The sequence below is a fragment of the Cervus canadensis genome, chromosome 32 (genome assembly GCF_019320065.1).
Source record: "Cervus canadensis isolate Bull #8, Minnesota chromosome 32, ASM1932006v1, whole genome shotgun sequence".
Classification (NCBI taxonomy): domain Eukaryota; kingdom Metazoa; phylum Chordata; class Mammalia; order Artiodactyla; family Cervidae; genus Cervus; species Cervus canadensis.
This window is the reverse complement of record NC_057417.1, coordinates 26,202,469-26,325,833: the sequence shown is the minus strand read 5'-3', so window position 1 is coordinate 26,325,833 and position 123,365 is coordinate 26,202,469. Positions and strand designations below refer to the sequence as shown.

Genomic DNA, 123,365 nt, shown 5'->3' with positions numbered 1-123,365 from the left:
ATCAGTCCTTCCAACGAACACTCAGGACTGATCTTTAGGATGGACTGGTTGGATCTCCTTTGAGAGTCCAAGGGACTCTCAAAGCGTCTTCTCCAACACCACACTTCAAAAGCATCAGTTCTTTGGCACTCAGCTTTCTTTATAGTCCAACTCTCACATCCATACATGACCACTGGAAAAACCATAGCCTTGACTAGATGGACCTTTGTTGGCAAAGTAATGTCTCTGTTTTTTAATATGCTGTCTGGGTTGGTCATAACTTTCATATGCAAATAACTTGTATATATTTTCTCTTGCTTACCAATTTTCCCCATAGGGATGCATAATCAAAGTAATTTGAATACTAATGCCCTAAAAAGTTGGAAGTACCCTTTTCTTAGAAAATTGAAAGAAGAGTTTATCCCCAAGTAGTGAGCTGGATTCATCAAGCAGATGGCTGAAACCAATGGTAATATTAAAGTATACCACATTTATGTGCCATGGAAAGACTCAAGATTGTAAAAATGTCATTTCTTCTAGTTAATTTCTCTAAATTAGCTCATGAATTTAATGCAACTCCAATAAAAAAAATCCCAGTGGGATTTTTTAAATGCAACTTGGCAAGATGATTTTAAAATTTATATGAGAGTAAATGTTATGAATAGCAAAGGCAATTTTGTAAAAGAACAAAGAAGAGGGATTTGATTGAATAAAAGAGCATATTGTAAAGCTGTAGCAGGTGAAACATTGTCATGTTAGTTGAGAGTAAATCAGTAGAAAGAAAAATTGAGTTCAGAAATTGACCAGTGTATAAGGAAATTTATCATATGTTATAAATGGCATTTCAGATCTTCAGATAAAGTCTGTTAATAGCCAATAATTTGGGGACAGTGAGATATCTGTTTGAAAGAAGAATTACACAGTCTGGTCTCATACCATTCATAAAAATCAACTCCAAATACAAGTGTTACATTCAGGGTTTTACAAATATTACAGAATATCCTTATTTTCTTGGGTAGTACTTTTCCTAAACAAGACATAGAAAGCAAAAGCTCTAAATGATAAATTTAGTAAAACTAACTACAAGAAAATGAAATTGTATAGAACAAAAGACACCATAAATTAAAAAAATAAGATAAAATTTTTCAACACATTTCAACACATAACAATTTCTATGCAAAATATATCAGTCACTTCTATAAATTAGTAAGATAAACAATCCAATAGAAATGTGGCCAAGAATATGAATAGACAATTCTCAGTAAAAGAAAAACATGAAATGCTAGTAAGTATGTTTAAACGTTCTAGAGATTACAGAAGTAAAAAGTGAATCAGTAATGAAATGTGCTTTAGGTATTAGGTTGATGAACAGTTGAAAAGTTTGTATCCAGGTGTTGGGTGTATGGAAAAATGAATCTACCCATATTCTATTGAAGCACAACCTTTGGAGAACAAATTGAAATCATTTATTAAATTTTCCAATTGAGTATTTTCTGTGACCCAGCAGTTTTGGTTTTCAGTATCTACCCTGGTTGGGGATGTTGCATGTGTGTGCTCGGTTATGTCCGACTGTTTGCCACCCCATGGACTGTAGCCCACTAGGTTCCAGGCAAGAATACTATAGTAGGTTGCCATTTCCTCCTCTAGGGGATCTTCCCAACCCACGGATGGAACCCACGTTTCATACATTGCTGGATTCTTTACCTCTTGAGCCACTGGGGCTTCCCATCTACCCAAGAGATACCCTCAAATAAATGCAAAAGGAACATATACAAGAATATTCACTGTAATAGAAAAAACTGGAAACAACTCGAATGTTCATCAGAATGGTTAAATAAGATGTGATTCACTTACACTAATATCCAAGAGAGGAAAAGAATGGGGTAAATCCAAACACATTGTTATAAAAGTATTTCCAATATAGTTTTGAGTAAGAAGATGAAGTTGCAGCATGAAATACATATCTAATTTTTAAAAAATACACACATAGCAAAAATAAAATATTTTTCCATAGTACCATATATATGTGGTGCTGTGGTTAAATGAGTCTTTAGCCTTAGCCATGTATAGTGTTTTATTAGTTCTTCTACAAAGGTAAAAGTCATAGATTAATTGTATAATTCAAAGTTAATAATAAAAATTAAAATATATAGGACTAATTAAGTTCACTCTTTCCCTAACTGGAGAATTTCAGCTATCCCAAAGCAACAAAATAATTAGTATGTCTACAGAAAGATGACATTATGAGTGGGGAGAAGGTTTAGTTTGGGGTAACTGATATTTTGCTGTAGGACCGTCTTTTCAGAATAGCAATTTGGACAAAATGTAAGTCTTTGCCAGCATAAAGCCAGTATAGAAAACCAATCAGGCTTTGATAGCAAAATGTAAAAGCCCAGGTGTGACTAAATCCAGGTCTCCTTGGGCCAGACTCAACTTTTTGGCTGTTTTATCCTGTGTCTTCCTTAGTGGGAGCTAGAAAATTAATGGGCAAACATTGCCACCCAGTGGTTCTGGTTCACCTTGCAGAGTATGACACGGCGCCCTTTTGTTCCTAAATCTCAAACCAATGGTTCTTTCAGATATCCCTTAAAAGAAAAATGTTCTGGAAATTCAAAAGACCCGTGTAGGGTTATTGATTGTTTAATTCTGGCAAGTAAAGCCTACTATATACCAGCATTGTCAGTTTTGCAAAAGAACAGATATTTAAAACCAAAAAATGAAAAAGAAATGAAATAAAACCAAAAAATGCACTAGATAAAAAGACAGCCCTGCTTATGAAAGAACAGTTGACAATTATATATGCATTTTATACCTATACAAGTATATCATAACTATATTACTAATTGTGATGGTTGATTTAATATGTCAACTGAGCTGGGCCACAGAATGCCCAGAGGTGGTTAAACATTTCTGACTGTGCCTGTGATGGTGTTTCTGGAAGAGATGAGCACTTGTATGGGTAAACTGAGTACAGAAGCTGGCCCTCCCCAACGTGCCTGGGCCTCAGCCAGCCCACTGACGGCCCCAGTAGAACAAAAAGGCAAAGAAGGTTGAAATGTTCTTTTTCTTTCTCTCTGCCTGTTTAACCTGGGACATTGATCTTCCCCGGCCCTTAATCTGGAACTTCCACCATTGCTGCTCTGGTTCTCAGGCTTTTGGGCTCAGACTGGAACTACACCAGCAGCGTAGTTCTACACCCAGTCTACAACTACACGCAGTCTCCTGGGTCTCCAGCTTGCAGATGGCGCATAGTGGGAACCCTGTTCCTCCTCTTGGTTCTCAGGAGAACCCACATACAGTAATCTTCACATAGTTCTCCTTTATCAATATGTCTCAGCTTTATCAATAAAAGCCGAGATGGACACAAAGTCTTGTACACAGAACCTTAGTTTTGGAGGTTTCAGGAGTGAGGGCAGGGAGAAATAGCGAGTAGTATTGTCCTTCCCATCCAGAGGCAAGCTGCCTTTGGTCCTCTTTAGCACTGGGATTGAAAAGAACCCATTCACCAGATCAATATCATTTGGAAGTTCCAGAAACCGTGTTGATCTGTTCTAGTAAAATACCACCCCTGACTCGAAAGCCATGATTAGATTAAGCAATTGGCTTAGTTCATAGTAGTTTACAGTTGTCTGCCATTATCCATCTGGTGTTTGCAGGAGCCAAAGGCGGGCTCTCAGGCCTACAGTTCCACCTCGGGTGCAGTGTGGCTTCTCATTTAATACCGCCTAGGTCAAGACACGGAGAAGGCAATGGCAGCCCACTCCAGTACTCTTGCCTGGAAAATCCCAGGGACGGCGGAGCCTGGTGGGCTGCAGTCCATGGGGTCATGAAGTCGGACACGACTTCACTTTCACGTTCACTTTTCACTTTCATGCATTGGAGAAGGAAATGGCAACCCACTCCAGTGTTCTTGCCTGGAAAATCCCAGGGACGGCGGAGCCTGGTGGGCTGCCGTCTATGGGGTCGCACAGGGTCGGACACGACTGAAGCAATGCAGCAGGTCAAGACAGGGCGAGGAAACCACTGTGAGCTGCTAGAAATGTGTCCCAACTGTGTTCCTCAGGAAAGAGCAGAGAGGTGTGGCAAGAGTCAGGCAGGAAAGGCAGATGTAAGGGGCACTGTTGAGTCTGCCTCTGTGGTCTGTGGACTCCTGATTCTGCCAGGATCCTGAGAAGTGCCCAGCCAGCCTCCCTGAATAGGCCTCAGTGGTAGCATTTATCCGTGGGCTCCTAACCCCATTGGTTGAAGTTTGCCTTAGGGTGTTAATTCCTCGTCTCATCCAGGCTGTGTGTGTGTGTGTGTTAGGGTGTTAATTCCTCGTCTCATCCAGGCTGTGTGTGTGTGTGTGTGTGTGTGTGTGTGTGTGTGTGTGTGTGTGTGTGTGTGTGTGTGTGTGTGTGTGTGTGTGTGTGTGTGTGTGTGTGTGTGTGTGTGTGTGTGTGTGTACCCCATGTCAGAGATGTCAGACTAAGGCCGAGAGGGCTGACCGAGGACACTGTGGATGCACCTGCTCCAGTAAACATCTATAGAGTCACAAACCCAGGTAAAAGCCCCAAACTTTGCTATGGCCAAGAGGTCAGAGTGATCTGCCGTCCTTCTTCCTCCATCTTTCCAACCTTGTCTCTTACCTGTCAGCTCCGCACTCAGCTCCTACCACCCCGCCCTCCTGGGGGTGTTGGGGTTGGAGGTTGGGGTCCCAAACACACTCCTGGTGTGTGGTCAGGTAGCATGTCATTGAAGGAGTCACACAACAGAGGCAGCTCCTGAGCTGCCAGGCATCTCTCTTTCCATCAACACTAGAGGCTTTGCTAATTAGTTTAATGAGTGTTAGAAATGGGTTTAATGAAATTAGCAGCTTGTTAGTTGGTGGATCAAAGTTCAATGAGGAGAGGAGAAACCACCTGTGATTTGAACAGGGGAAGTTTAATATGAAGAATTATTAGTGCTAACAAGGGTTTGGCTAGCATGAAGTAAAGATAACTCTAAAGAATACAGGCATAGTAGACACAGGGAGCAGTCCCCAACCCTAGGGCTGAGATAGGGGACCCCAGAGATTGTGAAGGACTGGGAAACCTGGCATACTGAGTCGACGGGGTCACAGAGAGTCTCGATATGACTTGAGCAACTGAACAACAAAAGAAAGAGGCCACCCCCAGAGCTGAGACCCAGACCTCGTTGGTAAAGACTGAACCACGGCTCACTGAATGGTAGGGGTCATTGTAGCACTGTGCTGGCAAAGGTCACAGGAGATGTGCACTCTGGTACTTTACAGAAATCCACTCTTTTGTTGGGGGACAATGAAAGTCTCCCACGGGGAGGGGCTTCATGGGAGGCATTTTGCTGTGGCACCGCCTGAGGGGGCTGCTCTGTGCTGCCGCCCACCGCCTGCTGCAGCAGCTGGTGCTGGTTGTGGGCATCATTGGCTGGGCTGCTAAAGTAGCGGCACCCTCTGGTTGCAGATGTGGGTATTGGTCTGCTCCTGTTTGGAGTAATCGAAGAAGCTTGATTGGGTATGAGAGCTCCCCCTACCGGCCTGTTCGGTTGTAGCTGAGTTTCTTGAATCAATTCCACTCCTGGTACGAATCCAGTTTTAAAGTACTCCCAAGATCAGTTGGTAAAGAATCCGCCTGCAATGCAGGAGACCCCGGTTCGACTCCTGGGTCGGGAAGATGCCTTGGAGAAGGGAACAGCTACCCACTCCAGTATTCTGGCCTGGAGAATTCCATGGACTGTATGGTCCCTGAGTTGGACATGGCTGAGCGACTTTCACTTTCACTTTCCCTAGATCAGACAGTAAAGAATCTCCCTGCAGTGACGGGGAACAGGGGTCCATCCCTGGGTTGGGAAGATGTTCTGGAGAAGGGGAAGGCTACCCACTCCAGTAGAGGAGCCTGGAGGGCTGCAATCCATGGGGGTCACAAAGAGTCCAACACGACTGAGGGGCTAAGCACAGATCAGTTCGGATTGCTTTGTTGTCCTGGAGTGTGCCTGGTGTTCATTCTATGAAACATGTTCCTACTGTTCTGTGGTGAAATGTGATTGATGTTTTACCCTTGTGTAGGGCTATTTTATAGAGGATGGTGGAGGGAAACTGAGTGATAAGATGTGGTAGCTGTGAGACTGCTCCTCAAAGGCCTCCAACTACAGGTAATGTAATTAAGCAAAGCTATGAAATCTGGCCTCTGTTTGTACCGAGGTCATGCTTCCCTTGGACTACTCCCAGTGACTGAATGAGGCGGGGATAGACACGCAGGCAGACCAGATCTTGGGAGGCATGGATTCCCCTGACGGTCGTCTTGGGCGCCAGGATTCCCTGGTGACCTTACCAAGCCTTCCTTGGTAAGCATAGGACACTTTTATTCAGACTTCCTTCTCCCTCATTTAGAGTCAGATTGTATCATGGCCTAATGGTTCTCCCAGCTTTCCCAGCACCTCCCTTCTCCTTTTTCTCTTACAGAGATGTTTCCCCTAATAAAATCCTTGCCCATCTAATTCCAGGGAGGTGTTGTTGACTTAAAAAACCTCAGCTAAAACAAACAAACAAAAAAAACCTCAGCTAAAATTGGGAGGCTTCCCTTGTGGCTCAGATTGTAAAGAGTCCGCCTGCAATGCAGGAGACCCAGATTCAATCCCTGGGTGGGGAAGATCCCCAGGAGGAGGGCATGGCAATTCATTTCAGTATTCTTGCCTGGAGAATCCCATGGACATGAGCGACAGTGGATTGGGGGGAGCACTATGCTGGAGTCGTGCAGGGCGGGCAATCCCTAATATTTTACTTCTGCTGACTGCCCAAAAAGCAAAGGACCTTTTTGAGCTGAAAGGGCTCGCCAGGGGCGGGAAGGTGCTCAGCAAACGTGCGCTGTGCGGGAAGGTGAGTTCAGGGTAGCTTCAAGCCTGGAGAAAGGTTGCGCAGTAAGACGGGCCGCGACCGATCCCCCAGGATCTCTCAGGATCGGGGGATACCAGGTTCTGCTTAGCCCTCCTACCGCCCTCTCAGCGCCTTTGCTTTCCGCCAATAGTAAACGAGGCCGCAAAGCTCTTCCGCAGGGGCGTAAGGTCAAGGGTCACCAATATGGCGGCGCCCAGGAGTTGAGAAGGCGTGAAACGGAGGATGGGGGTGGCGACGCTAGCGATGGGCGCTCGGCTGGGGCGCCGGCTGAGCGCTCTGGGGCCGGGCCGCGGACACTGGACAGCGGCCGGGCGCTCGCGGAGCCGGCGCGAGGCGGCGGAGGCCGAGGCGGATGCGCCCGTGTTCCAGTACGTGGGCGAGCGTGCGACTCGCGCCGACCGCATCTTCGTGTGGGGCTTCAGCTTCTCCGGGGCGCTGGGCGTGCCCACCTTCGTGCTGCCCGGCTCTGGACCCCAGCCCCGCGCCGGGTCGCGGCCGCGCCGCAGAATCCAGGCCGTGCCCTACCGCCTGGAGCTGGAGCAAAAGGTGAGGACTGCGGCTTCTTCCCTCCCTCCCTCGGTGCCGCTCTTTAGCCTTCGCCGTTTCTCCTGAGATCCTCTTGGAGGGTTGGCGACGCTCGGTGGACAAACTTCGGGGAGAACGACCCTCGAGCGGGCCCCAGGCGGGGAAGGTGTTGGGGCTCTGCCAGGATTTACGGAGTGGCCGAAACGTGCCAGGTGTTGTGTCCGGCTCGCGTCACTCGCGCGACACCCCGTGAGCCGGGGTCGTTGCCACAGTTACGGGAGAGGAAAGGGAGGCTCAGAGAGGTTAAGAGACCCGCCCACTGCCCACAGTTGGTGGGTGTTCGGTACTTAGGGATTCGCCCTCGGGCCAGACTCCAGAAGTCTGCTGCTAGGAAAGCGGACTACAATGTGTGAGAAAATGTGGGCCGGCTGGAGTCGGTGAATAGCTCTGAAAGGAAATGTTAACTGGAGTAGTAACAGGAATGAGGATGAAAGGTCTAAACACACTGGAATGGCTGCACAGGAGACCCCTGAGTTGACTCAGACTTGAAAAGATGTAGTGAAGTACAGCTCCCGGAGGGCGCCTTATTGTGGCAGCCAGTATTTAGAAAAGCAAAAATGCATGTTTAGGATAGGTTCTTGCTTGGCGTGCTTGTGGACATCTTGGTAAGTGGTGGAAAAGAAGCAGATTTGACCACCTTGGCTTCTGACTTCTCTGTCAAGGATAAATGATCTTTTGCCCTAAATAGGGAGCATCAGAGAAACAGGGATTAAGCTTCAGTGAAAGGTTGTTTGACTTCTTAATACTGAGTTGTGAGAGTTATTTGTGTGTCCTGGATGTAGGTCCTTTATCACATATATGATATGTGCACATATTTTCTGCCAGTCCTTGATTTTCTTTTTATTTTAATAGTGTCCTTGAGGAAGCAAAATTATTGAATGAAGTTCAGTTGATGAGGTTTTCTGGTGTGGATCAGGCGTTTGGTGTATCTAAGAAGTCTTTGCCCATCCCAAGATTGCAAAGATAATTTTCGTATGTTTTTGTCTAGGATCTTCATAGTTTGAGTTCTTATATTTTTGTCTGTGAGCCAGTCATTTGAGTTAATTTTTGCACATGGTATGTGGGCTTCCCTGGTGGCTCAGTGGTAAAGAATACGCCTGCCAATGCAGGAGTAGTGGTTGGGAAAGATCCCCTGGAGGAGGAAATGGCTACCCACTCCAGTATTCTTTCTTGGGAAATCCCAAGGACAGAGGAGCCTGGCAGGCTACAGTCCGTGGGTTCGCCACAGAGTCGGACAGACTTAGCGAGTGAACAACAGCAGCTAACTTTTCTGTAATCTCGGCAGTCAGTCTCCTCTGCTGTGTGTGGCTGCTGACCTTGCTTGGGTTTTTGTTTTGTTCTGGCCTCCTCCCCCAACTGTCTTTTTTTTTTTTTAAGTTAGACTTCTTGGGGTTTGCCAGTGATTTGGACAGAGGCCGTGCTCAGACACCTTGAGCTAATAAGTTTTCTGCTCTCCACCTTTGATTCTGTGTGTGCGTTGGGGATCACATTCAAAGTTCAGCCTGATCTCAAGTCGGCCTCAGCTTTTCTTCCTACTGGGAGCTCCTTGTGCAGTTTCCCTGTCAGCCATGCAGGTGTGAGAGCTTTCTGTGACCCTCATTTCTAGGACCTGCCTGTTACATTGCTGGCTGGCCTGCCTCTCCTCTTACCCCGGTCAGGATTGCAACCTCAGACTCACAGAATTGTGAATCTTGTTTGTTTCCTGCTGAATTTGCTGTGCGGCATGAGTTTTCACCCTTTACCCCCAATTAAGTCTGTCTAAGCAGGAAAACTGGTGGTTTTCACCATCAGCGCTGCCCTTTTCTAACTTTTCTAACTTCTGAGCTGGGTTAGCTGGAGCAACTCGGGACAAGAAGTCTACAAACCCTGGTATTCTTACCCGTAGGTCTGGCAGCACTTTGTGAGTAATTTCTTGATTGGTTGCCTTTGATTGACTTCTGGAGCCCTGAAATGGTTGTGGTTTGGTTTTTTGCAGTTTTCTCCAGTTTTATACTTGTTCTTTGGGGGAAAGTTTAGCTAACCTCTTCACACCACCAGAGTTGGAAAGTCCCCTTCTGGTGCCTTATTATAACAAACATTGCTTAATGCTGACTCTGTGTCAGGTATTGTTCAAAGCCTTTTCACATATTGGCAGATTTAATAATATAGCAGGTGCTTCCCAAATATTTGTTGAATGTTGAATAAACAGATGAGAGTAATCATATAGTATTGTGCTGGGCATCAGCTTTGGCACTCAGTTTTCTGTGTTTCCTGCTGTGTGGTCATGGGATGTCTTCTGCCTTCCCAGTGGGTCATTTCCTTGGAGGTGGAGCCATTCCAAGAGACCAGAGAACTGAGCTGTTTTCTTGTTTTTACTAATGTAATCGTGCACCTGTGTATGTTCCATGTGAATGTTACGAGAAAAAATGTCACAGGGCAGAAGGAGGGATCTATAACTTTTGGATGACTCAATTAAACAGGTCATCAAATTTAAAAGAAATATTTAGCTTGCTTTCTTCAAGATATGCTGGAGTTAAAAAATGTAAAAACAAAACAAAACTCATGTTTGTTCATTATCATGGTAAGCTAGCATTTTCATCAGGATTAGGTTAGATTTACATGTAGTCTCTGAGATCAACTACATAGGCCTTTGGTAAGCTATAAACAGCCAAGAGATAGTGGAGGAACATTAGGGTGACCATTTAATTTGTTCTCACTTGCTTGAGAGTGAACTTTAGGGCATCAAGTGTAAAGCAGGATTGTCTCAGGCCACTCTGGGTATTGTGGAAAGGGAGTTGACCTTATGAAGCCAGGCTGCCTTTGGTTTGTTTCCAGTCCTGCTGAAGACTCAGTTTCCTTATCTGATCTGTGAAGGTGGGGGTCAGCCAGTGTGTCGTATTCACGGTAGCTGTGATTCTTCATGGAAGAATTCTTCATGGAAGTAGTGGTTTGAGACTATAACAGTGAAGCAGAAGGATTAATAGCACGCACTCCGCAATCAGACAGCTTAGGCAAGTTACCGAATCTCTAGGAGGTTTGATTTTCTTATATATCAAATGCTACTATTACTACCCTTAATAATAATAATAAGCACATTATATAGCTCTTACATTAAGCCAGGTACTGTTTACTCTTAAGAGTTTTAACTATATTAACTCATTTAGTCTTCACAACTACTCCTAACTTACAGGGGAGACACTGTTACTATTTTGCATATAGGGAAAGAGACACAGAGAAGTTAAGTAGTCTGTCTCAGGTTACACGGCTGGTAAAGGTCTACCAGTGGTCAACCCTTTGATTATGCCGAGATTCAAACTAAAACAAAGATAGTCTTCAGGTTTACTCTGTGAGACTGTGTCTTGGTGAATGGGGATCATTTGATACCTAGACCATTGGGTGACTGAAGATTAAATGAGATTGTGCATATCAAGCCCTTAACATATGGTAAACCTCCAGTAAGTGTTAGTTGCTATAGTAATAGTGTTGGTTCTTGAAATGGATAAACAACCTGTGATTTATTGCTGGGAAAACGTACGTCCCATATCAGTCAATGCTTTATGGGAATTTTTTTTTTCCTTTCAGATTTCATCTGCTGCCTGTGGATATGGATTCACGTTGCTGTCCTCTAAAACCAAGGACATTACGAAAGTTTGGGGTATGGGGCTCAACAAAGATTCCCAGCTCGGATTTCACAGGAGCCAGAAAGACAAAAGTAAGTATTCTCACCTTGGTTTCTCTCTGCTGTGAGTGATCTGAAAAGGCACTCTTTGATTTTTAAGAATATGGTTTCATAAACCAAACCATAGCAACAGAATAGATGGAGTCTTTAAAGTGTTGTTTGAAACCATCTAGACCAGATTATTTTTAGCCTGTTTGGTAATAACATTTAACCTTTAGGCAAAGGAGCATTTGCTGATGAGTAAAGGTATTCTTTTTGGCCCCAAAGAGATGACCCTTTTTTCCCCTAACTTGGAGATCACTTGAAATATTCTGCAGTGCCTACAATATGGTCTAAGGGGAAAAGTTCAATGAAATCTTTAAGATGGAGGTTTGATTACAGGTATTCAAAACTTGAATTGTAAAAATGTTAATTATTTATAATGACAGTTTTACAAGTAGACAGTAGTAAATCAATTTTAAGTACAATAAGAAGCATTTAAAAAAAAAAAAGGGGGTAATTACCCAGAGATATACTGGATAAGCCTTCCCCTCCATTTTTTCCTATTCCTTTATTCATATGCAAATATATTTAAAATATAATTTTGATTACAGCATATGTTTTGTTTTCTGCCTTTCTTCACTTAGTTTTATATTGGGAGTCTTTTATAAATTAGTACTGAAGTCTTTATTAGCTGCAAGATGCCACATTACATTTTTTACGCCCTTTACTATATATGGAAATGGACAGAGAGTCTAGTGCACCCAATGTACTGCCACCAGCTCCAACAGTCATCAGCTCACTCTAGTCGTGTTTTATTCAGTCTCTACCATCCCCCTCAACAAATTTGAAGCAAATCCTAACATTATTGATTTTTTTAATAAATATTTCAGTAGATATCTAAAAAAATTAAGGATTCTTAAAAAAAAAGATATCATTATCACACCCAGAAATAATTAGCAATATAGTCATTTGATATCATCAGATATCCAGTGTTTATTTTATTTTATTCTTTTTTTATGGCTGTGCTGCTTGGCTTGCAGGATCTCACTTACCTGACCAGAGATTAAACCCCAGGTAATTAAACTTTCACAGCAGTGAAAGTACCAAATCCTGACATTAGACCACCAGGGAACTACCCCCAGTGTTTAAATTGCCGATTATCTCATGAATATCATTAGGTTTATGTTTTTAAAAATTTATTTGAATCAAGGTCCAGATAAAGGTCAGACATTGTTTGGTTGATAAGACTTTTGAAAGTCTTTTGAGTTTGTGTCCGTCTTTTTCTCCTTGGTATTTATTTATTGAAGAAATCATGGCGATTGTCCTGTGGAAGTGTGCAGTCTGGAGTTTGCTGATTGCATCCCCGTAGTGCTGTTTGATGTGGTCCACTGTCCTCTGTTTCCTGTCGGTTGGTAGCTGGAAGTGGAGCCAGATTCCCGGAGAGCTGCACACTTCAGATTCCCTTCAAGTGTTCTCTCTCTGCTGCTTCCCAGGCCCTGAGGGGTCAGTGACTGTAGTAATAGGAGATGGGAAGTTTTCAGTATTTTAAAATTCAGTATTTTTGCAGTTAATAAGGCTGATACACTAACAGCAGTGTCCAGTGCCTTTGGTTTAGCTTAGAATTACCTCATCTTCTTGTGATAAGTTACAGTTAATCCATGCTGATCAAAAGCTCTCTTTGAAAATTATATCAGTCACAAGTGAGTACCAACAGGCATGTATGATAGTAGTGCCATATATTTGGTAAATGAAATGTTTTTAAACATGGGGTTCCTGGGATAAAAGAGTGGGGTCATGAGTGGTTGAGAACCAGGACATTTGCAGATCTTACCTCTAGCCTCTGTTACAAATATTCAGAAGCTCATCGTTTAAAATCTACTGTAGTGAAAGTGTTACCTCAGTCATGTCCCTCTCTTTGCGACCCCATGGACTGTAGCCTCAGGCTCTTCTATCCATGGAATCCTCCAGGCAAGAATACTGGGGTAGAGTGCCAATAGAAGTGCCCCTCCTCCAGGGGATCTTCCCGACCCGGGAACCTCCATCATTCCCTGTCTGAGCCACCAGGGAAGCCCAAAACGTACTATAGGAACTCCCTATATAGGCCAGTCTGGCTTCTCCAGTAGGATTATAAAGAACAATAAGATTCTTCTTTGGGGTGCCTTCTAAAACACTTTCCTCCCTTTCTTGCTTATTTAAATATTAAAATTTTCTTTGAATAGATAACATACACACTTCAGAATCCTACAGGCGCAGTTGAATATATAGTGACAAGTCTGCTTTCCACCTCTGTCCTCCAAGCCACACAGCTTTTCTCCCTGAAGACAGCATATGTCAGCAGTTTCCAGTTTATCCTCCTAGAGAGATTTTGTGCATATGGAAGGAAGCACATGCATCTATGTGTTCTTTTTGCTTTAATTCTAAGTGGTATCATGCTATACATGCTATTCTTTACTCTGCTGATGAATTCTAGTGGGGGTTGCAGGAAGAAAGTGCTTTTCCTTTCCTTAAAAATCCAGAAGGTGGGACTTCCCTGGTGTTATAGCAGTTAAGACTCCGCACTACCGCTGTAGGGGGTGCGGGTTCGATCCCTGGTCTGGGAGCTAATATTCTGCAGGCTGTGCATTGTGGCCCAAAAAAAAATCCAGCAGGTTTTAAATGACATGGGAAGAGTTTTCTTTAATAGGACTAAGTAAGCTTTACAGTAACTCATCGTGTGATGGACGCTGGGGCTGGGTGTGGGGCTGGAGTTCTTGTCTTAGCTCTGCCAATAACATCTGTCTCCCAGGCCGTGTAACGTGTGTGCACCTGGTGGTTCTTGTTTCAGCGAGGGGATATGAGTACGTGTTGGAGCCCTCGCCCGTGCCGCTGCCGCTGGACAGGCCCCAGGAGACGCGGGTGCTGCAGGTCTCCTGTGGCAGAGCCCACTCGCTCGTCCTGACGGATGGCGAAGGAGGTGATGGACCTGTTCCAGGGCGTGGGAGGCTGGGGGCCACTTTCCCGCGGTTGGGCCTGAAGCGGCTCCTGGGGTTGAACCCCATCTAGTTAGTGAAGCTGTTGGCGTTTCCCGAGCAAGTTAGTGGGATGGCTCAAGAGAGCTGCGGGGTCGTCCTTGGCAACTCTTTCCTGTTCTCTGTCCTCTGTGGTTCTTGGAAAATCTCTGTCCATTTTTATAAACATGACAGCACACACCGTATCATGACCTACTTTTCCTTAGCCCTGGAGCCACCAAGCCGGACTGTGTGTGTGTGTGTGTGTGTGTGTGTGTGTGTGTGTAGATGGCTTTTTCTCTTGTACTGAGAGCAGCCTGTTTGCTGACATGCCAGACTGGACTCTGTGTGTGTGTGTGTGTGTGTGTGTGCCAGACCGGACTGTGTGTGTGTGTGTGTGTGTGTGTGTGGCTTTTTCTCTTGTACTGAGAGCAGCCTGTTTGCTGACATGCCAGACCGGACTCTGTGTGTGTGTGTGTGTGTGTGTGTGTGTATGGCTTTTTCTCTTGTACTGAGAGCAGCCTGTTTGCTGACATGCCAGACTGTGTGTGCGTGCGTGTGTGTGTGTCGGAGTGTGTGTGTGTGTAGATGGCTTTTTTTCTTAAACTCTTGTACCGAGAGCAGCCTGTTTGCTGATACTTCTTCCACGTGGGGTGGGGGTGGGGAGTTTCCCTAGTCCAAGCTCCTGGCTCACCCCTGGCCCTCTTCAGAAGAGTGGTTGTTTCCAGGGGAAGGTCAAGTTGACTAAAGTTTTCAAATTTCACTTTTTTGGCTCGCTGTGCTTTGTAGGAAATGGTGAAGGTGGTATTAGGAGCTCCTTCAGGGGGAGGCTTGGCGTTGCGGGCAGCCTAGTGACAGGTCCAGGGAATGGGGTGCTGAGGCCTTCCTTTCGCGGGATGTGCTTACCTCATCATGTGGCATTCCTGAGAAGCGCCCCCAGGGCCCAGGCGGGGAGGCAGAAAGCATGGCAACAGTGGCCTGGGCTGTCTTGGCCGGCCTGGACCCCAGCACGCCTGTTGGGGCACCTGCAGAGGCTGGGAATGTTGGAGAAGGAAGTCGAGGGGCAGCTGGGGCGAGTGGTTGGACTAGGAGCACGTGGGAGACCCTCCTCCCAGTCCTGACATTTGAGGATTCCAGGACGTGCAGAGCTGATTTGATTGGCACTTTATCCTTTAGTCTTCAGCATGGGGAACAATTCTTACGGGCAGTGTGGAAGAAAGGTGGTCGAGAATGAAATTTATAGGTGAGTTCCCGAAATTGCTACCCCTTCCCCAGGTTGTGTCGAGTGTTAAACACCTTGTGAGATGTGAGAGACCCCCAGAGTCGTCAAATGCAGTGGGAGGTCCCCGGAAGGCGTGGAGAGCATCATTCTGGTGCGGGTGGGAGGGAGGGCGCCTGAGCCCCGTCTGATGCGGGAATGTCTTTGATTTCATTTGTTGCTTTCACCAGACTGATTAACTTAAAAATTCCACTAGTCTTTAAAAAATTTCCCTCTAGCTCCTCACATTATGCTGGTAGATCTAAATAACATTCAGAAATCTGCAGCATATTAAAGTCACCAAAGGATTTTGTTTTGTTTTACTTTCATGCCCAGACCTACCTCTTCCTTGTATTTGACCCTGAGGGTTTCCCTAACGTTACCGTGTGCATGTGGGGGCCACCTGTTGGGGTGATGAGAGGGGCTGGAATCACCCAGTGCTCACCATGCTTCTCCCCAAATTTCTCCTGGCTGTAGTGAAAGTCACACAGTTCATAGGATGCAGGACTTCGATGGACAGGTGGTCCAGGTAAGAGATGGGGGCTGAGGACCACTGGTCCTGCCCCCCCCCCCCCCCACCCGGAGGTGATTTTAAAAGGGTGAAAGTTGGGTGAGGTGATGACAAACTGTTACGGTGATTTTCTGAATTAATAAATGATTTTAGTAAGTATTGTTGCCAGCCTATTCTAGGTCAGGGCTTAGGCCAGCTTGTGGGGATGCATCGTTTAATAAACATTGGGGAGGGTGAGTAACACTCTGGGGAGAGGCAGGTTATATACCAGCCGTATTAGAGTGTAATTTGAGCTGCGTTCCAGGCTGCTTTATCCTGCTGACCATTTTATTCTCATCCATGGTACAGTGCCTGGCACATGGTGGAGACTTACCTGTGTAAATGAGTGTATACAGAAAGCGCTTATGAGAGCACCAGAGGAGATCTGTCACTCCTACCGGGGGTGGACTGGAAGGAGGGAAGGGCTTCTGGAGGAGGGCGTGGTTCCTTGGGTGGAATGGGGCAGAGGGCCGCTCGGGTTCGCTCCTTAGGACACCGGGCGCCGTTTTGTTTTTAGCCAGAGCAGTTTCAGGGGAGCGGGAGACACAGCTGGGCTGTGCTGGATTGAGATCAGCTGTGGAGCAGGGCGGGGCAGCCTGCCGCCCGGCCCCCGGGGCCCTCTGGAGTGGTGGGCGGGGGTGCCTGGCTTTGGGCACTTGAGCCAGGACAGCGGGGCTCTGAGGATTCCTTCTCACCTGTCATCTCGCCTCCGTTTGTGTGGTAGGTCGCCTGTGGTCAGGACCACAGTCTGTTCCTGACGGATCGAGGAGAAGTGTATTCTTGTGGATGGGGTGCAGACGGGCAGACAGGTACTGTCCCTTCCCCCCGGCCCCTCCCCGGGGCTGGCGCAGCTGCCTCTGTCCGGCTCTTCCTTCTCCTGTCCCTTCCTGCGTGTCGCCCCTCTTCCCCCTCACCCCCAGCTCCTGGACTGGACAGAGGACTGGGGCTGCCCCACCATACAAGTCTGAGTCTTTTCAGAGACAAATGCCCCCCTAACGGGAGCTCGGCTTCAACTGATTTGCGAAGAATGTGATTAAGGGAGAGAGGAATGAGAGAGGAGCTTTATCATCCTTTCTGTGTTCCATGTTTGTCTGAAGGGAGGACCTTAAATTTAAGATTTAAGCCTTGTGTAAATCCTCTATCATCCTGCCACCTCAGCATATCATCTTTGTCCCTTGACTCATGTTTTCTCCCAGTCCTTGTTTGTATGTGAACATCATTTAAGGTACTCAGAGGTGTGATTTTTATATGCCTGTTTTATTGTTAAATTTACATGGAACATTTTCCCACGTTGGTATAATTTGCAGTTACAGTTTTTAATATTTGTATGATAGAGCATCCAATTCATGTACTATAAAGTAAATTAATCACTTAGTTATTTTACCAGGTAGCTACTCATTACCCTGTAGTCAGGAGGCATGCTTTTGGCGGGTGGGGGGTGGTGTGCAGTAGCCATTGCAGGTACGACATTTGTCACATATGCATGTCTAGCTTTTCCCTTCATTTGGATTATTGCCCTGCGATAAATTTCCCAGGCATGGGTCAGAGGATCAGAATATTTTCAGTGTACAGATGTACTGATTTAATCATCACTCCTCTAGCAGGGATTATTGTCAGTTTAAGTGTCCTAATTTAATCCCAGTGCCAGTTTTTAAAGCATGCATTTCTTTAGTATCTGCAAAGTTGAAGCTTCCTTTTTATTTTTTCAAATCTTGGTGTGAGTAACTTTTAAAAATCAGCTTTTTATAAAAAGAATGAAATGGATATATCTCTGACAGCACAGACCAAGGAACGAGTGAAAGTCCCAGTGCTGGAGAGAACCGGGCTTTGGTTTCCTGGTGCCACTCCAGAAGCGCTGTGGTCACGTGGCCTCACTGCCCTTGCTCGCCAGGCTCTGAGTCCAGCCCTGCGGGCCCCCTGCACCCCGATCGGGAGCCTCGCTCCTCTGCTGCCGCCGGGCCTTGCACATGCTGTTCCCTTAGCCTGGCATGCTCTTCTTCAAAACTCTCCCTTTCATCCTGCAGACCTTGGCTTGAGGTTATCTCTTCATTGAAGGCTCCCCTGACCATTGGGTGTAAAGCAGTTTCTATCTCAGTATCCAGTTTCTTTCATAACCCTTCAACGTTTTGAGTTAATTTTAAAAAGTCTTTTCTTAGTATATAGATTATATTTGGTGTATACAGAAGATGATACATAGGTTTCGCGTTGCCTGTTGCTGGCAGGTGTTGCCAGTCTGACACTGCTTTGGGCCCCATGGAGGAAACCTAGTATAAGCAGGCCTCTGTGGTTTGGGGGTCTCACTCATCAGCTGCCCAAGGGATTACCCTCCATCGCCGAGCTGATGGTGACATTTGCCCTCCTGGCAAGCCCTGCCTTTTCCTCGGCTCACTGTTTACCACACTAGTTTGCCAGTTTCTATTTGTCGTTTTGGGGGGATGGCTTGGGGGGTTGACATGGCATGGGCTCTTAGAAATTTCCTTTGTTTTCTCCCAAGCCCAGCAGTGCCTCAGGAATTGCTTGCTGTAACTTTGGTTTCCCAGTGCATACAGAAGTTATGTTTATACTGTAGTCTATTAAGTGTGCAATAGCATTATGTCTAAAAAAAAACAATGTACCTATCTTGATTAAAAAAATACTGCCTCCAAAATATTAACCATCACCTGACAAGACAGGGTTGCTACAAACCTTCACTTTGTTGACAGTGCGGTGCCTGCAAAGTCAATAGAACGAGCTGTGCCTGTATGTTGTACACAAGGTCTGACGGGCTCATTGTGTGGGGGCGTTTCATCTTGAAAAGGTTTCTAACTTGAGTCAGGCTTAGAAAATATCAAGGGTTTTACATGTAAACAATCACTGTGATGTTTTTTCCTCTTAGAGAACCTGGAACAGGAAGCGGTACAGTGTGCGGAGGGAACTGATTAGGATTCTGAGTTGATCTTTGCAAAGTGCGTAAAACTGTGTTTGGCACATAGTAAGTCAGTGCAAGTGTTTGAGTAACACAGTTTTCCATCGTGTCAGGCCTGGGTCACTACAATATCACCAGCACGCCCACCAAGCTGGGCGGAGACCTGGCCGGAGTGAACGTTGTCCAGGTGGCCACCTACGGGGACTGCTGCCTGGCCGTGTCAGCCGACGGCGGCCTCTTTGGCTGGGGCAACTCTGAGTACCTGCAGCTGGCCTCTGTCACCGACTCCACACAGGTATGCGGTCATTGGCAGCCTGGGGCTGGGGGCTTGGAAATGGTGTTAAGGACATGCAGAAGAGGGCCGTCCCCAAGGGGAGATGTACAGGCTGCTCTGGAGGCCTCACCTGAGCTGAGGCTGCCTCTTCAGGGGCCGAGTGCTTGACGATCTCATTGGAACCTAGAAAGAATAGGTTCAAAAGCCATCGTTATCAATACTTCGATAAGCTAGTCCTGGCTTAGAGCAGTAGTTTAGGTATGTCTGTGTGCGCTGTCCTGTTCTGAAAGGGGAAGTGAGGCTGTTTACACACGTTCCTGCGACATCCCAGTGGGCCTCTTGCTGCCGTCCAGCGTGTGTGCCCCCGAGCACACAGGCCCGAGGTGTGCCCCCTGATGAAGACACCGTGTGGCCCCCACGTCTTGCAGGAGAGCCTGCTGCCCGGCGCGTTGTGTCTCCCCATCACGACCCGCCTTCACCACAGGGGGCCACCATCTGTATACTGCAGTAGGGTTTTCAACATTTTATTAGGGAAACTTCCAAATATAAGCAACAAGTAGACCTTATTGCATAATTAATCTCTATGTAGCCATTACCCATATTCAATAATTACCAACTAATGGCCCGTTTAAAAAAAATAGATAATTTACTGTTTTAAATTGTATGACTTATGTGAAGTAATTAGCCTCCAACTAATGAAAAAAAAAGAAAAGAAAAAAAAAATAAATGTTAGGGGAAACACACACACACAAAAAATAAAATAAATTGTATGACTTAGTGGTTTTTAGTATATTCACAAGGTTTTGTGTGACTGTCACCAGTACCTGACTCCAGAACATTTTCATTAACCCTCCCCCACCATCCTCTCCAAAAAGCCCCACACACCTAATGGCCAGTTCTGTTGCATCTGTAATTCCATCTACTTCTCTGTCCTACATTATTTTGAAGCAAATCCTAGACTTTATAGCTATAAATCAGTATGTGTCTCTAAGTGATAAGGATTTAAATTAATATCATCAAGCTTCTGACAACATACAGAAGAGTTTTAAATATATGTTAATAGCTAAAGAAATATGCACAAAGGGATAAAGGTCAGCTAATCAGATGAAAATAATTGGTTCTCTGTGGTCTGACACAGTGGCTAGAAGTGGCTGCAGATTTGGCTCTGAACTTTCTAGTAGCCAAAACAGAAGAAAAGGTGGTCATTTATTATTTTAATGTGTTTATTTTTATTTATTCATTTGGTTGTGTCAGACCTTAGTTGTGGCATATGGGATCTAGTTCCCAGACCAGGGATTGAACCCAGGCCTTCCGGAGTTGGAAGCTCAGAGTCTTAGCCACTGTATCACCAGGGAAGTCCCAGAAAACGTGGTCATTTAATGATTCATTGTTTCTGTAAGATAAACTGCAAATAAAGTGTTCAGGAGAAGGACTGGGCTTCCTGATACCAAGGCCTGAGATCAGTGTCTGCAAGGCCTTCCTGTGGGGACGGGTCTAGGGTCATGTCGTTGTTACCTGTGCTGCATAACAAATGACCCTACCATGTAATGGCTTAAAACAACCCGTATTTATTCTCTCTCAGTTTTTGTGTCACAAATCTAGGGCTGGCTTGGCTGGGTCTTTGGCTGAGAGTCTCTTTCTTGGGGTTCACCTTGGGAAAGCTCTGCTTTTGGGCCCACACTGGTGGTTCACAGTGGGGTACAGGTCCCCATGGACTGCTGGCCCCGGGGCCCCAGGTTCCTCGCTGGCACTTGGCCAGCTCATAGCGGCTGGCTGAGCCTTCCTCAGCTCCTTGCCATGCAGGCTTCTCCACGTGGCGGCTCCCAGCACAGCAGCTGGCTTCAGCCGAGCAAGCAGACGAGAGGGTGAGCGAGCATGTCAGTGAGACAGAAGCCAGTGCTCTACACGTTCATCCCGGCAGTGGCTTCCCCTCACGTTTGCTGGGTTCTGTTCTGTAGAAGTAAGTCACCAACGCAGCCCCCCACACAGCAGGGTGCAGACAGCACACGGTGTGACCTGCAGGAGACAGGTCCCTTGTTTGGAAGCAGCCCACCACAGCCCTGATCCTGTATGTGGCCCGAGCCTCACCCTGTCGGGACAGCAGTGGTGCGTTTGCATGGCTCTTTGCTGGAGCGTTTCTCAGCCTTTGCTGAGGGCCTTGTGCCAGAGCCCAGTCGGGCAGAGGAGCCACGTGAGCCGGGTGGTGGACGCCAGGCCCGGCCAGCAGCCTCGTGCCATCTAAGATCAGTAAGCCCCTTTAGTCACCTTAGGGGTCGTTATCCTCCAGCTGTCTCCATCTGCCCGGGACTCTGAAAAGACCCATGCCTGTCACTGAAGCACTTAAAATCCATCTTTCCAAAGTCATTCCTCAGTAGAGGCGCCAAGACCAAAGCCTGCTGGAAGGCTAAGTAGGCCACTTGGCTGTCTTTAGGTACTGCAGGTTCCGAACATCCTGGAGTGAATCCGTGCTCATCCCCCCACCCTGGCCCTTCTCCATCATTTCCCACGTCCACTCACCTTCCCCTCTCAAAGTCACATCCCTCTCTCACTTGGAACCCGTACTGCCTCCCTGTTATGCTCAGGGTAGAGACCAGATCCTTACCGCGGTCAGCCGCTGTCCCACGTGGTCTGGTTTCCCCTCTCTCCACCCGCAGCTTGCAAGTACTCCCCCTCGTTCCCAGCTGCGGCCACCCTGACCTGCTGAAACTCCTGAACGTGCCACGCGCGCCTCACCCCCTCTGCACTTCCACCTGCCCGACCTGGGGTTTCCTTCTCTCCACCCGCCGCCCCCGGCTGCTTCCTCCTGACTGCTCTCCCGACATGCACCCTGAGACCCCCCCTGCTCCCCTTCACTGCACTCAGCGCAGGTCCATCCTGCATTCATCTTGGCTGACATCTGCCTCCTCCACTGGACTACACTCCCAGAGCGGGACTGGGTGTCCTGCTCCCTCGTCTCCCCCATGCCCTGTTAGACCCTCAGCACCTGGGCAGTATTCAGGATTTTCTAGGGGAGGGCATGAATGAACTGGGACTTACACCTACCCTGTACATGAAACTGTTTCCAAGTTCTCGCTGGTTTGTCTTCCTCCTAACGGTGTGGCCCCTTCGTCTGATGCAGGTGAACGTCCCCCGGTGCTTGCCCTTCTCAGGAGTGGGGCTGGTGAAGCAGGCTGCGTGTGGGGGCACAGGCTGTGCGGTATTAAACGGTGAGCCCCTCTTGCGGGCTGTTTACTGGGAAGCTGCAGGTGGGATGGGTGCGGAAGGGCTGGTGTCCACTGGGTCCAGCTCTCAGCGTGGGGAGTGGGCCTGTGGGAAGATCAGAGTTCAGTCCACAGAGGGGGAGGGTGACTGATGTCCTTGACAGAAGGCTAGCAGCTGTGATTTATATGTCGACAAAGAGCCAGCGTAGAACTTTGTATCACAGACCTCTGGCTTGCTAGCTCCCTCTCCCTAAGCCTGGGCCAGAGACTCCAGCCCTGCCTTCTCCAGAGAGACTGTGCCGAGAGCCCGCGGGCACACAGGGTCCAGATCCTGAGAGCCACGCCCCCTGGGATTACGCATCTGGCCCCACTGATCAGTGTTAAACTTCTTATAACCTGAAAGTCATTGCGAGTTTTAGAATCTGACCAGGAGTCGTGCGGGTACTTGGCTCGATCTCCTGCTCTGTGTCGGGAAAAGCTGTCCTTGTAAGGCTCCCCTGTGTTCACGTGGGGTCTGGGTGATTTATGGAGCAGCCCCGTCCAGCACCCTCAAGATGTGGGATGTTTGTGTTCTGAGATTGGTTAGTTGGCTAGACATCCTTCACAAGCACGAATTTGAAAGAGGAGAAAAGAAACATTAATTTAAGTGTCTATCTCAACATGTTCTTGCCAAGCAAGAAGAGGGAAAAGAAAAAAGGAAAAAAAATGCATGTGGATGTAACACATCTTGGTGGTGTGGTTTGAATTTCTTGAGAGGGAGGGCTGTGCTTGGTTTGACTTCCTGACCGTTGTTTTTACTGTAATCCAGGAGAAGGACATGTTTTCGTCTGGGGCTATGGAATTCTTGGGAAGGGACCAAACCTCTTGGAAACCGCTCTTCCAGAAATGATTCCACCCACTCTCTTTGGCCTGACGGAGTTCAACCCGGGCGTCCAGGTTTCCCGCATTAGCTGCGGACTCAGCCACTTTGCCGCCCTGACCAGTAAGTGACCGAGCCCATGCGGCCCCAAGGCCTGGCCGGGCCTCTGCCTCTCGGGTTCAGCCCCAGGCCCGGGGCCGCTCTCAGGCTCCATCCGTCCAGTGAAGTGGCGCCCTTGTGTGGATAATTAAAGAGAGCGGCTGATCCAGAAGTTGTTTGGCTTGAGGTTGTGTAATGTGTGTCTCCTTTTCATCCCGGAGGTTTGTTTTCAGTTCATCTGGTTTGTGGTTAGGCTAACGTTACAGTGAGTTTCTCAAGAGGACACCGTCAGTGGTTGGAAGAGGGGACCCTGGAGTGGGCCCGGGGGAAACCAGTGGGGGTTTGGCGACATCCGTGGTGGGCGAGCAGGAAGTGACCGCGCAGGGCTTCCTCCTGGTCCCCTGGCCGTGCCCACCCCTTATCCAGCCTGGAACGCAGGAGGCGCATGTGTCAGACAGGCCTGTGGTTTCCAGGAGGAGGACGTGCCCGGTTTCTCCAAAGTGCCGGGGGAGAGTGATCAAAGGGGAGGCGGAAATGGAGGCTTTCTTAGAGGTCTGCCCAGTTACAAAGCCATGAGCTCTCCAGTTACCCTGCAGACCTCCAGCGTGTCTGCGCTTCTTGATTACAGCCCTCATCCCGCCACCGCGGCTGTCGGGCCAATTTGCTTCTCTTTAGTTGACTTGAAATGTAAGACTGAGCTAAATAGATTTCATTTTATGACTTTTAAGTATTATAAATTTGCTTTTTCCTTGCAACTTAAAGCCCTTTTTGTCTCACAGCAAGTAGTTATTTTCTTCTTAAAACATCTGGGCTGGGACAGTCAGTTTGGGGTCACCTTCGTCTGTGTTCTCTGGCCTCCTGCTAACGTGAGGACCGCTCCAGATAAGCACCCTCTGGAGGTTCCAGAGTCCTCACCACCTCTCAGTCACGGCCTGCATCTCGGGTTTGGGGGTTCTGAAGCAGCGGCAGCTGCTGTGCTGGTGGGTGTAGTGTTGTCTGACCGCACTGAGGCACCCCAGTGATAGGGGGACCTGGGGTGAACCCTCACCACCCCCCACGCAGGGTCGGCCACCTCCATCTGCAATTGTGTGTGTCACATGAGCGTTTTAAAGCTGTTCTGATGTGGCAAAGAGAGTCAGTATGGGTGAATTCTAGAGGTAATGATTATCTGTAATTTCTCAAATGTTTAAGGCTTAAACTGTGTGCAAAGTCACGAACTTCAGAATCCACACACGGCCTTCACCTACGACTAAGGTAGATTCCTTTGTCTGCTGTTCTGCCATGTAGCCGTGTGGGTCACACGGAAATGAAATCCTGCTTAGATTGCCCCCGGAACCCAACAGCCACCCTCCCGGTGAACTGTTCCTCAGTCGAGGGCGCCCCGGGGCCCGGTGTCTCCCCTGCCGCTGGGCCTGGCGTTGGCCTGCGGCCATCTGGCGGTTGGAGTTGGTTTACCCTGAGGTGTCCTTTCAGGGGGAAGGCCAAGGAGAGCGGGCAGAGCAGAGGGCTCTGACGTTGTCACCGAAGGGCCCTTTACTGAGTCAGCGGGTGGCTTCAGTCCCAGCTCCTAGTGTCCTTTCTTCTTCCCACGACCAGAGGCTTCTGCCCGCTGGGGCTGGTGAATGGGGCCTCTGCTGAGGACGCCCCAAGCCGGTGCGGGAGGAAGTCTGGACCGAGGGCCCTTCCCAGTCTGGGGCTTCGTCCTGGAGGCTGCGGTTCCCAGAGCCCCAGTCTGGCTTCAGTGTCCTGGCTTGTCCCTACAGCACTCTGCCTGCCCTCTTCCTTCGTGGCGCTTGTTACAGTTGGAAGTCATGCATTTGTTGGGTTATTTATTTTTCGCGGTTGGACTGGCTCCCCCCGGACGAGGATGGGAGCATGCCTGTTGGTCCCCCTGCCGCCCCCGCTTCTAGCACGCAGATGCAGTCCCAGCCCAGAGAGGCGCCCCGTCACCATGTGTCACTTGACCAAATGCTCCTGAGACCAGACAAGGAGTGACAGATTATCCTACTTCTCACTCTGTCAGGGTGTGGCTGGGATTTGAGGATGCGAGATCTCAGGATTGTGGAGGGCAGGTCACACAGCTGGGTGATGGGGGGTGTTCGCAAGGGCTGAGCAGAGGGGGCTGTGTGCACAGGAGCTCCCGGGCCCACCTCCGGGCACGTGCTCACCTCCCCTGAGAAGGATGCTGCGTGAATCTGGGCTGGGACACCCAGATTTGGTTTGGGGATGGTACTGTTTACTTGTCCCTTCAAAAGCAAGCATTAATAAAGCCGGGGAGAAATTGAAGGTTAACATTGATCTTTTTGTACCAGTTTCTAGAAGGCCTATTCTCATGACCCTTCCTCCTCTTGGAGACTTGCCCTTGGCCTAAGCCCCAACCAAGCCACCGTTCTTTCTTTGCAGACCGAGGAGAGCTGTTTGTGTGGGGCAAGAACATCCGAGGGTGCCTGGGAATCGGTCGCCTGGAAGACCAGTACTTCCCGTGGAGGGTAAGGCTGGGCCGGGCGGCCTGAGGGCGTGGCTGCGGAGCCGACTCTGGACGCGGCAGCCAGGCCGGACCGGGTCCCAGAGTTCCGGTCTCCTGCTGTCCTTAGGGCGCCTCAGGGAGGAGTGAGCTGCAGGCTGGGGTCCCGGCTCTCCACGGGGGAGGGCGTCAGGATGAAGGAGCTGACGTGCCAGGAGCTGTTTACCGAGGCCTGTGGAGAGGAGTGTTTTACAGCGAATTTAAAAGAAAGCAGGATGTTTAATATTTAGAGTGCCTTACCACAGCCACCAGACTCAAACATAAAGGCTTTTCTCAGGAGGAGGGTGCAATTATACAAAAAGGCTCATTTCAAAATTAAAGGGGAAGGAGATTCCTTCCTCAGTTGTAGTTTATCTTCACGTTGTTTAGTAAGTCAGTTCTTTAAGTTCTTCTAAACAAGGCTATTTATTCTTTTGAGTACAGAACATATGGACCTGGTACAAAACGTATTATGAAAAATAAGCCTCCCGTCTCCTGTCCCAGAGGCAGCTTCTGGTTTCATCCTTCCCTTCCGGAGATGGTCTCTGTAGAGACGCAGGCGCTTGTGTGCATGCATGCTTGTGTGCGTGTGTGTGCCTAAATGTTTTGTTTTGAAGGGTCGTTTTTAATAATGTGTTTTGAGGTTGTGTGCATCTTTTAAAAAAACACATAAAAATGCAAAAGAAATGTTTTAAATTTTTAAAAAGAAGATTTATCTGTCAAAAACCCACAGAAAGTGTCTGGAGGCGCTTTGGTATTTCAGCGGCTGTTTCTCCCAGCCCTTCCCTTAGCGGCTGGCTCTCCTGGCTCCCGTGATCTCGGCTGGCCCTGCCTCCGGTGCAGTCTCTAAAAGACACTGGTCAGAAGGGAGGCTTTGAACTTGCTGGGGGAAGATGAGTGTGCCCCCGAGTTGTTCCCAGCCTGGTGGGGCAGCCCCGCTGTCCCCTGGGGACCCTAGCCCAGGAGAGGAGCGGCGCTGCGGCAGCAGGCAGTGGCCGGCTGCTCCAGGGGTGGGAGCGTGGGGCAGTCAGGATCCCGCTTGTCCTTCGGGAACTCCGACCCCACCCAGAGGGCTCCCTTCTGCGGGGGCAGCTTGGGAAATGGCCAAGCAACCAGGTATTGAATGAATGACCACTGTGACTCGGGGCTCCCCACCTGCCTTCATTTTCTCTAAATTAGAGCAAACATCAGCTGTGAAGTCAGGTTTGACATCATAGGGTATCTTTACTGTGGAGGTGGCCGGGCCAGGCTTGGCCTCTGAGGCAGAGCAGGGGGCGCCAGGCCTGCAGGAGGACCCCTTGCTCTTCAGGCTGGACCCCTGAGCATCCCTCTGACATGCTCCCGGCTCCTGCGCCGTCAGGGCAAGGACGCTCTGGTCTGTTCTGTGACGGCCGCCCTCGGGCCACATGCTGTCTCCTCTTGGGCATCTGCAGAGCTCCTTCGCCCCCTTGGCACCTTTTGGTTAAGGTGGGAGGATGGTGCTGAGGTCCGTGCCAGCTCCAGGATGTGGGGCTGGGGCTCGGGGAGAGCAATGGAGACAGGAGCCAGGTTTTGGATCAGCTAGGTTGGAATCCTTAAAGGTTAGTCTGATGTTGAGTAGTTGGACCTTTCTCCAGTCTGTTCTGTTGTCTCACTTAAAAAAACAATTGCAAGTGATTTTTATTCCTTAAAAAACTAGATTTTCTAACTCATCTTCAGCAGGGGATATGTTACATCATTTAAAAAGTATTCCACAAAAGGGAAAAAAAAAAAGTAAAACTGTATTTGTAGCTCCTATAGTGGTACTAACTGGTTACTCTTAGATGCACAGAGCTGGGGCTTTTCTCATGGTTCACAGGCCCAGGAGGTGACGTCTGAGTCACCTGATCCAAGCCTCTCCTTCCGGAAGCATGTAGGATGTCTTCCTGCTCCACGTTGGTGGTCAGAGAGGTTCAGTGATCTCTTTAAGGCCACACACCTAGTGAGAAGCAGAGCCCAGATTCGGATTCAGTGTCTGACTTTGAGATGTCACCAAGGCCCCCCTCCCCTGTGAGGGCCTGAGCTGGGTCCCCTGCCGTGGGAGCCCTCTGCGCAATAGCGGCCCCGCGGGCCTGGGCTCAGTCTGCACCCCGCCCAGGCGGTGCTCTCCCTCTCCATAGCAGGGTGACGACCATCCTGGGGGCGAGGCGCCCTGCTGGTGAAGGTGGGTTGTCCCCCCAGCCTGCGCCCCTGCACCCGCCTCCCCAGGCTCAGCGGTCCGCTGGGCTGGGCTGCAGTGCGAGCTTGGTCCTTTGCAGACCGTGCCTCCCCTGCGCTGTGCGCCCCTCTGGTTGGTTGGCGCCCAGGCTCGGGACCCTCTGCCTTCAGGGCCCCTTTCTTGGCCTCCGGCAGTTGTGATGCCCCGGGGGAGGGTGCCCTGTGGGGCCGGGCCTCCTCGCAGGCTGGGCGGGCTCCCCTCCGGGGTGTGGCCCCACCTCTGGGTGCTGGGCAGGGTGTCTTCGGGTGCAGCTGAGAGGGGACGTGGTGAGTCTAGCGGCCCGGTCACAGCCGGTCCAGTGTTCCTTGCGGCCTTCCTCTGTCCCTGACCTGGTGGGCGTGTGTCCTCTGTCCTTCACCTGGTGGGTCTATGTCTTGGGAGCTTGTCCTTGTGTAGAGAGTTGCTCCTACACTAATTCTGCTCATACTTTTCAGAGTTACTCAGGCCAGATAGGGTTCGGCTTCTGGAACTGTTTGCCTTTGCGATAATGGGAATGTAAATTGGTTTAAAATAGAAACTCCTTTTAACCTTGGGGCGGACACAAACAGAACACGGCTGAGGGCAGCCGTCTCTTGGACTCAGTTCAGAGGCTCAGGGGCTGGTCGCCGGGGGAGCCGCCTGCTTCTCCCCAGAGAGGCTCCCGGGGCCAGCATCAGCCAGGGCCACGTGGCCCCCTCTGCTTTGGGCTCTTGAGCCACAGCCCTTGGGGAATGAGGACAGAGGCGCGCAGAGAGTGGCCTCCCCCGGGAAGGTCAATAAAGGCGCCCTCGCAGCCGGGGAGGTTGCTGGGAGCTCACCTGGCTGGTCACCCCGGGCAGCGTGTTTTCTTCTGCTTCCATGGCCAGCCCGGAACACTTTATGCAGCTCTGAGCCTTTGCGATGAGCCGGGGGCACCGCGGCGTGTTTGCTCAGTGATTCCTGTAACAGGTTTTGCTGAGGACGTTTGTTTAGAGCAGGGCGGGCAGCATGACTTGGTGCTACTGTCCGTTTGCCTTGCAGCCCGAAGCCCTTAATGGACTTGTCTCTGAACCGTGGACGCTGCTGCCTCTGGGCTTTTGAAAGGCCAGGCCATCTGGCCGGGGCCGTCCCCTCGGAAGCTCAGTAAACTCGGCAGGCTGTTGCAGGGCTGTCTCCAGCTGTCACTTTGCCGCCCTGGGAAGGGCGGGCAGGACGCGGGTGCAGGCAGAGGCCGAGGAGGGGCCGGGGCGGGAGCTCTGTCTAAGGAGACACTGCACCCCCACCGGCTCTCTGCACCCAGAGTCTCTGGGACGAGCAGAAACCAGTGAGAAGTCGTTTCCAGTTCCGAGGGAAGGTGGGGAGCAGGGCAGATGATGACTTGGTGGTATCCAGAGGCAATAATAGCTTTCTTTTCTACTGAATGTCATTTTATTTGGTAGCCATGTGACTATCACCTATTTGAATCAATAACAGTAATAATAACAACAATAATAATACAACAAAAACAACAACAACAATAGGAGAAAGCCAAGTGCCCTTCTCCTGGAGAACTGGGGGGCTGTGTGGGCCTGGGGACCCTGCTTGTGTCATGGGCACCGTGAAGTGTGTGTGTGTAGCGTGTGTGTCTGTGCCCTTCTCCAGGGCTCAGCTGTGGAGCTGCGGGACGCTGAGCGCCCGTGTAAAGGCCAGCAGGCCAGGCCCTAGCCTCCACACCCGCGCGGGGTTGTCTGCACGTCGCCCAGAGGGCTGGCCCCGCCGGTGATGAAGTGCTGGCAGGGCCGCCAGCCGGGCCTCTGGCCCCTTGAGACGCAGCCAGCACGCCTCCCCCAGGGTGCACGGGACTTGGGAGCAGCCTGCCCAGGCCTGGGGCTGATGGGTGCGGCGGGTGAAGACACTGGGCTGGCAGTGGGCCGTAGTGCGCCCGCGGGCAGGACCGGGCGGGACGGTTTCTGGAGCCGCTCAGGGAGCTGTCTGGTGACCCCTGGGGCAGACCCCTCTGGGGAGTCCCCCTCACAGGGAGCAGCCTCTGGGGGGTGTCCCCGTCCTGGGACGGTGCACGCAGGGGCCCAGAGCGGCCTCTTGGGGGTGCGGAGTTGGGATGGCCCTTCCCAGCTGACCTGCCAGGTGCGTGTAAGCCCCCATTTCCAGGTAGGCGGCTGAGGCTGAGCGGTTCCGTCGCCGACCCAGATGCAGAGCCAGGGTCAGGCCCGCGCTGGGCCCCCGCTAGGCCCCCTCCCCTCACCGTGCACCGGGTCTTGCTTTTTCAGGTGACTATGCCTGGGGAGCCCGTGGACGTGGCGTGTGGTGTGGATCACATGGTGACTCTGGCCAGGTCCTTCATCTGAACTGCCTTCTCGATCTGCTGGAGCCCGGCCCTGGCCTCAGGACCGCCTGGCCTGCTCAGCCAGGGCGGCCGCGGGGCTCTGGCTGGGGCCCGAGAGGGTCAGGGCCCTCTGTGCGCTGGGCCGCGCTTCCCGCAGCCTGGAGCGGGGTGCCTGGAAGTGCTGGAGGCGGTCCCCCCTCCTGCCCAGGGTGAGGCACTTGGCACAGACTCTGCCTCTGGGCTGAGTGGCCCTGGCGGGGCGAGGGGGATCTGCTTCATCTCTGCTCCTTCCCGGGGACACCCGGTGGCATCCGCTGTCACGTCTGGTCTGCAGAGAGCCTATCCGCTCAGCCGTCTCTGCGCGCTCTGGGATACCCGCTGACGGCCCTGCACCGGGTCCTCCCTGGAAATGCCCGTGGGCACCAGCCTGCAACCCTGTGGGCCTGCAGCAGTCACCTACCTTCTAACACTTCTTCCTGCCTGGCTCGGAAGACTTGAGAGGCCCCTTGGGAAGATGAGCAAGGCCAGATTTCTACGGGCCAAGGGCTTTGAACACAGTCCGCAAAAGCTTGGCTGGAGTGCTCGCCTTGGAGAAGGAAAACTCAGACGGTGAAAAACATTTGCGTTAGTAACATAACATGTCCTTTTCTTTAACAATCTTTTAAAAGTCTTTTTCGGAATAAAGTCTGTTTTCTGCCTTTTCATTTTTAAGAACTTGAGAGGCCTTTTTATTTTAACCTAATCATTTAGGGATTAGCTTTCCAAAACAAGGCATTTGGTAAAGAGGCTACTAGAAGCCAGTGAAAAGAACTCTGGAAGACAGTCCTGCCCCCTCACTGCAACTGGGAGAGAATGCTGTATAAAAATAACCAGTTATGTCACAAACCTGGGTCTCACTCGAGGTGTACATACATCCCCCTCCTTTTAGCTGTTCACTCAACAAATGTTTACTGTTGTGTCCTGTATGTGCCAAGTATTGTTGATCACATATGAGTCACATGGGGACAGAAAACCCCCACAAGCAGGTCTCATGATGCTTACATTTCGAGGAGGCAAAACAGTCAACAAGCCAAGTGCAAAGTGTGTTAGATGTTTGCGTGGGCTGTGGAGAAAAAGCAGAAGAGGGTGGGCGATGCTGGGAGTGTGACATTTAAAGTGGAACGGCCACTGTCGACGTCCTCGCTGTGGCCCGAGGCAGTGGGAACCAGCCAGATGGTGTCTGGGGGGTGGGGTGTGGTCCTGGGACCCCTCCTCACCTGGGCTCGTACCACTTCTCTGTGGGCTGACCAGTTCTTGAGTTTCTTACAGCAAAGCTCTTCCATAAACTTGAAACAGAAATTGAAAACTGTCATTTTCCTTCCCAGAGTTCCTCTTGGGCCAGGGACGACATCACCCTGGCGGTGAACAGTAACCCGTCCTCCGAGAGATACACGCCTCGAAGCTCACACTGATTTGCAGAGAGTGCTGCCCCCGAAGGGCAGGCAGGGGACCCCCCTGTGATGCTCAGGGACCGTAGGGGATGGTGGTGATGGGGGGTCTCCGTAGAAGGGGGTGGTTTTTAGCCTCCCCACAAGTGGCAGCCACGGTAAGATCCGGTCACTACCTCCTCCTCAGACACTGTGTGTGTGAGTCGCTCAGTCATGTCTGACGCTTTGTGACCCCGTGGACTGCAGCCTGCCAGGCTCTGTCCATGGGTTTTCCAGGCAAGAATATCGGAGTGGGTTACTGTTTCCTTCTCCAGGGGATCTTCCTGACGCAGGGATGGCACCTGGGTCTCCGGCGTCATGGGCAGAATCTTTACCATCTGAGATGCCAGGGAAGGGACACAGTTAGATTTGTCTTAAAACTCAAGACAACGCTGGCCGGGTCTGTTCTGCCCGGCCAGGCAGCATGGCCGTTCAGTCTGCAGGTGACGGGGGTTCCTGGCCGGAGTGCATGTGTCAGGCCCTTCCCACGACTTCCTCTGTGCTCCTCTCTCTCTCCAGTTCTGTCCTCTCATTCCCAGCCCCACTCCCCAGCCCCGCAGCATTGAACACAGAGAGGCCTTCTGTGCCACTGGCTTGGTCGCTGTGTTTCTCATTTTGTTGCTGTGAAGGGTCAGGCTCTGGACACCTCTCACATGAGCAGATGCGTGGCTGACACCCTGAGTGAAGCGACCCCGGGCTGGCCCTGATGTGACCTCTCCTCTCACACTCAGACTGCGTCCATTCACGGACGTTGGGGTCAGTAGCTGGGGCCAGTGCAGACCCCTGAAAAGGCAAAAGGACTCCACCACCAGCTCTCGCGGTGGACGATCTAAGATGCCTGGGTCCTTCTTTTAAGTTTTGACAGCTATCAAGGGGCTGTTGGAATAACTCCCATCTTCTTGGCCATCCTTCCTGCGGTGCGTCCACATCTGGCTTCTCTAGGACATTGTTTTTTTTAAAAAATTGAAATGTGAGACATATACTCTAAAACTATTTTCAAGTGTATAAGTGGGTTTAGCCTATTAGTCTTTTGTGCGACCATCACCACGTTCTCATTCCACACGATCCCTCTGGAGAGCTTTTCACCATTGTGAGCCCCCCACATCCCCACCAGCAGGGTTACACATGATCAAACCAAGGGCAGGTGGGGACTTCCCTGGTGGTCCAGTGGCTAGAATGCAGGGGCCCAGGTTTGATCCCTGGTCAGGGAACTAGATCCCACACACCACAACTAAGACCTGGAGCGGCCAAATAAAATTTAGTAAAAAACCAAAGGGAAGGCAGAGTGACCACTAAGGGTGCTCTTTCCTTCTGTGGCCCTGTATTTTTAAGAGCGGGTTCCATGCTGGGGCTCTTTGTGACCCTCCAGACTGTAGCCTGCCAGGCTCCTCTGTCCATGGGATTTTCTAGGCAGGAATACTGAATGGATTGCCATTTCCTCCTCCAGAGGAGCTTCCCGACCCAGGGATCGAACCTGCATCTCCTGCACTCCAGGAGTGCATCAAGGAAGCACTGAGCCATCAAGGAAGCCCCTAAGAGTGAGTTGGGGAACTTTAAAAACTATACTGAAGCCAAGAAGAATTGAATCAGACTCTTTGGCGGGGGGGTCCCAGTACAGGGAACCCCTCCCACCCTCCAGGAGAGTGATTTGCTGCGGTGAGATCCCTGCCAAGCAGCAGCCAAGCTGCTCCCACGTGGAATTATGCTTGGCTGGGGGGAGGGGCACCAGCCAGTCCCTCCACATCCACGGTACCCGCCGTTCCTGACTGCACTGGGAAGGCTCTTGAGTCGGCCAGGGTCATCTCTCCTGAGATAGGCGGCTGGGCCCCTGGCTGCCCCCTTTCCTCCTCCTATCAGCCATATTCAGTAACCCAGACTCACCATTCAGGTGCTAAGTTTGATCTCTTGCACAAAGTCCTCCGCGGCTCCCCACGGTCTGTAGTGGAGTGTGAGGCCTCCAGCTGGCCTGACGACCCACCTCGTATTTCAGCCTCATTTCCTACCAGCCCCGTCCCATTTCCGCACTCCCCTACTTCTCCCCGCTTCTCTGCTAGGCTCTCTGCGCCTTTGCTGTCCCTTCTGTTTGGGTCCCCCGGCTTAACCAAGCTCAACCTAACGTCCTGGCTGCTTCTTCCTCCTGCCTGCCTGTGGTCATGGCCCCGGGGCACGGCAGCATCCCCTTGTGGTCGAACCTGGCACTGCACTTCCCCGAAATGGCCCATTTCCTCATCTTTAAACCTGGAGCAACTCAGGTGCATAGGGGCCGTGGCAGAGTCATCTGGGTCTCCAGCGCTCCCCGCCTCCAGCCCCCAACCCGAGGTCTAGCACTGCCCTGCAGACACTAAACATGAATGAGCAGTGGGAAAAGGAGGCCTCTGCCGCTGTTGGGGGCAACTGAGTCCCCACCGATGCTGTGGCCCCTGTTTGAAATGTGAAGGGTTGAGGCGGGTGCTTCGTCCTTGCAAATTCCAGGAAGAAAAGCCTTTGCAGCAGCCAGAAGGACTGAGGTCCAAGCACCTCCTTGGACTGAGGGTGGTGAATGAGCGCTTCAGCTCCCGTTTTCACCCCCTTCCATTGTTAGGGCTACTTTTCCTGCTCGGCAGGGGTGAGGGGAGGGTGGGGTCTGATGTAGGCAGAGCCCTGCCCTGCTCACACCTTCCCTCCATGGAAAACAGCAGTGAGGGTGCGCAAGGTCCAGACCTGCTGGTCTCAGGCCTCTTCCTTCTTTTTTTTTAGCCATGTCGCACAACATGTGGGATCTTAGTTCCCTGACCAGGGATTGAACCCATGCCCGCTGCATTACAAGCGCAGTCTTAACCACTGGGCCCCCAGGGAAGTCCCTCAAACCTTTCTTGCCAGGGCAGCCTGTGTCCACCTGCCAAGGGAGCAGGAGTCCCAACTCCAGAGTGCTTGTGGGAGGGATGCTAAGCCTCCTGACCTCAGGTGTCTTCTCTGGAGGCATCAGCTCCTGGGCTTCCAGCCCCAAGAGACCTTTTCCTGGGGGTGTGACGTCCTCAACAGGGCCCCCACCCCCCAGGCCCACCTCTGCCAGAGATGTGAGCTGGGGAGGGGGGATGGTGAATGTTAGCAGTCAGGCCAAGGTGGTCCCAGGGTTACCTTGACCTCTTGGTTTTCACACCCCCGTGGTCTCCTCTAGGGCTTAGTCAGAGCTGGGCTGCAATGATGACAGAACATGGTGGAAAGGATGGTACATGAATTCTGAGGCTAGAAGAAAAACAATTTGTCTTTTTTTTAGGTTCTGCCTTGGTCCTTGAATCGCTTACTCTGGGGAAAACCAAGCACTTACTGTCAGGACATTCAAGCAGTGGAGACTCATGCGGGGACAGGCCGGCAGCCAGGCCCATCTTGCCAGCCTTGTGGAGGGGAGCACCTTAGAAATGGACCCTCTGGTCCCAGCAGAGGCTCTCAGATGCCTGCAGCCTCCTGAGAGTCTGAGCACAAACTACTCCCAAATTCCAAACCACAGAGACCAAGACACACAGATGGACTGTTTTAAAGCCTTACGCTTTGGGGGCAACTTGTTACACAGCATTAAAACAACCCCTCTTGCTCTCAGGGCGATTTCCTCTCATATTCTTGTTCTGCCTCCTTGGAGCTCCAGGCCGGTGTTCCCCCAACCACAGTACAGAGAAGGGAGGCAGGAGACGTGACCCCGGATCAGCATGAAATCAGACAGCCGTCAGCCAGCATCATTTGTTTTTTCTTCCATTTTAATGAACACTTTACAAAGTACAAAATATACTGTCTTTTTGGGGGGAACATTAGGTACTTTTTTTCTCTCCGTCATACAGTACATGAATCTCGAGGGTTTTGTGTTTCTTCAAGAAAGAAAGAAAGCGTGAGGGCCCTGGGCAGGGCTGCTCTGTTCTCCCCGCGCCCAGAGCGTGGGACAGATAGATCTAAGTGCCACTGGTACTGCTGGTGACCCGGGGTGTGCCAGACCCCCAAGGCAAGGCCCCGGGCAGGGCAGAGGCCTCTCTGAACCCCGCTGTGCAGCCAACATCCACTCACCCCCGTCTTGGGATAACGGAAATGGTTTTGGCAAAGAGCAGGAGGAGGACTTGGGGTTTTGTTTGCCGTTAGCCCCTCCACTCCACCTCCAGTTTTGGAGCCAATGCTGCCCAGCTCTCCCTGGACCATTTTCTGAACAAGATAAGCTGAAGCAGTGGACAGGAAGATGCACTAGGCTTGGCCTCTGCCCTGGGACCTGAATTTGGCCTGTTTTCCACAAGCTCCTCGCCCCCCACTCTGGCCTTGTTGGATGGACACTCTCTGTGGATGAGCCCCAATAGGCAAGGGGGCACTGGCCCCCAGAACCTCTCCTTGTAAATACTGTCTTCAGGGCTGGCTGCTTCTGAGGAGTCTGCTGGGCAGATCTAGCCCTTGAGGCTGGCTGCATGGACCACCGGGCCTCTGCAGGGCGGAGCAGGGCCCCATGGGGACACCTCTGACCTCTCCCCAGTGTTAGTAGTTCAGTCATGTCCGACTGTTTGCCACCCCATGGACTGTAGCCTGCCAGGCTTCTCTGTCCATGGAGTTCTCCAGGCAAGAACACTGGAGTGGGTTGCCATTTCCTCCTCCAGGGAACCTGCCCAACCCAGGGATCGAACCCGGGTCTCCCGTGCTGCAGGCACACTGCCGTCTGGGCCACCGGGGAAGCCCGCCCCCTCCCCAGAGCGGTTTTAACAAAGTCAAGGGGAGTTCAACGCCTGCCATCCCCACCCCTTCAGTTCTGCATGTGGCCCACAGTAAGAATATACTGAGGCCTTGAAATACTGAACGAGTCCGTCCTTTTGCTCAAATTTGGGCTCTGCAGGTGTGTGCTCCCATATGCACCAGTGTTGACACAGCACACGTTCACACTCACATGCACATTTACACACACGTGTGCCCACAACACTGCTCTGACTCCCAACACTTCTCACTCTCACAGCCTGCCCGACCAAGAACCAAGAGCCACAAGCCCCCTCACCTCCAGGTTGCCCACGGAAGCCACAGGCCAGGCCACAGGCTTCTACCTCCATTCCAGGCCACTCTGGGGCCTTCAGCTCCAAGGGCAGAGGCTGCCTCAGCCCACAGCTCCCATCCTCCCCTCCCAAGAAAACAGGCTTTCCCGGAGGGTTTGGGTTTCAAAGCTGAAGGCCATAGCCCACCCCACAGCTTTCTCCCTTGGTCTATGGAAAAGAATCCTTTTGCTGCCTCTAATTTGAAACATGAAAGAAAGGAAAAGAAACTGGAGTGTAAGAAAAGCTATCTAGCTATACCAGGGCTCAACTCCCCTCACAAGTTCCCAAGCCTGCCCTCTGCTGGGCTGACCACCGTCCGCCATCTTGGTCAACCAACAGGCGCCATCTTGGTCACGCCCCTCCCAAGCAGCCTCTCTGAATAGAGCCTACTGCCCACTCCAGGCCTCACCCTTGCCTCAGCATAGCATCCAGGAAACCTGAAAAGCCAAAGCCCCTGTCTTTCCACTGTTGGGAGACCCCACTGTCCTCCCCCAAGCTCTGTCTGCCAAGTCAACAGCTGACTCCACTCCACGGCGGCCATGACAGTGGCAGGCTGACGACTCCCCGGCCCTGGCTGGGCAGACACACTGGCGGCACTTCCTTTCTACGCCCCTACCATTTTCACTCAGGGAAGTGGCCATACACCTTCGTCAGCCACCACCTGGAAGGTCCCCAAGGTCCCCACTCTTAGCTGGGGCTGGGACGGGCCCTGGTTGTGCCCACATCCTGATCCAGGGACTCAGAAAGGTGGCCCAGGGTGGCTGGGAACTGTGGCCGGAAGGCGCTGGTGGCGGGTGGGCAGGTTCATCTTCAATCATCAGGCAAATGGTGCCCTTGGCTTGGGGTCGGGGCCTGGCCCTTCCCGTCACCCCGGAGCCTCCTGTCCTGAGCTCTGAGGCCTCCTCCTCTGTCACCTCCGAGGGGACATGCCCCAACTGACCATGCATCTTCTGGCCACACCACACTGGTCACCAAGGCCGCGCTGCCCGAACGGGGAGGTCACAGTGGCCAGCTCCAGGTCACCCGGTCCCTCCCTCCCCACCAGGGGCCTGGGGCCTGGGGCTGAAGGGAGGGGGAGAATGCTGGTGCTTGGGGGGTTCTGGGACCCCTGAATCCTGGGCAAGGGAGGGCTGTGAGCCTCTCCTGCTCGGATGGGTGTTCTGGGTGGAGGGCACCACCTCCTGGGGGGCTTTGGAGACCCCCGTGGAGAGAGGGGGTGTCGAGTGGGCACTGCTGAGTCTCTGCTGGGCCAGGACTGGGGCTGAGGTGGAAAGGGGTTTCTTTGGAGCCAGGGGAGCCCAAGTTGAGTGTTGAACCAATGAGGCAGATTTTCATTAACAGGGGGTGGGGGCAAAGTGGGGGGTCTCGGCTCCCCATCTCCCTCACCCTCCCTACCTTAACCTCTCACCCTGTGTTCACGGATGAGGCAGGTGAGGAGTGAGGGGGCGGTGAGATGGTTTGAGCGTTTCTTACCAGGGAACAGCGCACACTTGAGACACAGCTGGGACCCTGGTGGCGGCTCCGGGGCTCCATGCTCAGTGAGCCCGAGCCAAGAGTGTCTCAGCTCAACAGGGCCCCCTTCGGGCCGCCTCCCTGTGGGTCTGGAGACCCCTGGGGGTAGCCAGCCAGTGGGGTGATCACCTTCTCTTCCCCCAGACTGCTGGACATCAAGCCACTGGCTCACGGGCACATAGACACCGAGGATGCTCTGGCCTCCCCGCATGGCAAGAGGATGGGGAGGGCTGGGAAACAGAGGGCGGGGTTCCCAGCCTGTGGGTTGGATACACACCAGTGTAACCCGGAGAGCCAAATCCTTGCACCAACCCCTCAAGGAAACAACATCCAGGGCTTCCATCTCTTTCTCGGTTACCCGGGGCCAGTCCCCAGGAGGAGACCCGAGGAAAGAACCTGTGGCTTCTAACCTTGCAGGTGAAAGAAATCCGGTGGAGGTGCTGGGGGGCGGGAGGGGGGAGCAGACCTGGATGGAGCAATGGCGAAGTGGCTGTTCCTTTCCAAACGCGCTTCCCCTTTATGGCCCTGTCCCCAAAATAAAACAGGGGTGTCCAGGGGCCTTGGAAACGGAACTAAAGGGAGGGGCTAAATCCCAGCTTTCAAAGGAGACTCGGGGAGGAGGGGGTAGGGACCCTCAACCCCCACCCTGGGGCTCGGTTCTCGGTTGCTGGTCTGATTCTCTCAAGGCAGGGCCGAGGCAGCCAGCCGGCTTCTCTGATCATCGTATTGCCTATATACTTGAATTAAAAATACACGGTGGCTCAAAACGTGCCTGTGTGCACGGCAGACACAGCGGGGCGGAGGCCCTCACGCCCACACATACACGCACACGCGTGTGCACGCTCACACGGTATATATTAACATATATATTGCTCAAGTATATATGCTATTTACAGTATATATCTATATCAACATAAAACACAGGTATTTATATGTGTGTACAATATACGTCCTAGGGGGTCTGGGGGGGATCACACGCTTCTTGGGGTCACGGGGCCGACACACTAGCTCAGCGGGGAGGAGCGGCGGGGGAGCGACATGGGGAGGAGCTGACAGGAAGGGGTCTGGAGGGCGGGCACGCCACAGGAAAATCAAGGCCTTCCAGGCACAGAGGGGGTGCTCAGGACGTGCGGGGCTGCCCTGCCCACGCGGTCACCCCGGTTTTGGAACCAGCAAACAACTGACATGTTTTGGTTTTTCTGGAGTTTTGTGCAAAATGACTTCCAAAAAAAAAGGTTCCGAGTCAGTGCTTGGGCTCTGAACATCTGTAAGGATTCAGAGACAAGACCTCCAACACCGGGTGGGTTTCCAGGGCTCAGAGGGTCCCACGTCGCCTGGAGAAGGGGGACAGTGGGGCTTCACCCGGTCAAGAGAATGGCCCCTCTCCTCCCAGCTTCTCAGGGACAGCCCGGACACCACCACCAGCTGGGGAGGAGGCAGGGGCGTCCCCTGTTCTCTGGGGCGGGGGCTGGTCTGCCACCTGGCTGTCCGTCTCCCCACAGCCCGTCAAAACCTTCCTCTGAGGCTTAGAACCACTCTGCCTTGGCAGCTCCGTGTGGGGTGCCCCCGGGGGCCCCTGGATCGTAACTGACCTCTGCCCCCAGCTGCCTGCTCTGAAGGGAGAGCCAAGGCCCCTGGCGGCAGCTCTGCTTCTCAGGCCTGTCCCTGAGCCACAGGGTATCGAACCAAGCGATGTCACACTTTGGGTCCTGACAGCGTCGGCAGGCCCTGTCCCCTGACTATTGCCAGCCGCAGCCTGGGTAACAAACACATTAAATAGGAAGCTACAAGGTACGGTTTTCTCTATTAAGGCTCAGATAAGCTGCCTCCCAGGTCAAGTTCTCATGAATGCCACGGTCCCTGGACAGAGGGGTGGGCGGGCGGGCGAGTTGGGGGCAGGGGCCTTCCATGTTCCCCCACAAGCGGGGCAGGGAGAGGAGGGCAGGACGATGGGGGAGCCCTGTGCTGGTCTCGTTGATTGCTGGGGAGGTGGGGGTGACCTAAGAAAACCCCAGCTCAGAACGCTGGGGATGCCCCCACTTGGGGAAAACCGAGGCTCTGCCAGCCCCAGGAGGGTCCAGGGAAAGCAGACGGGATAGGAGCTGTTGCCCCAGGCTGGTGGGTCTCCTGGGAACCACCCCCCCACCCCCCAGGATGAGCGCTTGTGGTGGGGAGGGTCTGGACAGGGCCCCCTTGGCAGTCTTGCTGGGAGTCGGGGTACAGGCCCTGTGGTTGGCAGCCAAGGAAGGTTCTGGGTGGCCGAGGTCCCCCCCAGCTCAGGGCCCCACCCTCAGAGCCTCACCAGCACAGGATTAGAGAGCCGCCCACTGGCCTCCACTCTGCAGGGACCAGCCCAGAGCCGATGGGACCAGAGACCAGATGGGGTCCAGAGCCCCCGCCCTCATGAGGGCCTTCCCTGGCTCTATGAATTCGGCCCTGCTCAGCCAGCCCCCCAAGATGACGTGAGAATTGGTACCCCAGTGTCCCAGAGGCACCAGCTTCCTTCGGCGTTTGCCCTTGGCCATGGGTGAGGCTGGACGAGAAGGTGGGTCAGCGGAGAAGCTCCCTTGGCCCTGGACATCATTTTCTGGAGTGAGGGTGGGGGAGGAGGAGAGGGCGTGCTCTCTGGAGGGTCTGGGGGCTCCAGGAAGGCAGGAGAAGGGCATGGGGAGGCCTTGGCTTGGGTCCCAGGCCTGGCGGGGTCAGCCATCGGGGGGGCATCTCCTAGAGATCCCGCCTCTGGGGGCCCTGGGGCCGGTTTTCCAGTCTGTTGAGAAATACTGCAAGAAGAGTCTTCAGGGTGGGGCCGGGTCCAGGCCTGGGGGGGCGGATGGGGAGGAGCGGAAGGGGCCCTTCTAGTGCTTCTCTGCTTGGCTGACTTTCAGGGCGCTGATGACGCCGTTGATGTTTTCTTCCGGTACCTGTGAGGGGCGGGAAGTAAACATCTGGGAGCCGCCGGACCGGGCCTCCCCTGCCCCGGGGTGGGTGCCCGACACTCACCAGTGCGTGGTCGAACTTGAAGGTGCTAATGTAGTAGGCGGGGATGTCTGCGGCGGCCAAGGGCTCGGAGATCTGGGCCACGATGCCGCACTCATCTGGGGACAGAGGCGGGGACCACGCTCAGCCCTCCCCGCTGTTGGCACCCAGTGCAGCCTCGGCCGTTCCCCGACAGGTCTCTCAAGCTCCTGCTTTTCTGCCTGGTCTCCCGGGGCTCCTGGCTGGACCCACAGGCCCCTCTTGTGGTCGTACAGGCCTCGTGCCTGCCCTCCTGGTGACTGTCTGTCCTGCTACGTGGTGGAGACTGGTTGTGTCCTAAGATTCTTAAACTACAGACACATTCACTTTTATTTCTATAAAATAAGGCGGGAGGGAGATGAGGGTCTAGAATGGTGCCTTTCAAACAGTGGCCGGTGACCTGTTTGGGACATGAATTTAGAAGGCTGGTGACTAGCGCTTTAGAAAGCGACAAGAGGGGACTTCTCTGGTGGGTCCGGTGGTTAAGAATCCGCCTGCCAATGCAGGGGACCCAGGTTCGATCCCTGATCTGGGAAGATTCCACATGCTGCGGGGCAACGAAGTCCTCACACTGCAATGAGTGAAGGCCAGGAGCCAGTGCTCCGCAACTAGGGACACCACCGCAATGAGAAGCCTGGACACTGCGACTAGGGAGTAGCACCTGCTCTCTCCAACTAGAGAGAGCTCTCGGGCAGCAGCACAGACCCAGTGCAGCCAAAAATAAGCAAATAAAACTAACAACAACAACAAAAGACAACAGGAAAGGGAAGGGCCAAGAGCTCGGACAGCACTGCCGTGAGTGCAGTTTTGTGAAACCGTAGAGCTGTTTAGGGTATGTGTGTGCTGGGCTCTGATGGAAAACACATTTCCGGCAAACCATGGTCAAAAACATATGGCGTCTGCCAATCTAGAATCTTTCCGATTCTCAAAAAGTTGTTTTTCTTGCAGGGCTATTTTTAATTATTTTTGGCCGAGGTGGGTCTTCATGGCTGCACGGGCTTTGCTGGAGTTGCAGCAGCTGGGGGCTACTCTCTGGTTGTGGTGTGTGGGTTTCTGATTGCCGTGGCTTCTCTTGTTGCAGAGCACGGGCTCTAGGGCGCGTAGGCTTTAGGAGCTGACACTCCCACGCTCTAGGGCACCAGCTCAATAGCTGTGGCGCACGGGCTTAGTTGCTCCTCGGCATGTGGGATCCTCCTGGATCAGGGATCGAACCTGTGTCTCCTCCCTGGCAGGTGGATTCTTCACCACTGAGCCACTAGGGAAGCCTTGTAGGGCTATTTATAGTTATTAGCCTGGCGTTAACACCCTCCACACTCCAGGAAGGCAGGTTCCACTGCTGCTTCTTATATGCCAAATGCCAGGACCCCTGGTGCCTGCCCATGAGGCCACTCAAAGCAGCACTCAGAGACTACACATGCTAAGATGATTCGCGTTTCATTCACTATCCCACCTCAATTCTCCCTTCATCCTGACTTTCTTTTTTCTGTAATGTTATTATACTGGGTGTGCTTTGGTAAACTCTAAACCCAAACTGGGAATAAAAAAACAAGCTGATACGCATGGCTAATTATTAGAGAAATACATATAAAATGACAATGAGGTACCACCTCTCACCCCAGTCAGAATGGCCATCATTAAAAAAAGTCTACAAATAACAAATGACGGGGAAGGTTGGGGGGGGAAGGAACCTTCCTATAATTAATGGTGAGAATATAAGTTGGTGCAGCCATTATGGAAAACAGATACGGAGGTTCCGCAGAAAACTAAAAGTAGAATTATCATGTGATCTAGCAATCCCACTCCTGGACATATATCTGGACAAAACTCTTAATTTGAAAAGAAACACGCATCCCTATGTTCACAGCAGCCAAGACGTGGAAACAATCGAAATGTCCACTGACAGATGAATGGATAAAGAAGATGGGGTAGGTCGGAGTACTATGGAATACATCGGAATATACAACGGAATACGACTCAGTCGCAAAAAAAAAAAGAAAGAATGCCATTTGCAGTAGCAACATGCGTGAACCTAGAGATGATCACTAGGAAGAAAAATCAGGAAAGACAAGCATCGTATGATAGCGCTTACATGTTGAATCTAAAATATGATACAAATGAACTAATCCACAGAGTTCCCTGGTGGTCCACTGGTTAAGAATCCTGCCCATGCAGGGGACACGGGTTCAATCCCTGCTCTGGGAAGACTCCACATGCCAAGGGGCAAGTAAGCCTGTGTGCCACAACTGCCGAGCCCACGAGCTGCCACTATTGAAGCCCCAGTGCCTAGAGCCCATGCTCTGCAACAAGAGAAACCGCCACAGGGAGAAGCCGGAGCACTGCAACTAGAGAGTAACCCCTACTCAATGCAGCTAGAGAAAGCCCGTATATAGCAACGAAGACCCAGCCCAGCACCCCCTCCCCCCAGAAAACTGTACTCACTTACAAAACAGAAATAGACTCACAGACACAGCAAATAAACATGGTTACCAAAGGGGAAAGGGGGTCAGTGGGGGGATAAATTAGAATGAGTATGGGGTGAGCAGATACCCACTGCTACACATAAAACAGTGTCGAACCCCAGGGGCTCACCAAATCCCAGAGGCTGTCCTCCAATCCGCACCATCTTCCAGAGCTCCCCAGATGCGCTCGTGAACAACAAATTACTAGGAAACCTTAAAAGGGAGCAAGAGATGTCAACCCCCAGATGCTGAGAGTGCTCCCTCCGCCAGCTCTCCCTGGAACGCTCCCTGTCGCGGGGGCATTGATGCTGGGCTGGAAATCAGGGGCCCCAAGGACCCTCCGAGCCCTCAGCCCATGCGCTCTGCACCTTCCTTCCTCCTCCAAGGGTGGGTGGGGTGGGGAGCAGGACGGCAAAGCTGGGATTGCGCTTTGGAACAACTGCCCCCTTTGCTCAGGCTGGTCAGGGTACCCCTCCTCAGCTCCAGACTGAAGGGATGGGGTGGGGGTGTCAAACAGCACTGGATGGCGCTGGGTGACTCGGGGCCTTCGTCTCTGAGTGGCCTGTCATCTGTAAGGTGGGGCCGCTCACCTGCAATGAAGGGCTGGGGCGGGGACTTGTTAGGACCAAGTGGGTGACAGGCCCATTGTCCGCTTCCACCCTGGGCCCGGCTCACCTCTGTTGGGTCTGCACATCCATCACCAGGGAGATGTAACCCTCGATGAGGGAGAAGGAGAAGAAGCGGATGTGGTCGCAGTCATCGCCGGACACCAGCGGGTCCTTCACTCTGGAGGCCGGGGGAGATGGTGAGGGGTGGAGTGAGGGACCCACTGCACCCTGACCCGCACCCGGCCCACCTGCCCTGCCTATTAGCTATGGGGTGTCCAGGCAGGCACCGACCAAATCCTTGCTCTGCCCCTGCCTTGCTGGGGGACCCCTGAGCCACTGCCCCTGCATTGGTCTCCACACCGGTGAGATGCAGGTGATTCCACGGCATTCACAGGGGTGAGCACCGCACTTCACAGTGTTGAACACCCAGCCAGCCCTCTGCAGGAGCTATACTTGCCCCTTCCAGGACAGGGTTTCTCTGTCCCTGTGCTGGCCAACATCTCAGGGCAGTCTGTGGTCACTGCCAGCTTGCTGGCCCCTGGCCCCACTCCACTTGGTGTTGGCTGAAACTTAAAATCTGCCCTGAGGAAAAATGCAAAGTTGTCGTCCACCAAATGAAAAAAACCTGAGTCCCTGGCTCTTCAAATGACTGGGCTTGCCCAGGAGCTCAGGGGACCCTGGGGTGTTCATAATAACATCTATATGTGGGCCTGGGGTTTCATCAAGTTTTAGGGTTTGCAATGAATCAATTCTCCCCTTTAAGAAAGGGGATCTGGGGTAGAGTCATATCTCTCTTCTCAAGCTAGCTCCCAGGGCAGGTCTGTGCCTCCTCCCTCAGATTAGCTCCCAGGGCAGGTCTGTTTCTCCCCGCTCGGATTAGCTCCCAGGGCAGGCCTGTGCCTCCCCCCTCAGACTGAGGCTTGTAGGCAGATTCGTGTCTCCTTGGCCCACCCTGCAGCCCCTCACCCCCGAGGCGGCCCTACCCGTTGGAGTAAAACATGACGTCCATGAGGAGTGTGGCAACGGTGGGCAGCGTGTCGGGGTCCAGGCTGGTGACACAGAACCTGTTGCTCGGGCTGGACAGGGGGTGGATGACGGGCCTCTGGACTGTGGGAGCACAAATACAAGGGATGCTGAGGGCAGGAGGAGAGGAGGCGGCAAGGGGCCTGGGAAGGGGGGGGGGTGGTCAGCCAGCAGCTGCTCTGGGGAAGTCCGATGGCAGGCTCTGAGATCCGGCCCCGGTCACTTTTGCAGCTCCCAGCAGCCCCTGCAGCTCTCCTAATTCTCTGGACTCGCCCCCCAAGACCCCTGGGCCTTTGCACGTGCCATGCCATCTGCCTGGAGAGCCCTTCCCAAACTTCACCACCTATCGTATTAGCTCCTACTTGTGCTGTAAGTTTTTCAGCCTGAGAGTCACTGCCTCTGGGAGGCCCACACTGATACCCCGCGCTGGGTCAGGAGTGGCCCCTGGCCGTTTCTGGTTGTGTCCACATCCGTCGCCCTTTGGAGATCCTGGGTCTGAGGACTGTTGAACCATGTGATGCCTGGCCCTCAGCCGAGGCTCTGAGAATGGGGGTGCCCTGGGGCAGGACCTGGTCTTTTCCTGAAGTCTCTCTGCACAACCCTCCCCTCCCTCAACTCACCCATCTTGGGCTTCACAAAGCCGTTGGTGATGCCGAGGTTCTCAGCTGCCACTGTCTCGCCATTGACGACCCGCAGGATGGTGAACTCTGATGACAAGGTGTGGGTGACAAAGGGCAGGTCCCGCTCACGCACCTGGGGACGAGGAGTCAATGAAGTGAGTGTGCCGTGATCCCCGGATGGAGTGGGGCTGGGGGCACCGGCCCCTTCACTCTGAAATTCTGTGCCCAGAACCAGCATCCCCCTCCCGGCCTCCCGCTGTTCTGATTGGGACAGGGGCACGTGGGACCAGGGACCTGGGACCCGGTGCACGTGACTCTCCAGGGACAGAGGAAGGACCAGAGGGGAGAAGACGCTCCACTGAGGGCCAGAACGTGTGGGTCCATGCCCCACTCCCTTTAGAAAGTGGGCCGGGCCTGCCCCTCCTGGGCCCACACCCTCCAGGACGGCCAGCCCCATGGGAGAAAAGCATGAATAACAGTGGCCAGGAATTGCTGTCGGCTCTGTGACTGCACAGCAAGATCAAACTAGTCCATCCCAAAGGAAATCAACCATGAATATTCATGGGAAGGCCTGATGCCGAAGCTGAAGCTCCAATACTTTGGCCACCTCATGCGAAGAGCCGACTCACTGGAAAAGACCCGGATACTGGGCAAGATTGAGGGCAGGAGGAGAAGGGGGCTGCAGAGGATGAGACAGCTGGATGGCATCACAGATTCAATGGACATGGGTCAGAGTAAACCCTGGGAGATGACGAAGGACAAGGAAGCCTGGGGTCGCAAAGCGCCACACGATTTAGCAACTCAACAACAACTGTGACCAGAAATGCCTGCCCCCCTGGAGGAAGTGGTATGGAATTGGGAAGCCCACACATCTGGCATCCAGTTCAAACCAAACATGGTCCACTCAAAGGGCAGGTAGTGGATGGAGCTAGAGCCTAGCCCGGGCCATGCTGACACTGGACTGATGACCCCAAGGTCCCCTTCACCTCTCTCTGAGCAGACTGTGAAATGGGGGTGGGGGCACAGACTTTGCAGATCATGTCGGTGGGGGTGCCTGTGTCATGGCTTACCAGGATGAAGTCCGTCTGGTAGGTGGACAGCATGAACACCGAGATGTTCTGATCGGCCAGCGGGGCGATGACCGACTTGGCGATCTTGGTCACACCAATGGGCTGGGAGCTGGAGAAGCTGCCGCCGCCAGACACCACATTGAGGGCCAGCCAGGTGGCATCAGCCACGCTCAAGTGTTCCGAAGAGGGCAGTTCTGGAGGGGGACATGGAGGGCCGGTCTGTGACTGATGGGCCCCCGCTGTGTGACCTCGGCCAGCCCGCCCTCTGGACCCCAGCACCCTCATCTGTCAGAGGACAGGAGACTGGCCTCCTCTGTCCATCTTGGGAGGATTGAGCAGGGAAGACCTTCAGTGGAGTCTGGATGTACCGGGCAGCTCAGGAGGGTGGGGGCCCCGGGGACGAGGGGTTTATCTGCGCTGGGCCTCAGTCCCCAGCTGTGAAGGATGAGTACTTGGCAGCGATTCTGTTGTTTCTGGTTCTCACGACCCTCCCGGGTGCCAGGTCCTGCTATCACCACTTTATCCGGGTGGAACAGGTCCTGTGGTTTTCAACCTGGTTCCTAGGAACCTCCCAGCGGGGCTGGGGGTGGAGTGGAGGGAGGCCAGGAGAAGACAGGATCGAGGGCCTAAGATTTCTCTCTCTGCTTTCATCAGACCTGTCACCGAAGTCATCCTGAGAGTCTGGAGATCCTGCCAGGAGGGCCCACCAGGGACATGGTGGGGTAGGGTCAGGTGGCCAGTGATCCCGGAGTCTCCTGGACTGGCTTGTGAAGACCATCCCGCCCACCCCGTCCTGCAGAGAGAGCACCCAGGGGAGCCTACCTGTGGGACACGGTAATGTGTATGCCTGGCTGCACGGACAGGCAGCCACTGAACTCTCTGTGCCTCGTGGCTGTCTGTTCAAACCTGCCCCAGACCAGGGCTGTTATTTCACCCCATTCATGCGACAAACCAGAGCTCTGAGGGACTGCTGACTTAACCAAGATCACTTAGGGAATAACAGAGCCAGAATTCAAACCCAGGTCTGACTTATACACAGACTCTCATGCTCTGTGCCGGGCACTGCATGGGAAGAAGGGCCAGATCCCCAATTAGCGCAGGGGCTAAGAAGAGAGGCCTGGATCCTGGGGATTTAAGGGGGCTCTCAGGATCATGACGATGCTTGAGGGAGGCTGTGCAGGACGGCTCTGGAGGCCTCACCCAGGCTCCTACCTGCCCAGCTCTGGTCGTCATGGCAACCACAGCCTAGGGTGCCCATTGGCCCTGCTGCCTGAGAAGGGGCCAGTCCTCTGCTAGGCTGGCTGGAGAGGCAGGCTGACTCCCAGAGAAGGGAAGGGGCTTGGGAGGTGGAGCGGGAGGAAAGGCTTAAAAAAAAAGAAAGGTTCTGATTTCGGGCTTCTACCTGTTACCTGGGGTGTCGGAAAAGAGACTTCTCAGCTCCAGGACCGCCAGAGGAATCACGACCCCGCCAGAGCCAAGAGTCCCAGCTCAATTCTGAAATCCTAAGGGGCCTGGAACTGGCCAGAGGGGACTTCCCGGGGACAGCATTGTGAGCCCAACCCGCCATCTATTTTTTTCTCTTGGTATCTTTGGCCATGCCACGTGCCAAGTAGCACAGTCCCCCGACCAGGGACTGAACCTGGGTCTCTGCAGAGAAAGCACCGAATCCTAACCACCAGGCCGCCAGGGAATCCCCCTAACCATGCCATCTTGAGCAAAGACAGCCCGAGGAGCCAGCGAGGGCTGGGGTGCCCTATGGTCCTGTCATCTAAAGCCATTTTATAAACATATTAATACACAAAATATTAATAAATAGATTTAACAGGAAAAGTTTTAAAAAGTCCCTTTTCACGAGGACTGAATCCCAAAGCCTTCTTGGGAAAACTCTGGAGGGGTCCTTCCCGTAAGGGTCAGCTCAGGCATCACGACCACGTTGGCTGTCACGAACCTGCCCTCTGCCTGCCTATTCCAAGCTCCTCACAACTCAGAGCCGCCCGGCAGCTCCCACATCCTCTGGAGCAACGGCTGAAGTCCTCGTGACCTGGGAACCAGCGCTGCCCCAGAGGGCGTTCTGGGTTCAGGCAGACAGTCTACACCTACGCTGTCCAAAGCCACTCACCTCATGTGGCTATGGGGCACGAGAGATGTGGTTAGTGCGACAGAAAAAGAAACGTAATCGAACGTTTTATTTAATTTTGGTTCATTTAAGTGCCCGCAGTCACATGGGGTGAGCAGCCGGCTGGAGTCTACAGTTGGCCCCATTTGCCCGTCAGCTCCCCCAGGGTAGTGGCCTCGGCTGCCTTCGTCTTCTGCCGTCCTCAGCGCAGGGGGCACAGGGAGGCAGAGGGCGGCTGTCCGCACCCCTCTCTACTCAGCCCAGGCCCTCTTCCCGGCCCCGTCCCCCAGCTCGTCCTCTGTGCTCAGGGTGACCTCTGACACCCTTTCGTGTGCTCCTACATTCGACTTCCCAGGACGGGGATCCAGTGGCATCCCCTCACATGGTCTGCCCGTCTGAATTCTCAGGGCAGAATGCTGGCCATCTGCTTAGAGACCCGGCTCAGAAGTCGGGCCCGCTCCCATTTCACAGACTACGAAACTGAGGCCCAGAGAGGCAGGCTGGCGGGCAGACGACGGTGCGGCAAATGCGCGGGGACCTCACTCTGGCCTCGTGGCATGCCTTGTGGTCTCGCCTTGCCACCAGCCTGCGACGGGGTGTTGAGAAAACCCCTCTCGCAGGGCTGAGCTTCAGGACTGTTAAGCAGGGGGGTCCAGGCAGCTGGAGTTCCAGGACCCCAGTTCGGACAGCGTGGTCCCACTGGCCCTGTAAGGCCTTCACCTGGCAGGTGGAGCTTCGGCTGCCCCAGCCTCAGAGCTGCCCTTCCCTAGAGGAAAGGTGGACCATCTCAAGACTGAAAGGGATTATTATTTGTCACTACCCACCACCCAAGGCCCTAAAAATAGCCTCTTAGAGCTGAGCACGGTCCCTGGTGGATCGCTGAGGACACCTGTCACCTCCCAGACACCAGGTAGACAGCTCTGTCATTGGGAGCCCCCTGACACTTCTCCAGGAGCCCCCCGCTACTGACAGCAGGGCTCACGGTCCCTCTGCTCCGTGGCCTTGTCCTCCGCACAGAGTCGGTCAGGTCTTTCCCGCCCTGCCAGCATCAGGGCCAAGAGTCCTGGGGTCAGGTGGGCAGGGTTTCATCCTGGCTGCCTGACTCTGGACAAAAGTCACCACATCTCAATTTCTTAAGCTTTCAAATGTGGGCTGCTGAAATCAGGATGGGCTCCAGAAGACGCTTGGAGGATTACGTGAGATTAAACCCCATCGAATGCTTAGCTAAGGGCCCGGTGTCTGAGGGCTCACCAAGCGCCAGGGTCTTTCTGTTTTCACACAGGTGGTGCCAGGGGTGCTGGTTTGGGGATAGGAGTTGGGGAAAACGTATCAATACCAAGAGTTTAACATGCGATTTCACTGTAAAGGAGTTACTTCTGGGACAAAGGAGCAGTCATGGGTCTGAGCGTTCAACTCAAAAGGATTTAAAACAAAGACCTAGGAACCACCTAAAAGTCCATGCTGGAGCCCAGCAGATGAACCCATAGTTCATCTATGACAGAAGACCACGCATCTGTTTAAAAAGCAGTTTTTCCATGGGACTTCCCTGGTGGTCCAACGGTTAAGGCTCCATGTTCCCAATGCAGGTGGCACAGGTTCTATCCCTAGTTGGGGAACTAAGATCCCACATGCTGCATGGTGAGGCTCTATGGTATGCAGATTATATCTCAATTTAAAAGATGGAAGAAAGAAAGGGTAGGAACTTTGGTGATACCCTGAGGCATTGTATAAAAGATGGAAGAAAAGTGTTATTCGCTCAGTCGTGTCTGACTCTTTGCCACTCCCATGGACTGTAGCCTGCCAGGCTCCTCTGTCCATGGAAATGTCCAGGCAAGAATACTGGAGTGGGTAGCCATTCCCTTCTCCAGGAGATCTTCCCGGCCCAGGGATCAAATTCAGGTCTCCTGTATTGCAGGTGGATCCTTTACCGTCCGAGTCACCAGGGAAGAAAGACAATGGAAAATCATAGCAGGATGGTGTCCAGGGCTTGTTCCCATGGGAACAAGGACTGAGGATGTTTGAAAGCACCTCCCTTGTGGGAGGAGCCCTCCCAGAGAACAACCCCCCTGCCCCCTTGGCGGCTTCAGCTCTGGGTGGGGTAAGCACTGCCCCCTCTCAGCTGTGGGTCCTTTCCTGAGGGATCAGAACAGGGGGCTGGGCAGGGGCAGAGACAGGGTGCCGAGCAGCCAGCACTGCCCACAGGCCACGGCCCAGCTAAGCCCCCGGGGAGAGCAGCACGTACCCAGGAAGCCCTCCTCATCGACAATGATGGTGTAATCCTCCGGGGTCTCGGTCAGACTGAAGAACTTGCACCTGGGGGGACAGACAGACAGACACAGAGTATCGTTAAGTCCCAGCAGACCCTGCGGCAGCCACCCACCCGTGACCTGGTGTACCCAGTACTCTGATCCAGGCTGCTGGAGCAGGGTGGGGGGCACTGATTCCCTCTCTCTCCAGTGCCCCAGCTGATTCAGGGGGTCTCAGAGAGGCCTAGAGATGATGACCGTTTCCTCCACCACCCCGAGTCCGTGGGGACCCCCAAGCTGGCCAGCCCTCAGGGTCGCCTCTAGGCCCAAGGGCAGCTCTGGCAGGAACCATGCAGATGAACTGTGTTTTCCAGCCTACCTGAACCCCCACATTCTGACCTCTGGGCCTCTGTCGCTGTGCTGTGTCCCCTGCCCGTGGTCCCGGCCCCTCTCCTCACCAAGTCAAGACCCCCCTTGTCATTCAGGGCCTAATTCACATCACCCCACCAAGAGCCCCGCCTTTAGGGCACGCTTCTTCCTTGCAAGAGAGAGGGGTGTGGCCGTGTGTGCCATTTTGGGGCATGGATCCCTGAACAGCCTCTTGTAACACAGCTTAGCCTGAGGTGTAAATTGCTCATCCTCTACCCCAAGTGGGACCATCCATTTCCCAAGGCCAGGGAGGGTCCGGCAATCACCCTGTCCTTCTGCATCTCGTCCCTGCTGGTCTCAGCCCCGAGCGCGCTCTGGGCACCTGGCGGACAGGCTGGGCTCCGTGTCCAGACCGCCCTTGGGCTGGGCTCTGAGGCTGTCACCAGGTGAGGGGGAGGGTTACCTCCTCTCACTGCCTCCCTGCTCCCCATCCAGCTAGCGGCCCCCAGAACACCCCAGGCGCGGCGACAGGGAGAGACAGCATGCTCAGGCAGTGGTGTGTGGGAGACTGCCCACGGTCATTTATTTTTCCGGTGTCACCGATCTCACGAGGGAGGCGCAGCTCGGGCTCCGCGCCCAATGCGTAAAACCCATCCATCACGGGAAGTGGTGACACAGACAGGCCCAACGAGTAACCCTGGCAAGGGCCTGAACGGCACTTCTATGAAGATTAAAATGGGAAAGGAATCCTGAAGTGTCACGGGAGAGGGGTGGCCGGAATGTTATACAAACCTCTCTCCTCCTGGTTTCCCCTGTCCTGGCAGCTGCCCTCCAACACTGAAGCCTGTCACCAAAACCCCCGCAGCACCCTTTTCCCTTTTTTATTTTTTTTAAAAATTAATTTAACTGGAGGACAATTACAATACTGTGGTGGCTTTTGCCATACATCGACATGAATCAGCCATGGGTGCACATGTGTCCCCCCATCCTGAATGCCCCCTCCCACTTCCCTCCCCTTTTTTCTTTAAATTTTTCACAAGGCATGAGATCCACTGGAACTGGTAGGAATGCAAAATGGTGCAGCTGTTAGGGAAAACGGTTTGTGTTTCTCACAGACTGAAACATACATGACCACAGGCAGTCCTACTCCTGGGTATGGGCTGGAGAGAGATGAAAACATGCCCACACAAACACCTGTATGCAAAATGTTTAGAGCCTTTATCTGTAATCACCCCGAACTGCAGACATTCCAAACATCCTCCTTGCAGCTGGAGAACTGGGTAAACTGTGTGGCACATCCATGCCGGCGAATACCAGTCAGCAATGAAGAGGAGTGAATTAGTGATTCCTGCAATAAAGTGGATGAAACTCAAGAGCATTGGGCTACGGTAAAGCCACACTCAACAGGTTAACGTACCGCATGATTCCATTTATGTGAGATTCCGATTTACCTATCTTTCTAAACTTTTTGTCTTGTATTGGAGTATAGCCGATTAACAATGTTTCAATAGTTTCAGGTGGACAGCAGAGGGACTCAGCCATACATAAACATGTATCCCTTCTCCCCCAAACTCCCCTCCCGCCCAGGCTGCCACGTGACATGGAGCAGTGTCCCCGCGCTCTACAGTAGGATAACCTGTTGGTTATCCATTTTAAGTACAGCAGTGTGCACCTTCCCAAGGTCCCCAACTATCCCCACCGCTCCCCCTACTCCCAGCAACCATAAATTTGTTTTCTAAGTCTGTGCGTCTTCTCCTGTTCTGTAAATAAGTTCATTTGTATCATGTCTTTTAGATTTCACATACAAGGGATGTCATACAATGTTTCTGCTTCTCACTCTGACTTACTCCCGTGTGTCATTCTGGAAGAGGCAAAACTGTAAGGATGGAGAACAGAACAGATCCCTGGCTTCCTGGGGCTGGGTTGGGGTTGATGTTGGAGGGTCACCAGGAAGTTTTTGGGGTGAAGGAGGTGTTTGGTTTCTTTCTTAAAAAATTTTTGTTTATGGATGTGCTGGGTCTTCTTTGCTGGGCAAAGGCTTTCTCTAGTTGCGGCAAGCGGGGGCTACTCTCTAGCTGTGGTGCGCGGGCTTCTCATGGCCGCGGCTTCTCTTGCTGTGGAGCGTGGGGCCCAGGCACACAGGCTTCAGTAGTTGCGGCTTGTGGACTGAGTTGCTCTGAGGCACATGATATCTTTCTGGACCAGCGAATCAAACTCATGACCCCTGCATTGGCAGGCGGATTCTTAACCACTGGACCACCAGGGAAGTCCGGTGTTTGGCTTCTTGATCGTTGTGGTGACAAGATCATCTACGTTTTTCGAAACGGAAAGAACTATACCCTAAAAAGGGTGACTTTTGCCGTATATACAGATTATACCGCCATGAACCCGGCCTTAAGAAAGTGCTGGTGCCAGACTCATAAATGAGGGGGCACCCCTCCCCCTCCTTGACATTCGGCTCACCCAGCAGCACACACTGTTCAATTTCCCTCCAGGTCTTTGGTTTTCAAATTACATCTCTTGCCCCTGCCTGTCCCACATCCAATTTGCAACTATTGCTTGGACAAGCGAAATCTATAATTGCTGGGGGACAGCAGCACATTATCACCTTAGTGAGTGGCAATCACTGGTCTGGCCTAGTTCCTTCCTGGGGACCCCCGTGTGCTCAGAAAGAGCCTCAGGAACCCCCTCTCCCCAGCCATTGTCAGAATGCCACAAGCAAGTACACCCTGGGAGGGGGCGGGCAACCCAGCCATCTGAGAGCCCTGGGAAGGCAAACAGATGTGGTGCTTGCTCTGGGTGCCCTCTTGGCGGTGAGGGATGCTCCAGAAATAGACCGTATAAATGACCCTGAGGGGATAAACACCGCCAGAAGGCAACATCGGCCTCTGTGTAAATGGGGGTATGACTATGCTGTTGATGTGACCCACGGCTGAGGGCCAGCTGGTAGACATCCATCTCGGAATGTGCACCTTGGCATGGGCGGGCCTCTGGGAGGGCGAGTTGGCCGGAGGGACCTGCAGCTACTCCTCTGGTCAAACTCAGGAGGACCTATTCTCCTATTTCCCTCTCATGTCCTACACGTCTCTGAGCTCACCCCATCTCCACCGCCCCCCACCCCAGTCGCTCTGAGATCTGTTTTTGCCTCTCCCCATCACTCTCCTCCACACAAACACTTGCCTAGAAGCCTCTCCAGTCTCCTTCCCAACTATTGCCTGTCTCATCTCATGCATCCAAAGGCTGACAAATATTCTTTCCACTGCTCAGCACCCCCTTCCCTGTTCTTTGGCTGGACACGTGCTGCTCATCCTTCAAGACTCGGTTTAAGCATCTTCTTTGGGGTGAAATCTTTTCTAACTGGCACCGGCCACCTCCTCTGTCTCACCTCCCACCATAGGAGGGGTCCTCCCTGGATGTTAAAGCCATCGCGGACAGTTAGGCTTGGTGGTGCATCACAGCTTTAGGGGACAGTTCATCCATCTCAGAGTGTCTGTGAAGGATGTCTGCAAGAGGTGGGCAGTGCACAACCTGTGCAACTGCACATGATGGTCCTGAATGCTTTCCACAGTCTATGACAGGTAACACTTGTTTCCCCCCAGTGGACCCTATAAGCTCTCAAAGGGAAGGACGGTGGGTTCTCTGCACATATACCTTGTATCTGACATGGGCTGTACAGGGTACTCAAAGCCTGATGAGCAAAAGAGTGAACTATGGCCACACACCTACCCCCAAAGCCAGACAAGCCCCGATCACAGCAAACCCTGCCTGTCTGTGTGTGGTACTGCTTGGACTTCCCCGCCTCTGGGAGATGCTCGAGTCTCCAGTCCCAACCCCACACTCTCTAACGAGCTGTGGCTAAACCCACTCCCCAGATGCCAGGCCTCGGTGTTTGTGGAGTCTCTGTGCTTTGTCTAAGGAGCCGGAGAGAGGAACAAGACCCAGCAATTACTCAGGCTGCTGCTGAGTGCTGTTAGGAAATCCGAGGAGGAGGGGAAGCATTTGCCCTCTAGATGCCCTCATGGCGCTAAGGAACAGGATGAAATAACAGGGTTAGAGAGAGCCGCCTGGGAGAGCGGGAAGAGGACCAAGGTCCTGGAGTCAAGAGGTCCGAGTTCCAGTCCCAGTCCGGCGCCGGGGGTGGTGAACCCTGGGCCGCCTCATTCCTCTGTACGTGTCCAATGAAGGACATGTTCAAGGGGGACTGGGTTCCCTGTAGCTCCAGCTTGGGCAAGAAGGGCATAGGCCCCGTGGAACCCTGCCAGCTCCATAGCAAGCTGGACCTCAAGGGGCCTGGCGACAAGGCATGGAGAGACGATCCCAGAACCATCAAATCTGTCTGGGAAATGCTTTTCAAGGGCAGGCAAAAATCCCATCCAGCTCTGATCAGAACCCAAGACGGATCTGTTGCCCAGGCAGCTGGGCAGGTGGTAACATCACACCTCTGGGGGGAGGGCTCATTCATCGCACAGTCTGCGTGAAGAGCACCCTCAGGGTTGGGCAGTGCACAACCTGTGCAACTGTGTGTGATGGTCAACTGGCAGGACCGCTCAGGTAGAGTCCTGGGTGATGTAGGAGGGAGACTGGGAACAACAGCCCTAGAGGCACTCCTGGTTCACCATGGTTCAGGACACACTCCAAGGATTGTAATGCAAGTCCCCTGTCCAGGAGATGCCAACACATCCTTGGGCTCCATGAACAAAGCACAGGTGCTCAATGGTTTATGTCTGTTCAGAGACTCACAGGCCTGGTAGAGCATGCCCAGGGGAAATGAGGGGACTTTAGACGGCACCCCCTTCCCGCCTCGAGGAAGAGTCCAGCTGCCATCTTTAAATCTCTGTGGCTGCTCTGGATCAGGGAAGGGAACAGTGCTGCTGTTTATGGCTGTGTGACCTTCGGCAAGTTACTTAACCTCTCTGTGCCTCAGTTTTGTCATGTGAACAATGAGGGTAACAGTGTCCACTTCCTAGGGTTGCTGCTGAAGAATAAATGAGTGTATACCCAGCACGACCATGGTAAGCACTCAATATGTTGGCCATTTTTCCTTCTCGGAGGACAGAGGCAGCTGAGGTGGGGGACCACAGGGAGGCCAGCTTCTGTTGCCAGTTAGAAAAGCTCTAAAGCCAAATGAGGGCTTCTCTAGTGGCTCAGTGGTAAAGACTGCACCTGCAATGCAGGAGGGATGCGGGTTCAATCCCTAGGTTTGGAAGATCACCCCTGGAGGAGGAAACGGCAACCCACTCCAGTATTCTTGCCTGGGAAATCCCCATGGATAGAGCAGCCTGGTGGACTACAGTCCATGGGGTCACAAAGAGTCAGATATGACTAAGCAATTGAGCCTGAGCAAAGCCAAATGGGCTACAGAGACCAGGAGGTAGTGAGATGTTGTGAGATGTTATCTTTCGTAGGGGCTGAGCCCCAGGCTGGTGGGCTTTAGGGGTGATGCTACATTGACAGGGACGATGGATTAACCACCGCCAAGGTTCTGGGAAGCGTGGAGTCTCTGGATTCCTTGAGACACTTGGTCCTTACACACTGACCCCAAGCAACAAGCTTTGGCTGAAAAGTCTCCATTCATCTTCCCAGTAGTCTGGCACCCATCAGGTAGCCGGCAAAGGGATGACGGTCTATGACGGAAGAAACCAACTCAGCCTGCAATTCCCAGTGGATCTGCTGGAGCCAAACCCACTCCCTGGTCCCAACTCCCTGACACGCCATGCTGGGACCTCAAGAATCTTCAGACATTCAGCATGTCTGAGCACACGGACTGTCCGGATCAGGGGAGCCAGGGAGGTGGCCTGACACATCACCATTGGGTGGGAGCTCCTATCAGCGTCCTTTTCGCCTTCCCCATTCACCTGAGGGCTAGGTGGTGGTCCTGCCCTCCCCTCCTCGTTTCCCAGACATCACAAAGACCCTCTGACATAGTCAGGGCTCAGAAGAAGTTGCCTTTCCGTGGAATCCTGTGCAGAAGTCTTGGTCTCCAGGAGGCGGGAGACAGCTTTGTGGGCCAGACCCTCCCGGGACTGGGGCCTGTTTTCTGCAGGGTCACCACGTGCTCCTCCCAGACAGACCTTGCTGAGGTTGCCTGGCCACAGAATAAATCCAGATAAATTCAGCCCTTGGCAATTAGAGCCCTGGTCAGCTGGGCTTTTTGTCTTTTTATACAGTTCATGGGGTTCTCATGGGAAGAATACTGGAGTGATCTGCCATTCCCTCCTCTATGCTAAAGCTGAAGCTCCAGTACTTTGACCACCTGATGTGAACAGCTGACTCACTGGAAAAGACCCTGATGTTGGGAAAGATTGAAGGCAGGAAGAGAAGGGGACTACAGAGGATGAGATGGTTGGATGGCATCACCGATTCGATGGACATGAACTTGGGCAAACTCCGGGAGACAATGAGGAACAGGAAGGCCTGGTGTGCTTCAGTCCATGGGGTGGCAGAGTTGGACACAACTTGGTGATTGAACAGCAGCTGGGCTATGGCGTGAGCACCAGACCGGCCCTGCAAACTGGACTTGAGAACAGGCTTCCAGCATGTCCCAGGTACCCATAATTCCTTTGCTCAAGCAAGGCCTCTGAGCGCTCATTTTACATTTCAGCACCTGGACACCTATGTCTGTTTCCCACCAAGGGTAGCCTGTTCAGGATGAACGAGGGAGGTTCAACTACATCTTCCTAGCAGCACATCACAGCGAGCAGATGGAGGGGCCAGGCTCTGACCCACTTCTGGGGGCCGTCCCACTGCCTCCGCCAGCCTGCTGATGCATTTCTGCAGTGGAGCGCAGGAGCCTCGAACTTGGATTACAGCGAGGGACAGATGCACTTTTGGGGTGCTAACTGTGCTGGTCTCCCGCCTTCCCGGGCTCCTCTTCCCTAAGGATATCCAGGCGGAGGGTGTGGGTCAGACTTTCTTCTGTTACCCAGCCGTGACTTTTTCTTCTGCTTCTCCTGGGTCTTTGATAGGTCTTTTGTGTTATTTACAATTCATTTCTACGGTCATTAACAACTAGAAGCTGCCAATTCAAGTTTTAGTTAGAAAAAACTAAATTAGTTGTTTTAGTTAACAACTAGAAGCTGCCGTTTCAAGCACTGTGTCAGTGCTGTGATTTGAAGCGCAATCCTAAAGAATGTCCTTTTTCTGTTAAGATGGAAAAAAAAAATCTGCTTCGGTCTTGGGTGGTCAGGAGAATCAGACAGCATGGGTATCAGTGCTCACAAATTCCAAGGTGATACGCAGAGACAGGACTGCAGAAAGGGGCTGGGTAGGGTGGAGGGAATCGGTAAGGTCTGGATAAAGCCCCTGAGAGCCAGGCAAGAGTCTAATGCAGTGGCTAGATCACTCAGTCTTTCAACAAACAAATGGTTAAGTGCCTTTAATGTATAAAGGCCCTGCTTCGTGTGCTGGAGACACACCTTAAATAATTGGACAATTAGAATTTCCATGGGGGCTGGATAAATAGTGAGTCAGACGGTGGTGTGTGCCTCAGAGCCAATAAAAAAGGGAGTTTGCAGTTTAAAGCAGAGTGGGGAGTGGTTGCTAGGGGCTGGGGCGGGGGGTGGGGGGTAAGGGAATGGGGAGCAATCATTAAATGGGTGCAGAATTTCACTTTTGAGATGATGCAAAGTTCTGGAGGTGGATGGCGGTGAAGGCTGCGGAACAATGGAATGTAAGGATTTAATGCCACTGAGAAATACACCATGCACTGAAAAGCTTCTACAGGACTCATGGGGATTTTCTCTCGCTCTCTTTTTTAAATGGTGGACAAATGTATTTAACAAGAAATATTACAAAAAATTAAAAATGATAATACTTTGTTAAGTACATTTGTTCACCATTAAAAAAAAAAGGGGGGACTTCCCCGGTGGTCGAGTGGTTAAGAATCCACCTTCCAAGGAAGGTGGTTACAGAACACACATGGGAAGTGCTCAAGACCCTGCACAAGCATGCACAGTCTCCTGATGCCGTGAGCTGGCCCGGAGACTGAGTGGACGTCCAAGGCAGCGTTCCCATCCAGGCAGTGCTCAGCCTTGCAGTGGGCTCTGGGTCTCTGCCTAACTTCTAGTCTCCCCATTTCTCATGGCCTCCACCCCAACCCTCACCAGCAGGACAGTCAAGTCTCACGCAGCGGCCAATGAACCCAACCCAGGTCCCCCAGGCAGGCCACAGCCTCCCACCCCCGCCCCCCGCCGTCCCCCAGTGTACTGTCACCCCCGTCTGCCCATCCCCTCCCAGCAATGATCATATGCACTGTGGTGCCGAGATGACTTCCTTCACGGTCTCTCTCTGCTGGTGAGATAACCTGCTCCTCAGGAGATGACTGAGTTTTTCTCATCCAAGTTCCCCATGCCTCCCACAGGACTCCACGCAGAGTCTGTGTCATCACTGTTAACTGAATGTATGCGTAGTGTCATTAATGATTCCCATTTCACAGGTGGGAAAACTGATGCTCCGTCAGGTTAAGGCAGTTATGGTCTTGGGACCGCTGTGCTGTGCAGTCTCTAGGATGGGTGGGGGGGGGGCAGCCAGGGGACAAGTGTGGCTTGTGGCATATTCCCTATGACTCAGCTCTGCCCCTGGGAGCCATCCACCCTCTTAAACATGGGTAACCAGAGACAGGGATGAGAGAATTGATAACAGCCCGTCCTTGGAAACAAGCACCTGGCTGCAACCCAGATGCCCATCACCAGGAGAGAAGGAAACTGATGACAGAATACTACCCAGCAGTCAAAACGAACACTCTGCGGGGACTCGCAAAACATGTCTCAGCAATATAATCGTAGATGGAAAAATAAGTGCCCAACTGTTATACATAGCACGGTATTCTCTTCACAGAGTTAAAAGCAGCTACAATGAAAAAACAACAAAACCCAACACGTTTAAGACTCCACAGAGTTGCAATGTAACTCCATATAAAGGAAGCCAGGGAATAAAGAACATGTTACTTGGGGTTGGGGGGCTTCCCTGATAGCTCAGTTGGTAAAGAATCCATCTGCAATGCAGGAGACCTTGGTTTGATTTCTGGGTTGGGAAGATCCCCTGGAGAAGGGAAAGGCTGCCCACTCCAGTATTCTGGCCTGGAGAATTCCATGGAGTGTGTAGTCCATGGGGTCACAAAGAGTCGGACACGACTGAGCGACTTTCACTTTCACTTTACTTGGGGTTGGGGGGTCTGGTGAGATGAAGGGTAATTTTTAAAAAATTATTTGTTTGGTTGTGCTGGGTCTCTGCTGCTGCTCGTGGGCCTTCACTAGTTGGGGCGCACAGGCTGCTCACGGCAGTGGCTGCTCTTGTTGCAGAGCATGGGCTCTAGGGCACACGGGCTTCAGTAGTCTCGGCTCATGGCTCAGCAACTGTGGCTCCTGGGCTCTGGGCACAGGCTCAACAGCTGTGGTGCGCAGGCTTAGTTGTTCCGAAGCAGGGGGGGACTTCCTGACCCAGGGATCGAACCCGTGTCTCCTGCACTGGCAGGCGGGTTCTCTGCCACTGAGCCACCAGGGAAGTCCCAGATGGAGGGTACTGTCTCCCTCTGACTTTTGCTCTGGTTTGCACGTGCCGATTACACTATTAACTAGTCAATTAAGCAAATACAGGTGGGCTGTGCAACTGACACGTGATGGGTGAGGGTTATGAACCTGACGATAAAGGGCTGCAAGCAACTGGGACTGGGTCCTCGCAGAAGGGACCTGGCCACAGATGAGAGGCCAGGGTAGGCTGCAAAAAGGTGGAGGAAATGCAACTGAAGAGCCACCCAGAGGAGGTGGCCAGAGAAGTTTCTGGTCCAGGAGCCAGAGTTAGGCAAGAGTCCTAGGATGAATGGACAGGTCTGGTCCCAGGGTTACAGCTCACCGCCATAGGGGTCATTCACCTTGGCCCTGGCTGGCCAGTGATTTGGGGCTCACTTTAGCTCAAGAGATGCATATCTGATCCCCAACTTGACCCCCACAGTCCAGCCTCTAGTAGTCTGACAGTGCTGTGGGTAACAGGCTAATAATGCTCTGGGTCTCAGTTACTGCACCAGCCCCAATGGCCTTTTTTTTAATTTAAAAATTAAAAAAAATTTTAACTTTATATTGGAGTATAATTGATTTACAATGTTGTGTTCGTTTCAGGTGTATAACAAAGTGATTCAATTATACATATATATATATTCTTTTTTACATTCTTTTCCCTTATAGATTATTACAACATATTGAATATTGTTCTTTGTGCTATGGGCTTCCCAGGTGGCTCAGTGGTAAAGAATCCGCTTGCCAATGTCAGAGATGCAGGAGACCGTGATTTCCATTCCTGGGTCGGGAAGATCCCCTGGAGAAGGAAATGGCAACCCACTCCAGTATCCTTGCCTGGGAAATTGCATGGACAGAGGAGCCTGGCGGGCTACAGTTTATGGGGCTGCAGAGAGTTGGACATGGCTGAGCACACACACCACTCTGCGATACAGCAGTTCCTTGCTGATTATTTTGTATATAGCAGTGTGTATATGTTAATCCCAAACTCCTAATATATCCCTCCCTCCTCCTGATTTCCCCTTTGGGAAGCCCCTGAGCCTGTGTCCTCTCTGATAGTGACCCCCTGGCTTTCTCCTGACTTAACGGGAAGCTTGTTCAACACCCCCCACCCCCGTTCATCCTGCTGATGCTGAGAACACACGCAGACACACACCCTCCAAGGATGCAGACAGCGTCTGGCCAGCAAACTGAAAACAGTAATCAAAAGACTCGACCCGAAAGCAACGGTGGTCCTTCTCCCCCAGCCCTGCCCCATCATGGGGAACCACAGCCCCTAGAGGGTCATTATACTGTCATTACAAGACTTTGGAACCATACTGAGGTACCACCTGGATGGAGCTGCCAGCCTGTTGCCTGGCAACTCCGTGATGCCCCCACTCCCAGGTCACCCTGCGCCTCTCTCATCTCCTGTGGCCGCTCCAATTCTGTACCGCCTGCTGCTGCCTCGGGGGCAGGGTGTCCTGGGTGACCCGCCTGGCCGATCCTTAGATGGCCCCTGATCAGCACCGTCTTTCTCGGCAGTGGCCTCCAGCTTGGAGATCCCCCAGTCCTGCCTCTTACCCCTCCACCACTCGGGGGAACGGCTCAGCCCTCCCTCTCCCGTGCCCACGCTCTGCACCCCAGTGTCCACCTCCAAGTTCCTAAGGAGGGGAGGGCCTCCTTCCAAAACCCCTCTGCCTTTCCATTCATCTCAGCCCCTCTCTTTGACCTCGGAAAAATGGTGCCACCAGGGCAATCTTTAAGTCCCGGGTCCCCCCAGCGCCGCTCTCTCAGGAACCTTGTCTCACACTTGGCTTCCTCCTGGTCTTAGTAACAAACAAGCTCAGGTTTCCTCCATCCTAAAAAAAGGCTCCCTTGTGCCCACCAACCCTCTTCCCTCCGCTACCTCCAGCCCCTGCCGCTGACCGGCCTCAGCTCTCCAACGGATCCCGCTCCCCTGTGACCTCTACCAGCCAAAGATGACGGCTTCCTCCCTCCCACCCTCCTGTCCTTGGGCCTTTTGACAGGACCCTACACGGCTGCCCAAGGCCTCAGCCTAGACCCGGGTATTGACCACAGGGTCTCCTGACGTCGACCCTCCTTTCGCTTCCTGCAGTGCCTTCTCTTTCAAGCCGCCCCAATGCTCTTCTCACATTACCCCCTCCCTGCAATTCTCTCCCTCGCAGGGTCCCGGTCACTGCGACCCAGGCCTTCTCCCCAAGCGTCAGACACCCACTTCTCCTCTGACGCCAGCTGGACTGGGCTCAGGCTCATTTCTCACATCCAACCGCTCAGAGAGGAAGTGCTGGGCCCATTTCACAGATAAGGAAACCAAGGACAGCCACCTGAGGCCACCTCCCATGCCCTCATCCCAGTGGGACCAAACAGAATCGAGTACCATTCGCTTGACTCTAAAAACCCACTGCAGGGAGGTCCCTGGTGGTCCAGTGGTCAGCACTCTGGGCTTTAACTGCCGAGGGACCGAGTTCAATCCCTGGTCAGGGAAGTAACATCCTACAAGCACTGGCCAAAACCAAGCAACCAAACACCCCTGCTGTTCCGCCCTGGGCGTGGCCAGCAGCTGACCGCCAGGACAGAGTCAAGGACAGGGGACTGCCCCGAGCCTGGGGCTGAAGGCTGAGTCATCTCAGAGAACATTCGCCTGTTCAATGGCTGTGGCCGCCTGTTATGGGCAGTCGGCTGACACTCGATCTGTTTACTCTCAGATTCCTAGCCCAGCAGAGTGAGGCCCTCACGGGGGCCTCTCTGGGGCATCCTGGGCAAGGAGCCCCAGCCAGTCAGAGTCTCGCGGACCTTAAGCCAGGAGGGGGGAAGGGCCACTTCCAGGTAAACTTGTTCAGCAGGCCCACCCTGAGACTTCAGATTTATGAACCAGATCAAATTAGCAGAGGGAAGAGATTTGCAAGGGTGGGTTTAATTTGGTAGAATCGCTTGCCACAGATTCCCATTAAAACCACAACAGAGGGGAGAAAGGGGGGGATCTTCCTGGAATCACCCAGACATGAAGGCGGAGCATGGGAGGCATGGAATCAGGGGGGAGGCCACTGCGTGCTGCCTTCCGGTAATGGGATCCCCGAGACCCCGCCGCTGTTTGCTTATCCCTGGGGAGGGGGAGCTCACTCCTTTGTGCGGCAATTCATTGGATCCCGGGAGAGCTTATTTCTAGAAAGCTCTATCCGTGGGGCCTCCTTAATAACTGACACCCAACCAGTCTTAATTCTGCCCTCCAGGGACCCAAGGAGATTTATTCCAGCTGGGAAAACAGCAGGAAAGGAGCCCAGGAGGACTACCACCTCTTCCCACAGTGGGAACAGGGCTCACAGGCAAAGATGTTACATAAACCTCAGCTGTTTGCTTAAAGCAGGGGTCCCCAACCTCCGGGATCTAAAGCTTGATGACCAGAGGTGGAGCTGATGTAATAATAAGAGAAATAAGGTACATGACAAATGTCATGGACTTGAATCATCCCGAAACCACCGCCCACCCCTACCCACTCCCGGTGGTGCTAGTGGTAAAGAACCCACCTGTCAATGCAGGAGATGTAAGAGATGAGGGTTCAATCTCTGGGCTGAGAAATCCCCTGGAGGAGGGCATGGCCACCCACTCCAGTATGCTTGCCTGGAGAATCCCCACGGCCAGAGGAGCCTGGCGGGTTACAGTCCATGGGGTCGCAAGGAGTCGGACACAACTGAAGGGACTTAGTGCACACACACACCCAGCCTCGGTCCATGAAAAAACCAGTTCCACGACACTGGTCCCTGGTGCCAAACAGGCTGGGGACCACTGGCTTAAAGCATGGGTTCTCAACCTTGGCTGCCCACTGAACTCACCTGGTAAGCCCTAAAAAATACTGAGGGAGTGTAAGGAGGAGGTACAGCTGAACGGAAAGCCAGAGAGGCAGGCGGCCAGCCTCCCTCGCCAGATGCTTGGACCTTCCTGGCCAGGAGAGGCTGCCGGCAAGCTGCCTAACCAGGGGCTTGAGCGCACACATCCGGCACGACGTTCTGGGGGGACCACCCTGGGCGGATGTCCACCTGCAGGCACCGTCCACTGATGGGGCCTCTGCTCTGCAGGCTCCCCCAGGCAGCTGTGGGGGTGGCACGCCTGGCCTCCCCGAGACAAGGCTGAGCACGCCTGTGAGACCCCGTGGAGCACACTGTTCCCTAAATCAGAGGTACCACTGCTCCCCGGAATGTCAGCGCCCAGGGTTGCGGGTTTAAGCTGGTCCCGACAACACCCACTCACCGCAATGCCAGCAGGGAGGTGACGGATGGGGACGGCTTCTTGGTTTGCCTGGGATGGTCCGAGCCTGGGCACCAACAACGCCTCAGAAATGCGCAGAATCACGCAGAGGCGATAGAAGTCGGGTGGGGAGTGGGCAGGAGAGGGGAGTGGTGACCGGAAGTGGGTATCGGGAAGACTTCCGGGAGCCCGGGAACGTTCTCTAGGGGTTTCTGCCTGGGAGCTGGGTCTCCAGGTGTGGTCATTTTGTAGGAATTCACGAACCCTCATTTATAAGGTCTGTGCACACCCCACCTTGGCCGCTACTTCACTAAAGTAGAAGGGAAATCCCGGGGCAGGGTGGGGAGTGGGGGATAAAGGCTAAAGGGTCCAGTTCGTGCCTTTCTTCCTGTTTAACCTGAGTCTTGTTTGCATCCCAACTGAGCAGGCATACTGACTGGTTTGCTTGGAGGTGGCCATGAGGCTCACGTGCCAGGGTGGACCTCAAGGGTCCTCCGAACAAGGGTGTGAAGGGGCAGAGGTGGTGAGGAGGCGACCTGAAGATGCATGAGGAGAAAGGATTCTACAGTGTTCCCATGTGACACCCCTCTCCCTGTGCCGGGGCTGAGCAGCAGCTACTGAACAGCACTCATCAATTCAGGCGAGAAATGCTTTAAAAAAAAAATTATCTGGCTGTGTCGGGTCTTAGCTGTGGCATCTGGGCTCTTTGTTGCATCATGGAGGGTCTTTTGTTGCAGTGCAGGGGCTCAGCGGTTGTGGGTCCCCGTCTGAGCTGCTCAGCAGCTTGCGGGATCTCAGTTCCTTGGGATCAATCCCGGGTCTCCTGCATTGCAAGGCTGATTCTTAATCACTGAACTACCAGGGAAGTACCTGAGAAATGCTTTTAATGACATCAACTTGGGTTTTGATCATGATTTGTTACAGGTTTTATATATATATATACATATTTTTTTTACCCCAAACCTTTTTCTGAACTGTGGCATAATTTACCATAATGAAATGTGCAGACTTTAGGTGTATGGTTAGATGAATTTTCACAAATGTATACTCTCTTTTCGGAGAAAGCAATGGCACCCCACTCCAGTACTCTTGCCTGGAAAATCCCATGGACGGAGGAGCCTGGTAGGCTGCAGTCCATGGGGTCACGAAGAGTCGGACATGACTGAGCGACTTCACTTTCACTTTTCACTTTTATGCGTTGGAGAAGGAAATGGCAACCCACTCTAGTGTTCTTGCCTGGAGAATCCCAGGGATAGGGTCGCACAGAGTCGGACACGACTGAAGTGACTTAGCAGCATAGTCTCTTTTTAACCAACACCCCAATCAAGATACTGAACATTTTGGGAGGGGAAAAACTGGGAGTTTGGGACTGACATATACACACTCAGTTAAGTCAGTGTTAAGTGTTAGTCGCTTAGTCGTGTCCAGCTCTTTGTGACTTCATGGACTATATACAGCCTGACAGGCTCCCCTGTCCATGGCACTCTCCAGGCAAGAAACTGGAGTGGGTAGCCACTTCCTTCTCCAGGGGATCTTCCCAACCCAGGGATCAAACCCAGGTCTCTTGCATTGCAGGCAGATTTTTTACCATCTGAGCCACCAGGGAAGCCCTGACATATACACACTATATATAAAATAGATAACGAATAGGAACCTGCTGTATAGCGTAAGAAACTCTAATTAATACTATGTAATGGCATTTATGGGGAAAACATCTAAAAAAAAGTGGATATATGTATAACTGATTCACTTTGCTATACATCTGAAACTAACAACAGTGTAAATCAACTATACCCCAATAAAAAAATTAAAAAAAAAAAAGATACTGAACATTCTCTTCACCGCAGAAAGCCTGTCCCTTGCCTTTGGGTCCCTACGACCACCCGGAGGCCACCCGTGCTCCAGTTTCTACCATCATAGACTATTTAGTGGTTCATGTGCTTCACAGCCGTGAAATTGTATGGTGTGTACTATTTTGTGTCTGGCTTTTTTGGTTCAGTGTATTGTTTTTGAGATTCATCTGTTTTTTATTATTTGTAGCAGCTCTGATTGCTGAGTATATATGTTTATATATATTTATAATGTATTATATTTTCATCTATTCTTTCTCTTGTTGATGACATTTGGTTGTTTTCAGCTTTGGGTTATTACGAAGGAAGCTGCTATAAACATCCTTATTAAAAAAAGATTTCCTGGCTGGCTTCCTCTGCCCCAAGTTCCCGTAATTCCACAAAAGCAGCTCAAGTTTGCCCAAAGAACTCCTCCGCAGACCTCAGCCCATCCAGGGGCACCTGAGCCCTGCCCTCTCCACAGGGTGGGTCCTGCGGCAGGGCAGTCACACCTGCTGAGATGAGGAAGGACCCCGCTGATGTGCAACCAGGGAAAAACAAGCACATAAAGCATTACTGTAGTTTGACTGTGGGAAAGGCTGTGAAACAGGGATTTTAAAAGGGAGCAGTTGTGTGGCCTTCTTTTGGACAGGGAGCCCGGGAAGGGCTCAGGGAAGAAGAGATCCATGCAGGACAAGCAGCAGACACGGGGGACCCCGGGAGAAAGACACCCTGACTCTCAGAAGAGAAATATCCTACAGGGTTGTGGTCCAACCATCCGTAGCCACGGAAACGTCCAGTATCATCCACACGATGTAATACATCGCTGAGTGGGAAAAAAGCAAGCTCCAGAAGATAACACACAGCCCGATACCCTTGCCAACTGTATACCCAGGACGAAACTGTTTGTAAGAGTCAAGGGAAAGATAAGCGTGGGTGGACCACAGTTACCATCAATGTCATGGTTGCAGTGCGGGGGATATTCTTATTCAAACAATCAACAGGTGAAACGTGGAAGCTAGGATTGATAAGTAAGTCACAGGACAAGGATGGTGAGTAATCACACTCTGTGCACCTGAGGTCTATTAAAACAATAAAAATAAAAAAGAAGGCTTTGAAATGTTTGAGGGTGTATGTCTTACACAGAGAGCGGTTCCTGCATCTTGCTGGCGGTCTCGCTGTTGCATCTCTGCACCTGCCTCTCTGCACCTGCCCGAGTCCCATCTTCTCTTAGCTGGGGGAGCTGGAGTCATGCTCCATTCACTGTGGATCACCAGGGGGGTGGGGGACCCCGGGGGATGCATAGACCCCGAAATCTATAAGCCTAGCCATATCAGACCCCAGCCCCCGTGTCCCTCCAGCTGGGAGCCTGGGAGGACGGTCAGGAGCCCCAAGAAGAGGTTGCTACCGTCTTTATTAAGTGAGTGGTATCAGCCGAGCCCCTGCTAAGACAGGGAGTCAGACGCAGACAGGTTTGTGTTTCTGCAGGGGTCCCAGGGACAAGACACAAAAGGGGGTGGAGTGAGAGGATGGGCAGAGGACCTCAGTGAAGGAAGAGCCAGGAAATGCCTTGAACAGGGGGTTACAGCTCAGAGGTCTGCAAGATATTGGGGTGAAGAGAACTAGGACTCACACATGCTTTGCACCCTCCACACCCGAGAACATTCTTCACTTGCACCAGGAAGCATGTGGCTCCCTCACTCTTTTTCTCCCTAGCACTTTTAGGAAAGAACAGTACAAACATATTTTTCTGTACCCAAGAAACAGACCAGTAATTGCATGATGACAAATGGGCCTGGTACCTGGTCTCAGCGGAGGTGTGTGTGGGTGGGTGGGAGGTACCAGAGTATGAAAGGGACTGGGGCTGCCAGGCGGGGCAGTGGGGGGAGCTCCCTTCCTACCAAAAGAGGGGCAGCTGCCACTCAGCTTCGATAAACTGCAGGCCCTGGGTTGCAAGATCTTCCAATTTTTCCAGAAAAGCTGGAAATTCAGATTTTGGTGATCTCTCTCAATACTTAAATATTCGTGTACTTAAAAAAAAAAAATACACCAAGGTGGGCCAAAGAAAACATGTCTGACCTACAGATACCCCATTTTCCCCCCTCCCAGCCCCCTACCTCCCCGCAAAGTTCTCATGTGGGATTTAGGAGCTGCAATTAAGCCTAAGCCACCGGCACTGGGACCATCCCGGGTTCGGATTTCATCTCTGGCTCCATAATGTCCAGAACCTCAAGGAGGTCAAGAGTGAAGGACTTGGGGCTGGCATGAGGTGGGGTCTTGAGTTTACCACTACCTTTTCCCAGGAAAAGCCCCCTCGGCGTTCATCAGCTCAGGGGAGAAAATGTTCAGCATTGACACTTGGCTCTTTTTTTTAAAATTTTTTATTTTTGGCTGCGCTGAGTTTTCACTGCTTTGCACGGGGTTTCTCCCCAGTTGTGGCAAGTGGGGGCTATTCTTCACTGCGGGGACGAGTGATCCTCACTGCAGTGGCTTCTCTTGTGGAGCAGGGCTCTAGGGTGCACAGGCTCAGCTGCCCCGTGGCACATTTAATCCTCCCGGACCAGGGATCGAACCCGTGTACCCTGCAGTGGAAGTGCAGATTCTTCATCACTGGACCACCAGGGAAATCTGACACTCGGCTTTCTTACTGAGCTCAATCTTGAGCCAGGGAGAAAGGGCAGGAAAACTGCTATGGAGCCCACGAGTCCCTGACCTACCTGTCTCTCTCTTCACCCTCCCGTTACCAAGCAGGGCTTTGTTTGCTAAGTTCTGGGTGGTCCTTCCAAAGTGCTCGGGCACCTGGCCGGGGGGCCCAGTGATGGCCAAGACATGGCTGCAAAGGAGCCTGGGCTGTCACGGTCTTGTGCTCCTGGCTGCTGGTGACACCAGCTTCGCAGAGGCAGGGCTGGGGCTGAAAATCAACACAGGCAACCGCTGCCGCTCCTCACTCCCAGCCTCTCCGGGAGGATGCAGCGCTTTGCTTTGCTGCATCTGTACCTCTCATTGCCTCTCTGAGCTCCCCGGAGCAGCTTACTGACCATCCAGGGGTCCCGCCCCACAGTGAGGAGGGCCAGGCCCCTAGGGCCTTCCATGGACTCTGGGCCAAACACTTCACTTTTATTAAAATTCTCACTTGTCTGGGGCCAGTATCCCTGGGGCCATGTCCAATTTGCCAAAGTCATGGAGACAGAGAAAAGTAAGGGAGATTGCAGTGTTAGGAAAGAGAGAGAAAGTCAGAGCATCCACCTGCCAACGGAGGAGACACAAGAGATGAGGGTTCGATCCCTGGGTCGGGAAGATCCCCTGGAGGAGGAAATGGCAACCCACTCCAGTATTCTTGCCTAGAAAATTCCAAGGACAGAAGACCCTGGCGGGCTACAGTCCATGGGGTTGCAGAGTCGGACATGACTGGGCATGCATACACACACACACATACACACTCGGAGCCTAATATAAAAATGCATTTCTGACAAACTTGGCCAAATCAGTGTCATCGCCCCATTTTGCAGATGAAGAAACTGAGGCTTGAAAAGGCAGTACCCCACCAAGGGCCATGAGCCAAGCGGGCAAAATAGGTTGCCTGTGACTTACGGGGTAAGGGGGCAGACCTGGGCCTCTGTGGTGCCAACACCCTCTACTCGCATAGGAGAGGCGACCTCAGGGGTAGGCATCTTTGGCAACAGCAAGGAGGCTCCTCAGAGCCCTCTGAGGGTAACAGGGGCCAGCGACTGCCTCCCCACCGCCCTGGGGGGGGAAGGTGTCTTTCTGGGGTGTGGAGCACTTTACCTCTGGGACAGCTATGAAGCCCCGGGGAGGGCACTGCTCAGACTCAGCTGCTCCCAGAGCCTGGAGCCTCCCCATCAGCTTAACCTGGCAGGAAGGTGAGAAGGCCTGGGGTGCTGGGACCCAGGACAGTTTCCGACATTCAACACCGGTGGAGGTGAGAGAGCTCGGGAATCTGGGAGGGGATGGCCCCTGGAGGTGGGGACTCAGCTTCGAGGGCTGGGGATGGCTGAGAGTGGGTCTGGCTACCTGGGCCTGGCAGATGGGTGCCTTCATCTGCACATGGAGGGGCCAGAGGGGGAGCTGGCCACACAGATGGGCAAATACATCACTATGAGAGCAAACAAAGGCTTTAACTCTGATGGGCTGGTAACAGGCTGGGTGCTCTGGAGGTGAAAGGCTTAAGACCTGTCACAGCCCACTGGGGGCCTGTGCGCTGGCTGGGCGAGAAGATAAAACGGTGATGAAGGACCCCAAACAAGAAGACAAGCAAATGCCCCAGGGCCTGTATGTACCTGCATAATCACACATCCCCAGGATGGCAGGGGACACAAAAGGGTCCTTCATCTGCCATGCTGATGCACGCTGGGTACTCAGGTGGTGGGAAGCAGGCTGGGGACACCCAGATGGATGGATGAGCTGCTCTGGGCAAGTGCCACGTGGAGACTTTTCCAACACGTGTGCTCTGACCCCGGGCTCTGCTTCTGCGTCTGCCTGCAAGCTATTTCCACACGTGCAAAATTAAGGCCTGTGCCCTGAGTTACGCGTTACAGCATTAATCGTAAATAATGACAAAAAAGACTGGGAGGAAATGTCTGCCACTGAGAGGCAGTTTAAAGATACGAAGGCCACCTGGTCCTCGGGGAAACTATGCGATGGTTCCAAGTGTGAAGGCTGCTCAGTCGTGTCTAACTCTTTGCGACCCCGTGGACTGTAGCCCACCAGGCTCCTCTGTCCATGGAATTCTCCAGGCCAGAATACTGGAATGGGTAGCCTATCTTCCTGATCCAGGAATCGAACCGGGGTCTCCTGCACTGCAGGCAGATTCTTTACCGGATGAACTACCAGGGAAGCCCCAATGGTTTTTAAAAGGAGGGAAGCAAATTATTGCTAAGACGAATTTCAGCTGAAAAATCCACGATGCAGAACAGGAGTAGTGAGCATGGTTTAATACCAACTTATGTTTCAAAAAAAAAGAGGGAAAATACTGTATATGCATATTTGCATATATATACATACATGTATACATACACACAGACAAAGAAAATACCACCAAGATCCTACCAATCTCCTTGTGGGGGTGGGAACTGGGTGGCTGAAGAATAAGGGTGGGAGGGAGCTTTTACTGGGTACTTCCGTGTATCTTTGGAATTCTAATAAATTGTGAATTGATTATCTATCCAAAAATTAAAAATAAAGAAAAAAACAAAACTGAGGCAAGGAGGCAGCAGGGCTGGGGTGGACTGTCCAGGCAGGGGAGCCAGGTAGGAGTGGGGTGTCAGGGGGGACCCTGAGAAGGTGTGGGAAGGAGGGCACAGTGGCCAAGGTCATGGTGTCAGAAGCCGGACTGTCCTGGGGGTCAAAGCCCAGGCCTGTTGTTGACCTGTGTGGTGACCTTCCTGCCCAGGGCCCAGGCATGGCCCAGATATAGCTTGATGCCAGGAGGACTGAAGAGAATCAGAGGAGTCAGCCTCTCCTGCCCTCAACCCTCTACTTGGTAGGGGTGCTGACCCCGAGCCACCTGAGGGGCCAGGGGACAGGTCATCTTAAAGCAGACCCTGGGGCTCTGCCTCTCTCCATGCAGGGCTCCCTGTAGAAGCTGCTGCGTCACCACCCCCCAGTAATAAGCCTGAGCCCTTTGCGGGTGGGTAAACAAAGGATGGGGGAGCTCTCTCAAGGTCTCTAGCCTCCTTGTGAGGACAAAAGCCCACCCAAGCCTTCCTGAGACCTTCTGCTCACCTTCCACACCCCCTCTTAAGAGACCAGAGCACTAGGCCAGTCAGAGTGGCCCAAACCACATTCTGTAAGTGTGTGTGGGGGGGAGGCAGGGACAGGGGGGTACTGAGCATCTCCAGACCATGTGGGGACACCGGGAGGTGATGGAGAGTGGCATATCCATCTTGCTTATCCGTTCATCAGTCAATGGATCGTTGGGTTGCTCCCATGTTTTCGCTATTGTGAGTAACGCTGCTATGAATGTGAGACCCGGCTTCCAATCCTTTCCAGGACACACGCAGAAGTGGCATTTCACTAGCCTGTATGCATGTGGGCTCAGCTGTGTCTGACTTTGCGACCCCATGGACTGCAACCTGTCAGGCGCCTCTGTCCATGTGATTATCCAGGCAAGAACACTGGAGTGGGTTGCCATTTCCTCCTCCAGCCTTCTTCGGCCCAGGGACCAGATTCTGACGGAGGAGGCTGGATGGAGCCTGCCCTCTCCTCGTAACAGGGCCACCCTCTCTAGCCCCCGGGTTGCTCCAGCTCACCGTGGGCCACACCGGCCAGGCCTCTGGGCTTCCTGCACATGCTGTTCCTCCTTCTTGGGAGTCCCTTCTCTGCCTTGATGTTTCAAGCCTGGCTCAAATGCCCTCTCTCCTGGAAGCCCACTCCAAGCCCCCGGACTCCACTGTACTTTCTCCCCTGCATCTCAAGCTCCGGAGCCGGGAGGACTTTTCCTCTCGCCAGACTAGCATTGTCAAGAGCCTGGAGAGAGCCGTCTCCCCCACTGTGCTGTGCATAGTGAGTCCAGGGTCGGGATTCAAGTCCTCAAAGGGCCAGCATGTGGCACAGAATGGGTATCACGGGGGACTTCCCTGGTGGTCCAGTGGCTAAGACTCTGCGCTCCCAATGCAGGGGGCCCAGGTTCCATCCCAGGTCAGGGAACTAGATCCCACAGGCCGCAACTAAGAGTTCGTATGCCGCAGCTAAAGACTCCGTGTGCCGTAACTAAGACCTGGTACAGTAAAATAATAAATACTTAAAAAAAAAAAAAAGACACACTTGGGAACTAGTGGAGATGAAGGAACGCTTGAGGGCCAAGAATCCAGGCCAGGTGTCAGGAAACCCCAGACAGCAAGAATGAACTGTCTCTCCACTCCCAGCCTCTGCCTTCCCCGCCACAGTCCCCTGGGCCTGATTCCCCCTGGGGCGACAGATGACAGATAATCCCTGGGAGACTGGAGGCACAGGCTTCCCGGGACCTCACACTCGCCTAGCTGCTCCCTCAGGGCCTGTTCCTGCCCTTGGAGGGAGAAGGGACGAGGCTGCGGAGGAAACCTGACCTCACAGGACAGAGGTGTGTGTGCCGGGTCAAGACGCGGGTGATGATGCAAGAACCTTCATTCCTGGGGAGGACGCAGAGGTCTTGGCTTTTGGGAACAAGTGCTCCTTGGGGCATTAACCCAGAGCAATCTTGCAATGGTTTGGTTTCTCATGGGGCATTTTAGCATCACAGCTGGTGTCCAAATGAAGCCAGGAGTACAGGTGGGTGCTGAGGGGTCTCACGATCGCCAATGTCTCCAGCCCCGCAACCCTCCTTACCCTCAGACACTGGTCTGGGCACCCACCTATGCACCTGACCTGCTGGATCGCATTTAGTCCTTGGAGCAGCACTCGGACGGGGTGTGATCGCTTTCTGCATTTTTTCAGTGGAAGTTGACAACTGGAGGCAGTTAAAGCTAGGCTGATTTGGACTGAGAAGCACAGAGAGGAAAAGGCTGGAGGGAAGCTGAGGGGCCATCACTCTGAACAGGCCTACTATGAAGAGGGTTTAGAAAAGAGCGGGTAAAAAGGGAAATGTGGGGACTTCCCTGGTGGTCCAGTGGTTAGGACTCAGAGCTTCCAACGCAGAAGGGTGCAGGTTCGATCCCTGGTCGGAGAACTAAGATCCCACATGCCATGTGGCTTGGCCAATACATAAACAAAATGAAAAAGAGAAAAAAAGAAATGTGGTTTCATCGCTCCAAGCATGTACTCCATCCACCTGGGCTACCTGCTGGGGTCCTCAGAGACTTGGCTCTGGGAGATGATGTGGACCAGCCATCCCACAAGGACGCTCAGTTCAGGGGGCTCCAGCCCAAGTGGGTGCAAATGAGTTCCACCAGGTGGGTCATCGTGGGGTCGCCCCCAGGCCACCGCTCCACCTCTCTGGGGTCAAGCCCGGGGAAGGGGAGAAATGGATCCCATCTCTGAGAGCCGCGCCCCAGTCTCACCGGGAGGCGGTGAGGGTAGGGGAGTCCAAGGAGACCCTTCTGAAAACTCCCCACCTCCCACGTCCACCGCAGGGTCCCAATCCTAACCCTTGCCGAAGCAGGGGTGACAGCTCTGTCCCCCGTCCTAAGGCTACGTACAAACCCTCCTCCGGAAAGCACAGTGTGGGCAAAGTAGAGGTCGTCCTGGGGAGAGAGGAGGATCCGGGCGTCGGAGGGGGGCGGGGAGCAGGAGCAAAGCAGCAAGGAGAGAAGGCGGGGCGGGGCTCTGGGAGTCCAGAGGGCGGGGCCTCGGGGGGCTCCGCTCTGGGCCTGGACTTCATCCCAGCGCAGTCGCAGGATGGGATTAGATTTCCGTGCAAATCAAAGCTGCCCTCCTGTTGGGAAAGAGCCTGGAGGGGACGATGAGGGTCAAGGGGTCTGGTGAAGGAGGCAAGGGAGGCACGGGAGGCGGGACGGTCAGAAAGAGGGCCTGCAGAAGGGCTTGATGGAGACGGATGGATGTGGGGATGCAGAGGAGGGTGGGAGCAGGTCTGGGCAGCAGATGAGGAGGACCACCTGGGACAGGCCAGGGACGGGCGGGGAGTCTAAGCACCCGTCAGGCAGCTCCTGGGTGCAGAGAACAGCTCCCAGGACCTGGCTGGGAGTGGACCTCAAAGCTCTTGGTTCTGACAAGCTGCTCTTACAGAGGGCCCCCTGCCTAACCCCAAAGGTTCTCAGGTCTGTATGCCCGCAGACTCCTCCTCTGCTGCGAGCAAAAAGTCCCTTGTCAAAATAAAAAAAAGAAAAAATCATAATTGGACATTCCATCCTGCACCCACCAGCTCAGCCCTTCCAATGATTCCAAAGCTGAACAGACCATCAGCGCTGTGGGAACCAAGACCACCGCTGCCCCCTCGCCGAGGCATGCAGCCCAGCGAAGGGCACTTAGGTCCTCAAAAAAATATCCCTTGAATTCATACGAATAACCAGCTCACTGTGGATAGGATGCCTAAGCCCTTGATATAAAGTTTCCCATTTAATCCTCAGTGCAACGCAAAGGGCCCCGTATACTGATGCCCATTTTAAAGATGCAGAAACAGCCTCCTTTAAGGTTCTCAAGAATCTGCCAAGGTCACACAGCTGGTAAGTGGTGGTGATTCTTGTTGTTCAGTCTCTAACCCATGTCTGGCTCTTTGCGACCCCATGGGCTGTAGCCCACAAGGCTCCTCTGTCCATGGGATTTCCCAGGCAAGGATATTGGAGTGGGTTGCCATTTCCTGCTCAGGGGATTTTCCCAACCCAGGGATCAAACCCACGTCTCCTTCATTGGCAGGTAGATTCTTTACCACTGAGCCACCAGGGAAGACCTGGTAAGAGGTGGACTTTGAATTAAAAACACATTTTCTTAATTCCTCCCAGTGTGCACATGCCCCTGAACCCGTCTGCTAGGTGTCCACCATGTGACTGGGGGTGAGTTATGAGCTGCTGTCTCCCGCTGTGGGCTGGGGAGGGAAAGGGATGGAAGGGGAAGCAGCCTGGCATGTAGTAGGCGCTCAAGAACGATCTCTGAGGCTAAGCTTTGTTCTAAATCCACTCTATCAGTCACTGCCTCGGTGACTTTTGAACTCTGAAGGAAAAAGACTGAACTTGGAAAACACATTTCCACCCCCTGCCTTTCCTGCCCAAGAAAGGGAATACATCTCGAGGTGGGGAGGGGCTGGGACTGAGGGTGGGGAGGACAGTCCAGGGGAGCGGCCAGGAGGTCCGCCTTGGAGGGAAATGAACCCTGCCTTGAGAGAACGCACCCTGTTCCTGTCCAGGGTCCCGGCCGGTGCAGGAGGAGAGAAGCCTGACCGGATCGCCTCTCCCTCCCCGCTTCCCGGGACTGTTCAGCTCCCGGCAGCCTTAGCTCAGGTCAAGTGGCCACAGCCTAGGCTGGGTCAGCTGGGGAGCCCACCTTCCCCTGACCCTTCCCCAGGGCCCCTAGGTATGGCCACCCCAGCAACCACCCATTCCAGACAGGTGAGACATGGAAGGTACCTGGCAGTAGTCTCCAAGGAGCCCAAGAGCCACGGAAACCCCCATATGACACATCCGTAGAGATGCGTCCACGTAAGTGACACCAACTTCCGGTGAGCTCGGTCCCAGGAGGTCCATGGGCGGAGCCTGCTGTGGCCAGGTGCTTTACCTGGGTTCCTCTCTCCCCGTAATCCTGTTCATGCAAAGAGAACCTGAGTCCAGCCTGGGGACTCCGGTAGGGGACTGGACCAGTAGGGGACTCCAGGCTCCTACCCACGCAAGGCTAATATGGTGGTTTACGAACAAGGACTCTGCAGCCAGAGGCCCTGGGCTCAAAGCCCTACTCTTCAGGTGTTTTAAACAGTGCAGCCACCCCGAAAAACAGCCTGGCGGGTCTTGAAAATGTTAAACACAAGAGTTACCGCCTGACGCGGCATTCCCACCCCAAGGCTCTACCCAAGAGAGATGAAGACACATATTCACACCAACATCTGTACACAGACATTCACGGCAGCGATCTTCGTAATACCAAAAATGGGGAAACCATCCAAATACACATTGATGGATGAATGAACAAGATGTGGTCCATCCATATGATGGGATATTATTCTGTGGTAAAAAGGAATGGTGAACTGACACACAGGCTACAAGGCAGATGAACGTTGAAAATACGATACTCAGTCAAAGAAGCCAGTTGCAAAGAACCACATACCGTATGATGATTCTGTTGGTATGAAACGTCCAGAAAAGGCAAGTCCCTAGACACAGAAAGTGGATTAGTGCTGTCAGGGGCTGGGGATGTCTGCTTCATAGGCATGGTTTCTTTTGGGGCGACAATGAACGAGTTCTGGAATTAGACAGTGGCAACAGCTGCACAACTCTGAATACACAAGAAGCCTGTTGAGTTGTTATTGCTGTTCAGTTGCTAAGTCGCCTCCGACTCTTTTGTGACCCCGTGGACTGGAGCCCGCCAGGCTCCTCTGTCCATGGGATTTCCCAGGCAAGAAAACTGGAGTGGGTTGCCACTTCCTTCTCCAGGGGGGATCTTCCTGACCCAGGGATTGACCCTTCTACATCGGCAGGTGGATTCTTTGCCACTGGGCCACAAGGAAAGCCCACCCAAGAAGCTACTATGTTGTAAACTTAAAGAGGGTGAACTGTATGGTATTTTATGTGAATTTTATCTCAATAAAGCTGCTATTAAAAAAAAAAAAACAACAACTGCTCTTCACTAGTTGCTTTTGTGACCTTGGGCAAGGTATGAACCCTCCATGCCTCAATTTCCCCATCAGTAAAATGGGGCCAGTAACTGTACCTAGGTGCTAAGGGTTGTTGTGAGGATTAAGTGAGTTCATGCATGACGTGCCCTGAGCAGCCGTCTCGCTGGGTGCCAGCACTTCCCCTCGGTCTGGCTCTGCCGCCCACGCGGCCCTGGCGCACCGCCATCTGCTCACCCACCACGCTGCCCTTTGATTCTGCACACTCACCTCGCTCCTATCTCCCCCACCCAGTGCCTGAATTTTCGAAAAACATACATCCTATCAAATTTATCATCTTGATCATTTTAAAGTTGACACTTTTCAGTAGTTAAGTGCGTTCCTATTGTTGTGTAACCGATCTCCAGAACTCTTCATCCTGCAAAACTGAAACTCTATACCCACTGAATAACAACTCCCCACTCACCCCCCCCCACCCCCGCCCCCGCCCCCACCAGCCTCTGGCAACCACCACTCGACTTTCTGTCTCTAAGAATTTGACTTCTCTGGGTACCTCATGCAAGTGGAATCAAACGGCATTTGTCTTTCGGTGAATGGCTTATTTCACTTGGCATAATGTCCTTAAGGCTCATCCATGTTGTAGCATGTGTCACAATTCCTTTTTAAGGCTGGATGATACTTTATTATCTGTAGAGACCACATTTTGCTTATCCATCCATCTGTTGATGAGCACTTAGGTCGTTCCCACCTTTTGGCTACTATGAACGATGCTGCCATCAACACGGGTGGGCAAGAAGACCCCAAGCTTTTAAGGCCAGACCTTAGAGGTGTGAGTGTGTCCAATATAAGGAAAGGACTATAAGTCCAATATAAATGTACTGGCTTCCCTGGTGGCTCAGTGGTAAAGAATCTGCCTGCAATGCAGGGGATGTAAGAGACACAGGTTCAATCCCTGGGTTGGGAAGATCCCCTGGAGTAGGAAATGGCAACCCACTCCAGAATTCTTGCCTGGAAAATTTCATGGAATTGTCCAGGGCAGGCCACAGTCCATGGAGTCACAAAGAGGATGTTACCTTTAAGGCAAGGAATAAGGTTTTGGGGGACTGGCAGCTGGGGGAGATGTTAATGGTGGTAAGAGGCAGCACTGGGTCTTAGACAACCAGTACCGGTGGGACGAGGCTGGTTCATTCAGGGCTAGTCCCTTAGATCAGAGGTCTGTTACAAGAAAATCATTTGCCAACACGTGCAAGCTCAGTGCTGTGCAACAGAAGATGAGTCAGTGCGGTGAAGCTCTGGTCCTGAGGCCTGGACATGCACCTGGGGTCAGCACACAGCAAGATAAGCCCTCCCCCATAACAGCCTGAAGCACAGGTGATTCTAGAAAGTCACTCACCCAGCCCCAGGGCAGCTTTGAGAGCTGTCTGGCCGGATGAAAGCTAGCTGGGGTGATCACACGTTCTGGTTTGCCCTGTTGTCTGGGGTAATTATTTTTAGTGCTCCTTGTTATTCTCAGAAGTGTCCCCATTTAGATGATAAATTACATAGTCACTCTATCAGTTACCCACTGCATAACAAATTGCCTGAAAACCTAGTCACTTGAAACAACAAACTGGTGGATCTTTCACAGTTTCTATGGGCTAGGAAGCTGCGTCTGGCTCACATGGGTACTTCTGGCTGAGGGTCTCTTACAAGGTCACAGCCCACGTGCAGGCTGAGGCTGTGGTCACCAGAAGGCCTGCCTGGGGGCAGAAGGATTTAACGTCAAGCTGACTCCCAGGCTGGCTGCTGGTGCTGGGAGGTCTCAGCGCCTCTTCCCTCTGGGCCTCTCCGCAGGGATGCTTGAGCGTCCTTACAACATGGCAGCCGGCTTCCCACAGAGCAAGTGGAAGGCAGAGAGAGCGAAGCCACGCCAGGCGGAAGGTATCATTTTGATGCCTCAGAAGCATCACAGGATCACTTCTGTCCCCTTCTGCTCATGAGAAGAAAGTCACCAATCCAGACCCCACACGTAAAGGTAAGGGAGCTTTAGCTAGCTTTTCAAGAGAACATTGTCAAAGAATCTGGGATATTTAAAAACGACCACATTTACTCTAAAACTAGGGCACATGAGGTGGAGAGAGGGAGCAAAGCCAGAGAGGACAGAAGTCGGATCAAAGAATATTTGCAATGCCAGATAAGGAGCATGAACCGGGATCTGGGGACATGGTGAGAAGGGACTGTTCTGAGCAAGGCAGAGATACAATCAGGGATTCACAGTGAATCATGACATCCACCCCACCACCAGCCTCTGGTGGGGTCACAGGGCTCCACTCAGCCCCCGCAATACCAGCCATCACCTCCTTCTAGGTCTTTGGGCCTGTCACCCTCTATCTTTGGCAGAGAACACACCTTTTCTCCCCACTGGACCGAAGCTCCTTTTGTGTCTCCCACAGGGCCCTGCACACGGCAAGTGCACACGGCAGGGTTTCTGTGTGAACAAAACAGATCAATTTACGCCAACCCCAAGCTGTGGTCACACCGGCCACAAGTCCCGGCCTGTTCCCTGCACCCACCTTTCTCTTTCCAGCCTCCAGGCTTCGGTTCTTCCTGCCCAGAGGGCTCTGGCTGTGCCAACCATCTGCACTGCCCTGGGGGCAGATGGGACTGGTGGGAAAGTGGTTTGGATAATTTAGCGGGGAGATGAGCAGGAAGAGGTGTGGATCTCACTAAGCAGGTGGATGTGGGGCAGGCCAAGGATAACTTTGTATATTCCATTCCTTGGGCTTCGGAGCTGGTGCTGAGCCTATGTCTTTCTCTGGGGCAGCAACAGGCCATGGATACCCCAGGCAGGCGTGAGAATTGGCTCTGTGCTCCCGTACTCTCTCCATCTGTGTCCACCCACTCCTGCTCATGGCCCGGCCTGTTTCCCTTCGTCCCCAGCACCTCTCCCTCCTGACATCTCCCCATTCCACTCAGACTCAGCTCACAGGGCCGTCTCTTCTAGGAAGCTTTACTTGCTTGTAGCTCGGGATGCTACAGGCTTCCCAGGTGGTTCGGTGGTAAAGAATCCCCACCTGCCAATGCAGGAGATGCAGGTTAGATTCCTGATCTGGGAAGATTCCCCTGGAGAAAGAAATGTCAACCCACTCCAGTATTCTTGCCTGGAGAATCCCATGGACAGAGGAGCCTGGCGGGCTATAGTCCATGGGGTCTCAAAGAATCAGACACGTTTAGCAACTGAACAACAACTGGGATGCTACAGCATTTTGGCTGTCACACTCCGAGGCCCTAAATGCCTGATGTCCTCAGCGAGGTTCCTGGAGGGCAGTGACCGACTCTCCACTTCCTATATCAGAATGGGATTGTATGTGCACTGTTTTGTTGCTAAGTTGTGTCTGACTCTTTGTGACCCCACGGACTGCAGCATGCCAGGCTTCCCTGTCCCTCACTATATCCCAGAGTTTGCCCAAGTTCATGTGCATTGAATCAGTGATGCCATCCAGCCATTTCATCCTCTGTCACCCTCTTCTCCTCCTGCCTTCAATCTTTCCCAGCATCAGGGTCTTTTCTAACTAGTCAGGTCTTCGCATCAGGTGGCCAAAGTATTGGAGTTTCAGCTTTAGCATCAGTCCTTCCAATGAATATTCAGGGCTGATTTCCTTTAGGATGGACTGGTTGGATCTCCTTGCAGTCCAAGGGACTCTCAAGAGTCTTCTCCAGCACCACAGCTTGAAAGCATCAATTCTTCGGCACTCTGCCTTCTTTCTGGTTGAACTCTCACATCTGTACGTGACTAGCGGAAAAGACCATAGCTTTGACTAGATGGACCTTTGTCAGCAAGGTCATGTCTTTGTTTTTTAATATACTGTCTAGGTTTCTCGTAGCTGAAGGCTCCTTAACACACACACATAGCTTTGTGTGTGTGTTAAGGAGCCTTAAAAAGTCCCCTAACCCTGGGCTTTTCAAACTCTGCCTCCACAGACTCTCAACGGCTAGCTTAAAGAGCATTTTCTCTCTCAGTTAACACTGGAGTCCACAGTGGACCCCAGGCTCTATTTGAAGTGCTTGACACGGTTTGTCTAAGTCCCCACAACAACCTAGATGGTGGGCATGAACACTATTCTGATTTAGAAACGGAGCGGACAGCGAGGTCAAGCATCGTGCCCCAGGTCACACCGCCAGGACGCAGGGCTGTTGAGATTCCACCCAAGGTGCCGGGCCCCAGGCCCTTGCTCCCCTGCTCATCTGTCTTTCCCTAGCATGATCAAACAGTGGCCTCAGCCCAACACCCTCAGAAATATTGGACTGTTTGCAATTTTGAGCTTTTCTCCTGTAAATGCCTCTTAAGTCTTCAGTGCTCACGATGGCTCATTGGCAAGACTTCCCAGAGGCAGCACCATGGATGAATGATCGCGGGCCAAACCATACCCAAGACTTAACAGACAGCAGATCCGGCCCAGGCGGGCAATGTGGGTTTCTGTGAGCATGGGCTTACTGCATATCACTTAGGTGCTTTTTCTTGTCAATCAACAGAGATGGACTTTCTAGATACGAGCATCTCATGGGCAAAAAGAGGATGCTGCAGCTTCCTCTGCCCCCACCCCCAACTTGCATTTCAGGATAACGATCTTGCCCCTGCCCCAGCTTCACTGTCATGGCCTCTCAGAGACACCTCTGCTTAGCAGCCCCCAGGAGGGGGTATGTCCAAACCAGTGTGATTTTAGACCTGGCTGAGAAGTCTCAGGACAGGTTCCACAACCAGAGTGTTGTTCAGTTGCTCAGTTGTGCCTGACCCTTTGTGACCCCATGGACTGCAGCACGCCAAGGCTCCCTGTCCTTCACCATTTCCCAGAGTTTGCTCAAACTCATACCCATCAAGTCGGCGATGCCATCCAAGATTTTCTGGGTTCAAATCCCAGTTCTGCCACTTGGGTGTGTCCCTGGGCACTCAAGGTTCTCAGTCTCTTCATCTGCAAAGTGGGGACAATCCTGCTTCAACTTTAGAGGGTTGTTGTGAGAATTAAATGAACTAACAGATGTATAGTGCCTGGAATGTACTAAGTGCTTTATAAGCATCAGATATTATTGTTGTCGTCGTTGTTTTCATCATACACTTATTGATTATTGCCAGTTTTGCCTTCTGCGGTTGCAGACAGCAAATTGGGGTCCCCGAGGAGCTCCATCTCCAGATGGCCCCAAGACTCTAGCCAGGCGTCCCCAGCTGCAGTGGTGCATCCTGATTGGCTCGTGATGGTCTCATTTCCTGTGCCTGTGATTGGTGGAGATATACTTATGTGCCTGGTTCTGACCAATGAGATGAGGAAGTCTGTATATGAGGGGGATGTGATCCCAGAAAGGTTTTCTCATAGACCTTCTGAAGGCAACAGCCCTTTCTGTCCCCAGGGTCCTCGCCACTCCTTCCCATGACTGCCCATATTGCCTGGAGGTGCCCCAGCCAGTTCACAGAGCCAAAGAGAAAGCTGGGCCCTTAATGACATTAAGCTTTTAAGTTACCAGCCCTCAAACAGCCCGATTCATGACTTCATGGTGCAAAGTTCGTACTTCTTATTGTTTGCGCCAGCTTATTTGCAGCCCAAAGGATTCCAACTATAGGCCATGGTTGGTCACGTTATATCTTCTTGGGATTAAGCCCACCATACCAGAGGAAGGATCTGAGCTCAGCTGTGCATCAAGGAAGATTTCCTAGAGGAGGTGAGGCTAACGTGGGATCTAAAAGAACGAGCAAGTGGACAAAGGGGGTAGGGCAAAGAGAATATTCCAGGTTTCGAGATAAAGGCCTGAGGCTAGAGACACTATAGGGTGTGTGTATCCATGCAAATAATCTGTGTGGCTGGGAGCCATATGAGATGAGACTGGAATGGTGTGGTGGGCTTTCCAATGGGCCCTCAGCCAGGCTATCACAGGGCTGCAGGAAACCTCTCTGGTCAGCCTGGATTTGGCTCACCTCAGGTCTTCCCCTCCAGCCGGGGGCCTAGAATAAATGTACTCAGCCTGCCTTCTGCCCCCTTTTCCAGCCACACTCAGATGCTGCCCTGACAGTCGGGGCAGGGGCACTGGGCCTCATTTCTCCAGGTGTGATTCAGTCTGCCGAGCCTCTTCCAGCCCCCAAGGCTCTCAGAAAAGACTCTGGCTGGAATCTGGGTCACTCCGCACGAGTCGGACATCCATCAAGTAAGCAGTTACTAAGTGCCTACAAAGCAGAGTGCTCAGCACAGCGGAGAAAGGACCTGGTTCAAATCCCAATTCTGTTTCTTCTGTGACCTTGAGCAGGCTGCTTTACTTCTCCAAAGCTGGTGTCTTCATCTCTTTGGAACACACAGTAAAAGCAACAGTGCTAAGTCGCTTTAGTTGGGCCCGACTCTTGGCAACCTCATGGACTGTAGCCCATCAGGCTCCTCTGTCCATGGGACTCTCCAGGTAAGGATACTGGAGTGGGTTGCTGTGCCCTCCTTGAGGGGATCTTCCCAACCTAGGGATCAAACCCACGTCTCTCACGTCTCCTGCATTGGCAGGTGTAGTTCTGTTTTCTCTGGTACTGGCAGGGGGGTGGGAGAGAAGAAAAAGATAAAAAGATGCACAAAAAACTTCCTGAAAGGTGGGAGAGTAAGACAAGCAAACGATATGCTCCTATGGACAAAACTTGAGAGGTGATGGTTACAGGGAGGAAGCAGAATGTCTGGATGGGGGGTGATGAGGGACAAGCATTCCTAGCAGAAGATTAGGCAGGATGGAAGGGATGTTCCCAAAGCTTTAGAACAGTATGCTGCAAATACATGGGTTGGATATAACTGTTGAATATAGGTGTCACTGAACCTGTAATAGCAGATTTCTGAACTTGAGCCAGAAAGATGCTGATTCAAATTCAGGCTCTATACTGGCAGCGTAACCTTGAATGAGTCACTTAACATCTGAGCCTCAGACTCCTTCCTTGCAAAGCAGGTGTAAAACCTAATTCAGAGAGTCGTGTGCTCAGTCGCTCAGTTGTGTCTGACTCTTTGCGATGCCATGGACTGCAGCCTGCCAGGCTCCTCTCTCCCTGGGACTATCCGGGCAAAAATACTGGAGGGGGTTGCCATTTCCTCCTCCAGGGGATCTTTCCAAACCAAGGATTGAAACCACCCTGCATTGGCAGGCGGATTCTTTACCACTGAGCCACCTGGGAAGCCCCAATTCGAAGAGCTGTACTGTGGTGTATGCAGGATCCTGAACCAGGATCTGGCTAATTCCCACTTTAATGCCCTAAGACGCAGTGCCACCTCCTGCAGGAAGCCCTCCAGGCTCCCTCAGGTCATCCCCCAGATCCAGCTGCTAGCCCCTAGACACTCCCCTCTCTGCTGTGATGGCCTCTTCTTTCTCTCTCACCAGGCTTGGGGCTTTGAAGAGGAAGAGGCAGGGATCTCAGCATCTCTTGAACTCAGCTGCACCCCCACAGGGAGTGGGCATCTACTGATGCCACATCCCTCCCAAGCCTCCACCCAGGTAGACGTGAGAGGGAGGAAGTGACTAAGTCTGCTGGGGGTGGAGGGAAGCAGGGCTCAGGAAAGTTTTGGGTGATAACACTAGATCTTGAGGGTTCAACAGGAATTTACTGGTGGGAGGTGGGAGGAGGGGGTTTCAGAAAAAGAGAGAACTAAAGCAGGGAGGTGTGAATGGAAGTAAACTGTGGGTCAAACAGTTGTGCCAGAAAACATCTAACTAAAGATGAGAATTCTGGATTCAGATCCCAAAGGGTCTCAAATGCCACGCCAAGGATTTGCCCCTTCAGGGAGTGACCGAAAACTTGTCAACAGGCAACACAGTGACAAAAATGACAAGGCTCTGGGCCACCACTTGGGGGCAGATACCGATGGAGGAATCAAAAATGGACCAAAAGTTCTACCTGGATGACTTGACTGTTGAAAATTGCTCCAATAACACATCCACACCCTGCTCCCCCTTATACTTGCAGAAAAGCCAATTTCCACAATCATTCCACGCTACACCCACAGCAGCTCTGTGAAACCTATGGGGCCTAGCGGTGCTATCTTCATTACAGATGGACAAAGCGAGAATCAGAGAAGGAAATGGACCTTGCCACGGTCACAGGGGCAATGAAGGGGCTCGTCACAACCTGAGGTCAGCAACCTGGCCCTGCCTGGGAGGCAGGCCTCTGGCCATTGGACAAATGTACTCAGCACCTTCTAGAGCCAGATCCTGGAGACAGGGAGATGACCTTTGACCTCTGAGTCATCTTGAGACTGGACTGATCACCTGGGCTTCTTGCAGGAGAGGGAGAAGCGGGACCCACTGAGCGGTGGGGTTTCTGTGGTCCAGACAGGTCAGCAGGGGCTCACTCCCAGGACAGGCCTATCTATGGGACCTCCAAATTGGACCCTGGGGTGGGGGCTGGAAGGGGGCCAATCCCCCCACAAAGGGAATGGGACTGAGGAGTGGCCCTTGGCTGCCTTTCTAAGAAGCCCCCAAATGCCCCCTCCTGCCAGCACCCAGGCCCCCGCACCGCAGCAGCCTGAGTCATCATCCTGGTCGTTTGAATGGTAGCCGAGAAATCAGCCAGGGGGGCTGCCTGGGGCTGACGGCCAAGGGTTGGAAAAACAAGGCCGCTCTCTCTTACCTCCAGCCTTGGAATTTCAAGACAGGCTGGGGGTGGGGAGCAGAGGGCAGGTAGGTGCAGGAGGGATATGGGTATCAACAGCGGGAGGAGGCTGGGGTGGGGGCCAGAAGGAGAGGTTCAGAATCTGAGCTGGTGGCTTTTGTTTTCAAATGACCTGTTTAATAATTACCTTTGCAATCAAAGGAGCCAGGGCCCAGGGAAGGTGAGCATTCAACCCTCCGTACCCCGCCAGGCAGCCGGGCAGCCGGAGCAGAAAGTAAACAAGATGCCACTGGCTCTCTGCTCCACCTCGCAAACAATGGCGGGACTGAGCTGCCGGCTCACACACACACACATCAAAGTGAGATTTCCAGGCAAGAACTTTAACAGGCAGATAAGAGGCTCGGATTGAATTTTCCCCCCACATCCCGGCAGCTCCCCCTGAGCTTGCGTCCAAAGGGGTAGCCTAGGGGCTCCCGTCATTTTAAGTTAACCTTGATCTCTAATTTATTCATTCATTTTGCAAAGAAGAGGAACTACCTCCGTCTCACCCCCCGAAAAGCCTAGCCAGCAACAACTTCATCCCTTTAAACAGTCACAATGGTGGACAAACAAGGGATTTAAGTTACAGCGGCTAGCTAGCACTCACACTACGGCTCCTTAAAAAAACATCACCCTAATCCAAGCCCCGACGGGGGCTCACAAAGTCAGACCCTGACCGGCAGTGGGAAAAATCCAACTTGGGTTTTTTTTTTTTCCTCAACCTCCCAAGGCCTTCAACTATTTTTCCCCCTGCAGCATCCAAGCCCAGCCTCAAGGCAGAGCCGTAAACACGCCTGCTCCTCCCCCTTCCACGGTTCGGCAAAACAGCCCCCCCCCCCCCTTCCCGGACCCCGGGAGAAAGAACCACAGCGACCCTCACCCGCAGCCCCCCTCCCCTCCCCTCCCCTCCCCCAGCCTCCGGCGCCGTCCGCAATCGTCGCAGGCACCTTGAGATAAACACCCACTAATGATTTTATGATTTTTCTGCTCTGGGTAGCCGCGCTCAGCAGAATCCCTTCCCCCGCCCTGGCGACAGGGGCCGGCCCAACCGAGGGATTGGGGGATGGGGGGGCGTTAGTTTGTTTTTTTTTTTTTTTTTAACACGGCCGCGAGCCCACACCTGTTTTTCATTCATTCATTCGTTCGTTCATTCATTCATTAACGGATTCGTCACAGCTGTCTGCCTGGCCCTTTGGATCTCGGGGAGAGGATGGGAAGGGGGCTGAGATGGGGGGAGACAGTGGCAGGGGTGCATCTTGTGTGTGTGCGTTGGGGGGGGTCGGGGTGGAAGGACCCAGTTGGAGGGCAGATCGGGTGGCTTTGTCAAACACAAGACGAGCGATGCGGCGGGGGCGGGGCGGGGGCGCTCCCCGGGGCTCGAAGTTGTTTTCCGAGCCGCGGCGGCGAGGACAGCCGCCCGGGTGCGCCTCTTTGTCTCTCCCCGGCCGGCGCCGCGTCCCCGCGCGCTCACCTGGTCTTGGAGGACAGGAAGGCAAGTTTGATCAGGCCGTAGGTAAAGAGCGGGATACTCTCCTTGGCGACGCTGGCAACTTGCAGCCGGTGCTCCAAGATGTGGAGTTCCATCGTCCGCCCGCGCTCCGCGGCGGCTCATCCGCGGGGGGCGAGCCGCGGCCCCCGCCCCCCTGCGCGCGCCCAGCCGGCACCGGAGCGCCGCGGGCAGCCGGCCGGGGGGACCGGGAGCTCGGCGCCGGGCGGGCCGGGGCGAACAAAGTGGGAGGCCCGTCGAGCCGCGAGGGGGGCCGCGGGCGGCGGGCAGGCGGCGGGCGAGGGCGGCAGCGCTGGCGGAGCAGCGGCGCGCGGCGCCCGGCGCGGAGAGCAGCTGGTGTTCGCTGTAACAAACAACTTGCCACTCAAACGCCGGCCCGCTGGGCATGCGCGGCCGCCGCGGGGCGTGTCGGGACTTGTAGTCCCGCGGCCGGGGCGCCGGCGGCTGCTGATGTCAGGGGGCCCGGCGGCCGTGCGAGGGGCCGGCCGGGTGCTGGGGAAGGCGGGGGGTGGCCTGAGGGGCGGGTGGAAAATGCTGGAGCGCGGGCCCCCGGGGGCCCACGGGGAGGCGGAGGGCAGAAACGGGGGCCTTTGGAGCCGGCCTGAGCCGGAGTGCAAGCTCTGTCCCTCCGAGCTCAGGACTTGGCCCTTTGAGGTGCAAAGCGAGTGGCCCACAGAACTCCCGCTCTTGAGGAGGTCCGAGTCTGGGAGGGGAGAGATTTGGAGAAACCGGTAATTGCAGTGCAGAGAAGCAAAGCGAAATAAATAAGGGGTGTGTGTGTGTGCTGGGGACGGAGATGGGGCTTCAGGGGGGTTTCCTGGAGGAGGGGACATCCAGGCTGGGTTCTGAAGGATGAACTGGAGCTCGCTGAGGAAGGGGTGGGGCACGCGGGGATGGAGGCGGCCGGCGGCCTTCCAGGCAGAAGGAACAGCGTGTCCAGAGGCACAGAAGCGTGAAAGACCCCACGGAGCCGTGTTTGGCTTTGCTGGAGCGGAAAATGTGAGGGAGGAGAGGCCAGAGATAAGGCAGGCGCAGTCACCAGGAGCCGGGTCGAGAGGGTCATTGTGCAGAACTAATGAGGTGGCCGTTTATCCAGAGGGTGAGGGGGCTGCGAATGAGGGAAACGTCTGAAATACACCCCCACGGTCTTCTCACCCCAGGGCCAGCATGTCCCCGACTAACGTCCTGCCACGGCTCCCCCTTAATGGCCTATTGGAATTTGAAATTTTCTAGGTTAAAGTTACTGGTGCTTGGCTCTTGGGCAGAGTATTTTGGGGATGTGATGGATTAGGTTTACCTGCTGGGGCTGCCTGAGAACTTTCTTTTTGGGGAAGATTCTGACCATGCCCTACCTCCATCTCTCAGCCCACCTCTCTGAGGTGGGGGGACATGTTGGGCTATCTTGTTTCCACAAAGGGGCTCGAAGCCTCCAATCTGGTGGCTGTTAAAGCGTCTTGACCCCCTTCCCCTTTTACTTTCACTCAATAATTTATCCCCATCTAATGAAGAATATTCTTTTTGTTTTGTTTTGCCTGTCTGTCTCCCTCTTTTAGAATTTCAGCTTCGTGAAGGCAGTGATTTTTGTCCTCTTACTGTATTCCCAGTGCCTGAAATGTGGCTGGCAGGTGAGAGACATGTATTCAGTATTCATGGGATGTATAAATGCATACATCTCTTCCTTTAGCATGGAGAGACTTAGAAGGCCCAAACAGAAATGCATTCAGGGGCCAGGCAAGTGTGAAGGTGAATAAAGCAGTTGGGTATCAGAGAGTTGGGAAATGGTACAGGGGAAGGGTGGCCAGACTGAAGGCCTAAAATTCTTAAAACAAACGAAAGCAACCCAAGAGGTGAAACCAACCAAACAAGGCTAAAGGCAGGATTTGGTCAGTTTTCTGATTTCTGCTCTGGATGGCCTTGGTCAGTGTTTTTTAATCTGTAGTTTATGATCCATGAGTGGGTGGTGAAATCAATTTAGCAGGGCATGACTAGCATTCAAAAAGAAAATTGAATAGAAAATTACACAGAACTTTGCACATAGTACAGGTCGTCTATTACTGTGATCTCTTCTATGTTTCAGGAAACTTTCATCTTTGCCACGTGTGTACTGTGTGCACGCCGGCCTAAATGTACGTCTGTGAGCATACATGCAGTGGATCTTGATGCAAAGGTATTTCTCTGCGTCTTGGGTCAAAACAATTTGAAAACCCTAGGTTTTCTAGTTAATTAAGCCAGGATGTTGGGAAGTTTGCAAATTTAGAGCATGTTGGTTGGATTTACAGAATTGCTTTCACTGAGCTGAATTTGGTGCTTAAGTTTTGAGACACACCTGAAATGATCATTGGGAATTTGAGGAAACTGACCTCTAGGTTATCAGATCGAGAGGATGGTTTCAGGCAGGGCCTAGGGTGAGACATTCACTCTCAAGGTCATGCCTGTCATGGCTCTGCACGTTCTTGTGGAATTCACTTCTCACTTGCTCCCTTAGCTTTGCACCCTTTTGGTTCTTTCTTGGTTCTCCTGGTTTTTTCCTCTTTGGTTTCTTTTCTGTCCAATCCTAAAATATGTGGAGGCCCACCTGGTGTTCCTTCCGGTAAGGTGTTTTTACAGCAGTGGCTCCCAGTGAATCTTGTCTCCTGGTTAGGTATCCCACATTGATTTTGGCCTTGTGACTTTCTTTGGCCAATCAGGTCTTAGCTTGGTAGTACATGTACTTGGTAACTCCTGTGCATTGACGCTTGCCCGCTTGGATGCTCCCCTGAGTCCACGATGCTGTGAAGAAGCCTAAGTGAAAGTTCACATGGAAAGAGAGGCCAGGTGTTCCAGCTGTTGCTGCTGAGCCCCATTCTCTGCTGACAGCTGGTGTCAACCAGACACGTGAGTGAGCTGATCTGGGACCTTCTAGTTCACTATCCAGACACATGCAGCCACATGAATGAGCCAGGTGAAGCCACAAGAGGAACTACCCAACCAATTTATAGAGGAATAATAAATATAGCTGACCCTTGAACAGCATGGGTTGAAACTGCTCAGGTCCATTTATACATTGTTTTTTTCAATAGTGAGTAATGCAGTGCCTTAAGATCCATGGTGGTTTGAATCTGTGGATGTGGAGCCGTGGATACTGAGGAACCACATATATGGAGGGTCATTTATAAGTTATAAGCAGAAAGTTCCCTAAGAGTCTGCCTTGCAGGAGATGTGGGTTCCATCCCTGGTTGGGGAACTGTTAGTCAGATCCCACATGCTGTGGAGCAACTAAGCCTGAATGCTGCAACTACTGAGCCAGGCGCCTCGAGGAAAGATACTTCATTGTGCCACTAAGACCCGATGCAGTCAAATAAACAAAAATAAATATTAAAAAAATTATAAGCAGATTTTCAACTGATGGAGGATCAGCATTCCTAATTCCCACCTTGTTCAAGGGTCCACTGTAGTTATTTTTAGCTGCTAAGATTTGGAATCATTTATTATGCAGAAATAGATCGCTGATATTTTCCCTCTCCCCTCATCTTCTTTCACTCTGTGTGGACTCAGCCTCTGACTTCTGATATGTTGAGGGCCCCTAAATTGACAGTTCTAGCCCAGAACATGTTCCTGAAGCCCCGATTCACATATCTAACTTCCTGATGGTTGGGGATATGTGTGTATGCGTGCCCAGTCTTGTCTGCCTCTTTTGACCCTATGGTCTGTAGTCCGCCAGGCTCCTCTGTCCATGGGATTTCCCAGGCAAGAATACTGGAATGGGTTGCCATTTCCTTCTCCGGGGGATCCTCCCAACCCGGAGATTGATCCTAAGTTTCTTGTGTCTCCTGCATTGGCAAGCGGGTTCTTTACCACTGTGCCACCAGGGAAGCCTGGTGGTTGGTTACGTCCACCTAAATGTTCACAGGCTTGGGCAGCTCACCCTGTTCACGCCTTACCTCATCATATAACCCAGGTATCTCCAACCTCTGGATCTAATGTGTTATGATCTGAGGTAGAGCTGATGTAATAAAAAAATAGAAATAAAGTGCAAAGTAAATGTAATGTGCTTGAATCATCCCCAAACCACCAACCCCACCATCGCCCCCCAGTCTGTGGAAAAATTGTCTTCCACAAAACCAGTCCCTGGTGCCAAAAAGGTTGGGGACCGCTGATCTAACCCATCCCAGACCTTCTCCTCTTCCTCCCGTAATCTCTGTCTTGGTTGATGACCTTTAGGAGGTGGGTCAGTGTTCCTTTGTCTTGAATCTGTGACTACAGAGGAAATGACACCTGTGACCTCTAAAACTAGGTCATACCTGGTCATCCTGTGGCCACCTGGTCTCCTTGGGACACTCACTCTTTGAAACCATTTCAGGGTGGGCTCTAGTCAATATCATCAGTGTCCTCATAAGGGCAGGAGATTAGGACAGAGATACACTCTACAGGAGGAAGACCACGCGAAGACACCAGGGAGAAGGTGACCATCTAAAAACCAAGGAGAAAGGCTTCGGAAGAAACATACCCTGGATCTTGAACTTCCAGTGCGCAGAATTGTGAAACAATAAACTTCTGTTGTTTAAAGCCCCCAGTATGTGTTCTGCAAACCTAACAAACCAATATGAATTTCCACCTGTGATCTGTCCATGGAGGCTATGCTTCTTCACAGCATGGCAGATGGTTTCAAAGAGTGAGTGTCCCAAGGAGACCAGGTGGCCACAGGATGACCAGGTATGACCTAGTTTTGGAGGTCACAGGTGTCATTTCCTCTGTAGTCACAGATTCAAGACAAAGGAACACTGACGGCCCCCAGACCTGGGGAGGGAGGCTTCACCGGACGCGAATGAGTGACTCTGAGCAAGAACCAGTTAGCTGAGCCTGATCACCCGCTCGAACCATGAAAGGTAATAACGAGATAATTGTTGTTCTAAACCACTGTATTTAATAGCAATAGATTATTGGAATATCCTAGAATCAGTCTGGTTGCCGGTGGTGATGGTGGATGGGGTGGAGGGAGCTGACCAGGGAATTATCCTGGATTGGTCCCTCTTGCTTCCCCGCGTCACCCCCCCATCTAATCTGTCAACAGGTCTTAATGATTTTATTTACTGCACACCTCTAATCCAGCTGTCTCTTCACCTTGACCATCCTAGACCACCATGTCCTAGATTGTTACAATGGCCTCCTAATGTCCATCCCATCCTCTTTGTGTTGCCTAATAGATGTTCTATGATGTGGGCCTACCACCTGTAACTCTTTTAGGGACCCCGGCTCTCCTAAGAAAACCAGGCCCTGATCCTCCATAGTTGATCTTATGGGAAGGGAAAGAGGCTTCCTTACTCATAGACCCACACTCTCCAGTATGGTAGACATTGGCTGTACATGGCTATTGAATACTTGAAACTGGAGCTAGTGCCATGAGAAATGGAAGTTTTAATTCTGCTTCATTTTAATTAATTTAAAATTTAAAAATTATGATTTAGTTATTGGAAAACATTGATGTATGTTTGGAAGAGGCTGCCCAGCTGTCCTGGTTTTCCTGGAACTGGGCTTTCAGGATGTGGAACTATGAGTTTTTAAAACCAGGACTTGCAGACTTCCCTGGCAATCCAGTGGTTAAGACTCCGAGCTTCCACTGCAGAGGGTACAGGTTCAATTCTTGGTCCGAGAACTAAGATCCCACGTGCCATGCAGCATGGCCAAAAGAAAAATGGAAAACCGGGACTTGAGTAAACGAGGATGAATCGGTGACACTGCTTTGAAACAGCTTGGTTATGGACATCTGTGAAATCCAAATACAGCTCAAGTATCGTGGATGAGAATTTAGCAGCTGGATGGAGATGTGCTATAAATGTCAAACACACCCTAGCTTTCAAAGACTTGGTATAGAAAAAAAAAAACTAATAATTTTTTATATTGATTACATGTTGAAATGATAATATTTGGGATGTTGTGTTAAATAGACTGTATACTAAAATTCCATCTGTTTCTTCTTTACTTTTTTAAAATTTAAAGTCACATATGACTTGCTTTATATTTTTATCCAGCCCTGCCCTTGAGTAGTGACTCTCAAACCGTGGTTGGTGTCAGAATCATTGGGGCACTTGGTAAAGATGCCCAGGCCTTGGCCTGCTTGGGGAGCCTGGGCCCCTGTTTTCTGTCAGCTTTCCTGGTCCCAGTCACCCTGCTGTGGTGGGGTGTGATGTGGGAATACAGATGCTGGCCACCCCTTTCTTCTTAAGTCTGGGGTCTCTGGACCCAAGAAAACAATGCCCCAGGACAGGCAGGAGTTCTCATTCTGCTTGGCTAAGGCCTAGCATGGGCTTTACCAGCATGAGCTGCTCATGAGGTGGCATAGAAATAGAAAAAGAAGAGAGGGAGGGGAGGGCCAGAACTAAGGGGGCATCTTTTTCTGGGGCTGTGGTTCTTTCTGGATCCTTCCCTAGTCCCTAGGTGAGCTGACCTTGAATCTCCTTCCCTGGGTTTGACAGACAGCACCAAGGGCCATGGGGAGTCATTGAAGGTTCTTGAGCAGGGGAGGAGCCCGATGAAATGGATATTGTTCCGAGGGAGCCCAGGCCTCCACCACCTCCTTTCCTCCCACTTCACCGCAGGGCTGCAGGAAGAAGAGATTTCTCTGATTCTTTGCTGGAGAGTCCCATCCCACGTGCTCGCCTTCACCCCCACGGAAAAGGATTGTGTGCTCAGTCGCTCAGTTATATCTGACTCTTTGCGACCCCATGGGTTGTAGCCCACCAGGCTCCTCTGTCCATGGGGATTCTCCAGGCAAGAATTCTGGACTAGGTTGTCATGCCCTCCTCCAGGGGATCTTCCCAACCCAGGGATTGAACCCAGGTCTCCTAGATGGCAGGAGGATTCTTTACCGGCTGCACCACCAGGGAAGGGAAAGGATTACTGGTCCCCAAAGTGTGGTGGACTGAGTTCACATGAACTCACATCGCAGCTTAATCCCCATCAGCCAATATCCTCATCTCAGGCACAGGCTCTTCCTTCCTTCGTGCTCCCAGGTCTGCCCAGCCTTACCAGGATCCCCCAGAAACCAGGTGCCGGCCTCTCTGCTGCAAATCCACACTGAGACACAGACGCCAGGCATCACTTGGCCCCACGGAGGGAGAGAGTGTGGGGTCTGGGAAACCAGCCAACCAGCCATCACTGCATCCTTGAGAACCAGGCCTGGTCTGAGTTCGGCCTCTGTCCCATGCTGCGCTGTGCAGATTACCTCTTTCTCTGCTTTGGTTTCCTCGTCTATAAAATGGGCACAATGGTGCTTTTCTCACAGAGCTTGCTCATGTGGGGATGAAAGGAAAGAATGTCTTTGGGAAAACATCCCGCTCTGCTCCTGGCATTCGGTAGATCCTCATTCAGCAAATATTTGTTGAATGAGTGAATGAATGAGTGTGTGGATGGGCACATTGGCACTCTGGCCTAAGGGCAGTCCCCTCTGTAGTTTCCAGTCTACTCCCTCCTGGCTTGTGGCTCCCCTCAGTGAAGGAGGAAAGGAGGGAAGTGGGTGTGTCTAGGGCTTCCCCTCGGTGCCCGGGTGTGCTCGTTGCATCTGATTTCCAGAACAGGTAGGGGTTCATATGCTCGTTTTACAGATGGGGAGACTGAGGCTAGGGGAAGGTCAGGAGGAGCCGATTGTGGGCACAGCTTTTCTTGGGTCTCCCAAGGGTCTGCACCAGGGCTGAGCACACAGTGGTACTTAAGGAATGCAGATTGGTTGAATCAGTGAGTGAACATCGGGCACCGAGGTGACAGTGGAAGCCCCATCCTCTTTATTGTGACATCCTTGGGCAGGGCAAGAGGCAAGGAGTCTTTCTCTCATGCTCTGTCTTGGATTATTTCCTTTCACACCCTCTTCCTGCCTCCTCTCCTTCTACTTCTCGGCCTGTGCTGTTTCAGCAATTTTTTTTTTCCCTTTTCTTTTTTCCTCCCCCCTCCCTTCTTTCCTTCCTACCTTCTTTCCTCTCTCTTTCTTTCATGTAACCTGTGACTGAGGACCAGACTGCATAGCCTCTAAGAACCAAAAGGTTGACATGGTGGAAGGTAGAGGCTGAGGGGCCTCCAAACCCCTATCATTCACACCCTGGTGCCCCAGTTTCCTCATCTGTAAATTGGGTTGTTTTAAGGAGTTGGGGTAGTATGCGTAGGTGCCGAGTACAGGCTTGACCAATGGGAAGAGCCTGAGGGATGTGACTTGTTGATGTGGTTGTTTCACCTGTGCTTAAGGCTGGCCTTCCTGCAGCTCTTTGATATCCTGGGAACTGATTTGAAAAGCATCAGGGCCTGAGATTCTGAAGGTGTGGCTTGGGATAAATTGTGCATCAGTTTTACGATCCCTAAAATGCAAGTGTCTGGATGGCTGCTTCCCAGGAAGGTGGTGAGCTGCTGGTCATTAAGTCATTGGGATGGGAGAGCCATAGCTGACTCCTGTGGAACTAAGGAACTCTGGGATGATGTATGGCCTTCCCCGGGGTGGTGTTCCTTCAAGGCTTGTGGAGTGACTCAGGATGCACATGTGCTGATTAACCAGTGGGAGTGGCCTGGGGGTCCTGGGTGACTTTTGATCCAGAGCAGTTCCAGAATTCCTTCTTGGCAGGTGACAGGAGAGGGAGCTGTACCTGGGGCGTCTTTTTGCACATTGCAAAGGCGATTTGCTCTCTTGGGAGGGAATCTGATCTCTAACATCCTTTGTGAAGATGCAGAAACATCTGCAGTGGACGCTGCTGGGATTGCTCATGAGATATTAGTCTCGTCTTAGTGAAGAGAGCAATTTATCAGAGGCCATTCCTTCCAGCGATGAAGAACCTTTCAGAACTTGATTGCACTTAATGCATCAGCCTTTCCAAAGTGTTTTATTCCATCCTCAAATGAGATAATGAAGCCCTTTAATTTACTGTTCAACTCCCACACAGAGTGAGTGGGTCAGGCCCGAGGAGACAGAAAGCTGGACCCTGGCTCAAGAGGCCAAGTACACCCGGGGTGTTGTCAGCCTGGAACTGCCCGTCTCCTGGCAGGAGGTGGCACGGAGTCCCAGGCAGCTCAGAGTAAATCCCAGTCTGGTGGCTTGCTTCTTGTGCACTCCCAAACAAGTCACTTATTCTCTCGAAACCTCAGTTTCGTCTTCTGTAAACTTAGGATGGTTGATGACACTGGTGTGGCAGAGTTGTGGAAAGGATTAGGGATGATGTGGCTAAGGGGGCAGTGCCTGCCACTGGATAGATCCTCAGTACATAGCAATTGTCATTGGGTAGTGAAACTGAGCTCTGAGACCTCAGAGGAAGTCGTTCTTGCTCCTGGTCATGGGGGATGTTCACATCCATGGCTCTGCCCTGGAGTCACCATCGGCACCAAATAAATCAGCCTTCAAGGCCTTCACCTCCTGCTTCTCTGCCCTTCTCATCCTGACCATTTCAATGGAGCTAGCCCACTCAGGTAGTAGATGCTGGATGGAGCTAGCCCACTCAGATAGTAGACGATGGATGAATGGTTGTAAAAATCCAGCCATGGACAGCATTGGAGCCCAAGCTGAACATTGCCCAAGGCTCCTTCAGCCTCCCATTTGGACCTGGGAGCTTCTCGACCTCCCCTCCCGTGGTTCTCACCCCCTATTGGACGTGTGCATTCTGACATATGTGATGGTGCAAGCTCTGGGTAAATTTAAGGGGCCTCATTAGATTTGTGTTGATTACAATACTCTCCCTTGAAAGCAATAAAATTGCTTGCTCTAACAATATCAGCATGGGCTTCCTAGGTGTCTCAGTGGTAGCGAATTCGCCTGCCAATGCAGGAGACGCAAGGAAGATCCCCTGGATGAGGGCATGGCAATGCACTCCAGTATTCTTGCCTGAAAAATCACATGACAGAGGAAACTGTCAGGCTGCATTCCATGGGATCGCAAAGAATTGGACCCAACTGAGGATGCACGTGTTGCGTGTGCACACACACACACAAACACACACAAACACAATATCAGTATATTATGATACTTTTCCAAGGATGGAAGCAAAGTATCTTGAGAAAGGGGTGTGTTTTCTAGTTTGCTCACAGGTCAGTAGAGATGAATGGCTTACCCTTCCTTCCTCCACTGCCTCAGTGACCTTCCCTGGCTCAACCCCACATGCCCCTTTATGGCAGGATTCTGGTATTTGTCCTCTGTTCCTGCTCTGGCCTGGAGGGGTCAGCCAGGACTTGCACTGTTGGCTTCATCTCAGGCAGATTCCTGACCGGCTCTTGTCTCCTTGGATCCTGACCCCAGAACAACTCCTATCGATGTCTTCTCCTCCCTCAACTAAGACCCAGTGCAGCCAAATAAATATTTTTTAAGAAGTAGTCCTCTGACTTATTTCCTTCCCCTTCTAATCGGACTTCTCTGCCTTTCAAAGTTTCTGCTATTTATTGCCAGGAGCCCCAGTGGGTATCTCACTAGTGTTCACAAAGATTTTTCTGCTACATTTTATTGCCATTTTCCTCCTCCTGTGATTGACTTTCAAGCTGGGAGGGTTGCTGTCAAGGTTTCTGCTGTCTCCTCCCACTGCTGTGGCCCTCACTCCTCGGAAAGCTGAGGACCTCTCCAGGATGAAGGCTGGCTTGGACACACTCCTCTGAGCTGCCCCCATCCCCCTAAAATGACTTTCCTCTCCCTTCCAGGCTTGCTGTTTCATGGTCACACAGCTACAAGATATGCCATTATCCCTTAGTATTGTGCAGACAGCTTAGGGAAAGGGCTTGCTGCAGACTGTATTCTCCCCAAAATGGTAGCAACAGTGACTCCCCATCTTCACATGGTCTTCATACAATGGGACTCTGACACCCCTTCTTCTTGGATTGGGATGGATTTGTGATTATGGCAGAAAACACAGAGGGTCATTAAGAGTGATGTAGCTTCAGCTAACTTGCTTGGGATGCTTGCTCAGGGGACCCAGCCACCATGCTGTGAGGAAGCCCAAATCGTATCCACTTTCCAGCTAGGTGAGTGGCATTATCTTAAAAAAGTGGATGGTCCAGCCTTAGTCAGCCATCCTAGCACGTGCCACCTGAAGCAGAGATGAGCTGTCTCCACAGAGCCTTGCTCAGACTATGGATTCATGAGTAGAGTAAGTGTTGTTTGAAGCCACCAAGTTTGACAGTTTGTTGCACTGCTATAGGCAATGGATACAGAGTTTCTCCAGTTTCCAGTATTTCCCTTCCCTGGGACTCAGACCTGGAGCCATGGGGCTGAGCCCAGGGCCAACCTGAAGGACTGAGCTGGCTCCACCCACTTGGGAATTACATTTCCCTTTCCTCAAGTTGAGCCTCTTCCTGGGAAGCTCTTGGGTCCTTCTCAAAGACTGACCCATGGGGGCACCTGGTCCTTTGGAATTGACTGAAGGTGAAAGTCCCTCAGTCGTGTCCGACTCTTTGTGACCCCATGGACTATACAGTCCATGGAATTCTCCAGGCCAGAATACTGGAGTGGGTAGCCTTTCCCTTCTCCAGGGGATCTTCCCAACCCAGGGATCGAACCCAGGTCTCCTGCATTGCAGGTGGATTCTTTACCAACTGAGCTATCATGGAATTGGACATCCTTAAATCCTGGAGGGCCAGAGTTTAGATTAAAACCAAGACATCTCCTTCACTTCCTTCTTATCCTCCACTCCTAATCACAATCTTAGTTATTTTATGAGAGGGAAACTGAGGCTCAGAGAAGTTGAATCACTCTCCCCAGGCAGTACAGCCAGGAAATGGGAGACTGAGATTTGGACCCACATCTGTCTGCCTGTCTGCTACCCTGGGGACGTCTTCTCTGTGTTATGTGCAGAGGCGGATGCTCCACAGGGGCCCCTTGTGTCTCCCCAAGGCCCGGAGCCACTTCATCACCCTCTTTACAGACGCCCCTCAAATGAGATGTATGTTCAGATGGCTGATAAGCATATGAAAGGCACTCAGCCTCATTTGTAGCTAGGAGATGCAAATAAAAACCCCAAGCTGGCATTCCAGTGGTTAGGATACTGTGATCTCACTGCCAGGGATGTGGGTTCAATCCTTAGTCAGGGAACTAAGATTCTATAAGCCATGTAGCATGGCCAAACAATGTCCCCCCAAACAAAACAACAACAAAAATGAACCAAGCGTACCCCTGTGACAGAATGCAAAAGTGCATCTCTCGGACCACCTCCCATGGATTTGCGGCCCCAGCAGTCCTTTTGGCCCCCTTGGGGCGTTCCAGCTTTGGTGCACCCACTGAATTCAGTGGGAGCTCACTTTCTCCCTCTGTTTGCATCTGCTTCCTTCCTGACCACAAGTGTCACTCTCAAGAGCACTTCTTAATAAACATCCTGGGTGCTAAACTCCATCTCTGTTTCCAGGGGAACCTTACCAGTAACAACTACACATCCACTAGAATGGCCGAAATATTTTGGAAAAAAAAAATTGAATCCTGGTTTTCATGTTTTTGAAATATTATAGACTGGAAACAGACTCGCGCGTACATGGCCAGTTGATTTTTGACAAAGGCACGACAGCAATTCAATGGAGAGAGGATAATCATTTCAACAAATGGTGCTGGAACAACTGGACAGCCATATGAGAAAATAAAAAGCAAGCAAAAGAGAGAAAAAAAAAAAAGCCTTGATTACCTGTACCTCACAACGTATACAAAAGTTAACTCAAAATGGATCATAGACCTAAAAGCAAAACTTAAAATGCTCCCAGAAGGAAACATACGAGAAAATCATTGTGACTTCAGGTTAGGCAAAATTTTTCCTAGTTATAGCTTCTTTATCCATGAGCTATAAAAGAAGAATATGGTAAATTAGATTTCATTGAAATTAAAAACATCTGATTTTGAAAAGACATGAAAATGAAAAGACAAGCTACAGCCTGGGGGGAAATATTTATAAAACACATGTGATAAAGAGCTTGTATCCAGAGTACAAAGCATCCTGAAAACTTCATAATAAGCAAACAAATGACCCAGTTCAAAGTGGTCCAAAAAATTGAACCAACCCTGCAGACAAGAAGATATATGGATGGCAAATAAGCATGTGAAAGGATACGGAGCATCATAAGCTATTAGAGAAATGCAGATTAAAAACCAAAAGGAGAGGGACTTCCCTGGTGGTCCAGTGGTTAAGAATCTGCCTGTGTTCTTTTCTCCGCCATCCTGTGTGGGATAGAATTTGCTTCTCGCCAAGTCCTCTCACGAGACTGTCAGTATCAAGTGATTCCTGGCCAAGACAGAAAGGCAGAACCATCCCATTCCCCAATGGACTCGAATGAAAACTGATAATAAAATCAGGTCCAGCTCCAAGAGAAGACAGACATCGGAGAAGAATCAAGCTGGCTCTATAGGGAGCCTCACATGTGAAGTGGCACATTTATACTCCATCAAGGTCACTTCCATCTTAACCGAATCACAGTGCTGAGAGCATCACTACTGTCTGAACAGCTCATGGGAGAAACGGAATGTTTGGCTCATGGTGTTTCCTGACTAGCGGTCCATTTGGCTCAGGAATAAATATGTGAAACCTTTTATTGGAACTGTTATTATATTATTCTGGTTTGTGATGATGTACTGAACAAATACCTCTCCTGTCAGGTAAAAAAAAAAAGAATCTGCCTTGCAGTGCAGACGATACAGGTGTTTGATCCCTGGTTAGGCAACTAAGGTCCCACATGCCTCAGAGCTAAGCCTCTACACTGCAACTACTGAATGCCATGCAGCACAAATAGAGAATCTGTGCAACACCATGAAAGATCCTGCATGACGCAGTGAAGATCCCATATGGCACAACTAAGACCCAATACAGCCAAATAAATGATAAAATGAAAAAAAAAAGCAAAATGAGATACCACTAGACATCTGTTACAATGATTTAACAAACAAGCTTGATAAGACCAAGTGCTGGTGAAGAGGCAGAGCAACTAGAACTCATGCAAAATTGTACAGAATATTTGGAAAATGGCTTGGCAGTTTCTTATAAAAGTAAACATGCACTCATCATGTGATCCAGCAATCCCATTCTGAGTTGGCTACCCAGGAGAAATAAAAACATGTGTTCCCACAAAAACCAGCCCACCCATGTTTATAGCAGATTTATTCATAATTTCCCTTCCTGGAAGCAACCCAGATGCACTGTAATTGGGGAATGGATGAATAAACTGGTACATCCATCCAGTGGAATACGATTCAGCAATAACAAACTGTGGAAACACTCAATAACATCAATGAACCTCACACACTTTATGGTAAGTGGATGAAATCAAAGTCAAAAGGCTGGGTACTGTATGATTACAGATGTTGGGAGTAGGGTAAAGGATTTGGTGCCTATCAAGTAGCACCAAGGAATTTTGGAATGTGACAGAACTGTTCTGCATTATGATTGTGACCGTGATCACTCCACTGTATGCATTTACCACAACTCACAGAACTGTACACCAAGAAGAGTAAAATTTACTGTGTGCAGATAAACTAGACTGAAAGTATTGAACCCAAAAGCCCTTTATGTAAGTAGTATCATACTGCACGTATCCTTCTGCAGCTTGCTTTTTTTGCTTGCCCTTAAATGCTTTATACAGGTTGACACTGTGTATGTAATAAGGATACATGTAGCTCTTGTTCATTCATTTTAACTGCTAATGATATTCTATTATGCATTATATCTTAATTTGTCTATTTTTCTTATTCTGGTGGACATTTCTTTGTGTCTGTTTTTTCTTCCCTCTGTTTTAAGCAATGGAGCAATAAAGACTCCTGTAAATGTACTCTGGAGCACAGGTGCAGAGATTTCTCTCTTGAATATTTACTGAAAAGACTAAATTGGATAGGAATAAAGACTGTGAGCATCTTCATGTTGCTTTCCAAGGGCTTGTACCAACTGACTCTACCAACAGTGTATGAGAATTTCATTCCTCTACATCTTCATCAGAAATTGTATTATCAGACTTTAACTTCTGCTTAGCTGATAAATGTAAAATGGTACCTCATTGTTGTCTTATTTTGCATTTTCCCTGATTACTAGGGAGGTTGATTTATATGTTTGTTGGTCAATTTGGGCTTTTATCTTATGTGAATTGCCTCTTCATTGTCTTTTTTTTTTTTCCCTACTGTGTTATACATCTTTTTCTTCTTGAAAAAGTTTCTTTGTTTTTCCCTCTCAACCTCTTCCTGATTGTAATCCCTTATTGGGTAGCAGATATCTTCTCAGTCTGTGGATTTTAAAAAAAAAGCAATTTGATAGTGTCTTTTGTTGATTAAAATCTGTAAATTTGTTAGTCTTTTTTTTGTTTATCCTTTTTGTGTCTTTTCTAAGAAATTTTGCTTCACCTCAAGGTCATAAGAGATATTTTCCTGTAAACTATAAAAAGTTTTGCTTTTCACAGGTATGTCTTTAGTTCACTTGGAATTGATCTTTTTGTGTGTTGTAGAGCTCTAATTAGGAGAAGGCAATGGCACCCCACTCCAGTACTCTTGCCTGGAAAATCCCATGGACGGAGGAGCCTGGTAGGCTGCAGTCCATGGGGTGGCGAAGAGTCGGGCGCAACTGAGCGACTTCATTTTCACTTTTCACTTTCATGCATTGGAGAAGGAAATGGCAACCCACTCCAGTGTTCTTGCCCGGAGAATCCCAGGGACGGGGGAGCCTGGTGGGCTGCCGTCTATGGGGTCACACAGAGTCGGACACAACTGAAGCGACTTAGCAGCAGCAGCAGCAGAGCTCTAATTTTATTTTTTTATGCATAACACTGCACCATTTATTGAAGAATCCACCCTTTCTCCACTGATTTATATAGATTTATGAGCTCCCTATTTTATTGGTATAGTTGTCTATCCTTGAATCTATGACACTAACTTAATTATGTAATCAATCTTGCTATCTAATAAATCTGTCTGGGGCTATTCTTGGCCCTTTGCTCTTCTCTATAAATTTTGGAAGCATCTTGTCAAGTTCCCAAAGACAGTTTTGGATATTTTTGAAATTCTGTGTAATACATAAATTTAGGTACAATCGGCATCTTTATATTGAATCTTTCTGTCCATGAATGTGGTATATATATTTCTTTACTTACTCAGATATTCTTTTGAGTCTTTCAATAATGTTTTGTAATTTGGACCATATAGTTCTCGCACAACTTTCTGCTGCATTTATTTTAGGCACCTTACAGTTTTAATTGCTTTTTTTTTTTTTTTGCTATTGTTGGTAAGTGAAATTAAAAATAATATATTCTAGTTATTTGTGATACATAGGAATGTTATTGATTTTTATATGTCAGTCTCATGTATAGCAATCTTGCTGATTGAAAGTTTGTGTATGGATTCTTTTGGATTTTCTCTGTAAATAATTATACTTTCTCTAGATGTACTTTTCCTTTACACTTCATGTCTTTTTATATCTTTTACTTGCCTTATTTAATTGTCTGGGTACTTTAGTGTAATGCTAAAGGGAAGCAATGACAGAGGACTTCCTTTATTGCTCTGCGTACGCGCTCAGTCACTTCACTAATGTTCAACTCTGTGACCCAATGGACTTTAGCCCGCCAGGCTCCTCCGTCCATGGGATTCTCCAGGCAAGAACACTGGAGTGGGTTGCCATGCCCTCCTCCAGGGGATCTTCCTGACCCATGTCTCTCTAGTCTCCTGCATTGGCAGGCAGATTCTTTACCACTGGTGCCACCTGGGAAGCCCCTTTATCGCTTTGAGTCTAATCGAGTTGCCTTTAAAGTTTTACCCTTAAATATAATATATGCAGTGAGTTTTGAACAATTACTCTTTATCCCATCAGTGACATTATATTCTAATTCGAGATTGCTTTTGAAAATCTTTTTAATGGTATAAATGAGTACAGAATTTTGTCAAATGCTTTTCCTGCAGGTATTGAGATGATCATAATGCTCTCTTTTCCTTTTAATCCTATAATGTGGTGTATTACATTAATAGATTTACTTATTATTCATGAGATAAATCCCACCTGGCCAGCAACCATTTTATATATATATTTAATTTCACTGAAATTAAATTAGCTGCTGAATTTAATTTGCTGATATTTTATTTAAGATTTCAAAATACATGTTCATAAGTGTATAATGGATCTATAATTGCCTTTTAAAAAAATTATCCTTGTCTGGTTTTGCCATCAAGGTTATTCTGGCTTCATAAAATGAAATCAGTAGCGTTCATTCTTTTCCTGTCCTTTGGAACATTTCTGTAAAAAGCATATATTTTCTGGTCCTCAGAATTTTCAGAAAATTTGCCTCTAAACTTGCTCAAGCTTGGGATGGTGGAGGTCAGCTTGTGGATGAATTAAATGTGTTTACTAACGTGGTTACTGTTGGAATGAATATCTTTCTTTTCATTACTTAGTTTGATTATTGGTACCCTCTTCCTTCTCCTCTCACTTCCTAGTCCTCCATCTTCTTGCACAGGCTAACTAGTAGTGTCTTTATTTGATCACCCCCCCTCCCCTGCAAGGAACCAGCTTTTGATTTTGTATTTGGATAGGATATAAATTTGAGCGCTGCAACAGAAACCTGAAATTATTAATGACTTAAATAAAGACACAGATGTCGAGAACGAACGTGTGGACTCGGGGAAGGAGGAGGAGCGGGTGGGATGAATTGGGAGATTGGAATCGACACATATGCATTACTATGTATAGAAGAGATGGCTAATGAGAACCTACTTCAGGGAACCCTACTCGGTGTCCGGCGGTAACCTAAACGGGAAGGAAATCAAAAAAGAGGGGGTATATGTGTTCATAAAGCTGATTGACTTTGCTGTATGGTAGAGACTAACACAACATTATAAAGCAAATATACTCCAATGAAAATTAATTTAAAATAAATGAAATTTAAAAAATTTTAATGACTTTAAAAAATTATGCATTATCACCAGTTATGTTCTCAATTGTGTACCCCACCTTCTTGGTGTTGTTCAGTTCCTCAGTCGAGTTTGACTCTTTGTGATCCCATGAATGGCAGCACGCCAGGCTTCCCTGTCCTTCACCATCTCCCGGAGTTTGCTCAGACTCATGTCCATTGAGTTGGTGATGCCATCCAACCATCTCATCCTCTGTCATCTCCTTTTCCTCCTGCCCTCAATCAATCCCACCCTCTAGCTCCCTGCAAATTCACATGTTGCAGCCCTTTGAACGTGACTGTGTTTAGAGAGGTAATTAAGGTGGAGGTGGTAATTTCCCACCTTTAAAGAGGTAATTAAGTTAAAATGAGGCACCTTTATGATGGATGGGCCCAAATTCAATCTAACTGGTGTCCTTATAAGAAGAGAAGGACTTCCCTGCTGGTCCAGTGGTTAAAACTAAGGATTGCAATGCAGGGGGTTTGGATCCCTGATCAGGGAACTAAGATACCACACACTGCATGGTGCAGCCAAAAAAACCCCCACAAAAAACAGAAGAGGAAATCTGTACACATACGGAGACACCAGGCATAAGTGTGCCCAGAGAAAAGATTATGTGAAGATACGGAGAGAAGAGGGTCATGTGTAAGCCAAGGAGAGAGGCCTCAGAAGAAACCAACCCTACCAACACCTTGGTCTTGGACTTCTTAAATGTCTGTTGTTCAAGTCATCCAGACTGTAATATGTTCGTATGGCAGCCTGAGCAAACTAACATACCACCTCACGTAAAGTGCCAACCTTTATGGAGTTCGTCAGTTGCCCAGGCGCTTTCTATCTTGTTGCTCTAACATCTTCAGCATGACCTGCCTTCCTGCCTGCGTCTCAGCCAGCTGGAGAAGAAAAGGGGAAGGGAGAGCACACTCCTTCATTTTATAGACGTGACCCAATACTTGTGCCCACTTCCATGTTTTATATTTGGCGGCAAAGGTTACTGGGCGACCAGTTAGGAACACGAGTGGAAAGTGGGGAGCAAGGGCATTTTCTGCCATGAGTTTTTTAATTCCTTTCTGGGAATTCCATAGAGGTCCAGTGGTTAAGACTCCATTGCCAAGAAAATATTAAAAAAAATTTAAAAGTTATGTGTATTTTCAATTTCTTAAATTCTCAATTTGTTGGGTGGTATAATCTCTCTCTCCTATATATGATTCAACTTCTTATTTGTGTTGTCCAGATGACATATATTGTGATTAGGAATATATTTGGACTTATTATACCACCCCATTATATGTTTTCTGCTTACTTTATCTTTCTTTCTCTTTTTGTCTCCTGTGGGCTATATATGTATACATAACATACATATATACATGCATATTCTAAAGTTTAAGAATTTACTGATTTGATAATGGAAAAGAATATGAAAAACACTTTGCTGGTTTGGAAGATTGAGATTTTTATTTCTCTTTTTTGTGGTTATGCTTAATTTTTAATGATTTAAAAGATTTCCTCTTTATCCTTGATTTTATGTGGTTTAATTATAATAGAGCTATATATGGACTTAATTTATGCTGTATATTCTTGGGGTGTATTTAAATTTTTTTTTTACTTTTTGGCCACACCATGCAGCATGTGGGATCTTAGTTTCCCAACTAGGGATTGAACCTGTGCCCTCTGCATTAGAACCACAGAGTCTTAACCACTGAACTGCCAGGGAGCTCCCTTCTTGGGGTGTATTTTTGATTTGCAGTTTCATATTGATCTTTAACTCTTGAAAATCCTAACTGATTGCCTTATTATATATTGCTTCTCCATTGTTTCCTCTTTTTCTGGAACTTCTATTAAATATATGTTGTAGTCCCTCCATCTCTCCTCCAGTTCTCCTAACTGCTCCTTTGTATATTTTTTTCCCCTTTGACTCTTGGTGCTGTCTTGGGGGTCAGGACACTGCTGGTAACAGAGTGGTCATCTGGATGGGCATCTATGGAAGGTCACCCTCTGAATGTGGTGTTTGAGTTGAGATCCAATGGGGGTGGAAGAATGTCATGTGGGATCAGAGAATAGTGATGTAGGGGAGATTCCTCCAGGCAGAGGGAGCAGGATTTGTAAAGGTCCCAAGATGAGAAAGTTCATGAGACCAAGAGCAAGAGGATGTTGGCCATTGGAAGCCCCCGAAAGCCTTTAAGCCAGGAAAAGACTTGATCCACTGGGCCCATCTTTCTGGTTGCCTTGTGGAGCAGAGGACAGAAGAAGGGCAAGAGCAGGAGTGGGGAGATCAGTCTGGAGGCTTCCGCAGCCTGGGTGAGAGACGGGTGGTAGCTGGGACCTGCAGCTGGCTGTGGGGATGGAGGGAGAGGATGAAGGACTAGATATTTAGAACATAAGCTGGATGGTGATGGGCTGCATGGGAGCAGGCTGGCGGTGGTGAGGGGAGCCCAGGGCCCAGCTGCCACGGGGAAGACATGAGGTTTGGGTGCAAATCCTTGTCTTGCTTACCCTTGTCCAGGTGAGACCCTCTTGCACAGAATTCACCTGCTCTTCATGAACCATTTTAGATGTTCTCCCAGGGATTGGATCTTCAATGTGTCAGGTGTCCTGTGGGCCCCAGGAATCCTATCTCCTTCCCGCTCTAGCCTCTTCTCTGACCCACTGGGTGTCTCGAATGATCCTTCTGGGCTTCTGCTGGGATGCACACAGTGGTTAGACCTTGACCCCGAGCCCTGGTCCAGCTGCTCAGACCTGGCCAGACCCCACCTTCCCCAGGGTCAGACCTTGATGACACACCTTCAGGTCCTGCTCCAATCTGAATAGGCTGCCTGGAATAGAATCCTGTGCCAGCATCCATTGGACAGCTTCTCTCCCTTGGAGACTCTGCTGCTGGACCACACATCCTAGCGGCCAGCCTGGACATCACCTTCAGCCTGGCTATCATGTCCCTGGACCACCTCCACCCAGGCTTTACAATGAGGTGGCCGCAAGTTGTCCTCCTGGTTCTCAGCTTTCTCCTCCTTATCTGCTTAGTTTGAGTTCCCTCAGAAGCAGGCTTTTAGACAGGGATTCAAGTCATCCCAGAAACCTAGGTAGGGTTGTGTCCAGATGGAAAAAGGAAGGCGGCCAACACAAGGACACCAGCAAGCTAGTCTCGACAGAGATGAGCAGCTGAGCCGAATCTGGTGTGGACCTCCAGGAGACAGTGCAGATGCAGGAGCTAGGAGCTTTCTCACCTGGGAGGTGAGGTTGTCCCGGGGAATAGGCACAAACCCCCATTGCTCATTGGTGAAGGGCAGCCCTAGGGACATTTCACTCCCCAACACTTGCCCCTGTCCTGGTTGGGCAGAGCAGACTCAGACCCTGGAGAAAGCCCTAGCCAGGAGTTGCAAATGCTGGATCCTGGCCCTAGAATGGGGGGCCTGGGGTACCCTCTTATCCTAACCCCGAAGCTGGAGCTCCTGTTCCACCATCTGCAAAGCCAGGGCAATGCCACTCGCCTGTCCCCTTGCTGTCAGCACTGCGACTTAACACATGGACCATGCCCAACACTGCTGGGCACAGAGCAACCTGATAAGGCTGAGGAGGGCGAATAGTTCTCTGTGCTGTGCAAATGTGCCCTAGATACGTGGGCAGCAGACCCAAAGCTCTGAGACAGAAGGTAATCTCTTTTGCTTTGCCCCCCCCCCCCATCTCTGGCCACTGGTTCCTGCTGATGTGACATTCTTGTTCTAAAAACAGACATGTAACACCTCAAGCAGATTTGCAGTCCCTTGACAACGGTCTTGTCTGGCACACAAAGGGCCTCTGCCTTTCTGCCTGGCTTCCCAGAGCCCAGGAGAAGAGGTCAGTCCAAGGGGGCTGCTCAGAGAGCAGCGTGGTGCCTGACCCTACCACCCATCCCTCTGGAAGAGGGAGGTACCAGGAGTCAGAGCTCTATCTGTCTTGGAGGCCCTATAATGGATCACTGATGCTGTGGAAGGCTGATGATGTGTCCTTTGCTGGTGGTTGGATTCTTTGCCCCTCCAGACCCTTGTTTACTTTGAGTGACCATTCGGAGCATACCCCCGAGGTCAGGCACTTCCTGTTTAGAGCAGGGTGACCCTATGCTCGGTTGGAGGCCTTCCACTGCAGAGACACTGAGGCCCATGGAATCCAGGCATGCTCCCCGCTCTGCTTCCAGGAGGCTGCCTGTCCCAGGCACTTTACAAGCCAGCTGTGAAGCATGGCAGCAGGCCAGGAATGGCCCAGGCATTGCTGCCCTGGGGTCTCCAGGGCGCCCTGTCACTCTGGCCATTCTATTATTGCCACCCATGGGGGTGGAGGCTCTGGGCACAGTCCTGGCCAGGGCAGAGCGTGGATAGTGCCTCAGCTCCTACGGCGGCCGGGGCTGGCGTTGTCTCATGGTCTCAAGCCTTGGTACCCAGTGGGCGGGTGAGCCCTCTGAGAGCCCTGTGGGCCCCCTATGAGAGCTGCCTTCCCTTGTCAAGTCCCCCTAGTGGCACGTGCGGCTCCTGCCTCAGTTTCCCCTCCCATGCTCTAGCGCCCCCTGGAGCTCCCAGTGTTCTGTTGTTCCCTGAAGCCTGGCAGCTTGAAGGACAGACGCCCCTCCCCAACTCCTGCCAGCCCCTGAACTGGGGACTATCTCTTTTCCTGGGTCCCTTACTAGAAGACTCAGTTTCCTTGTCATTGATAGGAGTGATGTCACCTGCCCTGCAGGGTTGTTGGATGGGACAGTGGACATGTTTCAGAGCCAGGGGGTGGGATGCACTGGAAGAAGGGGATTGACGGACATGCGTGCATGTGTGCTCAGATGCTCAGTCGTGTCCGACTCTTTGCGACCCCGTGGACGTTGCCCTCTGTGCATGGCATGTTTCAGGCAAGAATACTGGGGCAGGCTTCCATTTCCTACTGCAGGGGATCTTCTGACCCAGGGATCGAACCTGCACCTCCTGCCTTGGCGGGTGGATTCTTTACCACTGTGCCGGCTGGGAAGCCCAGCATACATACACTGCATGTATAAAATAGCTAACTAAGGCGAGCCGACTGTAGCACAGGGAACTCTGCTCAGCGTTCCGCGGTGACCGAGGTGGGGAGGAAACCCAAGGGAGAGGGGTATGTGTTTTTGTGTGGCTCATTCACTTGGCTGTACACCAGAAACACACCACATTGTAAATCAACTGCACTTCAATAAAAAAGAGTTTCTAATGCACCTAACAAAGTCCCTGGCAGAGAGCAAGTGCTCCGTGGACGGTGGCCATGATCACTCCTGGTGTTGAGAACGACATTCTCCATCTGTCTGCCTCCCACCTGACTCTGAGAGATGCTACTGCCGAGAGCCCCACCTTTTGACCCCTGGGAGCAGTGCCGCCCCGTAGAACCTTCTGCAGTTGTGGAAATGGTCTGTGTCTGAGCCGTCCAATATGCTGGCAGGCCCTCTTGAAAGGTGGCCAGTGAAAAAGCATTTTTAAAAAATTAAATTCAAATTAATTTAAATGTAAATAGCTTCACGTGACCAGGGGCTACTGAATGGGACAGCACAGCTTTTGGTAGGAACACTGGCCTGGTTCATTCATCACACAGATATTTATTGAGAGCCAACTCGATGCCGTTTAGGTGCTGAGATTTCAACAGCAGACAAGACAGGAGAAGGCCTTGCTTCATGGTGACAGGAGAAGTTAAATAAATAAATAAGCAATTCAGGCAATGACAAGAGATGTAGACAACTCCAGAGCGCCCTCAAGTGCTAAAGCAAGAGTGTACTTGCTGTCTTTTTTTTTTTTTTTTAATCTTTATTGGATGAAATGATTCCCATTCTTTTATTTTATAAAATGTCCAATATTTCAAAAGTTCCTGATCCGTGTAGAGAAATTCCATTATATCATTTAAATAGATTTTAGTATATTGTTTTGTCTCTTGATGGACTAGTCCTGTTTATTATCATGGGCTTCATGAGTAAGCTTTATTTAAGGTTTTAAGTGGGCTTCCCTGGTGTCTCAGATGGTAATGATTTTAAATAACACATAGTTTCAGTTACTTAAGTTATTCCAAGACAAAGAAAATGACGAACAGCTCCTTGATTTATTATTTGAAGTCATAGTGACTAAATAGCAAAATTTTATACTATCAAAAAAGAAAAATACATACCAATTCCACATATATATAGAGATGCAAATTTTCTAAAGAGTAGCAAATAGAATTTATTAATCTATCAAAAATAATTCTCTATGGCAAGTAGGATTTATTGCAGGAATGCAAATGTGGTTCAAGAAGTTAATCAGATAGCTAGTGGGAAAGAGTTGTATAGCACAGGGAACTCAGGTCAGTGCTCGTCACAACCCGGACGGGTGGGGTGGGGAGCGGGAGGAAGGCTGAAGAAGGAGGGGATATATGTATACTTATAGCTGATTCACGTTGTTGTAGAGCAGAAACCAGTGCGACGTTGTAAAGCAGTTATCCTCCAATTAACAATAAACAACAACAAAAAATGTCCCTTTCAAAAAGTAAATAATTGAAGACTCTGATAAAAAGGAAGCTCATGAACATAATTTATTATACCAACAGATTACTAGAGCAAAGATTGTTGGACATGTAAAAGCATTTGGTATAATTCGTGTTTACTATTGGGCTTCCCTGGTGGCTCAGTGGTAAACAATTCTTCTAGCTAATGCATGGGACCTGGGAGACGCAGGTTTGATCCCCGGGTTGGGGAGATCTCCTAGAGAAGGAAATGGCAACCTGCTCCAGTATTCTTATCTGGAAAATCACATGGACAGAGGAACCAGTTCATGGGGTTGCAAAGAGTTGGACATGACTTAGCAACTTAACAGCAACACACATCAAAAGACTTGCCTTTGTAGTAGTGTGTTCGAGCTGCCATAACAAAGTCACAGATTAGGAAACTTAACAACAAAAATGTATTTTCTCGTCATTCTGGAGGCTGGAGATCCAGGATCAAGACGTGGGCAGAGCTGGTTTCTTTGAAGGCCCCTCTCTTTGGTTTGGAGATGGCCGTCTTATGCTTGCCTGCTCACATGGTCTCTTCTCTGTGTGGACCTGCGTCTAATCTCTTCTTCTTCTAAGGACACCAATCGTACTGGACTAGGACCTACCCTAAGGGTTCGTTGTTCCTTAAAGATCCTGTCTCCAGATACAATCACTGTCTGAAGTACTGGGGGTCAGGACTTCAACATATGAACCTTGGGGAGATACAACTAAGCTCATGGAAGGCTTCAACCAGCTCATGTTAAAGCATATCTCTAAAAACATAGCGACATTGAACTTCAGCTACTTAGTATAGCTTGCAAAGCTTATGCCCTTGGTGGCATCTTGAAGTGACTCGTGTGCGTGGTGGCCTGTGGACCATGCAGGGCCACCACCTCAACCAGTTCACGGGAACGACTTCCGTTTGGCTTTATTTTGTGCTTGAGAGCTGGCACCTAAGAAAAGGGGGAAAAAGTACTTTCTTCCCAACATTTTTCCAACAACACTGGCTCCTGGCTCTTTTGAGTCTGTTTGTCTCCTCGGATACCATTTACAGAGGAAGACCTGCCAACAAACAGCCCAATTATCCCTGGTCAATAGAGCACCTTAGGTCCATCTACTGGATCCAGGTCTTAGCATCTCAGTGGATATAATGGTTATAATGTATATATAGTGGATATAAACATGGACCCATCACCTAGCTTAAGTAGTGATCACCATATTGCCAACCTGGCCTCATCCTTTCTCCCCATCCTCTCTTTTGAAAAACAACCAATTTGAGATGAAACTTAGATATAAAAATCAAGGACTAAATGTTGAACAATGTGGTGTCCCCCAGGGTTGTATTGATGACATAACTGCTGATGAATTACACCCACTGAGAGGGTGAATTGGATCAATCCATATGGCCCTGCAATGTGCCCAGGGAAAAATTGTGCTTGATTTAGAGACATTAAGTTTGACAATATATTTATTAAGTGAACCAGAGAGGGAAGCCTAAAGTATAATATGTTCTGAGAGAGAGGCATGGAAACCTTTGTGTACTCATTGGTTTTATTGTAACAAAGCAATATGCACATTTTAGCATTTAAAACAGAACATGTTTTTTTCCCTTCCAGTGAAACAAAAAGAAAAATAACAAACTTTTTATCATGGAAAAATGTGAAGCATTTGCCAAAGTAGAGCAAGTAGTACAATGAATCCCTGTGGACCCATCACCTAGTTTAAGTAATGATCACCATATTGCCAACCTGGCCTCAGCCCTTCTCCCCATCCTCTCTTTTTCTCAGTTGGAATATATTAAAGCACACCATAGACATGTCATATTAAGAAAATTTAAAAATAAAACCCGAACAAAAATTACAATACGGAATGTCATTTCCAAATAAGATCCCTTACATTCTGCTGAATTGCCTCCATTAAGTGGCAGGGCTCCAGTCATCGTTAGGAGAGGATTTTATTGTTGAAGCAGAAGTTTCAATGGCGGGAACATCCATTAAGCATCATCCAAGAAGAAGCTGTTTTGTCACCAAGCCTGTTTCACCCTCCCAAACATCTAGAACCACCTTCTGCCGATTTTCTATAATCCTGCTTTTCTAGTTTTACAAAGAAAGAGTAGAGATCTAAGGGCTGGTATTGGATGTTCAGATTCACATGGATATGGTTGTAGGGAAAGAAAAAAGAACACTAGGCCTCTGCCTGCTTCCCCGTGGGCGCCCAGCGGCCTCCGGGCTCACAGGAGTGCACATTGTCTTTTTTCTCATCAAGCACAGTGGGGTATGCTTTCAAGCGTTTTGTTGAGAAAGGAAGGGATAGAGAGGGAGTTGGAACAAAAAAACTGTGTATCAGGTGCAAAGAGGCCAAGAGGGACTTCAGGAACACCAGGGGATGTAACATAAGCGAAAAGAGCAGACCATTCCCTCACTGCCAAGGTCCTGAGAAAATCAGAAAGGCTGATTGGAAAAAGAAGGTTGGACTGCATCAGTGTTGTATTCATCTTCCTCTCTGTTTTCTCACTCCCCATCATCTTCATCTTCTCTATCTTCATCCCCATCTCCTCCTTCTTCAATGCCCTCCAAACTTCTGTAGCCAAACACTCCCTCCCTTGACACACCTTCCCATCCACTGTACTTTCCCCTTCTCTCCTGGTTATGGCTATTACAGATGCATAGCAAATTACCCCTAAATGGAGCCGCTTAAAATAACTATTTTATTTTGCTCACTATTTGGTAGACCAGAAATAGAGAAAGGGCTGGGCTGGGCAGCTCTTGTTTGGGGTCTTCCACTTGGTTGAGGTCGCTGCTGGCTGGGAATGCAGTCATGGGAAGGTACTATGGGGCTGGCCGTCCAAGACGGCGCACTCATGTGGCTGCCGGTTTTTGCTGCCTGGCTGTTGGCTGCTCCACCTGGCTGCTCCTGTGTGGCAAATAGTTGCACTTTCATTTTCATTTGGTTCAAAATATTAAAAAAATTTTTTTGAGACTTCTTCTTTGACTTCTTCTTCGTGTGTTACTTAGAAGTGTGTCATTTAATTGCCAAGTGTTAAGCACACAACTTGGAAGTTTCTATTTTTATCTTCCTTTTTAAATAATAGGCTTTTAAAAATATGTATATATTTTTGACGCAGACCATTTTTAAAGTCTTTATTGAGTTTGTTACAATACTACTTCTATTTTATGTTTTGGAGTTTTGATTGTGAGGCATGTGGGATTTAGCTCCCCAACTAGGAATCGAAACCACACCCCCTGCATTGGAAGGTGAAGTCTTAACCACTGGACTGCCAGAGAAGTCCCTCTAGCTGTTTTTCAATAGCTGATTTTTTAGTTTAATTTCATTGATGTCTCATGGCATAATTTGTATGATTTCTATCTTTTAAGTTTGTTAATGTGTATTTTATGGCTCACAATATGGTTATTTTGGTGAATGTCCCATATGAGTTTGAGACAAATATATACTCTTCTTTTGCTGGATTAAATACTCTATATAGTCAATTAGAACCAGTTGATTGATGGTGCTGTTCAGTTCAACTGTGTCTTCTCTGATTTTCTCCTTGCTGGATTTGTCAGTAACTGACAGAGGGATTTTGAAGTCTCCAACTGTAATACTGTATTCATTTATTTTTCTATGAAATTCTGTCAGTTTTTCCCTCATGTATTTCAATGTGTTACTGTTAGGTGCAAACACATTCAGTCAGTTTAGTCGCTCAGTCGTGTCTGACTCTTTGCGACCCCATGGAATGCAGCACTCCAAGCTTCCCTGTCCATCACCAACTCCTGGAACTTGCTTAAACTCATGTCCATTGAGTCGGTGATGCCATCCAACCATCTCATCCTCTGTCATCCCTTTCTCCTCCTACCTTCAATCTTTCCCAGCATCAGAGTCTTTTCCAATGAGTCAGTTCTTTGCATCAGGTGGCCAAAGTATTGGAGCTTGAGCTTCAGCATCAGTCCTTCCAATGAATATTCCAATGAATATTCAGGACTGATTTCCTTTAGGATGGACTGGTTGGATCTCCTTGCAGTCCAAGGGACTCTCAAGAGTCTTTTCCAACACAACAGTTGAAATGCATCAATTCTTCAGCTCTCAGCTTTCTTTATAGTCCAACTCTCATATCCATACATGACTATTGGAGAAATCATAGCTTTGACTAGATGGACCTTTGTTGGCAAAGTAATGTTTCTGATTTTTAATATGCTGTCTAGGTTGGTCATAGCTTTTCTTCCAAGGAGCAAGTGTCTTTTAATTTCATGGCTGCAGTCACCGTCTGCAGTGATTTTGGAGCCCCCCAAAATAAAGTCTCTCACTGTTTCCATTGTTTCCCCATCTATTTGCCATGAAGTGATGGGACCAGATGCCATTATCTTCGTTTTCTGAATGTTGAGTTTTAAGCCAAATTTTTCTCTCTCCTCTTTCACTTTCAAGCACATTAACGACTATCACATTTTCTTGGAGAACTGACCTTTTTGTCGTTATGTAACGCTGCTCCTTACCCCTGCTGACTGTCCTTGTTCTGAGAGGCCTGTGAGGTCTGAAGTTAATGGACGCACTCCACTTTCTTTTGATTAATGTTGGCTGTAGCTTTCTTCATCCCTTTTCTTTCAAAGCCTGTTATTTTAAAAACGTTTAACAAAGGTAACCGTGGCTCAGCTGGTAAAGAATCCGCCTGCAATGTGGGAGACCTGGGTTCAGTCCCTGGGTTGGGAAGATCCCCTGGAGAAGGGAAAGGCTACCCACTGCAGTATTCTGGCCTGGAGAATCCCGTGGACTGTATAGTCCACAGGGTCGCAAAGAGTCAGACATGACTGAGTGACTTTCACTTCACACATGATGTTAAATTTACCATCTTAATCAATTTTATGTGTATAGATCACTCATGTTTTGTGTATTTACTTGGTTGTGTAACCAATCTCCAGAACTCTTTTCTTCTTTCAAAACTAAAACTCTATACCCATTAATTAACAACTTCCCTGCTCATTATCCCTGCAATCACCAAAATTAACTTTCTGTCTCTATGAATTAAAAAAAAATTTGCTGATTTATTTTCAGCTGTGCTGGGTCTTGGTTGCTGTGTGGCTTTTCTTTAGTTGTGGAGAGTCGGGGCTGCTCTCTAGTTGCAGTACCCAGGCTTCTCGTTGCGGTGGCTTCTCTTGTTGCAAAGCACAGGCTCTAGGGTGTGAGGGCTTTAGCAGTTGCAGCGTGTGGGTTCCATAGTTGTGGCTCCCGGGATCTAGAGCACAGGCTCAATAGTTGTGACACACGGGCTTAGTTGCTCCGCTGCATGTGGGATCTTCCCAGACCAGGAATCAAACCCATGTCTTCTACATTGGCAGGTGGATTCTTAGCCATGGAGCCATCAGGGAAGCCCTGTCTATGAATTTGACTACTTTAGGTTCCTCATGTAAGTGGAATCACATGGTATTTGTCCTTTTGTGACTGGCTCGTTTCACTTGGCATGATGTCCTCCAGGCTCACCTGTACTGTAGAATTTCCTTCCTCTTGAAGGCTGAATGATATTCCATTGTATGCATATACTGCGTTTGTTGATCCATCATCTGTCAATGGAAAGTTCCATTGTTTTCACTTCTTGGCTATTATCAATTGCTACTTTGGATATGCTTGTGAAAATATCTCTTTAGGACCCTGCTTTAGACTGTTTTCTGTATATACCCAGAGGTGGAATTGCCGGGACATATGCTAATTCCACTTCTAATTTTTTGAGGAATTGCCATACTCTTTACCGTAGTCGAGGGCCCCGTTTTACATTCCTGACAGTGGTGCATGGGGTTCCGAATTCTCACATACTTGTCAACACTAGTTATTTTCTGGGTTTTTGTTTTGACAATAATCACCCTACTTGTGTGAAGTGGTATTTTGTTGTAGTTTTGATTTACATTTGCTTAAGGATGAGTGATGTTGAGCATCTTTCCATGCACTTGTTGGCCATTTGTATATCTTCTTTGGAGAAATATCTATTCATGTCCTTCACCCCTTTTAAATCCACTTTTGTCATTGTAGAAATTATTTATGTATTCTGTTATCAGATATATGATTTGAAAATATTTTCTCCCATTCCATCAGTTGCCTTTTTACTCTGTTTAACATGTCCTTTGATGCACAGAAGTTTTAAATTTTGATGTAGTCCAACATGTCCATTTTTTCTTTTGTTGACTGTTCTTTTGGTGTCATATTCAAGAAATCATTGCCAAACCCAATGTTACAAAGCTTTTCTTGTATGTTTTCTTCTGAGAGTTTTATAGTTTTTGGTCTTACATTTAGGTCTCTGATCCATTTTGAGTTAACGTTTATGTATGTTCTGAGGTGAGGGTCCAACTTCATTCTTCTGCATGTGGATCTCCAGTTTCCTGGAACCATTTGTTGAAAAGCCTGTTCTTCCCCCATTGAATGGTCTTGGCACCCTCGTCAAAACCATTTGACCACTTATGTGAGGTTTTATTTCTGGCCTTTCTATTCTATTCCATTTGTCTATCTGTCTGTCTTCATGCCAGTCTTTATTACTGTTTTTTTCCCACTGCTTTTATTACTGTAGGTTTACAGTAAGTTTGAAATCAGGAAGTCTGAGACCTTGAACTTTGTTCTTTTTTTTTTTCATGATCATTTGTCTATTTGGAATCCCTTGAGATTCTTTATGAATTTTAGGATAAAATTTTCTATTTTCTCTGATAGCCTTATTCTTGTCTGTTCCACTGTTTCTGAGATTCCCTATTTAAAATTAATTTACTGTAAATGTATTTATTTATTTATCTGGCTGGGCCTGGTCTTAGTTGTGGTACCCAGGAGATTCCATCTTCGTTGTAGCATGCAGGATCTTTAGTTGCAGCATGTGGAATCTACTTTCCTGACCAGGGATCGAGCCCCAGGCCCCCCTGCATTGGGAATGCAGAGTCTTAGCCACTGGACCACCAGAGAAATCCCTTAAGACACGTTTAAGTCTTTGTAGCACTTTTCTGACTCCCTCTGTCCCTTCTCTTCTTGTCTCTTTTTCCGTTGTTTCTTCACAAGCCTGAATCTTGGGAATCCTGTACTTGGGGGTGATCTAATCGCTTGACTAGATCAGGATTGGCAAAACAGTGGTCCGTGGGCCACAACCAGCCCACTGCCTGTTTTTGTAAATAAGATTCTGTTGGGACACAGCCATGCTCGTTTGCTTGTGTGTTGCCTGTGGCTGTCTTTGCACTTCAGTAACATAGGTGAGTAGTCGTGACAGAGACCATGTGGTCAGAAAGCCCCAAATATTTGTTAGTCTGCCTTTGGCAGGAACAGTTTGCTGACCTCTTCTGTGCATGTACCATTCTCCCTCACCTCTCGCTTTGACCTTGGCTCTGATGATGTCCGCATGAAGTTGGACACAGAAATCCTTCCTGGTTGGTTACATGGGGGTGACATCTTGAGGCTAGATCAGGCTCCCAGATCCTAGCCAGGAGGATGACCATGGTGGGGGTCAGGGAAGGCTGTGCTGATGGGGGAACATGAGAGCAGAGACCTGGATGATATGAAGAAGTTGTGTAAAGGCTTTGAGGGAGGAAGGAGCTTGGTGACTTCAGAGCATCTATAAAGAAGTCTGCTGAGGCTGGAACAAAGAGAGGTGGGGGGGAGGTGGTGGGACAGAGGTGGCAGGAAGGTGCCCGCACCGATGCTGCACGGGGCTGTGGGGACTTTGTCACTGCCCTGCTTGGGGGTTAACAGTTGCATAAGGGGTGGGTCTTGAGTGTGTCTGTCACATTCAATGTTTCATTTAATCCTTGCCCATGTGGGAGGAGGAGGAGCATCACTGTCCCCATTTTAGAGGTGAGCAAACAGAGGCAAGACAAGTAAAAGGACTTGCCCAAGACCACACTGGAGAAGGAGATGGCAACCCACTCCAGTATTCTTGCTTGGGAAATCCCACGGACAGAGGAATCTGGCAGGTGACAGCCCGTGGTGTCGCAAAGAGTCGGACACGACTGAGCCTGCATGCACGCAAGACCACACAACATTTTGTGTCTAAATTAGACTCTGAATAGAAACCCCCAAGTTCCCACCCTAACTTTTAATAAAGTGCAATGAATTATCCATTGTCGACTTTTTAATTTTTCGAGGCAAAATATCGCTGAGCCTGGGTAGTTTGCGATTCTTCCTGATGTCCTTGTGCTAGAATCTAGTAGGTGCTGTCCCGAGTCAGTCCTCAGGTTGGCTTGGGAGGTGAGTCCTGGGCCATAGCAGACTCCGCCTGATCTGTCCAGCCTTTGGACTGAGGTCTGATTGACTTGGTGTTTGACTCCCGGATTCATGGGGGCTCACGAAACTCCTCAGACGCCAGGTCTGTGCCCAGACTCCGACGCGATGGTTGAGAGGGGGCAACAGAGGCGCTCGGTCATGAAGTTTGTGCTGACTTGTTACGGTAGCAACAGGAAACTGAGACAGACACCAAAGCAGCCAGCAAGAGCCCTCCTCCCACCCCACACTGAGTCCAAGGCTTGAGGTCTGGGCCGGATTCCACGGTCACTTAGTTGGTCAGAGTTGACTAAGCCTGCTTGGGCTTGCAGACAACATTATTCCAGCTGGCTGGCCCCTGGCCCTCATGAGAAAGGCCGACTGAGACCCAAATGTAAAAGGGGTGATTTGAGGGGCGGCTTTGGCATGCTAAGCTTCCCCCTACCCTACTCTGCTCAGCTTCCCCTCTCCCTCCCTTGCCCTTTATGGGGCTGGCTTCATGCAGAGCTCAGACACTCCTCAGCCTTCAGCAGATCAGGCCCCAGGGGACTTCTCTTTGTCATTGGAGAGTGATCAATGTGCCTTCTGTCACAGCACAGGCTGTGAGCCTGGCCCTGTCCCCCTCCTCCCAGTGAGGCCTGCCGCCTACCCCTCTGCATTGACCTGGCAGCATGCGGTGCCTTTGCAGCAGAAGACACAGATTATTAACACACGGGTCAAAGACCGTGACCCTGCTGCGGTTTCCCCCAAAGAGGACGGCAGCGTGGACTCTCACCCGGAGCTGGGGGCCGGATGACAGGGCTTCTCCCTGCCTCTCTCCTCATTAAAGCAGCCATCCTTCACGGGGTAATACATGCAGACCTACCTCGCATTTATCAGCTTTATTAACCTACTTTTTATTCCAAAGCTACACAGCCCTTCCCAGCGTGACCTGTCTTCCACTGCGCCTCTGTCCACCTTCTTTGTCTTCCTGCTGACTTTTTCCCCTCTCTTCCTCTCTTTCCCTAACAGGGCTTCCCTCCTCCCCTCCACTGAGGTACATGACCCAACAACCTGTGATGATTTAAAAATTCTTTTTGGCATTTCAAAGAGAGATTTCTCCTCTCCCGCTTGTGAATCTGAGAGGCAGTGTGGTGTCAGGTTCAAATCACAGCTTGGCACTTGTATGACCTTGAGGTTTGTTCTGCTATCTATTGGTGCTTAAACCGACCACCCCAAAATGGAGTGGAATAAAATAGATCATCCCAAACCTCGTGCCTGTCATGACTTGTGTGGGTCAGGAATTCTGGAAGTGCTTGGCTGGGCTGTTCAGGGCAGGATAAATCTCTCACGCTATTTCAGGCAGGAGGGTGGTGGAGGGGTAGGAGAGGCAGGAAGGAGGTGGATGGGGTAGCTGGGGGCTGTCTGGGGATACCTTTTCACGTAGACGCATTGCAGGGTTAGTGTGGGCTTCCTTGCAGCCCAGAGGCCCCAGGGAAGTCAAACTGTTTACCTGGCCGCTCAGGGCTGTGGCTTGAATGTCCATTACATCTGCCCAGCTCAGTTGACCATCCTGTTACTAAGATAACCCCAGAATCAAGGAGCCACATTGTGCTCAAGCAACTTGAGAGCCCCCTCCAGCCCTAAGATTTTGTAATTAGCCTGATTCAGCCATGGCAATCTCATTTCTCTTTGCCAGTGATTGGTCTAAGGTTAGATTTTAAAACAGTGCTGGCCAATGTCAGGGAAAGTTGGCTGGGGCTTCTGGAAAAAGATTTTCTTTCCTAATAAAAGAAGAAAGTCATGTAAGGAGATAGATCTCTGTTAGGCTCTGGCAGCCTCCTGCTTCCTACGTTTAACACAGTTGTATGAGGACGTGATGTTTGGAGCTATGGCAGCCATCTTGGAATCATGAGGCCCGAGAGTTGAAAGACAAAAAATCCCAAGCTGAAAGGGCAGACAGAAAGATCTTGGGGCATCATTGATAACATTACCCAGTTGGCTCCCCCTAGTCTGAAATCACCTCTAGACTCTTTGAAAAATTAATTTTATTTTTGGCTATGCTGGGTCTTCATTGCTATGCTCAGGCTTTCTTTATTTGCGGCAAGCAGGGGCTACTCTCTAGTTGGAGTGTGGTGGCTTCTCTTGTTGCAGAGCACAAGCTCTAGGCCCACAGGCTTCAGTA

At 50.8% G+C, this 123,365-nt stretch overlaps 2 protein-coding genes and 1 long non-coding RNA gene across 7 annotated transcripts; 2 read left to right on the top strand and 1 right to left on the bottom strand.

Moving 5' to 3' along the window:
- Window positions 1-6,977: 6,977 nt before the first annotated feature.
- Window positions 6,978-30,956, top strand: RCC1L (RCC1 like). Of its 2 annotated transcripts, XM_043455841.1 has the most exons (11): window positions 6,978-7,414; window positions 11,015-11,144; window positions 13,918-14,046; window positions 15,257-15,323; window positions 15,816-15,867; window positions 16,613-16,697; window positions 18,907-19,088; window positions 22,186-22,273; window positions 23,076-23,249; window positions 25,629-25,714; window positions 30,190-30,956. In XM_043455841.1, the coding sequence occupies exons 1-11, from the start codon at window positions 7,091-7,093 to the stop codon at window positions 30,265-30,267; spliced, it is 1,395 nt and encodes a 464-aa protein (XP_043311776.1). In that variant the 5' UTR covers window positions 6,978-7,090; the 3' UTR covers window positions 30,268-30,956. The 2 variants fall into 2 exon arrangements, with proteins under 2 accessions (XP_043311776.1, XP_043311775.1); XM_043455840.1 differs by lacking the exon at window positions 25,629-25,714.
- A 4,468-nt stretch (window positions 30,957-35,424) lies between these two features.
- On the bottom strand, window positions 35,425-89,058 carry CASTOR2 (cytosolic arginine sensor for mTORC1 subunit 2). Its single transcript, XM_043455386.1, has 9 exons — window positions 88,672-89,058; window positions 51,404-51,474; window positions 47,046-47,239; window positions 45,976-46,108; window positions 45,316-45,439; window positions 44,400-44,510; window positions 43,855-43,937; window positions 41,251-41,345; window positions 35,425-41,171 (listed from the first exon to the last, which is right to left on the bottom strand). The coding sequence occupies exons 1-9, from the start codon at window positions 88,782-88,784 to the stop codon at window positions 41,106-41,108; spliced, it is 990 nt and encodes a 329-aa protein (XP_043311321.1). The 5' UTR covers window positions 88,785-89,058; the 3' UTR covers window positions 35,425-41,105.
- Window positions 89,059-89,165: 107 nt separating this feature from the next.
- LOC122433565 lies at window positions 89,166-104,155 on the top strand. Of its 4 annotated transcripts, none has more exons than XR_006267118.1 (5): window positions 89,166-89,438; window positions 90,261-90,332; window positions 90,785-90,874; window positions 93,444-93,572; window positions 101,037-104,155. It is a non-coding gene; the product is annotated as an uncharacterized LOC122433565 (long non-coding RNA). The 4 variants fall into 4 exon arrangements; XR_006267121.1 differs by having other exon boundaries at window positions 89,166-89,478; window positions 93,450-93,572; XR_006267120.1 differs by having other exon boundaries at window positions 89,166-89,478; window positions 101,137-104,155.
- The last annotated feature ends 19,210 nt before the right edge of the window (window positions 104,156-123,365 follow it).

Coding starts and splice junctions, on each gene's coding strand:
- RCC1L (XM_043455840.1), top strand. CDS start 7,091: ATGGGGGTGGCGACGCTAGCGATGGGCGCTCGGCTGGGGCGCCGGCTG. Junction 11,145..13,917: donor CAGGAGCCAGAAAGACAAAA/GTAAGTATTCTC, acceptor TTCTTGTTTCAG/CGAGGGGATATGAGTACGTG. Junction 15,868..16,612: donor TCGATGGACAGGTGGTCCAG/GTAAGAGATGGG, acceptor TTTGTGTGGTAG/GTCGCCTGTGGTCAGGACCA.
- CASTOR2 (XM_043455386.1), bottom strand. CDS start 88,784: ATGGAACTCCACATCTTGGAGCACCGGCTGCAAGTTGCCAGCGTCGCC. Junction 51,475..88,671: donor TTCCTGTCCTCCAAGACCAG/GTGAGCGCGCGG, acceptor CTGTCCCCCCAG/GTGCAAGTTCTTCAGTCTGA. Junction 41,172..41,250: donor TCAAGTTCGACCACGCACTG/GTGAGTGTCGGG, acceptor CGCCCCTCACAG/GTACCGGAAGAAAACATCAA.